The 102,780-nt window shown below is 41.3% G+C and overlaps 4 protein-coding genes across 12 annotated transcripts; 2 read left to right on the top strand and 2 right to left on the bottom strand.

The window, feature by feature from the left end:
- Nucleotides 1-5,593: 5,593 nt before the first annotated feature.
- Nucleotides 5,594-58,065, top strand: mcf2la (mcf.2 cell line derived transforming sequence-like a). Of its 6 annotated transcripts, none has more exons than XM_085447547.1 (33): nucleotides 5,594-5,657; nucleotides 5,776-5,901; nucleotides 33,442-33,525; nucleotides 35,997-36,111; nucleotides 38,321-38,411; nucleotides 45,338-45,451; nucleotides 45,643-45,759; nucleotides 45,879-46,028; nucleotides 46,117-46,241; nucleotides 46,357-46,471; nucleotides 46,549-46,668; nucleotides 46,894-47,085; nucleotides 47,175-47,366; nucleotides 47,458-47,611; nucleotides 47,769-47,821; nucleotides 47,928-48,007; nucleotides 48,128-48,194; nucleotides 48,283-48,398; nucleotides 48,490-48,559; nucleotides 48,677-48,769; nucleotides 48,860-48,952; nucleotides 49,034-49,159; nucleotides 49,858-50,079; nucleotides 50,170-50,262; nucleotides 50,344-50,422; nucleotides 50,535-50,610; nucleotides 50,714-50,820; nucleotides 51,031-51,123; nucleotides 52,041-52,115; nucleotides 53,475-53,584; nucleotides 53,700-53,812; nucleotides 55,232-55,335; nucleotides 55,495-58,065. In XM_085447547.1, the coding sequence occupies exons 2-33, from the start codon at nucleotides 5,835-5,837 to the stop codon at nucleotides 55,572-55,574; spliced, it is 3,486 nt and encodes a 1,161-aa protein (XP_085303673.1). In that variant the 5' UTR covers nucleotides 5,594-5,657; nucleotides 5,776-5,834; the 3' UTR covers nucleotides 55,575-58,065. The 6 variants fall into 6 exon arrangements, with proteins under 6 accessions (XP_085303673.1, XP_085303676.1, XP_085303671.1 ...); XM_085447550.1 differs by lacking the exons at nucleotides 5,594-5,657; nucleotides 5,776-5,901 and adding exons at nucleotides 19,229-19,458; nucleotides 52,654-52,728; XM_085447545.1 differs by lacking the exons at nucleotides 5,594-5,657; nucleotides 5,776-5,901 and adding an exon at nucleotides 19,229-19,458.
- A 321-nt stretch (nucleotides 58,066-58,386) lies between these two features.
- cab39l (calcium binding protein 39-like) lies at nucleotides 58,387-78,172 on the top strand. Of its 3 annotated transcripts, none has more exons than XM_085447620.1 (10): nucleotides 58,387-58,999; nucleotides 62,026-62,077; nucleotides 68,729-68,860; nucleotides 69,156-69,320; nucleotides 69,707-69,825; nucleotides 69,947-70,115; nucleotides 70,615-70,674; nucleotides 74,942-75,007; nucleotides 75,138-75,281; nucleotides 76,094-78,172. In XM_085447620.1, exons 3-10 carry the CDS (start codon nucleotides 68,759-68,761, stop codon nucleotides 76,271-76,273), a joined length of 1,005 nt encoding a protein of 334 aa, XP_085303746.1. In that variant the 5' UTR covers nucleotides 58,387-58,999; nucleotides 62,026-62,077; nucleotides 68,729-68,758; the 3' UTR covers nucleotides 76,274-78,172. The 3 variants fall into 3 exon arrangements, with proteins under 3 accessions (XP_085303746.1, XP_085303745.1, XP_085303748.1); XM_085447622.1 differs by lacking the exon at nucleotides 58,387-58,999 and adding an exon at nucleotides 61,922-61,939; XM_085447619.1 differs by lacking the exon at nucleotides 62,026-62,077 and having other exon boundaries at nucleotides 58,388-58,999.
- Nucleotides 78,173-78,196: 24 nt separating this feature from the next.
- On the bottom strand, nucleotides 78,197-85,269 carry cdadc1 (cytidine and dCMP deaminase domain containing 1). Its single transcript, XM_085447618.1, has 12 exons — nucleotides 84,819-85,269; nucleotides 84,494-84,690; nucleotides 83,947-84,047; nucleotides 83,640-83,817; nucleotides 82,815-83,112; nucleotides 81,705-81,911; nucleotides 81,510-81,610; nucleotides 81,257-81,306; nucleotides 80,476-80,645; nucleotides 80,195-80,384; nucleotides 79,828-79,876; nucleotides 78,197-79,702 (listed from the first exon to the last, which is right to left on the bottom strand). The coding sequence occupies exons 2-12, from the start codon at nucleotides 84,591-84,593 to the stop codon at nucleotides 79,596-79,598; spliced, it is 1,551 nt and encodes a 516-aa protein (XP_085303744.1). The 5' UTR covers nucleotides 84,594-84,690; nucleotides 84,819-85,269; the 3' UTR covers nucleotides 78,197-79,595.
- A 434-nt stretch (nucleotides 85,270-85,703) lies between these two features.
- Nucleotides 85,704-94,549, bottom strand: rcbtb1 (regulator of chromosome condensation (RCC1) and BTB (POZ) domain containing protein 1). 2 transcript variants are annotated; one of them, XM_085448692.1, is made up of 13 exons: nucleotides 94,461-94,548; nucleotides 93,602-93,890; nucleotides 92,979-93,129; nucleotides 91,555-91,721; nucleotides 90,591-90,749; nucleotides 90,400-90,507; nucleotides 90,122-90,264; nucleotides 89,806-89,869; nucleotides 89,559-89,685; nucleotides 89,325-89,451; nucleotides 88,994-89,145; nucleotides 88,769-88,899; nucleotides 85,704-88,002 (listed from the first exon to the last, which is right to left on the bottom strand). In XM_085448692.1, exons 1-13 carry the CDS (start codon nucleotides 94,475-94,477, stop codon nucleotides 87,862-87,864), a joined length of 1,776 nt encoding a protein of 591 aa, XP_085304818.1. In that variant the 5' UTR covers nucleotides 94,478-94,548; the 3' UTR covers nucleotides 85,704-87,861. The 2 variants fall into 2 exon arrangements, with proteins under 2 accessions (XP_085304818.1, XP_085304819.1); XM_085448693.1 differs by having other exon boundaries at nucleotides 87,944-88,002; nucleotides 88,753-88,899; nucleotides 94,461-94,549.
- Nucleotides 94,550-102,780: the final 8,231 nt, after the last annotated feature.

Genomic DNA, 102,780 nt, shown 5'->3' on the forward strand with positions numbered 1-102,780 from the left:
CCAGTCTGCAGTCACTGTCTGAGCTGTTCGCAGAACTGACTCAAACATCAAGGACGTGTCCTTTTTATCTTGACTAAAACAGCTATGAACTGATTTTTAGTCCATACAAGTGGATATGGACGGATATCTAAGACTTCCAAACAATTGTGATGTCAAGCCCAGCTGATAACCTTTATCACTTAAAACTGTTTCCATCTATCTGTCCTGACACCTATCTTTGTAAAAAGATGACCAAAAAAGTATAAAATGCATCTTGATGATTAATTATCACTGAAAAGTTTGGGCTCCGAATTGTTCTTATGTTGCGTAGGAAAATGAAGTTTTTGATTTTAAACAATCACACATTGACGACAAATGCTGTAAGTCACAGCTAAACTGGGATCAATAACCAAATATAATTAATAATTTTTAATAGAATAGCTGCTAAGTAGCTACATAGTAGTGCTACTGCAAATTATGTTAACAATCTGATACCAAGTAAATAGAGGGCCAGTATTGCCGAAACCATTAGTTTTTAATTATAAAGACAGTTTTTATAGAGAGCAATGTGTCCAGGTTTATGAGATGAATCACCATCAATTTGCAAATTCTGAACACATTTTAATGACCACTAAATCATTGTGATTTTTACTTTCCACAATCCACCAACTTATATCTAGTCTTCCACATCCTGATCAGTCCCAGTGGAAATCTTAACTTCAGCTCAGCCTTCCGTCTTTCTGTCAGTCTCACTGCTTCCAAACCACACAGCATACATCATAGCAGGTCTCACCATCTTCTAAAACCTTCCCTTTCACTCTTGCTGCTATCCTTCTGTCACAAATCAACCCTGACACTCATCTCCACCCATTGCTTCCACTCTCTTCTTTACCTCTCTTGTGCAGTGTCTGTTGCTTTGGACAATACAATATTCAATGTAGACATTATAATCTATGGAATGAACAGTATGTTAAAAATTGTGTATAATTATTTTGTATTTTTTGAGTAGTGAGAAGTTTTAGGCACATGTGTTTTAATTTTTATCCCGATCTTTCATATTTTCTCCACAGAACAGAAAAAATACAGTGTGTCAAAAATATACAACATTTGTAGTGTTCTTTGTATTTTTGTATATTCTGAACACTTATTTAAAATATAATTTTTTTTAATGTGACGTGGGTCTTCTGCACTGAATTATTCCGCCACTAGATGCCATTGTGTCCCTGTTGTTGGTGATATACGGGGTAGGACACTTGAGCAAATCCTGCAAAATCAGCTGGTAGAGTAAATGAATGGAAATATTTCATATGCATGTAGTCCCACACCAGGAGGTGCATCCTTCGAGGCCGACTCACAAAGACTAAAAAATAGACACATCTGCTAAAAGTGAGTAATACTTTGGACAACACAATAAAAATCTCAGTTCGCGCAGTCACCTTGGAATTTATTACTGGAATAATGTCAACAAACATAGTCCAGGGGACAGGGGTGTGTAGAGTTTAATCTGCTGCAAGATGAAGAAGGAAAAATGAGAGGAAGAGGAGGTAGCACTGAGACTTGGCTGGGTCCTGTTAATTGGCTTGGAGTGGGCGGAGCTGCTGGTTTGCAAACTTGCAGGTAGGACGTAACTTTCATCACAGGCATGGCCGATATCGTCAGCTTACAGCGTATTTTATTCTACAAGTGTCAGTATTGCTGTATATCGGCGAGTTTCCTTTCCGGACGCTCGGAGGCAGCTCATCTGTCGGTAGGACAAATTCAGTTATTCTGCGAAAGTTTGGCATCCCTTCTTCGAAAAAGTGCGCGGTCCTCAGATTTGATTTCTTGGATCCTCTTAGTCACCACCTTAGACTGACAATTCGGCTCACACTGAGTGACTCATTTATGCACTTGTGTGAGTAAAACATGAATAAAATGTAAGTAGGTAAAACGAAAAATATAAGTAATTGCAAAGTGCTGTGCAAAAGTCTTGAACCACTTCTCAATTGCTTCAGTTTTGTTTCCAATGAGCCAGAATTACTTTTTAAAAAGTGCTCTTGTTCAAGACTTTCTGATGGTCTTTCTAAGTTTTTCTTTGGACATTGGTTACTTTTTCACTCATTTTCAATCCAGTCCTTGTACCTGACCATTGTCAGAGGAATGTTTTTTTTTCTTGTAGTTTGTTTGTTAAGCCATGAATCATTCAAGCATAAAAAAACCCCCACCTAACTTAAGGCGTGGACCAGTGTTTTGAGGAAACGGGAGAAGTGGAACACAAAAGAAGCAGAAAGGTATCTGAAAGGCATGTCCTTCAGAAATAGGAAGATATACAGCAAAGAACTGACACAGGACCTAACAGATGCATATGGTCCTTCAACACATCCATCTACTGTTCCCTGAAGCCAAATGTTGTCAGTGGAAGAATGGCTGTCAAAAAAAGGCTACGGTATGATAAATTACAAAAGAAGTGTCATGCATGCATGGGGGCCCAGCCCTGGAGCAGGGTGCCGCCGGTGCGTCGAGCCACCTGGGGGGCTCTTCAACTGGTGGGGGAGATTGTCACATCTTGCAGGAGCTTTCCTCTCCTCAGGAGCTCCCTCTGCAGGAGGGGGAGATACAGGAGAGGTGGAGGAAGATCTCAGCCTGGGTGTTTATTGTCTTATGTAGTCTGGAAGATGAGTGGATGGTGGGGTGGGTGCAGTTTTCTCTGTGGTGGGGTTGGGTGGACTGTCCCGGGCTCTGTGGGGCCGGGCGGCGCTGCTGCACTGGGCCCGGTCTGGATGGGCCTGGGCCCCCTTTCCCTGGCGGGTCGCGGAGTATGGGGGTGCCTACTGGGGTCAGCGGGGGAGCTGGCCCCAGGGAGGGGTCACTTGCCCCTCCCTTCCTTCCCTCCCCATCTCCAGCTGCCTCCCTCTTCCCGCTCCACCACAACCACCCACACATGCAGGGCCTTGGAGTAGGGGTATGTCACCAGGGTGCAGAGGAGGCTACCCCCCCCCCCCCCCCCTGTCCCCTTCTGGCTGCCTCTGCCTCAATTTTATCCCACAACTTAGACATTCACATTACTCACACTCTCATTACACATACATATAGGATCTTGGGGGTGGGCACGATACACGGAGTCCAAAGTACCATCAGGGTGTACACCTCACCCCTGGCATCGTTGCCCACCTCTCAATTTTAAATACACGTAGACATTGAGGGCTAGCAGGAGGGACCATGCGCTTACCTGCTGCTCTCTGGCAGGTAGCTCCATGCCCTCCTGGGTTTTAAATGCACCTTAGAACACACATGCATCAACATTACAATGAGCGGGTGGAGGGAGGTTTGGAGTCTTCTCTCACCCCCGTTCTCTGCGACCTGCTGGAGCAGGGGGGCTAGGACTAGGAGGAGGAGTTGGCCGTCCGACTGCGGTCTGGAGTGTGGAGCCTTCCTGCTGCTGCGGAGTCGGGGCGGTCTGCCTCCCCCCACCGCAGGGAAAAGGGAAACACCACCTGGGTCTGGGTGCAGTTCCCCCCTCCAGGGGCGGGGGCACCTAGACCCGGTTTGTAGAGTACGCTTGGGGAGTGTGATCGTGTGTACAACGTCTCTTTATGTCTGTCTCCACGTTGGTTGAGTGTGGAGTAAGTGCATATGAGAGCATGAGGGTGGGAATGGATGTTTGTATCTGTGTGTGCCTGTATGTCTGTGTCTATATGTCAGGTTGGGTGTCAGGCGCCACCTCTCTGGGGACATCTCAGGCCCTCCAAGGTTTGGAGGCCTATCTCCCCCTACCACCACTTCCCCTGCCAGTGGCGGACCCCCTCAGACATCGGTGCGTTGGTGGTTCTTTGTGTCCGGGGATGGGCGTCCAGGTACACACCGGCTCACTCCTTGGCGGCCGCTTATCGGGGCCTGGAGCCTGGGGCTCGCTCGGGCCACTTCGGAGGTGGGGTGCCCCCGGCCTCTCGGCCTGGGGCTCGGTCACTCAGGCACAGCTGGCTGCCGGCGGAGCTCACGGGCGCGTCACTGCAACTCCCCCTGGCTTCTGCTCCGCGGCTGCTGAGTGAGCCCTCATCTGGGACTCTCCTCAGCTCTTTCCGGGACAGTGGCGCAGCTGCCCCTCTGTTGGTCTTCCTTGGTCTCTTGTGTTCTGGGGGCCTCTGGATGTCTGGAGTTTTGATCTCCTCCACACCTGCTTCATGCCCTGGAGGACGGGGCTGTGGCCCCCCCACACCCTCTAGCAGATTATTACACGAAGGAACCTTTTAAAAAAACAAAAAACAAGCGCGTTCATGCTCACAGGTGTACACACGGGTGATCACACCCACAAACTACACCCTTTTTGGCTCCTACCTCAAAGCACACTGTGTTCTGTTGATCTTATGTGCTGCACAATAATGTTTAACATTTAGTATTTACTGTCATATTCCCATATATCATTGTGATGTTGTTTATTCTATTACTCTTGTTCTCTTCTGCTTGCTTTCTTTTTTCTTTCTCAGCAGGTGATCCAGGTGATTGATATATGCATTTTTTTTTCTCTGCCCGTTCTGTTGGTTTTTGTCTTTTGCCCTTCTCCCCCGTCCCTCTTCTCAGCTGTTTCTCTTTCCCTCTTTCTTTCTCCCCTTCTTTCCCCCAGTCAAGTCTGTCCCGTATTCAGTAAGTGAAAATAAAATAAACAATAAAAAAAAAAAAAAAGTCTGAAGACCAATATTAACCATGGCGGGAAAGTGAAATTGAAAGTGTGTTTTCTTGGCAAAACACATGAGCTTAAAACTGCCGATGCCTTTATTTCCACAAGCTCTGGACATCCCCACCCCTCACACCCCACCCCAGGTCATGTCTGTGAACCTGGTTGTTAAAAGTGTCACATTGTATTGCATGTGGAACTCGCCTTGTCTTTATTTAGCTTGGCTTATTACCACGTCACAAGATCTCAGTCCATATGACTAAGAGCATGCTGTTCTATTGTCAAAGCAATGAAAGGAGCCTCTGTCAGGGGGGACTGGTAATTGGAGAGGGAATTTACCAAATTTGCTTTGATTGTTCTACTAGAAGTCATCAGAGCTGTGCGTGTGTGTGGTGAAGAGAGGAGAGGAGTCTGTGTTGCTGTAATATAGATCTCACCTGCCAGAAAACAGCCTGAAATTCTGACATTGACACTGTTTGATCTCACTTGATATCATAACTGAAACTAACCACTTCAGCTGAAGCAATATTTGCTTATAAAGTGCTGACTTGTGCTTTTAGCTTGAATCGGTCAGCAGATCCTGACATGGATCACTGGATGTGTTGGTTTAAGGAAGACAGTTGTTAGGCTGGGCTTCCCACACAATCATGTGATCAGTTTTAGACAATAACAACAGCATGCCGTGCCGAAAAGCCCCCGAAATCGAGTCTGTCATAAATAAACCGGGCGACCTAAGTTGAACACAAAATGCAAAAATAAACTGCTCACTGTACAGCACAGCTTAATGACAAGATAAAATTAGCAGTGGTAATGTCATTAACACCACTGAAGGCAGAAGTGTGTGTTTGCTACACAGAGGGATGGATGGTTTAAAATTGTGTTACGCAATTTCAAAACTGCCTTGTGGCCTGGGTGTCTCTTCCTTCCTCCCCCTCCCTCTCTGCTGACCAAATTAAATGGATAGTGCATCAGCCGGTTTCTGTTCTCACCATTTCTCCTTCGTTGTTTCACTTAAACTGCTGCCGAAGTATGCTCACGGTTTATTATTGTTGCTGTTTTCCTTTTTAAAAATAATTTTTATTCAAGCTGCAGATCTACTTGTTCTTTTCTTTTTGGTAACATTCAGCATCTGTGCCCTTTTTTAGGAGCAGTCACGTACATGTGAGGAGGACAGTCTGCTGAGGTTTGGGTGTCCAGGATAAGGATGGGGCAGGGGACGTCTGTTCCAGAAGACGTAGAGCAAGCCGTGGAGGTGCTGTCGACGATCAGCGGTAAGGAGAGCCTTGCGTTATTGGACGCTCCATCGCACCACATTACTGCTTATCACATCTCACGTCATCTCATCTGTGGTTCTGTTGAAAGCAAAACGTACATTAACACATCTTTATAGTCTTCTCCAGGTATCCAAGTTAGCTTTTTCAGTCCTTTACATATGATATTTTGTACAGAAGTCAATCTGTGCTTATTTATATTGTTCACAAATATGCACGTAGTGCTTGAAGCCAGTTGCTTGAGAGGTTAGTCGCAGCATTTATGAATTCTAAACAGCAGGTGTTGGAGTTAGTCAGCTGGGGCCAGTTTCACAAAAGCAATTTGCCAGCATCTGCAATTGATGCCAGTGTCCTGTCTCACAAATCATTGTCATTCGCAAATTACAGATACCGAGTTCACATGTTCACACAGTTGAGCATTTCACTGGAGCAGTCAAATTGCTAATTATTTATTAATACAAATCGCAGCTTATGTGTGAAGCAAATCTCGTGGTTTATTAAAAAAACAAATGATTTATGAGCTTCTAGAAAAAGTAGGAGAACTGCAATTCTGCCCAGATATACTATATTTAATGAGTTTACACCCAATCACAGAGCAGACAGTTTGGCAGGATTTGCAGCAGATGAGCAGAAATACTAGAATCTATTGACATAATTTGCTCATATGATATTTTAAGACAAGATAACTGCGAAGAAGACTTTATTTAGTATGCCTAATGCAAGATTTTGTTTTGGTGAAAGGAGCTCTGTTTTTGAATACTTGTGCTCACGATTCACAGTGCAAAGTGATATTCATTTATCACGTACACTGGGTGTTGGTGCAGTGCCTCAGTTCATCTATAGACAAATGAGGTGTGAATGACAAAAACAAAGCAAAAAGAACAACAAAAAATACTATACTAGGAGACATCAGTTTCCGTGCCACCATAGTGTAGTTAATGGTCTCAGCATTGCTCCTCTTATAAAGATCGTCTAGCTTTGCTACTGGTTATTAACCCTGTAATGCCAAATGTATCATCTTTGATACATAGTTTGTTTAGACCTCTACATCAGCAGTGTGATGAGATTTATTCATCGCTTTTTTTAGTCCTAACTGACCTACATGTTTATGTTATGTTTTAATTTATTAAGATCAACTGTGAGCACAAATTGCACAGAAATGCTGGATGTAGCACAAATGATACAAATTCAAACTCATATATGTAGTTAGATTTTATTTGTGATCAGACTATTCAATAAACACTCTGGTTTCACAAGAAAAATAAATAAATCATATATTTTTGGCAAATATTTCACAGTTCAGGCTTTACAGGGTTACGTCCTCTGAGTTTACCCAGTTGGACTAAACTACCTGAGCTAGATACACCAATTTATTTTAGTTTACACAATTGTAATATGAGTTGAATATGCAAATTTAAAATAATTACTTCACTAGCTTTTTAAATTTTATATTTATTTTAATTTCAATTTTTCTTTTACATTTATTTAAATAATTTTTTTCAATTTAAATTGTCATCTTCAAATGACTTCAGCTATCGACTTGGTAATGGTCTTTAATACAAGCCCTGTACCTCGTGCTGGACATAATGTTGTCTAATGTGTTGAGCCTGCAGCCTTTCTTTGCGCATTTAACTCTGCTTTTGCTTTAGCTTAAATGGTGCGCTCCTCTTATTTGGAAACGTAACAGTTACACAATAAGGACATGAAAGATTGTAACATTGCTAAATATTACACCAAGTAATTGTCCCAAAGTTTCCAGGAGCACTTAAGTCGGACAATGGGCTTTACCAGGAATAAGGCGGGATAATTCAGTTTGTTGTCAGTGTGATTACATCTGCAGACGGTTTCAGTTGGAGGGAATAGGTTTTTGATCTTTTGAATTGCTACTTGATTCATTAATAAATCTAATTGTGCAGAATGCCACATAATGAAAAGTGCATGACCACCTTTTGCTTGCGTGCTTTGTACTTTTTAAATTGGGAAATGCTTGTGCGATTGTGTGATGATGATTTAAGTGAAATAAAGGTAATGCGATACTCTAAAGGTGGTGGAGATCTTTGCAGATGGCACCAGTGTAATTTTAGTTTCCTTCCCTATCACCGGTACCACAGTGCCACAGTCAGAAGCTCCCATTGTCTGAGCTGCATGCTTATTAGAGCTTTTTGACTCCTCATGATCTATAAATGAATAATAACTTTTAAAAAAGCAGTTGAGGAATTTGGTTAAGAAAATGAAACTATGTGAGAGTTAAGTCCTTGTGTTGGATAGAAGTGTTGAAAAACACTGTGGTATGCTCATAAACCACTTGCTGCTACTTGCACGTAAATGTGCAGTAAATAAATAGTTTGAGTTTACTTTTATCTCCAAACGGCCAACCCAGAGTCAGTCTCAGCCTGTGATATATGACACCCGTGCACGTATTGCCGAGCCAGTTGCAATTAGCTGGAGAGGGATTTATGTCTTAGCTCACCCTCCACCCCTCTTTTCCTGCGATAAACGCAGCCCAGACATGGAGTGAGATAAATAATCACACACTCTGCAGTCTAATCGAGGAGAGGAAGAGGAAGGCAGCTTAAAAGACGCCTCACGAACTGCTCTCTGAAGGAAAGATGTCTCTATTTGAGATGGTTCAGGAGAGCCAAGAGGTGTTCAATAAACTGCTCCACAGTCTGTCTGTATCCATCAGCGTGTTGACCCGACAAACACACCACAGTCTGAGCCATCAGCCGACCTGGAGGAGAGGTTAGTGTTAGAGTGTGTGTGCTGATTTAAAGTGTGTATTTGATTCTCCTTTTATTAATTGGAGTTTTCTCACTCTCACGCTAACTGGACGTGCTGTGTATGTATGATGTTCAGTGGTTCAGTCTCTGCTACTTAAATCAGTGCGACAGGATGATAGGACAGGATTTCCTACCGCTAACGGGGAGATTCCCTCTTCTGTTTTTCCCTCCTTATTCAAGCATAATAAAAGAACCTGCCTGTTTAGTTTCCTGCTGAGGTTACAGTAAGTCCACAGTTGTCTGAGGGACTCGAAATTTGACCAAATGAGCTACAAAGGGAAACAAACATGACACGCTTTACAAATGATGCATGGTGTAGCTCGGTCCATAACTTTTTCTGTGCTGTTTACAATAAGTCATGGTTATTGGGAACCTGGTTTAATTTAAATATCAATTTATCCCAGAAAAATTTTTTTTGGTTTTGCTGTAGTTAGAGGCTAAAAGTTAAATGACTTGACACCAGGTTTCTTCTTGTTAAAAGGGAGTTTTTCCTTTCTACTTGCTTACAAGGGATCGACTGATTGTTGGGGTTTCTTTCTATTTTTGTAGGGTCTTTATAGTCTAAAGCTTATTGAGGTAACTGTAGCTATGATTTGGTGCTGTTTAAGTAAAATGTAATCAATGCTACAGAAAATATATGAATATCTGACTGGAAAGTCCTCATTTAACATATGTAGTTGAAATTGTAAATTTGTTCTGCAGATATAATTCTTGATAAATTGCTAAAATCTCCTCTTTTTTTCTTGTGACCATGACACTGTGACTTTATCTCTGCTGGGTTTGCATTCAGCATTTGTTGTATATTTTCTCAATGCATTATACCAAAAAACTTTTCTTTTTTTTTTAAAAAAAAAACAACCCCATCACTATCTCAGTCAGATACACCCTCATCTGTCTGTCAGTAAAACAGTAAACCAAAGCGCTAGTCACTTAGTTTTCTTTTAACCCTGGCAGACCAGCTGCCACTTTAATGTGTGCTCTTGAACTCAACGCTCTTTGGTGTTTTGACCTTGGTAACTGATTAGCTGATAAGGCTGTGAGTCGCTAATCGACCTTAGGTCGTAACACACCGACGGTAGAAATGTGTGTAGTTTAAAAGGAGAAGCCAAAGTCAAGGGAACAGAGTAGAGCTGCTACATTCATCATGGCTACTAGTCTTTGCTGTGGCCGCCAAACAGTGGAAAGAAAAAGGAATCATAAGTCCACACAGACAGGTGAGTGCTGCCTGAGTGGGAAAAATTAGCTTCTTTAAAGTTTGGAACATTTTCTTGGGTCACAACTTGGTTAAGAGGTCATTTCAGGGTCACAGTTAAGGAAAAACCAGACTAGAAACAGTAATGTTTCTCAGAGAATTAGTTTTGTTGTCATGCAGATTAATTTAGAGGTTTATCTTTTAACCCCTTCACTCTTCATGTGTTATGAAGATGTGCGACTTGGAAATGCTGTGGATCCATTTCTGCTGTAGGGATACTGGGAGTTAGTCTCTGCCTCAGAGTTTATAGTGCAGGCCAAAGTAGCATATTCTTTGATAATAATCCATGTGGTAAAATCCAAGCTGAACAATGCTGACGACATGAAAATGAGTGTTTGTGAAGTTGTGATAATGCAGTTTTTAACACACATGATGCACTCGAGTGAATCAAGTCGCTTCTGTGCTGAAGGAACCAGGCTGACCAATCAAGCTCTGGCTGGACTGTGACGGTGACTTCTATTTAAATTTTGTTTAGCATTCATGAGGTTGTGTTTTTTCTCTTAATTTTTTGTCTCAGTTTTATCCCAAAGAGTGTGAATCTGTAGATTTGTCATGTTGACTTTTTCTAACACTGAACGGTGAGAGCAAATTGTCAGAATAGTTTTTTATTCTCTGTACTCAGATATTCAATCATGAATGTTTCAACCTTGATTCTTTTGTTTTTCAGCCGTCCTGTTGTAAATTTGTTCGGGATCACTGTCCTGTTGCATCATCCAGTTAGAGCCAAACTTTAGGTGTTGGATAGATGGCCCCTAAAATATTTTGGTATGTAGAGGAGTGCTTCTCGACTCAGTGACTGCAAAACAAGCCCATATCATAACCCACCACCGTGCTCGACAGCCGGTATGATGTCTTTGAGCTAAAATGTCATTTGGTTTTCACCAACATGACGCTGTGCATTACGGTGAAACATTTCTACTTTCATCTCATCAGTCCAAAGGACATTGTTCCAGAAATCTTGTGGTTTGTTCAGATGTAACTTTGCAAACCTAAAACGTGCTGCCACGTTTTAGAAAGAAGAGATTTTCTCCTGGAAATTCTTCCAAACAAGCCATACTTCAGTCTTATATTTTGATTTTTACCGCCACGACCTTTAACATTTAAGATATTGACTGAGGCCTGTGAAGTCTGTAGCTCTTGGGTTTGTTTGTTTTTTTGCAGTTTTTCTGAGCATTGCACGGTCTGGCCTTTGGGGTGAATTTGCCAGGACATCCACTCCTGGGAAGACTCACCCACTTTTTTCCAATTGTGATTAATCTTTCTAACTGCAGACTTCACATTGTTTGGAAATGGCGTTTTAACTCTATCCAGACTGATGGGCAGCAACAGTTGCTTCTTTAAGATTATTGCTGATGTCTTTCCTCCTTAGTGTTGTGTTAACAAACACCTGAAAGCTTCAGACCAGCAGAAGTCCAAAGCTTGCTTTTAATCAGTGAATCAAGTGTATTTGTCTAGCAGCACTTGGCTAATACTTGCCCTCTATTCCTATGAAAGCAGTAAATGTGTATTTAAGTTTCACACAGTGAAATGGCCTGTATTTATATAGCGCTTTACTAGTCCCTAAGGACCCCAAAGCGCTTTACATATCCAGTCATCCACCCATTCACACACACATTCTCACACTGGTGATGGCAAGCTACATTGTAGCCACAGCCACCCTGGGGCGCACTGACCGAGGCGAGGCTGCCGGACACTGGCGCCACCGGGCCCTCTGACCAGTGCTTCTGCATTTCAACACAGTGCAATATGTCATGCTGTTTTTCATCTGAGGTTGTATTTACCTAATTTTAAGCCCTTTTATGGATCTGATTATATTCATTATTTCCACATAATTAAACCATAGAAATTAAAGAGGGTGCGCTTTCTTTTTACCACGACTGTTTGTACAGAGACTTTCTCAGTAGAAGGGAGAGGCCGAGGAAACAAGACCAGTGTAATCACTCAAGAAATGTTGACCGGTGTGCATATGAAAGAAATAGGGAGGGTCTAGAAATACAGCAGAGGATTAGGGAAGTGATATTCTGCTCCGTACCTGTGGAGATGAAGACGTTAAGCGAGGAAGAGGAGAATGGACAGAGAGTCAGGATGAAAGAATGCGCAGGCGAGAGGTTTGTCTGTATTTCGCTGGAGGAGATGGAGAGCTACTACAGATACAGCCGCTGCTGTCAACGGCTGCACAGTGAGTTTCGCAGAGGTGTTTCTGTAAGATTTAAGGTGTTCTGCTTCATGTCACTGAGCTCATCTAAGACAGGAACCTGGAGTTGTAATGTCACAGATGACAACTTTGAGCTACAGTTGGATTTTGAAGTCTATTTTGGACATCAGAAATTCACTTACTGCAGCACACAGGTATAGGCCATTGCTTTTGCAGTGCAGGTAAATTGCAAGAAATGTAAAATAAGAAGCAACAGAAATGTGCCCCCTTTTTTTTTTTGCAAATGATGCATTTTCTCTTAAATGCTAAATCGTCTCTTATGGAACAAGTTCCTGCCATTTTTAATGCCTTACGTTAGCATTAAATAGCCTAACCAGCCATCAGGGTTTAGAATGGCTTTTGTAAAGGTTTCAAGGATTTCTTAAAATATTCACAAGAGCACGATGTTTAGTTTCTGCAGTGCTCTCAGGCTGCTCTGGAGAAAATCGGAACACATGACAAAATGAAACTAACCTTGCGCTCACAAAGTTAGTGGGTTCATTATAGGTTGACTTGGCTAAATCTTGGCTTCCCCCTCTTCACAATTTATTTTATAATAATAATAATGATAGAATATTTTCTCTGCAGTCTTGATGGTCAAGCTTATAATTCACCCATAGCTGACCAGTTCATCTTTAGTCATTCGTCATACTTATAATCTGAAGATTGTTTTTATGGAAACTGTGTGAAGAAGGGGAATGAAGATGCACAAGAAAACATGGCAACACTGTCAAATGGCTCTTGAGACTCCTTGTTAGAGGAAGTACATGTGGCAGAAAGCATTACGGTATCTGCTAGATCCTTATTTACACAAGGTGGTTCAGTAAGTTGGCATCAGTACTCGAAAGTCTACGAGGTTGACAGAGAAAGGAGAGGTGTGTCTGTGTGTGTGTCTCCATCCAGCATGTATGCATGTGGGAAGCGTGCAGCTTTTGATATTTTTTTGTGTGTGTCTGTGTGTGTTTTAGATCTTTGCCTTTCAGTGATATTTCAAGTCTATTTTGGGCCATTTTGATATGTATATTTTTAGTACAAGCTATTCTCGAAATACTTTATCACAAAGCTAGTGCTGTGTTTTGTTTTTTTCCTTCTTGATCCTGTTCTCCACCTTATTGTAGCTTTATCAAGTCATATTTCTATCCCCTGTCAAGATGGAGTCTTGTGGCCATTCGTCCAATGTCAGGATTGCTAAAGTTCTCTAAGATACAAAATCACAGCAGATATTCAAAGGTAGTAAGTGCTTGAAACGCATTTGCCACAATTGATAATCAGCTGTTTTCTTTATTACTTTATGTGGAAATTTCTTGAATCATTTCTTGTAATTTCTTGAATCCTCATGACAGAGATCAGTCTTCCCCTTAAGTACCAAGCCTTCCTCTTTCATGGGTAGTCTCATGATTGTGCAGCCCATTTCCCATTCCCCCCCCCAATAACTGATAAACAACTGAGATCATCTGTCATCATCGGGTGCTGTTTTTGTTTCGATTCATACTCCTTCAAGTTCTCATTTGTAATAACATTTCTTACATTTTTCCTAAGTTTTTAAAGAGACTCCAGGTGGCATATTTCTGGACTACAAATAATCCAAACTTAAAAAAATTACAGTCTTTAAATATGATTGGCCAGAAGCTGATTTTGTAGTTTGAAAAACCACAAATAAAATCTCATTTAACCATTCAGTTCAGTTTAATCCAGTTTAATTTATATAGTATTAAATCACAGCATTAGTCACTTCACTTTATATTGTAACATAAAGAACCCATAATAATAGAGACAGACCTCAACAATCAGACGACCTCTTATGAGCAAGCACTTGGCGACAGTGGGAAGGAAAAACTCCCTTTTAACAGGAAGAAACTTCCAGCAGAAGAGGGGAGGCCGTGTGCTGCGACCAGTTGGGGGCAAGGGGAGAGAGACAGGACAAAAGACACTGTAAAAGTGAGCCAGAGATTGATAATGAAAAGAAGTGAGTAAAGAAGAAACACTCTGTGCATCATGGGAATCCCCTAACAGCCGAGGCCTATTGCAGAGTAACTAAGGGAGGGTTCAGGTTCACCTGACCAGCCCTAACCATAAGCTTTGTCAAGTTTTAAGCCTAATCTTAAAAGTAGAGAGGGTGTCTGTCTCTTGAAAGTGGGAGCTGGTTCCACAGAAGAGGGGCCTGAAAGCTGAAGGCTTTGCCTCCCATTTTACTTTTAAATACTCTGGGAACAACAGGTAAACCAGCAGTGCGAGAGCGAAGAGCACTAATGGGGTGATGTGGTACTATGAGCTCTTCAAGATAAGATGGAGCCTGACAATTCAAGACCATGTATGTAAGGAGAAGGATTTTTAATTAGATTCTTCATTTAACAGGAAGCCATATGAAAATAATTTAATATGAGAGAAATGTAGCCCCTGTCAGTGCATTGAACCAAACAGTCCAGTTGGAAAAGGTAAAAACTTCCTGTTATGCGGCAATACTGAGGTATAATGGGAACGATGTGAGTCTTCAGTTATTGAAGTCTTCAAAGCAATAAAAGATAGCAGCAGTTTAAATGCGGTCTGTTTGATCAGCTGTAATGTTTTATTGATGTCTGAGTAAAATATTTTAAACTTGTTACGTAGAGAACGTAGTTGGCTTGCTTCACTCAATCACTGGTTGTAATGCTGATCTGCAGACATCTCAGAGATGATGATAAACAATGCATCTGGAGCTCTAAAACAGTGGGATGATACCATGTTTATGTCCTCTGTGATAGGCTGACTGATATATCAGTTGGATGCCATAAAATACAGTCATATGAACAGTTAATTGATTTAATGAACCTGGCAGCAATACGGCATAAACGATCTAATATATATAAACAGTGTAATGAGATAAGATGAGCCCCTCTTGATCGAAAGAGTGGAAATCCAGGTGTTGCAGTGACTGGCCCACGTAGGCGGTTATGCTACACTTAACGGAAAAAAGTAGCTTTAGCTTGCTGATGTTATTACTTTGTTCATAAACAAAAAAAAATGTTGTGATGACTTTTAGGGGAATTTTAAATCTGCGTAACGTTTTCTGTGGAGCTAGTTTCACATTGCTTTATCTAGAACTGCTCGAGTGATATTGAAATTTGCTTGAAAACGTGATGGTATGGCCTGCACTGCCATTGAAAGGCCTTAGAAAGAATACCTTCAGAGATAGGGGCTGAACTGTAACACAGATTCCCAATTATGGGGTGTACTCAGGGCCAGGTAACTACATAAATTAGATGAATGGCTTTGAAAATATTAGAGCTTGAAAATGGAGGGAAAAGTGTATTTTCATTGTGATATTCAAAAAAATGGCATCCTCTAACAACTTCAGTTTGACTTTTCTAGAAAGATTTAGTGTCTGATACAGCCTAAATGAGGCTGTAATGAATTAGTTTTGCCTTAAATATTTAGATCACGTCAGCCTTTATCAGTGATATGCGCAGCTGTTTTTAACAAAGTTCCTTAAATCTTTTGATTCTCGCTGATGAATACTGATCATCACAGAACTCACAGGTCAAACTAAGGGCTTGATATGCGTGCATTTGTTTCCTGTAGAGAAATGCACTCGTAGCATGGTGATAAATTTTGCTTTGTGCAGGGATAAGTGCGACATCTATCACCATCTACAGATAAAATTGATCCTTTTGGCCTTCAGCCTTTAACCGAGCCACACGGCCTGCTTTCTGTCAAGTTTCGGTTGATGTTGAGTAAATACTGTCCACCATATGGAGAAGAGGTGACAGAAAACAGCAATGTGGAAAGTGAAGGAAGGGAGAGGAGTCCAGTGGACATGTGAATGTCTTTGTTTTTCAAACTGAATTTGTTAGTTTTGTTTTCTGTGCTTTTACACTGCGGACGTTTATAATTCGGAGATCGCTTCTTAAATAAACAGCCCAGTGTTTATCAAACTATAGAGATGTTCGCACCTTTTTATTTCCTTACTCTGCCTCCGCTGCTTTTTTGGGCCTATGAGTCATTTCACAATTGCCGTCTTCCTGTTTATGCTGTAGCCGGCCTATAGTGTTTGATCTCGAAGCGGAAGGATTCAATACTGTTCTCTTTGTAGGCACGGATGCTGGGGAGGAAAGTCTCAACAAAATAATCAAGCTGTAAGTTATTCTAGCTGTAGTCTGCACTGCTTCCCTAATGCACACACATACAGGTACAACTAGTCTTCCTCTGCAATGGTATGCACACACCGATGTCTGCTCTGCATCCCATGTGCACAGATGCACATTTCCACAATTCACATTCGACCCATTTTCTGCTTTATGGCCGCCATATTTTGCAGGCTGCTTTTCTTTCTAAGCCGTAATTTCAAAGAGGAAGTCCTGGAAATAACCTGATTTAAATTTGATTTGGCTGCTGCTTCTTTTTGATGATATGACATTTTCAAAAAGAGAAGCATGTGATGAAGTTCATCATGTGCTGATTTCAGAAGTTGGGAGTGTTTAGTCGATTGAGGTTATCAGCGGTTTTGGCAAGTTAATAAATTACATTACCAGGATCAAATACACAAAGACCAGCATTTTAAATAAAATGACCTGATTAGACGTCTAATATAATAATATTTTATTTATATCGATATTGATTAATAGATTGATAGAGCTGTGCATAGAAACACACCTTCCATAACAGAACAGATGTGATACATATGTGCAGTACTCACAGCTTTCCTGTAATTTCTTTAAGTAGTCTTAAGAAATAGTTCTGCAGGCTTCTTGAAGGACATTCAAAGCTCTTCTGTGGATGTTCCTGCCTTTTGTTCTGTTCTGTGTCAATATGATCTCACACGGCTTCAATAATGTTGAGGTCTGGACTCTGGGGAGGCCAATCCATGACTGATAGTGTTTCACTGTGTGTTTTTCTATCCAAGTTTGCTTTTACTGCATTGGCACTGAGTTTATGATCACTGTCGTGCTGGAAGATGTATTCCCACAGTAACAGCTGTTACAGGAGCCACCATTCACATATCAGTGAAAAAAACTGAAATGAAAAGTAATCAATATACATTTAGGAAATCTGAAGGCAGCTCACAATGATGGTGATAACTTTGCTGCGGACTTCGTGTAAATTGTAAATGTTAAGGGGTGGAGGTGTAAACTGATGACGAGTGGGTGAAACTGCATGCATGATAAAGTGGTAGAGACAGGAAGTGAGCTATTAAAAATCCTCTGCCTTTTCCTGTGCAACAGCCAACGTGCTCTATCTTCTAAATCTGACATGATGTAAATGTACACGTACGCCCACAGGGCTCCATCCTGACACAGCTTCCTTCATGTATGCCAGCTCTTGAAGGACCTTCGGCCATTATTACACGAACATGTTTTAAAAAAGGCTCCAGCCTTTCATTTATTGATAATCTCATCTCAGACGAGACTGAGATTCATGTTTAATTTAATATTATTGTCAACCTTACAACAACCATCATTTATGTCTATTTTGTGGAACTTTCACCACTCTCTCTATGATTTCTACCTGCTAAAATATTTTAATATTCGGCCTAAAAAACTTGTATAATTATACGTCTGGCCTGGTGTAGTGGTTGCGTGCGCTAGGAAAGTGAACACATGGCGTCCCCATTCCATTCATATGACATTATGACACTTTTTATGTAACATGAAAATTTTTTACTGGTATTATCACCAACAATCAGATGTGGCACAGCCCTAGTCTGGACTTTAGCCTTTGTAACTTTGCCACCTTTTACATGCACAGAAGACTTTATAATAGTCTAAAGCAGGAATGTTGAACTCATTCAGAAGGTTAACTACATATTTAAAATACCTGACATACCCTAATGTGAGAAATATAATTACAGTTTCAGCAGAAGGTCTCAGTCTTTCTATGTGATGGCAACAGCATGAACACACAAGTTAGTAAAATGAAAGAAAACTTTCTCCTGTCATTAGAAAACAGTACTCTTAATTCACAAAAGTTGTCCTTCTGTATATTTTAATTTCAGGCCAATTACAAAAAGAACAACTTTTCTGCCATTTAATCTATTACTTAATTACTTTAGTGTGGTATGAACGACTATTGTGGAGGTCTTTACCAGTAGGAAAAGCTCTAAAAAATGCAAAATCTATGCCCTCCTTCACATTTTCCAAAGCTAACCAGGGTCAGACTGGAGTCTTTGTCGGGCCGATTTTGGACCTCGAGCCTTATGTTTGACAGCCTTGCTCTAAAGGAAATTAGATAAATGTACAGTCACTTTCTGGCAGAGCAGCACATATTTCACTTTGAAAGAAGATACTGTTTTAAGGCGACTTAGGAGCATGTGTGTGTTCAGTTAATGAGTGTTTTTATCACAAATTTGAATTGATTAAATTTTTTTCTCAGATTTTTTTGTATATAGAAATGAAGAGTAACGTAGCAGTAGTAGTAAAATAAAGCATGTTGAAACCCACTAAATCTGAGACTGTTCAGCGGCAGCAAGGCTGCCTTTACGTGAATTAAACTCCCCAGAGTCAAAATTTTCAGTTTGTGTGTGAGAGTGAAGCAGGGGGTCCCCCTGCTGACCCCAGTGGCATTATGTGTGTCTTTTGTGCCTGTACGATGGTGCGAGAGAAGTGGAAGAAAACGGAGGCTTCCATTTCAAAGCGTGTTTGTTTTATTTGCTTACATTTGTGTACATACTCTGCTCTTGTTTTAAAGGAACCGGGTGCCAAAATCTCAAATTACATTTAAGCTAATTTATGTCTGTTTGGTTACACGAAGAGGCTGAATCAGGAAGACAGACAGACTCCTAAAAGCTGATTAGCATTGGCCAAGAGATCCTTTTTTTACAGTGAATTTAGATCATATTACATACTGCCTGATATTCAAGACAAATATTACTGAAGCTAAATTGTACATTTAGTACAATTAAAAAGTTATAGTATAGTAATTTGATAATGATAATAATAATAATAATAATAATAATAATAATAATAATAATAATAATAATAATAATAATAGACTTCCATGTTCTCTTCCATGTTCTCAGCCAGGGGGCGGGCTGGATGCTCCAGAAGCTCCGCCTCCTGGCTGGCACAGACAGAGAGGGTGTGTGTGAGTGTGTGTGTGTGGGGGCTGTGCTGAGCAGTGACAGCTCAGTCAGCGGCTGGAGCAGAATGGACTCCCGTAACTTCCACCGAGATGTTCTCTGACAGAATATGCGGCCGTGCGTGAGCGTGTTTTAACTCTGTGTGTGTGTGTGTGTGTGTTAGAGGCGGGGAGGTGGACACACACACATGCACTCCCTAAACAAACAATGGCATTGAACAGAGTGTCTCAACTCTGCCACGAAATCACCAGGCTATGGCTGCAGCTGAAGATGATGACAGGTAGAGTGTGTGTGTGTGTATAAATGTGTGTGATTGTCTGGTTTTGGGCAAAGTTAAGATTGTGGGAATTCTGCAGGTGTGTTTCTCTTTGTATGCATTTAGTTCTTGCTCTGTTGACTCAGTGCAGTTGTTACCTGTGCACTCTGGTATCAGAGGTAAACCTGGTGAGAAAGGAGAGTCCACTGTCCACTTAAGATCTTAGACAACAAAAAACAGACTAATGAGGGTAATAACTGACTGAGTTAGCCAATCAGACTTGATCATCATCTAGTGAAGACTGTAGCAGCACTGAAACTGAGCCAAAGCACGTGCAAGATTGCTGAAAATATGTCTAGAGTAACCTGGTGTAGACCTAAAGTGTAGTAGATCCTATCCTCTGCACACAGAGGATTTCAACATGGTGCTGCTATGGTAAATGGCAACACATTGTCTTAAAAAATGTTGCTGTTTTTCCTGAAAAGGTCATATTGATAAAACTAATGCAGAGATCAGCAGGGAAGTGAACTTTCAGAAAACAAAGAATATTGTACTAAAGGCTGTTGTTGTGGTAGAATAGAAACCTTTTTGACACATAAACCCATCAAAGTTAAGGCTGTGTGAGAGATCACTCATGTCATGAGGAGCTCGGCTGGTGAGGGTAACCCAATTTATGAATGAAGGAGATGAGTGAGCATGGTCTGACATTGATTTTTGTCTCACTGCACAAAGATGCTCTTCCTGCTAAAGGCACTATGGTCCATCAGACGGTTACATAATCAAATCTGAAGTGGACAGTGCATTTTGTCCCGAGGTCCTGTTTGTGCGTTGAAGTGAGGTGTGTGTGTGTGTTTATACAAGGTCTGTTTACCCACAGTTACAGTACTCAGTGGGGCACGCTGACAGCATGTTAATCACTTTCGTCCCATTAACTAACACAGTGCGTTTCCTCTTGTCAGTTGGAAGCAGCGTTGGGACAAAACGCTTTTGAGACTTTGAATGTCAACATCTCCTCCCCCTTATTTCCACCCTCTGTGCGTGTTTGCGCGCACGTCATTTGACTCCATCTCATCTATTTGGCCTTTTTTTTTTTTTTTGTTTGCTCTGTTGTGGAAAAATGGAAAACTAAAAAAAAGCCGCAGAGTTTATATGAATCCATAGAGATTTTTGGTCGAGCCTTTCATGGCCCCTCAGGTGTGTGTGCAAAGTAGTGTTTGTTTTGTGAGCCTGTTTCGTGTTGCTGTGCAGAGAGTGAGCGTGTTTGATCTGCTAGCAGATGGGCTGAAGTTATCTCACGAGCTTAGCCCGTTCATGCACGGGCAAACACACCACAGAGGTATCAACCTTTCCTTTCTTACTTTTGCCAAGTCGAGATTAGAAATCGGCAAGTCGTGACTGTGTCCCCACAAGGCCACTGATATACGTGTGTATGTCAGTGCCTTATGATCTGAGAAACAGGAAGCATTAACATCGAGTTAAAATCCAGTGTTTGCGCTGGATTTAGCAGCCGTAGCTGCTTTTTTATAAAGTTGATTTGTTTGATCCTAGAGTGGCACACACACACGCACAGCTAAATTAATCTTTCATGATCTCAGTGAGCAGGAGTTTGGGTTAATAATAAAATGCAACATATTAAGTGTATTGAATACAAGTGTCACATTTGTCAGGCTAAAACAGTTTCAGTCAGCCTTAGGGACCTCTTGCTGTTTAATATTGCTTAGAAGATGCACCCCGAAATCCCAAAAAGTGTGTGTGTGTGCGTGCGCGCGTGTGTGGTCTCATTTTAATGTGACTTTTTGGTGAATTGACAGGCTTCTGTGTGTCTTTGAATGCAACTTTCTATCTAAGCTTGCAAGCATTAGCTCATAACTTAGCACTCATTTCCATATCATTCAAATATGATCGCTTCTGACTCCAATAAAACGCCACGGTGACGGCCCGAATGCCAGACTTCAGCCTTCAACCGTAAAATGGAAGTCCATTAACAAACTGTTGATGTTCTTGTGGCTGTGACCATCTGTTTTATACTAGAGATGGCACGATACCACTTTTTTATGTCCGATACCGATACCGATATCATAAATTTGGATATCTGCCGATACCGATATGAATCCGATATAATGTTTTTTAATCAACAAAACTGTTTTTTAAATATCTTGCTGCATTTTGTATAAGTTCATACTCAAGTTTAAAACAACAACTACACTAAAGCTATTCTGTTATACCTGTATGCAAAAAAAAAATATTTCATAGTTCAGCAATACTGATCAATCTAATAAACTTAAACCTACACCATCCTCCCTATTCTGGTATTTTAAAGAGTACTTAGCATAAATATTAAGCAATCTAACTAATAGGGTTCCAACTCCCAGCAACAACAAAAATAAATAAATAAAAAATAGGGAACCACCCCTCACGCTCTACCTCATGATGCTTAATCGACGTAATCAACCTTAATTTGATGCAGTGTGAAAAAAAAAATGCACAGAAATCAATTATTTTTCAAGAAATATTAAATAGATTCAACATCTTTCTTCAACAAAATTGCAGACTGCACAGATGGTACCTTCCCAAAGTAAAAAGTACTATAGCTTACTAGGGTATATATATTAGACTTAATAGTTACTATATACAGTAATTGACTTCTATTCATTTTACATCAAATTAAAACTTTGGGTGTCAGATAATTATTTATTAAAAGCTCGACATTTTAAATGAGAATAAGAAAGAAAAGTATGTCTTTGTGCCCCCTTTTCCCTGTTAATGCCCTATCGGCCCCCCTGGCTAAACTTTGCTAGATCCGCCCCTGCACAGTTACCAGCGTCAGCTACGTAGAAAAAGATCCTGGTGTAGAAAGTAATATTAAATAAATTCTAACAACAGCTGATCAAGCTTAAACGTGCTGCTGTTGTTCAGCCGCTGGTTTCCTCTTTCTGGTGCAAAGTGGGCCAAAAGCAAACTAGAGACACGGACTCAGACAGAAAAGCCGATCAGCTGATCGTTAAGCAGTTTCATGATTGAAGTAGCAGCAAGAAGACGCAGTCGCTTGTTAAGCTTAAGGCAGGAATGCTTTACAAACATTCAGAGATGGACTTACACACTTGCTTTACTTCTCTCGGGATAACTTTGTCGGAGATGAAATGCTGGGTTGCTAGCGAAGCTCCACATGCTATCCAGACCACCGACGGGTCCGCATGCCACAGCCGCTCTATCACGTGATGCATACTGCTCCGACGTGCTAACGTCTGAGGTGAGTTACGGCGTGTTGCAAGTTTTGTGAGGTGCTTTCGTGATATTTAATGGATCGGATTACATTTTTTATTTTTCTCCGATATCCGATCCAGTAATTTAGGTCAGTATCGGACCGATACCGATACGTAATATCGGATCGGTCCATCTCTATTTTATACAGTCTCTGACTTTTTGGTAAACATTTCCCAGTCATGTAAAAAAAACCCCTGCAACTTTGCATTTGTTATAGTTATGTTACAAGTGCTAGAAGGTACAGGTAGATAATGCATTTTAATGCGATAACAAAAAAAAAACTGACACAAAGGCTCAGTCTGGATCCTGGACTTCCCTGCTGTTTTAGTAGAGCCATTACTGCCTGGCAAATGGCCATCTCTTTTACATACTACACTGCAGAGCTTGTAGCCTCTTCTGACACTGCTGAAAAATACATTCTGTCATACATGTAGCGCAAACTCAAACTGTCCTGGGTCAGGAAGAAGCAGAACTAAATTTCTGCCTCTTCAGCAGGCTCTACTAAGCTTTAAAAAGCATTCTAACTTCCTCTGAAGTATCGCTGACCTTTTAATCGTGACCCACTCGGCTTCAGATCAGATTTCTTTGCTAGCCAATATCACGGCACTGGATTACTCTTCAAAGTTGACTTTCCTCTGCGAATATCAGAGTTGAAGGGCTTTCGTCAAAAGTGGAGCATTAGACACCTATAATGACATGTAAATTATACTAAAGCATTCTGCAGAGTCATACAACCTTGACTACATGGAGAAACTACACCAGAGAGGGAAAAATATCTGGAATCTGTGATGACTTAATGATGCTAAATCCATCTTGAAGTGAATCTGGCCCAGTGTTAGTGACTTTTAAGACTATTCTAAGAAATAAGGCTTACTTCCAGGGCATGATGTCAATATATTTAAAAAAAAAAAAAAAAAGTGGTGGTGTTAGCTTTTCTCTGCAACTGGAGGGTCCTTTTCAGGCAAGTAAAAACACAGGGCTATTGGATTCCTTCCTTACTGGCTGCCTCCTTCTTTTTCTCTCCTAGTATGTAATTTCCCCCCCTTTCTTTCTTCCTCCCCACTGTCTTTCACTTCTCATGTTCTTTGTTCTGTGTAGTGTAATGACTGGTAGCTATAGCCAGAGGCAACTAAAAAAGGGCTGCTGTTATATCTGCTGGTTTTGCACTCAGCTTGTGCTATTACTGTATGTTTTCTTTTTTCCTCTCTAGTGGTGGGGAGAGGGGGAGAGGAAGGGAGGAGGACCTGGATTTTAAACCCACAAAATTGCGAGTACATGCTTTGTAGTTTAGTGAGGTGCACCACAGATTTACCGACGGCTCCCAGCCCGTTTGGGAGTTTCTAGATTCTGAAATTCCCACGACGGAGCTCAAGTCTGTAGCCAAGATCAGGTAATGTTTGTCACCTGGTGGGGTTCAGGAGGGTCACATCAATTACTGAGCCACCTAGATGGCTCAATTATTCACAAATTACCTTATGGAATGGCGGGTCTGGTTCATGCTGACGCACTCAGACATTCGAGTCATTTCACACTGTTGCACTTGCTGCAAAAACAAAGGAAAGACATGGTCTGGTTGTTTTAACAGCGTGTGAGCGTAAATAGACTAAAATTACCTTTAACTAATAGGTGAATTCCTTTTCTTGTACTTGAAGGTGGTGCATGAACCCATTTGAAGCCTCAGCATTTTTTTATTTTGTATTTTTTGGAGCCAGACGTGACCATATGTGGATGAGAAGGTGGTGTGCTAATGTTAGCAGCTGGAACTAGAATACTTCCATGCTTGATTGGAAAGGAGCATCAGTGGGCCACATGGGTGCAGTTCAGTCACACACATGCTAATTAGTGCTAAGTTAACAGACTGATAAAAATAAGTTTCACTTGTCAAAGCTGATGTACATGTCCTTGATGCACCGTGCAAAAGTTGACGCTTTGCACGGTGCTTGGAGCTTCCTATTTTGGGCGCTTGCACTGGGGCAGAACAGCAGAAGCACATTTGCTGAATAAAGAACGATTCTGCACAAACTTGTCTTGACGTCAGCAGGCAATAAAGGGCTGCATTCACTTGTGTAACACAAATCAATATTATTATTGTTTCATTAAAACGCTTAATGCTGCCTGAAAGGGTACGTGTGTGTATTCATTTGCAGATTTTTGCGCACTTTGCTTCCGCGCAGAGTGGGAACCATGCCTGAGAGGGATTGTGTGTCCGTGTGTGTGTTGTGATGGCAGCGCAGACTGTAGACAGAGGGACAGTAGTGTGTTGTTTTGCTGAGATGATGATGCCACCATCTATTCAGTAGATTGGGGCTCGCTGCCAGTGACCGAGTAAAGCCTAAAGCTATTGTTCTGGATTTCTAACGCAGTGGACTGGACTCAGAGGACATAGCTTTCGTCTTCTTGGCCTTTTTAAGTTGAAGATTTAATCTTAATCTTTCGCCAAGAAAAAGCTTGTAAAATGTACATTTGGTGATTTAAGGTGGTTTCAAGCGATTGGTTTGGAGAGTAGGTAAAAAATAAATCCAGAAATTGATATATTATGTTTTCACCACCAGTGAAACTATTTTTTCTTTACACTTCTAAATATAAATAACTTGTACATAGAGCTGGGCGATAGAACGATAACGATATCTATCGCGATATAACTTTTACTCGATAGAGAAATTAAGCTATCGCGATAGACCTCGCCGCTCTTGTCCTCTTAAAAAAAAAAAAAAAAAAAAAAAAAAAAAAAAGGTCGGCCGATCCAAATTAAGTAGCTCAGAGCCGAACCAATCACAGCCGCAGCTTCACGTCGCCTGACTTGTTACGTACAGCACAAGTGCCAAGCCGCACGTGTGTTTGTTTGGGAAGCAGCCAGCGGGTAATGGAGGAAATGAGTGTGCCGACTAGAAAAATCAACCGAGCGTGACCGAAGAGAAAACAGATGATGGTTCCAATGCCGGAGAGATTGTCGAACGGAAGAGCCAAAGAAGTTCCGTAGTTTGAAGGTATTTCGGCTATTTCAAGTCTGACAAAAAACAGAGTAGCGTGCACTGTAAATTGTGCCGAAAGCAGGTCTGGAAATACAATAAACTGGTGCATGCGTCACACTGTGCGCCACGTTATTGTTTCGGTGAAATGAATTTCTACAATACTGTTACTGTTAATTCTACTCTCTGCAGTGTTTAAATGCTTACATATACACACACAGTTACTGTCCGTCCACACATACGACTCGGTTCTGCTTCTATGCCCCAGCTTTGTTTACTTTTTCCCACCGAGGCTTCTAGACGTCTGATTGGCCAATATTTCTGCACGGTTAGGAATCTAGCGCCACCTGCTGCTTTGGCATGTTCATAGCAGCGTTTTCCTTCATTTCTGCCTTTACGTGTGAACGGGATTATTTTTTAAAACGAAAACGGAAAATCTCCGTTTTCAAAAATACCCGTGTACGTGTGGACGTAGCCTCAGTCTCTGACTGGAAGCGCTAATTCGTCATTCGGCTTTTGTCAGACTAAAGTAACTGTTAAAACTGTTTGAAAAGCTCAGCTATACAACAAGGAGAGATTGAGAATTTCCTTTTAGTTCTCAGTTTATTTGATATTGACAAAAGTTAGTCAGTTTTGTCTGTTCTTCTGTAAAACAAACTAAGAATTATTTTTAGAATTAATACTTTGTTTCTAAGTGGAATTGACAATTTAGTCTGTTTCGTTTGTTCTATTTTGAAACTTAAACGCTTTAGCGGCTGCCTTTCTTTTGTAGTTTGCAATATTTGCCTTTATTTATCTGAAAAAGTCTCATTTTCCTTAAGTACATCTACCCTGTTGAACTTATTATGGGAAATAAATATTTAAATAAAAACAAGCTGCTGATTATTTCACATTTTACTTGTGAGCAACGGCACATTTAAATCTTACAAATATAGTTATTTGGCTTATATCGTGATAGATATCGTTATCGCCTGAAATGAAAAAAACATATCGTGATATGAAAAAATCTCATATCGCCCAGCTCTACTTGTACACAAATCCAGTCGTAATAACCTTTTACAGCCAAATGAAACAGTTGCAAACCTGAAACATGATATATCGGACCACCTGTGTCTGTAGGGTCTCCTTGGCAGGGCGTGGAGGTCCTGGAAAACACACTTGGATAGGCATGTTGTTCAGCATTGGTAAATGTAAATAATAAGTAATAATTCACCTGGACTCTATTCAGTGAAACCTAGGTGCTCCAGCTGACTGAACACTTACAGCTGTAGCTTCAGACATCAAATAAGAACATGTTTTTCGACCTGCTAATCTTTCTTGAGCCCCTGTAGTTGAAGCTGTGGGTGTGGGGATGGGCACCAAATTCACATGCATTCCAGATCACTGTTGGCCCTGTGACCCAGTTGTTTGGCACGGTGTGTGCATGCCAGCCCTTATCGTGTGTGTGTGTGTGTGTGTGTGTGTGTGTGTGTGTGGTAGAAGCACCACAGCAGTGACAGATGGAGCGTTGGTAAACCCGGACTATAATGCCAGATAATAAAGCTTGGATTCCCTCACATGCACACACACACATACACAGCTGCAGAATGGTTGTGTTGCTTCTCAGCATGTAACTCACACAAATGTGCACACAACTGGCCATCTCTCTGAGCTGGTATTTAACACCAATGCAACAACTTTTAGCCCTGCATGCCACGCCCTCACCGGATTCCCCTACCTAGTGCCTTCGAGTCTACATTCCAAGTCGGTCCTTTTCCATTTGGTGCATACCATAGCAGCAGATGCAGAGCTTAAGGTCTCAGTGACGCGCCTGAGTGCTGGTGGACATGTGTCTCAGTGAAATTCATCCTGTCTGCTTCAGGTTTTCCATCAGTTTGATCCTTTTACAATCTAAATGATTAATTTTGTGTTAAGAATCTAAATCAAGTATCACTGGTCCATGGTTGAGTTCTTTCTCTTGTTGCGACCATAAACACGTAATCTAAAATGTACTAAAAGTTATAAACTGCATACTAGAAGAAGGTTAAAATGGGGTTAACAACATCTATAGATTGCAGCATCAACAACCAATCATTTACCAGTTTATCTGTAATGATGAGGGCAGCACAGAATTGGCGCAGGCTGAGATTTGAGCCCTAACAAAACACAGGCACAACATTAGGGGGAACAAAAGGTTTAAATGTTGCATTTTAAGCGGGACTTATAGCCATCAGTGGACCGTAATAATACTTCTCCATTTGCTTATGTCTTGTTGTGTCTATCTAAGGTTCTCTCTGTGTGTGTTGTGCACCTCTGTGTCCAACCACATCCTGGCTGTTTTTGTTTGCACGGTCCTCAGCGAGGGTCATGTCTATGCACTTGTGTGTATAGTCACGTGTGTTTGACTGCACTCCAGTCAGCTATCTGGCTTCCTGCGGCTTTGAGCTTTGACCAGCCATCGATGCTGGCAGCCGTCAACAAGCAGAGAACAGCTGGCTGCCGTCTTTGAACCGACAATGTGTGTTTAGTGATGAAAACCTGTAGGAGCATGACTGCAGAACAAAGGAACAGGATGTGTGTGTCCATCTGGGTGATGGTAATACAATGTATTGGCGACAACAGTCTGGCTTTTATAGGACTTAATTGGGCTGCTGCCTTTCATTCTCCTCAGAGTTGGGGTGACATGTTAATCCTGAGAATCATTTCTCATATGACAGACAAATAAACGTTTATCTTAATATGACATTGCGAACTTCCCCACACAGTAAATACAGTAAGCATAAAAGGAAGCTAAAGTTCAAACTCATGTGACAGTCTTCTTACTCGCATGTACTCTCTTCCTTTTTTAAAATATACTCCAATATATTTAGACTTTGCTGCCAACTGTGTCTGCTTTTTTTGCTTTTGATTTGCACATCTGCAATAACCGCAATAACTCTGTAGCAACAGCAACATTAATTCTTATAACAACAACAGTTTTACGGTTTTCATTGTGAGGTAAATGCTCTACAATAATACAGAGAACTCCAACAATCATCACCTACGGGCATGCATGTAGTGACTGGGCGAAGAAACCAAAACCCCTTTTGGTTGGGGCTCAATAACCTCAGTTTTATCTGAATTTAGGAGCAGGAGTTCAGGGGTCATGTAGGTCTTTGTCTTTAAGGCAGTCCTGCAGTTTAATTAATCGTTGCGTGTCATCTGGCTTCGTTGAAAGATAAAATTGGGTGTCATCTGCATAGCACTGAAAATGCATGATGCCTTGTAATAATATTGCCTAAGCGAAGCATGTATAATGCAGATAGAACTGGTCCCAGGACAGAAACCTGTGGAACTGACAGAGCTGCCATCAAGGAGAACAAAACTATATGAACAAATGTAAAAGAAAGTTAATAGCTGTGATTTGAAAACATAAGCTGCGGCATGTGCAGCAGGTCAGTGCTGAAGCCGCAACTTTGCAGAATGTTTGACGTTTGAATAATATTCACGTCAGTGTTCTCCTCCCAACACTGGGCTGTTTACAACCTTTCAGATCACGAGACTCCACATCATCTGTAGTGTGATGGTGATGAGAACATGCTCAACATCGCATAATGTTGGATGCTGTGTGTTTTATGGTTTTAAACTGTAGCGCTCCTCCTGACCCTCTGCCACAGAGAGATCACATCCACGGTATCGGCTAGCACCAGGCCAACACATTAAATATGTAGGCATGTGTAAAGAAACCCTGTCCTCCATATCATCTTATTGAGACGAGAGCACCTCTACAGTTTTTGTTTTTTCCCCCAACTGCTTCCTTTTCCCTCTTTTCACCCCTTTAAATCCAGGTCTTTTCCTCCCTCATATATACAACCAAGAATACAGCTGGAGACATTTAGGAGTGTGAAATGATCCGATTTAGTAGACCGCAGCTGCAGCTGCATATTAATCCTGAAATGATGCGTTCATGCAGCACATATGTCTTCATCCGAGTTGTACTTAACATTAACTTAAAAGTTATTTTAACTGCTGAATAGAGCCCTTTAGAAATACAATACACTTGATAAAAGTTAATAATGGTGTAATATTTTCCTAATGCATAAGATTGCTGGGATACATATTATTTGTCCTTCAGATAAGCCCCTGAGAAAAGGATGAATGAATTTGGGAAGGGGTGTCAGGGGCCTGGGGGGAAGGGTATAAGGAGGGGGTGGGGCATTCTTTCGAGGCCCCCCATAATCACTATTTGTGTTTGGCTGCCTTGTCCCACTTCCAGTGTGTGTGTGTTGTTTGGTGGGTAAAAGGGTTTCGCTCGCAGCCTCGCCACTATAGTTTGATTTCATTCATTCCACTGAGGACAAAGCGAGCCGTTTGAGAGTTTCAGCAGCAGTGAAAAGCTGCCCGACGCCTGAATGTCTGATATATCTGCACCATTCACCCATATAGTTCACAAACCATGAGCACTGTGCAGGTTATTTCAGCTAAATGAAATTGTTCTCTACAAATGTTCTTACATTTTCATAAAAATATGATGTTCAATTGGGGGAGGAAAGAAATGTCTTACAAAGTAGATTTTTGCATGCAGCAGGAAACTATTTCAAGCATTTAAAAATGCATCTTCTTAGTTGGACGATCACTTACTGATGCTTTCACAGCTACTTTACTGACTTGTATTTAACACTAACAGCTGCAAGTACTCATCCTAAGGCATGGCTAATGTAGGAAATGACCGACTAAAGGAGCTTTAACTCCATCTGGTTGAAATGGCAAATCCATCCATGAACTGGACACACTGTGACATGAAGTATTGCAAATCGCATGATCGCATCGCTTGAGATTTAGTCTGAGAGTTGGTTTTATTTTGAAATAAAACCAACTCTCTTGCTGTAAGGTCAAAGATGCGGACACTTGCACGCTTAAAGTATATTCAGAGTCAGAGAGCGCTGCACATGTCTTGCTGTTAGTCAGAGCTTGGGCCTTAGCCAGAGCTTACTGCCTGACACATTGAACTGACAGCTGGCCCAGTGATCCCACAACACTCAAACACACACTCTGACATATGACAACACACTTGCTCACACACAGTCTGCCTCCTATACTGTATATCATATACAAATAAAACATTTCCTTCATTATATCCTTTGTCCTTCCAGAAAACAAATTGTTCTTCATTCAGCACTCATTGCTTTGCTCAAAGGCACCATGAACTCAGATTTTAAAGCACGCCCCCTTCCTCTTTGTCTCTGCTGTAGTAGAAGCTAATTACATACAGTTTCTGGGGTTTTTTTGTGTTAAATTACAGAGTGGTTGATTTTTGCTGGAAGCTCTGTGGTCGGTTTGAGTCTAATAAGTGGACCTGGATTAGTGCCAAGTCAACCATCTCTCTTTTTCCACTCTTAGACCGTTTACTTTTATCTTCCTCTGTCCTTTTTTTAAGCCATTTCTTCTTCTGTCTTGACCCAGTCACTGCTCCGATTCTCCTCTTGTTTGGTTGTTTTTTCTGCAATAATCACTGCTTTTTTTTTTTGGATAATCTCCTAAAATCTGTAAAGCTTTACCTCTGACTTTACCAAAGTGTGAGTGAGTTATTGCTGTACACCCCCAGGACACCATGTTCCTTCCTGACCAGATCTACTTACAGTATACTTTGTTTTACTTCTTTAATAATTTTTAAAGCAAGTTCCAAGAGCATCTCAAACATCCTGTGAACAGCTGCTCATACTGTAACATATGTTGACTTCACAAAAAACATGAGACGTACAATCTGTAGTATGAGTCACTGTCTAGCCAATCGTACGCTGACACAATGTATGTAGCATTACTGAAGCTTTAAGCTCTTAATCCCAGGGGGTTGCTGCATCATATGGAGCTGCTGCATAGACCGACGGTGCCACAGATTAAAGAAGGAAATGACCAACAAACATCAGCATGCGCACAGTTTTTACAGGTAGTCTGAGGATATTTGTGACGAAGAATGCCAATTATGTGATCACCTGCAGTGCTTTAGTCTGGTATGAGTGGATTGCTTTGTTCTCCAGTGTGGTCATTCTGTCTTATTTTCCCACAGACTAAAGGTTTCATGCTGTTACAGACTGTTTTTAGTTGTTTGGCTCAAGTGACTCACAAGTCCTGGTTTATGACCGCCTGATAACATCGCCGATGGCCTCAGCTGCACTTTGTGTTTACCGTAAAATGACGCATTCACACTTTGGTAATTAACAATAGACTCGCTGAACATATCGTTGTGCGTTAACATCTTTAATAACTACAGGATTAGATTTAGAGATTTAAAGAGGGAGCAAGTAAGGCACATCTCAGAGAAATAAAGTCTAAGAAGAGAGAGTGTTAGTTTGTATAACTCTGCGTCCAGTTCACATGTCTGACACATGTCTGATTGGCTGACAGTGTTACAGTTAGATTAGCTAGCCCTTAATAGCTTTTTGGACTGTCTATTGACAGTTCTAATGTGATATCAGATGCACATTGCTTAAGAGTTGTGTGCCATATTGGATGTGATAGAACCACTGGTTGCCTTGGGAGGCTGGCGAGTGGTTCCTGCAGTTTGCCGGCTCTTGCTGGGTGAAATCAGTTGCAGAGAAGGTGCTTAACCAAAAACCTTCTAGTAATTGCTTTGATAGCTAGCACATTGTTGTGGCTAGCTATCAAACTACGGTGGCCCGTAGTTTGTCAGTTTTTTTGTTTTTCATGTTTCATGCTGCAAACAACTTGCTAACTACTAGATAAGTAGTAGTAAAAGTTGAAGTTGTGCTTCCAGTGTTTCGAAAGGGCAGCTTTTACCATCAGGGAGGGCAGCAGGCCAGTGTTTGTAGACAAGTCTGTCACTTCCATTTACACTATGACCACAGCAGAAAATAAAAAGAGAGTGTGTTGTTGTCTATGGTTAGCTTGTGATTGTGAATTGGAGACATCCACACTGTTAACCTCACGGTGGCCTATTTCCATCTTTTATATGCAGTTTGTTATCAGAGAGAAAAGTGGAGCTTTTAAACCTCATCCATCAGGACACTTTCACCACAAAGCTTATCCTAGATGAGATTAAAACAGTGACTCTTCTAAAGATCCTATAATCAGTCTGGTGTTGCAATTTTTGGGTCGATGGTCCCTTTATAAAAATGTGAACAGTTTGTTTGGGTTGCACTTGGATGGTAATTAATGCATCTCACTGCCAGTCCACACCATACTGCTAGTAAACCTTGCCACACTTTGCTCACACCAGCCGCGGTGCCAGCATTTGTCTGCACACACTCAGAGACACACACACACACGTAGCGATGCTCCATCATACACACTTAGATGACATTATAAATTCTCAGTTTTCATTCACAGATGCACACATGATCGGACACAGTTAACAATCCAATCCCTGTTTTTGGCATACATGGCTCACACATGGCAGCCAAATCAGAGGGGGGAGAGTGCTTTTTCTCTATCTCTCTGTCTCTACATGTCTCAAAGGGCTAAATGAGATTACTGTAATCCAGCCTGACCACAGGACAGAGGAAATCCAAATGGTGTTTACTTCATCTCCAGTCTACATTACTTTTACCCTTTTTTACTCTTTCTCCTTTTTGGATTTTCTCATTTTACTCCCTCCTTTTTTCATGTGCCCTGCCCTCTTTATTTCGCCCTACTTCCCATGCTCCTCCCCTTTTACACCTTCCACATATTTATATATAAACACACTTAAAAAAAAAAAAAAAGTTCAGCTGTTGGTTATATTGGCAAAAGAGTTGACAGTGGATTTTGGTTTGGAGACTTTGTTTTCTAACATACTGTTTTCTGTTTCTTTGTTTAGATGACATCGTGCAAAAGGATGATACTCCTATGTATGCAGCACAAATCGGCTCTGAACTCCAGAAACAGTTTGCCATCCTGCCAGGTTGGTTTGATATTATACACATGCACAAAGTGGCAGTTAATTATTTCAAGACATACATAACTTTCTCCTCCTTTTGATATGTAAAGAACATGCGAGTAAACCCGGCTCTTTGAATCAGCTTATCCATGTCAGTGACTTAGTGGTGAAACTCATGATGAACGAGTGACCCCAGAGAGATCTCGGTGTCTTTCCAAATGTGCAGCATGGATTAGATTAAACTGGACAATTGAGTTGCTAACAAACACATTCATGTGTGTGAACAGGGGAATTTATGTCGGGGCAGAGCTAATGGGGGTTATAAACATAGCGCAATTGGCCTAACTCTTTAGCATCTAATTATATCTTTGTGTCTGTGTAGCTCAGTGAAACGCAGTCCTCTCTCTACTTGCGCTCTTCTATGTAACAAAACTGTTGGTGCAATTAAAAAAATATATAAATGTCTCTGGCAGCAAAAACACTTCCAGGACGTGAAGGCGGATATGTCCAGCAGAGTCCAAAAATAGTTCCGCTCATACTTACATGACAGCCAAAGCGACACTTTGTGAAAGGCTTTTAACCTTTTGATAATTTATTTGCTTCTGTTTGTGTAGTTACCAATATTTTAACTCATAAAATAAAAAAAATAAAAGTTTAAATAATTTTGATTTCATTGAAGCGTAATACCTTAAGGGTTTTGCTTTGCGCTGCAGATATATTTGGACCTTTCTGTGTCTGCAAAGCTATAAACTATATGTGGGACTAATTTACTATCCTTCACACTCTGGGAAAATGTTGATGCAGCACTAACAAAATTATTGTGACCGTGTGCAATGAACTATATTATTGTCTTTGAAATTGGGACAACAATTGGGCTTCGAAGATGGGAACAAGGTCTGTGTCTACTTGCAGTCAGTTTCCATGTTGAAAGGAACTTTGTTCCATCAAGACGATGCTATCTGATGGAGTCAGGTAGAATGGGGTCTGTGACAATATGGCATTAACTATGATTGATTTGCAGAAATTGCAAGTCTGTGGCTACAGAAATTCGGAAATTCTTCCACAAATAGTGACATAGTTCCTGCAAAATAGTTGTTTAACTATAAAATGACTCAGGCGCTCTGCAACCTTGCTCTTATACCAGAATACAAATAAATTAGATGACAGTTATGTGCAAACCTTGATCTGTCTGTCTGAGAGTGATTGCAGTGTTTCTAAATCAGACTGCAATTGCTTGGCGACAAGTTGCCTTGTGTAATCAAGCTCAACTTTGTAAACAGTTGTGTGCAACTCAAAGTAAAGAAATTCAATGCAATTTTGTCTTGTTATTTTTTTTCCCTGATTGCAAAAAGGTTGTCGTCATATTTTTACTCTAGTATGGAGGTGGTTTTCAGGTGTTTACTTAAAAAAAACAAAAACAAAAACAAACAAAGCAGGCATGGCAGGAAAGAACTGCTAAGAGAAGGAAAAAAAAAGGGGGGGGGGGGTGAACAAAAATATTCTCATTCATTACAAATCAGACTCATGAAAAACACAAAAATAACCAGGAGCTGGGAGAGAGAGAGAGAGAGAGAGAGAGCAACGGCCCACAAAAACGTATGCATCACATGGTACCTGCCCCAAACAAAGGAAAAACAAAAAATCCCAACATGACCAAAAAAACTCATTTGAGACAACATGATGGAGTAGTGTACAAATCCACATGAAAATGCAGTGAAACTCTACGGGCAGATTCAACCAGAATAAAGAAAAAGAGTTCTGATCCCAGCTGGTCCTGGACCCCTCTGTGGGACCCCAATGTGGGAAAAACTTGTCAGTTACTGATGATAGGTTGGCCCAGATAGAAGCCATGCAGGCAATCATAACCAACCACTCACACAAAATGCACACAAAGCAACATGAAACAAACATGTCAGCACAGAAACCTACTCTTAGAGCTCTGTATTGGGTTACCATGACGATACTGCCTGACCAGTGACGGCATGTGAATAATTCATCGCCCCAATGTTCTGCTTTGAAACTTGACCTGCCAACCAAAGAGAAGTGTGTGTGTGTGTGTGTGTGTGTGTGTGTGTGTGTGTGTGTGTGTGTGTGTGTGTGTGTGTGTGTGTGTGAGGTCCTGCTTATTTTTATAAATGTGATTTTTGCTCTGTCTCTCCTCAGCCAGAGGCGTGGTAAACAATCACATTAAGGCTCCTCTTAATGCCTTTCTTTCATTCTGAATTAGATCCAAAATGAATTTGCATGACTTTCCAATTATGGAAACAGGACTGTATGTAATTTATGATTTTTACCCTGCTGCACTTTATCAAGCAAGAAGTGGGTTTATTTGTGTCTGAGTGTATTTATATAAAGGAGGAAAAGTAGGGCACAAATGAACCGCTACAACATAACTTTCAAGTTTTCAATCCAGCTGTCATCAAATCAATTAAAAGCATTGACAACACCAGGTGGACACCGTGCCTGACATTTCTGTGATTCCTGTCTGTCTCCAGGGGGGCGAGGGATGAATGGAAGCCCCGTCATCGTCTTCCCAGAATTCCCAACTTTCAGCGAGCTAGAAGAGGAGGAGCTCCAAAATGTCCTCAGCTACCTCACGAGTGTCCCCAGGTGAGTGTCTCTCACCCCTCCTCTCACACATGTGCTGTGCTAACAGAGCTTGAGGTGTAATACCAGGCGGAGCCAACAGATGCCAGCACAACACCAAAGGCCTGACTCGAGGAGAAGTGACACAAAAGACACAAAGGTTTAGAGAAGAATGGAAGACTAAAGAATAAGTCACTGATAACTGGCAAATCAAAAATTGAAACTGTACTCTTTGATGTGCATATACAAACAGAATTTTTGTTACAATGTTAAAACATTGCTCATATGAACTCATATAGTAGAACTTAGGCCTGATGAAAGGTTTTGTATTTATAGTTTTTGTATATTTCTGCAGTGGAGGTTTGTTTTCCTAACTAGAATATTTTTTTTTATTTATCTGTTCTCATTACTCCTCTGTTCTCCTTCTTTATGCTCCCTCTGCCCCTCCATCCTCTCACCTCCCCTCCCTTCCTTTCACCTTTCCTTTAGTGCTGAGCGCAGCACTCTCATCAAGCACAGACATGCTCTCACACACATAATTAAAGGAGAAAGGAAGATGCAGCTGTATATCTATCTGTGTGTGTGTGTGTGTGTGTGTGTGTGTGTGTGTGTGTGTGTGTGCGCATATGTTTGTGTGTGTGTCATGGCGGCCATTCAGTGGATCATCACCTTTCATATAACAGACACACACTCATACCCCTCCCTCTCTGCCCACCAGCTATTTTGCACCCTGCTGCCAATCGGCTGAGCTCCCGGGTATCCGATTGGCTCTGAGCGGCAGAGCTCGGCTTTAATTGGCTGAGGGTGGGACGCGGGTGGTGGAGGAGCAGAGAGAGAGGCAAAAGGAGGAGGGAGATGCTCTGTGAGGATGTGAACGGTCACCTCGCTCCATCCGCGAGCTGCAAGAAGATGATTGTGGATGCACCGACTGGACATTGACATCAGCCGAATAGGAGAGAACTGAGGAAGACTGGACTATATTTGGATGATGACATTGGATTATTGAGGATTTTTGTTAGATTTCTTTTTCTTTGGGCTCTGGAATATCAAAGATTTTCTTCGCCCGGCTTTTTCATTTATGTGGATTGAATCTATTTAGCAGTAGCGATGGACTGAGGATTTGCCGCTTGCGGCGTCCACCGGGTAGTGTAACGCATTGCTTTTCTTAACATCTCTGTGTGTGATAATGAAAATTGGCTAATAATGACATCCAGATGGACCGACTCAGCAGTATTTGTATGGTTGGCCTCACAGTCGGGGTGTGTGTGTGTGTGTGTGTGTGTATGTGTGTGTCAGGCTTAAATATTCATCCTTCCTGCTTGTGTGTTTAGGTGTCAGGATACACGTCAGCTTATCCAGCGGGGGACCTTTGCAGGAAAAAGCCATGTACACACACAAACTAGCTTAATGAGGCTGCTACATATGGCACTGCCTGTGGAATGAATGGCAAGATTTTTCACATGCACACATGCTAATGCAGAGCCAAGGTTGCCATGGTAATCACAAGGGTCGCTCTCTAATCGCCACTGAAGGCAAATGATGAAGAGGCAGTAGGTAGCAAGGTTTGAACAAGGGATACTTGACTTCCTTTGACCAGGGGCCACTTGTGGAAAATGACCTGAGGCTAGTGGGGAGTAAAAATAAATAAAAATTTATACCCTTTTTTTTCCAACTAAGTGAAGGACTGACAAAAGGCCCATTCAGCAGCTGCAACTGCATCTTAACTGTAAATTTGACATTTTAAAAAGGTTATATAGCACTAAACAAAGAAACTGCAACCTCTTCAGTTTTTTTTCCTTAGGATAATACAAAAGCTTTGATTAGCTATGTCTACAGTGACCTACAGTGGGCCTGATTTGTCTGCAAGTTTCCTAAACCTCCTAGATAATAGACATAACCTATGCCATAATCTGTCAGCCAACAGTGAAACTGCCTAACGTATTCTTAATGCAAGCTGATTTGGAATTATTTTTTATAAAATAACTCAATTATTGCTTTAGCTGGAGCTCAAGGGCCCTCTCAATAATGTACAAGCCACCGCTGTGGAGGGCAAATTCTAGTTAAGGCCCCTTTTTGGGGATATTCTGGTACCAAATTCAGTAGTTTGCCTTGTTATCGAGGCCTTGACTTAAACATACACACCCTCTTTTTCTTTCCTGCACACACAGGAAAAGCAAAGGTGTTTTTCTGTGGGGATTAACAGTGTGTGTATGTGTGTGTTTCTCTCCTGTAGTGTGGAAGCATCAGGAGTGGGTTTCATCCTGGTCATCGACAGACGGCTGGACCGATGGGCTGCTGTCAGGGCCACCCTGCTCCGCATCGCAGTAAGAACCTACTTGTTTGGTTATTTATTTCATTTTTGTGTGTGTGTTTCTATGTGTGTGCGTGTCGGAGGAAGATGGGAGAAACTGTCCTAGGACTTTACCGAACCAATTTGTCTGCGTGCATCATTTGCTGACAAAATCCCTCTGATGACTCCAAATAGCTGTTTTGGAGTGTGTGCATTACTCTGCATGTGCTAATGCTTGTTTTAGTCCAGATCTGTGGGTGTAGTTGCTGGTGTCAGCTGTCCGTGTGTATAATTTTCAGCTTAGCAGCATTTAGAATAATAGATGTTTTGGAGTTTTTAGTATTTGTGAAATTGCGCATGCAGTAAGTGGTTGTTTTACCTCATTAACTTCATATGCACTGGGAGCTTGGACATTTTCCTTTTTCTGCATGTTGAAATGTGGCAGGATGAGGTTAAAAATAGCTTATTATGTTAGAGTGGGTGGTGGAATCTCTGAAAGTGCACTCATAGCCTTTGTGTACGCTGAGACTTACTCAAAAAGCAGAAATAGAAGGTCCACGCAGTGCTGGCCATGAGTCTCATTCTGTAATTGTTTTTTAACCATCAGTGTATGCTCCATTAGCCTACTAGCCTACTTACTTCTTGGTAACTTTCACAACTCTATAAGATGATAAACTGAAGAGAGAGTGTGACATTAAAGAGGAAGGCAAGAGAGGGGGGACTAGTAGTATAAGAGAGGGGTTATATATCTTATTATTATTATAATAATACTTAATATGCATGTAAATTAGGCAGACTTGGTAATAATAATCAATAGTCATGAAACTGAAGTGTCCATACTTATTGTCATTTCTGACAATTAAAATTAAATGCCATTTATACCATTATATTATAAACTATTTGTATTAAATTCAAATGAAACTCAATTCAATTCAATTTTATTTTTTCAGCATCAAATTATAACAAGTCACCTCAAGGCGCTTTAAATAGTAAGGAAAAGGCCCTACAATAATACAGAGAAAAGCCCAACAATCAGAGGATCCACTTTGAGCAAGCGAGTGGCGACAGTGGGAAGGAAAAACTCCCTTTTAACGGGAAGGAATCTCCAGCAGAGCCAGGGAGCAGGGAGGGAGGCCGGCCAAAATAAGTAAATAAATCGCTCCTCGGTAAAATCTAGCATGTTGTGCCTGATTTTATCCTCCAATCTTTTTGTCCTATCTACTGAGCTGAGGTCTGTGAGGTGACACGCCACAGCACTAAAAATCTTAGATTTTAAGACATTTGAAGATGCCAAGGTGGGAATTTAAGTATGTGTCTTTTTGCAGATCGACTGGTAGCAGTCAGCAAGATGTTGGCCAATAGCGGTGTTCTCTATTTGGCTTTTCTTTGAGAGAGAGCTATTGCTTGGGCACTGACTTTAATTTTTCGTACTATACCGTGTTTCACTTTGGTTTTCCCTTACTTAAATTTTTTTGTAAGCTGTCATCTGTAATCAGTACTCTATCTGTGAATCGTAATAACGTCGGCCAAAACAAGGATAAAGCTTCGCCAACCCCTTCACATCTGTTGTCAGGATGCTCTTCCTGTATTGTACCTTTTACCATGTCCAATGTATGCAAATTTATGCTAATGTATGCTAATTGGGCACTGGTTATCATTAACGGTTTTTCCATGGTATCTCTTGAAAACTATCCCCACTGTGGAAATAAGTCATTATGAGGCTGCTGGCTTTGGTAACTGAACGCAAAGTCAAGTTAACCTACACACAGAAAATATCCAGTGCTAATAATGGTAATAATGAACCATTATTCCAGTCCATTGGCTCGTTCAGTGTCCTGAAACAGGATGTTGATGAGCTGTAGAATTCCATGAACCAACAATCAATCTGCTTTATCAGGTGTAAAGCTACTTCAAGGTGCAAGCAAAACCACAGAGATGTTTTTTGAAGGAAAAGTGTGAATGTAATCATTGAGTATGGACTAAGCGCTGAAATCATATTATCTAAAAATAATAGTTTAATGTTTTTATCAGTAACGTCTTACTGGCAAGATATTAACATTTTAAAAATATCCAGAAGACTGGCACCTGCTCTAGGAGAGCTGGGCAGAGCCGTTGAAGGCCTTAACCCATCAGCAGGACTGATATCTGCTCTTTTATGTGAGGAGGAACAGAATGAGCGCTGCCAGAGCTATAAAATTATCTCCAGCAGGACTCTGACCAAACAGTTAGAAACAGAATTCATGAGGGCGGCCTGAGGACCTGAGATCCTTTAGTGGGCCCTGTGCTCAGTGCCCAGCACCACATAGTGCCGTAGAATACCACAACTGACAGGTCCACACTGGCACCCTGTGCTTTTCATAGGTGAGAGCAGGTCCACCCTGTCCACTTGTGACAGACATGAAAGGGTCTGGAGAAGCCATGGAGAAAACCTGTAACATCGTTCATTATGTCTTTGAATTCAGCTCTTCTAACACATTAAACAGTCCATGCGGGTGTAGATATTCAGCATGTGTTTTTTCCCATTGAGATCTGATGTATTTTCAAACTGTTCCTTAAATTTTTTGTGCAGTGTGTAATTCTTTTGCCATTTTAGTCTTTATTTTAGGCCCATAAATAATTTTTGGCAAATGATACTCAGGTCTTAGTAAATTGTACATGTATCCTTTATGTATGCACATATAGGTATTCTGGAAGTGACAGTCATTTAACCTAACACCACCATCTGCTTAGCTTCACTTCATGTATGAGCTGCAAACAGTGGTTCAGTGTATCGTAAACTGTGAAGCCAAAACCACCTTACTGACTAAATAATGTTATAAAACCACTTCTAAATTACCTAATGCATGTATTTCTGTATAGTGTTCTATATTCAGTTTTCATATCAGACAACATATGTGCTCAGACTGATATATTTGTGGCCAACCTTTATCAGTTAATCATATCAGCTCAGTGAGACATAGCTTTATGTGTGCAGTCCTTCCTGGAGCCTTGAGATGACCTCCTGTAAAATTCCATTTTATTTATAACAAAACATTTTCAGTACCACCACCACACTTCCAAAGCTACACAGTGTATAATCTTTATATATTTCCATTTTGGGTCTTTTTGTTCCCAGTCTTCTCTGTCTTTAAATTAAACAAAAGATTAAAAAAAAAGAAGAGAAATCAAGCCAAGATGACAAAGTGGCCTCCTATAATTTAGAGTGGTGGTAGAGTTTATCAGCGTGGTAGCAGAAGCTTCTCTGCTGGATATCCCTTCCTTCCTTTACCTCTCCCTCTCATTACCCCGTCTCTCTCCCCTTTGAATCATCCATCACTCCATTCTTCTGTTTAGTTCTCACCCCCCTCGGAGTTGCCTTCCTCACTTTAAAAAGGATTTTTTTTAACTCAGAAAGCTGAAATGTGTATTTTTATTTTCAGTGCAGTGAAATGCTTTTTTAAAAAATATATATTCATGGCCTGCTCCCAAAAAGAATGATGTAATGGTTTGATGTAGTGGATATTTTGTGTGAATAAGATTCCAACTGGCAGTTTCAGCTGTTATGTGAATGCCTTTTCATGTTTCATGTAGGGAGGGAGGTAAAATATAAAAGGGTATGTCAAGTCCACACTGGAAACAGGCAGCATTATAACCTAACCTGAAGGCATGAAGGCCAGGTGGTGAGACCAACTGTCTGACATGATCTCCTCCTCACTCGCCTGTGGTTGGATGTCCTTGCTGGACACGCCTGTTTTGTCCACTAGCCAGTGGCAGTCGGCCTCATTGGAGAATGAAAGTTGTTCATCGTCCCGTGAGATGCTCTATTCGTGAAGGCTGCTCAAGGTCACGTGCTGCCATTTGCTGGTTTGCCAGGGGGAACGAGGGACGGAAAAAAATAAAGGAGTGGGCAAGTGTTAGTAGTATTACTGCAAAGCAAAGGCACAGATGCTCTCAGGCTGCTTTGTTGGTGCTTTCACCATCTAGACACAGTGCTGGGTTGTAAAATTAAGGTAGTGAGCTCATTGGATAGTTTGATTTTGATATTTATCAGTGCGGAAATAATTGGTTACTGTGAAGAGACACTCAGGTGTTGGGTTTAAAGATTTAAAGAAACACTCCACTGCCCTAGAGAGAATATTATTGCTCGTGTCTGAAGTGTTAGTTTCCTTTCCCCCCCACTTTGTGTAGTGAACATGGAGGACCCTCTTACCATATATGCAAATGCCAGAATTTATCTAGTATTCTGGTTAAATTATGGGACACCTTCATGTCTGCTGCAGCTCGTCTTTGTGATTAGGGGTAATAAATACACAGGCATCCATGCATACGGAAACATTGCTGCAGGCGGAGGATGCAGATGGCTCAGTCAGCCGGTGCCAGTGAGAGGCTCGGGTTTGTTGCAACAGATCGTTTTTAACATCAGCTAAAAAGGCGTTCCACTAAATATTAGCACTCTCCCTGTCAAGATCTCAGCTGAGCGTCTTTGTCGCAACTGGGACATTGTTCACGTCTAAAAGTGAGAGCAGTAATGCAGGCGGAGGAGGGGGGGTTTGAGCACGTGGTGGATGGAGGTGGTTTAATATGGTGGCGGGCCAACTCCCGGGAGAGCAGTGTGGATGTGATTAGAGGACATGACTGAAGTGGTTTTTCCCGTTCCACCCATCCTTCTTCCCTTCCATCATCCCGCTCAAAAGAAAATTATATTCTAATTCTTATCATTTATTAATGCGCGCGGAAAATGTCTGTGCGTGCGCGTGCATGCATCGCTTTAATGTTTATGCGGGGTATCGGTGTTCATCTGTCACGGGGAGTGCACCGAGCAGCACGTGTATTGTCATGTTAATGCAGAGCTACAAATTAAAACAGGACCTCTCAGGGTTTATTGAATTTAATGACCTCCAATTACACATGCGCTGCTCACTGATGTCTGGATGGTGTGTTATTGATGAGGGAAAAAACAGGAAAAACTAAAAAAATACACAATGCATCATTTTTTTCTGTAGTTAACATGCACTGTCATCTGTCATTAATCCCAATAGGAAGCACTGTATGTAAAAGATATGCAGGCAGTATGGGTGGAAAGATGTTGTGTAGAGTGAGTGAATTTTCCAACCTGGCTGTCTCTCATCAACATCACAGCAAGCTCTGTGTGTGTGTGTGTGTGTGTGTGTGTGTGTGTGTGTGTGTGTGTGTGTGTGTGTGTGTGTGTAAAAGCCAAAAATAAATGACGGGACGAGTAGAATGAGGCTGCGGCACCGGGAACACTCTTAGACGACTCCTCGTCTACTCTCTGTCTTTCCCGCTAAGGCTCTCCACGCGTTTCCATGACAACCCAATGCAGGCATTTCATGACAATGATGTATGCACGCTGGATGTGTGTGAGCGCCTCTGTACCAGTGCAGTCCTTTTCCTTGTAGACTAAATTGAAGCCATGCTTTACGGATGACTTATTTATCATAGGGCTCGTACTCTTTGCTGCGTGTTACCAGTGATTCCAATGAATAAGGCAGCCGTGGCGCTATTTTGTACAGACTGTCGTCACACACTCACTTTTGTCAGTGAATAAATCAACTAAAAATATTCCCAAATAACACAGGGCGCTGTATTTAGATATTATATGTGCATGGCTCAGTGGGTTAAACCTCAGCTGAAGTTTGATCAGCAGAAAAGACATGAATTTACCAAGAAAAGCAGTGTCAATTAAACCAGCTCTAAACCAAAAAACAACAGGAAAAAAGCTTTAATCTTTAAGCATCATCATCTTTCAGATTTTCTTTTGTCAGCAGACACAATTTATGGTTATGCTAAAAATGTCATGAGCTTGTCACAGAGCTCTAAGCTTGCCTCTGGTGCTGTGTGTGTGTGTGTGTGTGTGTGTGTGTGTGTGTGTGTGTGTGTGTGTGTGTGTGTGCACATGTCATCCTGCATTGATTTACGATGTCTAACAGGGCGGAGCAATTCACTCGGGGATTTACAGGAAGCCACAACCGATATAGCCTTTCAGCTGAGTGGCCTCCAGAGCTGCTGCCTGTCTGAAGGCAGTTCTGTGTTTTTAACTTGCTAGTGTGGAGGTGGACAGACCAAATGCTACAGCTACTCCCCAAAGTCACAGGACTAATAACATTACACTGCAATCACAGCTTTCTAGGTGAGAGCTGCTGCAGGGGAACTGCAGTGAAGAAACGCAGCAGATTTATTAGATGTTAAACGCTCTTAAATCTCTTTACTGCTGGTTTGGGATTGCAGCAGTGGGACAGTGGGCACAGATGTGAGGTTTGTTTAATGCCTCACTCAGGAGCTGCACCGTTAAACCAGGGCTCTGCCTTTAGTACTGTCAGGATCGAGAGACTATACAGTTGGACTGGCACAACTGTGAACCTTATATCTCACAAATTTACAGTGTGTTAAAGTCAACTTTGCTTTAGGCTATGAGCACAGCATTGCTTCTGAGGTAGTTATATAGGGAGGGCTGTTACAGGGACTTCAGTTTAACCGAGAGCTTTTTTCTGTTCTGTTCGGTCAAAGCCTCTGTGCCAAAATGTGCAGCACTTCATCTAGCAGGCACTCATCAGATGCATTTTATCTTGTGCACCTTGCTCTTCTTCATGGCTTCATGTCACAGATTCGATTTTAACGCTGTTGACACCAGCTTGAACCGCTGATACAAAGCAGGATGGATCCATGCTTTCATGTCATTTATGCCAAATTCTGACCCTACAGCAGATATGGTCATCAGACCAGGCAACGTTTTTTCAGTCTTCTATTATAAAATTTTGTTAAGCTTGTGAATTGAAACCTCAATTTCAAGTTTTCATTGTGGTCTTCTGCTGTTGTAGCCCATATCTTTCAAGCTTTGGCATTCAGAGATGCTCTTCTGCACACCTCAGTTATTGAAATTTCTTGGGATAATTTGTGGGTGGAAGTAAGCGTAAGGTATTGATCACTGTCTAATCCGACTCCCTGTCCTCCTTTCTCTGTAAGGGTTCATTTCCCGGGAACTTACACTTGGTTCTGGTGTTGCGTCCCACTACTTTGTTCCAGCGGACTCTGTCGGACTTCCTGTTCAAGTTCAACAGGGATGAGTTCAAAATGAAGGTATGACTAATACACCGCAGCACTTTGTCTTTACGTAATGGCTCCCTTGTGAGTCACTGAGAGCACAATTATTATTTTAGCTAGTGTAGAGCTGTCGTCACTGTTGTAACTTATGTTTATGTTTGTATTCATCTCAAAATAAATGTGTGATAGTATTTCATTTAATCAGTTTGGGTGTATGTGTGTGTCAGGTGGTGATGCTGAGTTCTGTGACTGAGCTCCATGCGTATATCGATCCAGGACAACTAACCAAAGAGTTGGGAGGCACACAGGAATACCACCATGACAGCTGGATCTCACACCGCACTGTATGTACACACACATGACTATTTTGTCCCCAATTTCTTTAAATATATATATATTTATGTATGTTCTGACTTATTTTTTCTCTGCCACATACATATGCATACGTGTATGCCCTCCACAGGCCATTGAGGCCTTCGCCCTCATGGTGAAGACCACGGCTCAGACCTTGCAAGCGTTTGGCACTGAGCTTGCAGAGACCGAGTTACCCAACGATGCTGAGGCCACCACCATCCTGCTGCAGACGCACACACTGAAAAAGGATACGATGAAGGTTGGAGATGCTTTTCTGTTTTTGTGGCAAACTTCTTTTTCTCTTTTTGTTGCTTTTAGAAAGTTTTTAAAATGGTTCGAATTTCCAGGAGGACCTGAGGGTGGCGCAGTCACAAGGAGGACGGCTGCTGGATTGCATCAACGAGCCTCTCAAGGCAGACCCCGAATACAACATGACGCATGATGAACAGGAAAACTTGGCCACTGTGCAGAGGTGGATGACTAAACTGAAGGATGCATAAATAAAAAATGAAGTTGCCCCTGCATGCATGAATAAATGTCTTCTTTTGTCTCCCATCGCTTCTCATTTGCCTCCTTTCCCCTTTCAGACTCCTAGGTCAGCTGGATGAGACGGAGATGGCATTTGACGACTTCTGGGAGCGCCACCGTACCAAGCTGGAGCAGTGTTTGCACCTCCGCCATTTTGAGCAGCACTTCCGTGAAGTGAGTCAAGAGTCATCCTCTCATTTCCAATCCAAATCTCGGAAAATGACGTGCTTATCAATCCCTGTGCTCCTCAGGTGCGCGCCCAACTCGATGTGACGTCCGAGCGATTGTCGGGCTTCTCCGAGGTCAGCGTAAGCCCCGCCCATGCAGAGCACGTCCTCAGAGAGCTCAGCGGCCACGAGGATAAAGCCCGAGTAAGTACACACAATTGCACACGCAGTCTTGCTCATGTGGTTCAAAAAGACATGCTCAGCATTTTCTGTCCTCTGTTCGTGCAGAATTTCTATAGATCTTCAAAATGCTGAATACCAGTATATACTATTGTGTCCCGCTCTGCTGCTGAGGCAGAATTCTGTATATTCTGACTTATAATAAAGATATATTCCAATAATTGCAATTGTTTTGGTGTGTTTTGAAAGGACATCTTAGACCTCGCCTTGTCCTTGGTCAGCGAAGGTGACAGGCTGATAGAAAACTCCCACTACGCCGAGGACTCCATCAGGCCAAAGTGCACCGAACTGAGAGGAGTGTGTGAGGAGATCAGCTCCACTCTGAGGAGCAAAAAGAGCCTCCTGCTAAGAGCCATGGAGCTCCACCACGCTCTGGAGGAGGTAAGAGTGTGAGGAAGGCTTCATTAATCGTCCACAACAAATGCGCTGTATCCTTAGAAGCACTCATTGGTATTTCCCCCCCCTCAAAGGCGTCGCACTGGTGTGAGGAAGGCATCTTCCTGTTGGCTAACCAGCCAGTGGACCGCTGTCAGTCTCAGGACGGGGCAGAAGCAGCTCTACAAGAACTGGAGCGATACTTGGATACAGCATCCCTGCACACCCTCACTGACCGCAGCGCCATCTGCTGCCAGTACGAGGCGGTGCTCAACTCTCAGCTCAGGGTCCGTGAGAAGATTTTCAGTTTAAATTTTTAATGTGTGATACCTTTATCATATTTCACATTGAGCTGCAATATTTTCCATCCTCCTTTAGGACCAGATAGAGAGAGTTTTCCAGAAGCAAAGCTCCGTCCAGGAGATGTTCGAGAAGAGACGCGTCAGCCTGAAGAAACTCGCCGCTAAACAGACGAGACCAGTCCAGCCAGTAGCTCCAAGGCCTGAAGTCAAGTCACCGCATTCTTCTCCCCGTAAGTAGCCATCTGTAATTGGTTTAAAGAAGAACAAGTGCCAGGAACTGATGTCAAACGAGGTATCTTTTACTCGTTTAGTGGTGGTTTGATTAGGATGAGAAGGACGAATCTAAACTTGGATGAAAAAAACATAATGATGTTTTTTTCTAATCAGATCTAGAGAGAAAAGACAGGAGATACTCTGCTGATAATGCCCTCTCCAAAAAGGTAAATTCTTATCATTTCTACGAATGTTGTGTGATACAATAAAGGTTTTAAGTGGGTGATAAATACTAAACATGCATGACTGTGTGTGATTTATTTATTTTTTAAGGTGGAGTCTCCTGTACACAACGGTGGCACAAGACATGCTTCTCTTTCAGAAGAAGAAGAAAACTTGGCAGTGCTTCGCCGGTAAGGGGTCAAAGTTCTTTCCCCAGAGCCCTAGATAGGAAAGCAATTATTTGGCAATCATGCTGCTTGTTCTTTGTAGTCCGCATTGTATTTTGTGTTGTGTGTGTGTGTACATTTCAGTCACGTGATGAACGAGCTGCTGGAGACGGAGAGAGCTTATGTCGAGGAGCTGCTGTGTGTGCTGGAGGTGAGCGGTGTCGGTAATGATACCGTGACCTGACATTAATTGGTGAAAAGGCTGAAGCTCTTACTAAATGTGTGATGTTAAAATTCAGGGCTATGCGGCAGAGATGGACAACCCTGCCATGGCTCACCTCATCCCCAGCAACCTGCACAGCAAGAAGGACATCCTGTTTGGGAACATGCCAGAAATCTACCAGTTTCACAAGAGGTACGCTTTTAAGCTAATTGATTATATATGTGGGTGCTTTACAAATGTTGTTCATAGTTTGAGTATTTATACCTCTCTTTCCTGTCTCAAGGACATTCCTGAAGGAACTGGAAGCATACACTGACTGCCCAGAGCTGGTGGGCCGCTGCTTTTTAGAACGGGTGAGCACTTTTATTTTCTTATACATCGTCGTTTTGACAGGAATCCCATCAACAGCAATGTTTCCGTCAACAGCGGTTGAGCTCGTACTGACTTGCTAATGATTGTTTTCGCTGCAGATGAAGGACCTGCAGATCTACGAGGCTTACTGCCAAAATAAACCTCGCTCCGAGAGCTTGTGGAGACAGTGCTCCGACTGTGCCTTCTTCCAGGTCAGCCCTCACAGCTGTAGCACCGCCTTCCTTTTCACTTTTAAGCAATATAAAACTTAAATCTTAACCGGCTCATGTTTTATACACCAGGAGTGCCAGAGGAAGCTGGAACATAAACTTGGATTGGACTCCTACCTCCTTAAACCCGTCCAGAGAATCACCAAGTACCAGCTACTGCTTAAGGTCAGCTCTGTTCATGTATTATGTACACCTGTTATGTAAGAGGGGGAATGACTCACTGTTTTGTTTTTTCAATGTTTGCAGGAGATGTTGAAGTACAGCAAGGGCTGTGATGGTTGTGACGACCTACAGGAAGCACTGTCCTCCATTCTTGGGATTCTCAAAGCCGTTAATGACTCCATGCATCTCATTGCCATCACAGGATATGAGGTTAGAAGAAGTACACTGCGTTTGCAAACTTTGCTGGAGGTGGTCAAATCATTTCAAACTGCCTTGAATGGGATATCTAGCGTGCGTTCTTTTAAAATACAGAGCAGGTTAATTATTCTTTAACAAGAGCTGCTGGGGTTTACAGGGCCTGGGCATGAGTACACCCCAGACTCTCCCCTAAGTGCTCTCTGCCAACTCTCTTCCCACTTTTCTTATCTGCTTTTTCCATTTTCCCCTCCAGGCTAAAACCTTTCTTTGTTTTTTAAGTACATATAATCAAATATCTAAAAACATTAAAGGCTACAGAGCTGAAACACAGCTACCTGTGCAAAGGTGCAAAGCCAGAGTCAAAAACAGTTGCAATAGCTCCATCATGTGGCCAGTTTCAAAACTGCAATGCTGCAAAACTTTAACCAGGGGTGTGAAACATAAGGTCCAGGAGCCAGAATTTGCCCAATAAAGGTTTTAGAAAATGTGAAGGAAGGTGTAAATGTTTTAATTGATTTAACTGTATGTATACTGTACTTGTCCCACTGACGAGTAATAGGTATTAAATGACAAAAAAGTAAATGAACAAAAATGTTCTGCTTTATAATTACAGGACAGTTTTGGCAATAAGCTACCAGAATTTTTTATTTATCGGCTTTCAGAGAGGTCGTGCAATGCAAAAACACGCATCTGTCTTTTCACCCTGTTAGGGTAACCTGTCAGAGCTGGGTCGTCTGCTGATGCAGGGCTCCTTCAGCGTGTGGACCGAGCATAAGAAAGGTCATGCCAAAGTGAAGGACCTGGCCAGGTTTAAGCCCATGCAGAGGCACCTGTTCCTGCACCAGAAGGCTCTGCTCTTCTGCAAGAGGAGAGAGGAGAACGGGGAGGGCTACGAGAAAGCTCCGTCTTACAGCTTCAAACACTCCCTCAGTGTGAGCCTGCTTGCTCCATTTTTAAAAGGAAGGTCGATGCCGTGCCGTAGCAGTAAAGATTTAGTGTTTAAGTTTTCTATATTCTTTCAGATGAGTGCGGTGGGCATCACAGAGAATGCCAAGGGAGACAACAAGAAGTTTGAGATCTGGTGCAACTCGAGAGAAGAAGTTTTTATAGTGCAGGTAAGGGCGTTCGACCTGATTGCTTTTATTAATCATACCTTTAGAGATGAGGAATGATTGTCCACGCTTGTTCTAATCTAGGCCCCGACGCCGGAGATTAAAACGGCATGGGTGAACGAGATCCGCAAAGTTTTGACTCAGCAGCTCAAAGCCTGCAGAGGTATTGTGAAAACTTCTTTCTTAACTTTTCCAGAAGTTCTTATTTTTTAAACCTATTTTATTCCTTTTTAATACTTTTTTGTTGTTGTTGTTGTTGTTGTTGTATGTTTTAGATGCCAGCCAGCAGAAGAGCTCAGACTCTATGTCCCCAAGTCCCACCAGCAACAACTCTACTTCCATCTCTCTCAGGTTGGTGGCTTATATGTAACGTAAGGACTCATTAGACAGATTAGAGATAATAAGGAAAAAAATCAAACATACGTCTATTTTTCAAACTTTTTTCTTTTTGCAGCCCTTTCCGTAGCAGCGGTCAGAAGAACCAGAAGAAGCAAGAGGAGAAGAAGACTGAGCCAGCCCCAACCTCTGACAGCAACTCGTCATCCTCGCCGAAACACAAAGGTAGATGTTTGAGTTAAACAGCATCTTCGAAGACAATAACACTTTTATCTAAGTCTCTACTCTAAGCTGTGCTCTAAACTCCCACTAAACCAGGTTCTTTTTGTCTTCATCTATCATCTTTCTCTCTCCTCTCCACTCCCCTGTTTGGGGCTTCTTCTCTCTTTTCATGGCTTTCCTTGTCCTGCACTCATTTCAAATCATTGCTTCCAGAAGAGCCGGTGACCAGTCCGACCACTGACAGGTCCTCAGTGGCCAAAAAGCGTTTTACTTTGCAGGGCTTCAGCAATCTCAAGAGTCCCAAAGGTAACATTAGCGAATGCAAACATTTTTTTAAAGGAAGGATAATGCTAAGAACAGCTCAGCGTGGCCCGTCACAGTATGTCGTTTGTCAGTGATGAAAAGTTCAATTGATTATCAGCAAGAAACACCCTTCGCTATATAAACTAAGAATACTAATATCCAGAATCCAGTTCTGAATGTGAGCCTCTGTCTGAGCTTTTACCCGGTGCCCAATAATTAATTGGCCTCCTCCAGTCTAACCTGCTTCACGGCCTAATGGAGCACACATGATCCCAGATGGTTATGTTGGAGACAGTCTGCCTCCTGGTGGTGAAAGTTTAACACTGCCATTGTGGCTGAATCAAAATGAATATTAAGGTTTTTAAATTATATTGGAAAAAATACAACTAGTCACTGGAGTAGAGATGAAAGTGAAGTAGAAGCTCCTCTTCGTGAAAGCAGTATTAGTCAAAACTTTAAAGGTGACTTGTAAAGGTGACATCTTCATTTTTTTTTTTTTAATTCTTGGGCTCTCAGTTCAGTTATTTAGCCTATAGCGGGCCTTTTTGCACATGCTCACTTTGGCCTATCTGCTACAAGACTTTTTGTTTTTTTTGTTTTTTTTAAATAGCTCTACTGATTTTAAGACGACCTCCTTCTGATTGGCTGCTCTTCTAAAGCAGGAGTTTGGACAGCAGCTGAGTTGTGCTTGTGTGCTCACAGGGTTTAGCTTCATGCTTATCTTTACCTTTGACCAAATTTGAGTATCCACCACTGTAATGGTGTGTGTGTGTGTGTTTGGCTATTGATTAGCTAAGACTGTTCACATCATGTACAAACTTCTAACGTTAGTGTTAATTTCTTGCTTCCTTTTCGCTTCTGTCCTCCCTCACTTTTCTTCTCTTCTTCCTCCTTCACATCTTTCCTTCCTGTGTGGCCAGGCTCGACTCTGAGCCCTGAGCACAGCTCCAAACGCCACCTGGTAAAGAGCGATCCCACACCGTTTGGGTTCAAAGGTATATTTCCGCCCCATTATGAGGGAGCATTTCATTTTTAGAGGCCATCTCACTTGACCACGATGTACTCCTGCTTCGATTGTCTCCATAATGTAGATTTGACACGTTTCGTTACAAACGGGGTGTAACGTTGTAGCAACCCATCGGTCCATCAATATAGAGGCTGTTCTTCATCCTCTTGCTGATCATAGCGACTATCTGCGTGTCTTCAAATGAGTAATAGAAGCAGCTAAAATGGCAGTAATATATTTGTATTGTGTTGCTTTGTTCGCTAAAACTGCCCAATTGGAATCTGGTGCATTTACGATTTAGACCAATGAAATGTTTCCAAAGGCTGGTTTGAGTTTCACCCATGCAGATAGTCGCACAGCATAGACCAACTTTGTAACCTTCATCCACAGGTCATCATCATCATCATCATCATCACTGTTACATGTCTGGTATCTTGTGCATTTCAGTGATGCTTGATCAGCTGAGCCGTTGTCACTGATTTTTTTTTTTTTTTTTATCATTTTGCTGGCCGTTTCTTCCCCTTCAGAGCCGGCTCCCCACATCACTCTGAGCAGAGTCAGATGGATGAGCACCTCTAGTCTGTTACAGAGCAAGCGGCGAGGTACAGAGCTGCTCTGAGCATCAGCAGCCACAGTGGGGTGTTTGCTGTTGTTTGTGGGTGCTCGTGATTGATTTGAACTGAGGTAAAGTGTCGCAGCGTGTATCTGCCGTGGGAGTCCTTTAGCCTTTTACCGAGTCTTACTGTCTTTTTGCACATTGGAGCGAGATCTAAAGATTCAACCTGACTAAATCTGAAGTCTCAGTTCTAGGCTAAATCTTTTTGCACGGTGCCTACTCGACCTCAAATCAATCATTGCCTCTTCTTCTACTGTCGGGTGTTTTTTGCTTGTTTGGGGTTGTTGTGGTGCTGTACACAGTACGCCGCTTCAGCAACTATTTTTTGGCACTGGGAGTCAGAGCAGCCTTGTAACAAATGCAGGTGACTGAAATCTGTTTTCTGATCACAGGTCCTCCTTTTCTTTCTGTCTGATGATCTTCTCTGTGACTTTTGGAGGAGCGTGTGTGGTTTTTGTATCTAAACAGATAAATTTTTCATAATCTGATCGATCACATTTTTTGGGGGGGAGGGGGTTACCCTCCACACAGGAGATTTGTGTGGCTTTCGCAAATATTTGATCCATTCATGTCATTTTTCTGTACTTCACTATTGAGCTCAAACATCGAATCTCACTTGATTTAACATGGAGCTTTGTGATAAAGATCGACCTCACTTCTCTCCTTTTGTCCCTTTTTTTGTCTGTGTGTTGAACTTTTCTCTCTCTGATTTTCCCATCATCCAACCTACAGGCTGGAACAAGGCGTCTCTCTCAGCGGACGCCTCAGAAGAGAACGATGGGTACTCCAGCGGCGAGGACCCCATGAACTCTGACCCCGAGGATGAAGTAGGAAAGAAGCTGGTGAGCCTGAGAATGAAGAATTATTATAGATCTGTATTTTTATTTCTTTTTTAGCTTAAAATGTTAAAGTGTGGTTCTAAAAGTTGGTAAAGTTGTTAACATTTGATCCTTTTAGGCTCCAGGAAAGTATACTGTGGTAGCAGACTGCGAGAAAGCAGGACCTCAGGAGCTGTCTGTTAAGAGTGGAGACATGGTCCAGCTGATCAGAGAAGGAGAGGAGGGACAGTGGTAAAAAAAAAACAAAAGCAAACAACACTTAATTTAAATGGATTTTAATAGGACCCAGATGCATTTGAGCTGATAGGGAGGAAAGAGTAACTCAAATAACCACTTGTTACCAGCAAGGTGTGCAGAAGAGCATCTCTGAATGCACATGTCACACCTTGAAGCAGAGGTCCACAGTGGGTGTCTTCTGGAGCAAATGTGTGACACTATAGACCCAAGATTGAGGAATGTTTCCAGGACTGTGTCGAATCTGTGCCACAAAGAAAGGGTAAAAGTTGGTCATTTGTGACTGCACACACTTCTCAGTATAGCCGCCAAATTTAAGGGCTCCAAATGCGAACACTGCTTTTAAGCAGACTACAAATGGACTAGCACAGCGGTCTCCAACCTTTTTATGCCCGACAATATTTTCACGGACCGGCCTTTAAGGTGTCGCGGATAAATACAACAAAATAAAACTAGTACCAGTACCGAAAAAAAGAAGATTTATTCATAACACACGTGAAAAGACCCAGGAAAACAGAGTAAACGATAAAAACGATAACAAAATAACACTGAAAACCGATAAAAACCCTGAAAACTATACATTTCATACCTGAGCCTCAATTCTCGCGGCCCGGTACCAAACGACTCACGGACCGGTACCGGTCCAAAGCCCGGGGGTTGGGGACCGCTGGACTAGAATAAAGAAAAGCTGACGGTATACACATCTAATTCTGCGAGGGAATATAATCTGAACTTTCATTCTTAAAGGAACAAGTTCACTCTGCTTTCATGATGTGACACATAACATAAATATGACAGTGAGTGGTACTTTAATCAGGCTTTTCTTCTGTGACTGAGCACTCAAAATGCTTTTTACTACAAACCTCGTTCTCCCAGTCTCTCTCTCACGCACACACACACACACACACACACACACACACTAAGAACGTTGTGTAACATTCACACAAACACTCGCACTCGGGAGAATTTAGTGCTCATACATGTAAATGGAGAGTAACTGTCATAGGTCTTCTATTTCGACCTTTGTTTATTAGCCGCAATGTTAAAACTTCTCACCAAAACTAGCTGTAAGCAATCAGGATACTGGGTCAAATTGTGGAAATGTCCTGTGCTGTATGGTACCAGGATCCTTTGGGTCCTGTTCAGGGTGAGGTGCAGTCAGTGCATTCCAGAATTGCTCCCCCTGGGCGTGGGGATTGGAGGGGTTTGGTTGGTCGGTAGCAATGCTTACATATATGTGTCATCAGCAACCATATAAATACCAGGATCCAAGATTTTCTAACTAACCATTGCTTTATAACAAGATCATCAGTGCTGTATATTACACTTACAGTGGTTTTAATGTTGTGGCTTATTAATGTAAAATGTCCTGTAATTTTATCTCAAAATATATATATTTATTTAACTCCTTCACAGGTTTGTAAAGAACCTTCGCACCAGTAAGGAGGGCTGGGTGGCAGCAGCAAACCTCCTCAGCCTCATCTCAGAGTCCAAGTCATCTCAATCACTCAGCAGCTCAGGTCGGTTACAACGAACAGGAAGTACACACATTCATATCTTTCCCTTAACGCTGCAGTATGGGTACCTGTTGCCTAGCAATGCGGCACAATGACGCTATTACTCTCCCCTGCAATGTCTGGCTCTAACAGAGCATTGCTGTTTGTGTGTTTGTCCTGCAGATGGCAGCGTCTCTGGGAACCTCAGCACTTCTTCCAGCTGTAGTGAGACCTACACCAGCTTCTCCGACATCAAACCCTGACCTGAGTCAGGTCTTCCCAGCTTTTTTTTTTTTTTTGTTAAATCACTGCACCTAAAATCATTTTGTACAGGTGGAAAATGCTTAAAAAACAAAGAAGAAAAAAAGCTGGAGTTTGGTCTGACAGGAGGACAGTCACCCACGTCACAGTTTCTAAATCCATCTGAAAACCAAAACTTTCTCTGCAGATCAGCCAGCGCTGGCTAAGTGCTAACTGCCCCCCTTTTTCCAGAGTATTTAGAAAAACTGCACTGTCATTTAAAATTGTTTTTATATTCAAAGGTGTCAGCATGTTGGTAGAATTTAAGTATAGATTTTTTTTTTTTGCCGTTCCTTCGAGCGAGAGGGAAATATCAGGGATATCTGTCATTCCTCGGCACACAAGTCATGTGATGTATCACCTCCTGCGAGGCCTTCTTTAAAGCTAAATGTCCGCAGTCTAATAACTGACTGAACAGGCAGTCCAGGCCTAGTGATTATGTAGCATTAATGTGGAGAGGTTAGAAAGGACATCTGCACTAAACACGCGCCGTCTGCAGAGGGGACAGAACTGCTGGTTAGTCGAACCCCTTCAAGTCGATGACGACATCGCAGCACGGCGACAGATTCTTGTGCAGGAGGATGTTATGTAGACAAACACCATCAGACCCCCGATAACGCTGGCTTTGGTGTCAGTCGCTGATCACACACTGTGAAAAGTAGCAGGCGGCCGCAAGAGGAAAAATGCTTTCAGTACATCTGGGAGGAAAAGTGAGCAGGTTGATTGCGTGCAGGCGTTTTGTGTTGTTGAAGCTACTAAAGAACGTTGTATTCCTCACACATGGATAATGAGCTTCCCTTAAAAGCTGTTTTTATGATATTAAGAACCGCACGCAGTCACTAGGTGAATGTCAACAACAGTACAACCTGGTGGTCAGGTGTCTTGCACTTCATTCTAAATGAATCTTTTTCCTCCTATGAGGGATTGAGCAACCCGCCAGTGCACTGCTCTGGATTTTTACCTCTCAGGAAGACGTTTCTGTAGGCAGACAGGTGTGACTGCATACCTGCCTTTGTGTCTGTGTGGGTGCGCGCGCACACTCACCTGATTGTTTGTGTTGACAACAGACAGCAGTTCGATCAGAGTTTTTCAGACACATGTGCAGCCTCTGCTCAAACAGCTGTCGCGGCCCAAATCTCAGTGTTCTGAATGTGTGTCTGTTTTTTGTGTCACCGTGCTCACCTATCTTTGGTCTGCACCGCAGCAACAAAAGCAGGCTTTGTCCCCCTCCTCCTCCCCCCCTCCTCTCTGTGCAACCAGCCCCATTCAAGCATGTGACAGTAGCTGCTTCTCCGCAAGCTGGGTTAATAATACCACGGCCCGGACCTGCTCGACATGTTTGCACCTCCGGCCTGAGAGCAATACTTTGTGTACTTGACACCAAAATGTAGCTGAGTAAACGTCACAGTTAAGTAACTAGTTTAGAAAATGTGATACGTCCACTGTTCTGATGTAGATTGATGCCAACCGCCTTTGACGACCAGCTGTTCTGCACGCAACTTCTGAAACCTGTGCTATTCTGAACACTGAATGACACCTTGCTTTTTAAATGTTTTTTAAATATATATCCCAGGATTTTTACTGTATCCACGAGGTACACTGTAAAACAATCGCTCCTTTTTCCACCTGCGTTGTTGAATGTGTGACACTGTTTCAAACAGGAAACCAGCTTGTCCACCTGCTCGACAAAGCCATGATTAACAGTTTTTTTTCTTAGATTTTTTTTCTTAATTGGACTAAAATCAGTGCTTGTGATTGGCTTCTCAAGAACTTGCTGAGAAGCACTTTTTTTCTTTTAAGATCCTCCCACTGAACGTAAAGGAAGAGGAAACAAACCAGTTTACAGGCCTTTCGATGTCAAACTGTGAGCTAAACTGTGGCTTGCATAGCTGTGCGTCCACGTGCTGAGAAATAAATGTTACACTTGTACAGATGTGTCCTCTTATACCTCACACTGTTCCCCCTAAAGAGCATGTATATTGTTAAGAGGAGTCTCTCTATCTCTCTGTATATCATCACTCTGTGTGGCATGTACTTCATAAGCCCCATGCTGTAAACCTCCTGGAGAACTATTTTTTACCTGTTGTACATTGTGAGAGTTTATATTCTGCCCTCTTGAGAAAGCTGACATGGGCACTAAAGTCGTCAGTTTTTTGGTTTTTTTGGTCACCCAAATAAAATCTTACCGTGTAATTTGTACTTTTTCGACTCAGAGGCTGGAGACATGAGAAAGGATTCTATTTTTTAAGTTTGTTTTTATGCAGCACATTGCAGCACCCACTGTCTTTATTTTCCTATTGCACATCTACTGAATATGCTGTTGATATAACAGCATATTACGATTTAAAACTTGTTACAAGACATATCCATGTACATTTGTAAATATGTAATTCTGACTTGTATGTAAATTGAAAAGCAGCTTTAATAAAGTCTGAAATGGTTTCCTCTATTGAATTTAGCCTTTTTCTCTATTATTATGAATTTTAAAAATATCTTTAATGGTTAGCTGTTTATTTTTGAAGTCAGCTAAAAACAAAAAAAGGAAGAGAGAGAATTTGACAGTGGAATTAATTATTAATTGTGATCCGGAAGTGTAATTTCAACCACATGGTTCCTTTCCTCCAATGGGCTTTTATTCCAGTTTAGACTATCATGATTCAGTCTAGGGTTCGTTCCAATAAGTACTGCTGCCGACCTTGAGGTCTATTTTCCGCTTAATTTCCGTCTTGCACGTAAACCCTACGTCACCAAAGTAGTTTTCAGATGTATTTCCTGGTAACCGTATTAAATATGTGCTTTTGTGAATATACACGATGCAGTAATACTTCAGTCAAGGCCGTAAGTAGCGCTTGAAGTCGGAGGATGTGAACGAGAATCAGCCGCGGCTGGAAAGATACAGATTTGTCAAGCTAGCAAGCGTGAGGCACACAGGAAGTGACGCGAGTTGCACTACAAATTACAAGTTTTTATGAAGCCCCGATGCAATAGAGGACTTCTTGGTTGAATTCATAAATACAGCCTTATTTAAATTACTCCATCGATGGCGTCCACTTTACTTTACAGCACAATCGTGCTTCTCCTCCACCCTCCAAAGAAACAAGGGGCCGCCGATTATTTTACTATGACAGCGCAATCGGGAAGTCCTTAATCTCTCCGTTCTTGCTAACTTGGCAGCACACTGGAACGCGACCAGATGGAATTCAGCACTGCCTTCTTAACAGATTCCACACATTTTAAATTGTTTCGTACACATTTTTAGCCGACTTTTGTGTCGACAAACAGCCCTGGCGTGAGCACAGGCGTCTATCTGGGAGCTTCGGCTGCGCTGTGAACCGGGACAGAAGCGGTCAAGACATTTACAGATCCCCCCACCAAACATCTTCCCACTGTAAGTATTATTTCTAGGCTCTACTGTCGAAGAGCAATAGCTTTCAGATAACCTAATATGACTGCCCTTTGTAACTTAAGTCGGTGTTGAAACGTCGGTTATGTTGATGCATGAGAGCGCCCCAACGTCCTTTTCTGCAGTTGTTCATGAGATGATGCAGACAACTGTGGGTAGCTTTGGAAATCTGTCAAACAAAAAAGAGGGGAGTTTGGCCGGAGGCGAGAGGGGTGTAGCCTTGTTAAATCACATTGTCTGGGACTGTTAATGCGGCCTTATGTGCTGTTTACTGCTGTCAGCGTTATAAGCTCTTATTCCTCTAAAGAGGGTAATTAGCGAGGTTTTTCAATTCCTCGGGAGTTCATTTACAGTGTGTGTATTTTGTTTTTATTCCCCCCCCTCCTCCCTCCTTTATTACTTTAAACGACTAGGACCAGGTCAACCCGAATGATCACAATCCAACTTCCGGGTTTGGATTTCAAAGTAAAATGCTAGTCATAAAGTCTCCATTGAGTCACTGCTTTATGCAGCTATAAACCTTATCAAGATCACAGTTTTGGCAAATTTTATTTTATTTTTTTCATTTTATCATATGGCTTTTAAACAAAGACACTTAAATAGTGCCAATAGTTCCAATTCACAACAACAACAACAACAACCATAAGGTGCTTTATATTCTAGGGAAAAGATCCTACAAATGGGAAAGATCAGACAACCCCTTGATGGACAAACACTTGGTGACAGTGGGAAGAAAAAACTCCTGTTTAACAGGACGAAACCTTTGGCAGAACCCGGGTCAGGGAGGGGGCTGTGATCAGCTGGGAGTGATAGGAAAGAGAAGAGAGCAGGACAAAAGGCTAACTATAGGGAAAGAGAGCCTGAATTTCATAATTATTCATGTTTAAAAGGTAGTTATTTTGCAAAGTGAATAAATGATTGACAAGTTAAATGTCTGTTGAAATAATAGTTGCACTGATACTATCGCATGGACATTAGTAACCTACGAGCAATTAAATGACGTTCCCCAGTGGCATTGGCCAATGTTTATGTGCTGTATCAGATCAGGTCTGTGCCAGATAAATGTTCAAAGACGGTGTGATAAGGAGCTCAGAAACTTTAAATCTAGTAAGATAATCTGGAACAGAGATTATTTTGTTTTCCTGACACTGAATGAAGAATAAATAACAACAAAAAATGAAACAAAACAATATTAGCGAAATTTATACATTATTTTTAAAATATTGCATTCTCCTAATAATTTGGTTCATCCTTAATTGCTAGTTCCAGCCCTACATTTATCTTTGATGCTATACAACACTTTTTGACGTAGATTCTTTCACAAAGGTGTCTGTCTTCCATACAGTCTCGTTTCATGACTCACTCTTGTGCTTTTAATTTGAAAGCGGACTACAATATATGCTTTACATTATGAGTAAATCCACTGGCCTTGATATCTCAAGGTAAAAGCTTCTCATATAAGCTATTTCACACTTGATTGCAGTATTAACCTGTAATGACTCTGCATTTAAGTACAGCAATCTTCATATTGTCCTGAATAAAAAACTTGCACATTATAGTTGTGATTTCTCAGACTGTTACCTTTGACTACCAGCAGTCCATGTGAGTCATAAAGACTCCATCTAGCCTGGCTGTCATGTCCTCTGTGTCTTGCTTCTCAGTAGATCCACCAATCAAATGCTCAGGCTTGTTTTTAGGTTAGTGTCTGCCACCCGTAAGGAAGTAAATGTGATTGAAAAGGAAAGTTTGCCTTGCTGACAAAAAAGTCCCCACTTTAAGTATTGCAGTAGCTTTTCACAGCCATTCTTGATAACGCCGGCTTCCTCCAGCTGGACACGCAGAAAGTGCTAACCACTGAGAGCACAAAGACCTAAGTCAGTCTTAAATATTACAGATGTGCCCTGTATGCTTCACTGAAGTGCATCAAGTGCAGTTGGGGATCAGAGTTTAAACTAATATCAGGTTGGTCCTACCTAACAATCTCTTTGTAAGTGAGATTTTGCTTGATGATGTCTGGTCTTTCATGTCGCCTTTCCTTGTGAATATAATTGAAGCAAACAACTCTTTGTAGTCGGAGGTGGGCATAGATTAGATCGTGGCTCAAACAGTTGGCAGTTCGTCTTGTAACCGGAAGGTTGCCGGTTCGAGCCCTGGCTTGGACAGTCTCGGTCAGGATGCTGACTGAGAAATTTGACCATCTTTGTCAAATTAACTTAAAAAGGCCTGAAACTGTGCTGCTATAAACTACAACCTGTGTGTCTTCACTCTGATCTTACGACTGATAGACGTGTTCCAGCTTCGTCAGACGTGAACCTTCCAGTCAATGCTTTGTCAGATTTATTGCAGTTGATGTTAATCACTTAGCTAATGCCAGCAGCAATAATTCATGCTGAACGAGCGGGTTATTGTCCTTGCTGCTCCTCCTTCAGCGTTTGCATTCCTGTTGCATGTGTTAGTAGTACACCATGAATGACTCACATTCCAGGCAAAAATAATAGGATGTCACCTTTCTCCTTCATTGAAAGGCTGTGGTAGATTCTTCGCATTGTTAGAAAACTTCTAGGCTTAATTAAATGAATTTGCCAAGAATTCCTGAGCACAAAGTTAATTTATTTGAACAAATTATCAAGTGTGCGACGAGCTGCCCCACTGCTTCCCCCTGGTCTTACCACAAGCCACGAAATGTCCAGCTTGTATTCCCTCTTCTGCCGCCTGAGTGGCCTGTAGGTGTGACAGATCGCTACGTCACCGTCTCTCCAGCTCCTGTCGTGGATCACTATCTTGCTGCGCTGGAATGTCACCGATTAGTCATCAGAGCCGCCCACTGCCATGCAGTTTGTTACAGTGAATGTTACTATAATCCAGCGCTGCAAAAGGCAGCTGTTTGATGAGGGCAGTGCCAAGAGAGTTATGACTAATATGACTGTTAGTCTTTTTTTTTAATGTATTGCCATATGACACAAATTATTTAAAAGTGATTACTAATAGTTTCTCTGTTCGGTCTTGTTTAGTGTTTAAAAGAGAGCAAGTTCCTGCCTGGGGATCTGCCTGAAGCACTGATTCGTAAGTGGGCAGCAGTTCTGATATATTTTCTGGGGTTAGCCCATTAAAGGCTTGACAATTAAGAGTAACTCTACTAATTAATTTGAAACAAATCAGCTAGAGTCATTAAAAATCTGATCAATATTTTTGCTTTTCTGTCTTTTGCTGTTTTATGTAAACTAGAGTTTATTATTTATTTCTGATATATACCTTATTAAAGGACCTTTGCAGTACTCTAACCGAGAGGAAATAACAGCGTTAATGGTAGTTTGTGTATCAGTGATATTAACAATTCACAACAACAGTTGCCTCATAGTGTTTAAAATTTCAAGGTAAAGGTCTAACAATTAAAGGATGTGGTTAAAACGCCAAAATGACCAAATAATGATATCTGTAGTGGTCTTAAAGATCCAATATCAGTCAGGCTCTACTTTTATATCAGTTAGACAATTTGTAAGTGGTAGCATTATAGTGAAAATACAGTTCACCCTAGTATTGAACCTTGAGGGAATCCATACTTTGATAGTGAGGAGAGACATTTTTCATAAGAGCTGCAGTTCAATGATCAAACATTCAGTGGTCTACAAACGGATTGCATAGTTCAGGAAAACTGCAACTACACAACAAATAAATCTTTGATCAGTCAGATATGCATGTAGTGCATTAGGAAGCGAGTTGAATCAAATGTACTGAGTGACTCCTCAGCACAGCGGTGTTAGGATGACAGTAAAGGCCCATATGTCTGCAGCAAAGGTCATCCTTTCAGATAACCCAAGACAAATCTGCTTATGGCGAGAATGTGCCGTCGCTCAGTGCTGTGTCTACACTCGGCTGAATATCGTGTCAGTGAGGCAGCACGAGAAGGCAATCGGCCTTCTTTTGTCAGGTCCTAACATAATTAGATTATCAGTATACTTTGATACTGTATGTCACAAGACGAGCCATACCCCTGATGACAATCTTTATTGTATTATACCGATTTGATTTGGTTTGTACCTTAGGAACATAACGCAGGGATCTGATCAGTTTTAGAGCATGTGATATAATTTTGGACTGAAGCTGAACAAATAGTTTTCATGTAGCAAACGGACAGGCAAATATATCAAAGACTACAGACTGAACTCCTAAAGATTATGTTTTTCTTAAAGTGAACTGACTATTCAGCCAAAGAATCTACACAATGAACAGCCAATTGGATTTGTATTTTTCATTCATTGGTTTACTAAAATAAGAGCCTTCCAGTAAATTATAGATTTAATATAAAATGTATATAATATAAAAAAATAACTGTTTAGTTAAGCGATTTATCCTTGCAGTTACAAGACTATATAAAAGAATTGCTAAAGAGAAATTAAAGGATACATTGTTTTCACGGAGTAGCAGTAGAAACATTAAAATATCGCCTTATTTACTTCCTAAAATATTGATGATTCTGATGCTGTTTTATGCAGGATTTATGGTCCTCCGTTGGTGTCCTAATGCGATGAAGAGAGATGAATTGTGGGAGTCTGTGCAAATTATTTACATTTATATAAAACCTCTAATACTTTTAAAGGAATTCACTCGCTGTTTGAACCACACTGCTTACATAGGCAAGTTTAAATGGGGGTGCCAGTCCTTTAGAACAAGAATGCAAGCATGTCTGTGTAGGTTCTCAGCCAATCAGGTCGTGGCACTCTTAAGCGCTACTAATGAAGGCAGCTGAATGTCTTTTTGGTTTATGGAGACGTTTGACCTCTCATCCAAGAAGCTTCTTCAGCTCTAAAACCGATGGGGAGTCCCAGATGTTTAATACCTAGTGGCATTGGGGAGGTGGTCCTCAGAGTCATTGACCCATCCTGTAAAGTTATTAAGAGTCACATGAGACAAGATGTGAGTCAAGGCATGGCTCATTTACCATCAGATCAAAAAGAAGTCCAGTTTCCTTAACTCCTTAAGACTGTTTTAAGGGGACATACTGCTGTGCTGCAACGACAGATGCAAGCATTATTAACCCTGTTGCACATGTTTGTACCTGACTGTTGAAATAATGCCTCATAATCTTTTTGAAATTATACTCCCTGTTCTGGGTAACCTTTACTTATATTCTGTACATCTGTATTTGGATTAAAGCTCATTTAGATTGCTTGCGATTAGTTGAAAAATTCATATTTGGGGCAACAAGGAACATCTCAGGTAAGCTTATACCTAAGCTGAGCAGCTCGCAGTGTGCGCTCGAGCCCAGCAGGCACAAGATTAATTCCATTACATAACATTTAGTCAGTCTTAAGAAGGGTGCAAGTGAAAATGAAGACTTCAGAGTAATCAGCTGCTTAAGCTTTCCAGGACTCAAAAGACATGTTATTAAATGATTAAAAGGGGCCCTTTAAGTATTCTTTAATAATCAGAAACACTTAGTTAGAGCTGCAGGAACAAGGCCGGACTGGGAGCACTGCTCGACTGGTTATTACCTGACGCACTCGCCTACAGTGTGATTAGATTAGAAAAGCAGGAAGGCGTTGTTTGCAAGCATGGCTCCCCTCTTTTCATGAGCAATTCCTCATTGCCAGTTTATCCTTCGACAAATATTGACCTGACTAAAGTTTTGCCGTCATGATGTCATCGAAAGATAAAGCGAAACTCAAGTAGCCTTGTTATGTTTGTCACCTGTTCCTGGATGGACTTTAAAACAGCTCCCTTTTCACCCACTGCACACCTTGGTATTCAAATGACATAAGCTAGCAGAAGAACATTTTTCACGGAGGGGTTGGTATTATTTTCCATGTCACTGCGGTGTCCCCTCTCTGTGATTCAACTGCTTCCGAATAAAGAATCAAAATCAGTCACACAGAACATTTTGAAGAACTGATTATGAAGAACACAAACATAGCTGAGCGGGGCTGTGTCAGCTGAGATTTCCTTTTGTAAGGTGAAAACCTTGTGATTCCAATTCAGGCTGTTTTCTTGTTTTGTTTGTTTGTTTGTTTGTTTGTTTGTTTGTTTGTTTGTTTGTTTGTTTTTGCAGGCGTCCAATCCCCCGTGCAATTTCCCCTTTCCTGAATAATGTGAAAGATGACATTTTACCTTCAATGTTTCTTTCAACTCCTACCTTTTATCAGTCTGAGGAAAGCACTCACTGTTCTGCTCAAATACCTCTGGAATGCATCAGCTTACTTTTCTTATTGCGACAACGCACCAGGATCTGCAGCAGCTGTAAACAGTCGGCACCTTTTATGACAACTCTGTGAAATGTAAGTTGGCCGTAAGTGGCCAGCATGGTGGATGCATTGTCATGTAATTAGACGTGTTTTTATAGGGGAAGGATTGAAGTAATAACTCTGTCAGCACACCTACACGGATTTGTTTTACGATCATCAGGGGAAATCAGCCTTTACTGTCACAGCTCTTTATTCTCCTGGTCTTGTGATTTGAAGTGGCCCACACATCTGCCAGGCTAAGTGGCGTTTGAAGAAACTGATACTGTGTGTGTGTGTGTGTGTGTGTGTGTGTGTGTGTGTGTGTGTGTGAACTTGGTTAAGGGAACTTCCTGTTGTATTTGATAATGAACAAGTCAAAGAGGTTTTTGTAGCTCTGTGGAGAGGTTTGTTTTTTCCCTTGGAGGGTAGAAAACAGATGACCTAAGTCAGAAACTTTTTTAATAAACAGTCTCAACAAGTCAAATAAATATCCATAGCTGTATGTCTCACATAAGGCTCTTTCATATCAGGCATCAATGCTTTAAAGTTTTAGGCTCCTTTAAGCTTCCAGTATGTGACACTCGACAGTCTCCAGAGATGAGTTACTGTTCTAATGTGCTTTAGACGGGCTCATTTGAACTTATACTCATCTCAAGCTTCATACTTTTATTCCAACTTATTATAAAGGAGTATATTCACTTACACTCAGTTCTAAATAAGCTTTATTTTGCATTGTCGAAGCCTTGATGTAGCCTCTCAGTTCATTCCAAAAGATGTTGTCTGCCTTTAAGACAACTTTCTTCTGATTGGTTATCCCTATCAAACAGGAGGTTTGATCAATAGGTAGGCGTGGCTTCTGTGCTCACAGAAGCATCATATGGATTTATGAAAACGGCCTTGAATGCAGTGCTCAGAGCTGTCTGAAACCTGAGCTTTTGGCTCAGGGGGATTACTTGTGCACAGACTGACCTCATTACTTTAAACTTTGTTCATGTTTAAAAAAGACATTCATCATTATAACTGTAGAGATACAAGATAGGATAAAAAAGGACAAATTAAAATAAAAGCTCAGTAGGTCCAGCTGAAGCAATATTCTCCTCCAGAAAACACTGTGCAGGTGTTTTTCCAAGGACTTCCATGGACACGGTCACTTTACCTGTTCACTGTGAATGCTTTACAATGTATAGTGTAGAAGGAGGCTTTAACATTCAGACAATTTGGCTGCTAGCATCAGTTCTAGATGAATGTCTTGTGAGCCAGTGGCCGAGGAGACGGGGAAGGGAGGAGCAGAAGTGTTTTGTGAAGAGGAGAAGAAAGAGAGGATGAAATGAGTGAAGGATGGAGCAGATGGAGGGAGGAATGACGGTGGGAGTTAGGGTTAATGCCCTTTTACATTCCCAGATGAGGATTAGCAGTCACAAGTTCTGTGGCTGTTCCTGACCTGGCCTGGATTTTGAAGGCCACTGCTGCCTCCTGGATCCCTTAATATGCTCACAGAGCATTGTGGACAACCTCTCTAACTTACCCGATATACTCAGCAACAAGTATATTTATGTGTTGTTTTCCTGGTATTTTAGCTTAAAAACCATCAGTTGACAGCTATATTTGTAAACCTGTGACTGAAGGAGCAAATGCTGAAAGTCCTTTTAAGGTGCTTGGCATTATGTACAATGTCAGCTTGGTGCGCAGTGTGGCTGCAACAGATTGCTAGTAGCATTGTTGGTAGCATGATTGACATTCTGGCAGTAATAGGGCAAAACACAGCTTGCTACTTTGATGCACATAAACTAGAATTGTCGGTTTCATACAGGCTTGAGCTGTCAAGATGAGAGTAACTAATGTAACTCAAGGGACGTGAACGAACTACTATGCTCCATACCAGCTCCATACTGTATTTTGTTGGTGTTTACTAGGGAAGCCTCGCATGATTCACCTTGTCCTGCATCATAGCTCATCCTCTGACCAAAAGGAGCAGATTTAGCTCCCTTCCGCCTTCATTTGAATGAACTTTTTCCTCTTCCTCATAGACTGAATGTTTGAACAGCAGGTTGCTCACATTGCCCTGTTTTTAGTGGTTAAAAAACATAAAAGGTTTGATTCTAAAGCTTAATCCTGAATGCTCAGGTATTTATTTGATTTATTTTCTTTCAAGACAGGATAGCAGTTCATGTCAACAAATAGCTGATCCGAGGCACGTTGTATTTTTAGCTAAAGACACTATAATATAAGAATGAGGACCGCAACAATCAGAAGATCTGAGTGAGAAGCACTAGGTGATGGTGGGGAGGACGAGACCTCTGGCAGAAGCAAGCTGAGGGAGGGGCTGGTATCTGCCACAGTCAGTTGATTGGACAAAACAGTGCAACAGTAGCATGTAAATGCAACAGCAGTGAAAAGTTTTGAATGGGGAACGACTGCAGAATGGGTTGAGTTCATGTGGTCCAGCTCCAACTATAAGATCAGTCAAAAAGGAACTGGCTGTGTCATAATATGACGGAGATGTTATGTTACGGTGCAGTTTGGACTCCCCTACTTTTGAATCTTAAGATTATTTAAACTGTTATTAAATTACAGAAACTACTGACTTGACTATATATACCTACCTCGATAGTTTTTGCAACTGCACTTTGGGACACATTCAAAGTTTTAGCAGTTTTCCGGATTTACTGATCAAGTATTGATGGACTCTTGTTTCTCTTTATTCAGCTGATTGGTTCTTGCCATAATATGATTTCTAACAGGCTGTCAGATGTGTAGCAACCTGACTTCTAGACATGTATATGGTGTTGGAATGTTTTTCAACGGTAGAAGAAGACTACTCAGATTGTTACTTCCCTATCAGCAGCATTTTTGTTATCTTTTCATATCAAACAGATGGAGCAAGAACAATGTTACACCGTGAGTCAACACAGTGTCATCAGCCCATCTAAAGATCTGTATGCGACTTGTAGGTGCAGTACAGGGTGATGACGGTTTCCACAGACACACGGCTGCAGTTCGCAGGAATACATTTATTCGTGACGTTTCAGTGCCCTTCATGTGGCAAATTATTTGCGTTGTACCTCTCCTACGCACCTGCCTTGAAAAATGTTTTTGCTTGTTTGGGATGCACAACTTGGAGCTGGAATCACAATCGGTGCAGCTTCTGAATGCTTCTTGGAATATTTATATTGGAAAAATGATTGAAAATAGTGGTTTATTCATATTTAATCAAATAGAAATATTTAATAAAAGTGAGCACAGTATATTGTTTGCCCACAAGAGGGCACTTACAACTTTATAGTCATCTCTGTAATGCACTACATTAAAAGTGGCATTTTTGTCAGTAAGCAGCACTGTAAACTGACGTTTGTGGGAAGCACTGAAACGTTGGCAGTTTTACAAGTCTGGTAAAAATAGATCGTAGCTTTTATAATTACAGGCTATTCTATTGTAGCTTGAATTGATTCATCAGTCAATAAACAATACATTTAACACTGATTGCTGTGTTTCACAGGTCCCAAAGGCGTGTGCACACGTGTCCATCATGCCGCTGTTTGGTAAATCACACAAGAGTCCCGCCGACATTGTCAAGACGTTGAAGGAAAACCTGGCCATCCTGGTCAAACAGGACAAGAAGACAGACAAGGTAGAGGAATCTATTTGATTGTGTCTGTGTGCGTCTGTGTGTGTGTGTGTGTGTGTGTGAATGGGTGTCAAGAGGCCCCAAGGGTGGGAGCGCGAAACAGCCTGCGCCTGTCATCTTCTGACGCTTCACTGTCAAGACTCTCTCACACATGCACACAGGGGATCAAAGAATCAGAGTTACAAGCCAAATTCAAGCTCACGCTCTCTTTTACTAATGATAGTTTCTACATGTTATTCCTCTAAATGATGCCTTCTTTGCCTCCATCCTTCCTCACCTGTAGTTTTCTGTTCTACAGGCCTCTGAGGAGGTGTCTAAGTGTTTGGTGTCCATGAAAGAGATCCTGTATGGAAGCAATGACAAGGAGCCCCACACCGAGACTGTGGCCCAGTTGGCCCAGGAGCTGTACAACAGCGGCCTGCTGATCGCGCTGGTAGAAAACCTGCAGGTCATAGACTTTGAGGTAAGCAGAAGAAAGTATCACAGATGTGCTGCAGAAGCACACTTGTGATAAAGCTGACACAGAAACGTGATAGAAAATAAACATCCATGAGCAGAGGAAACTTAACAGCTCTTCTAGACTTTTTAAGAAATGCTGCATATTGTTGCTGTAGTTTTGCAAGATGTAGTGAAAATAATGAAATTTGATGGTGTATTTAAAAACCTTGTACAGTTTTCTTACCATTACAGGCCTCCTCTGACTCCAACTCATAAATTTAAGTTACTTTAGGTTGTAGCACTGCTTTTAAAACAACTTTTTTTCCTACTGTACACAATTAATTAATTTTTAACGTGCTAAATGTTACAGATGCTGTTATGTGGTTAGTTCAGTTTTACGTGTGTTTCCAGGGGAAGAAGGACGTGTGTCAGATCTTCAACAACATCCTCAGGAGGCAGATTGGGACGAGGAGCCCCACTGTTGAATATTTCTGCTCCCACCAGGAGGTCCTCTTCATACTGCTGAAAGGGTGAGATAAACACACAGTGCACGTGCTGTCCTCAACCTAATGGCGTCTTAACACAATAAATATGGCTTCTATGACGAGGAGGGGGTGATGCGTTACTCTCTCTCTCTTGCTGTGTTTGAAGATACGAGATGCCCCAGGTGGCGCTAAATTGTGGGATCATGCTGAGGGAGTGCATCCGCCACGAGCCGCTCGCCAAGATAGTTCTCCATTCGGAGCATTTCCACAATTTTTTCAACTACGTGGAGATGTCCACCTTCGACATTGCTTCTGACGCATTCGCCACCTTTAAGGTAACTCTCTTTCTTCTTCTTTTGGCTGTCAGGTCAGGTGCTAGACTAGAGCCAGACTGGACTTTGACAACAGTGTTTGGATTTGGATTTAGTAAACCAACATCCCACACAAGTGTCATTTGAATTTGATATTTTTGTTCCCCACATAGGCCTAGAAAAGGCAAATTTGTTTTCATGTTTTGTTGAGGAAAAGTCTTAACTTATGCTGATTTTTGCAGACATGTGACCGTTGACCATGTGACGCTAACTTGTCAGCTATTTTGAAGTGTGATGATTGTAATTAAAACTGGAAAGTAAACACCTCCAGGAACCTCTGGCAACATTTGGGGAATACATTTTTTTTTTCCGAGCAACTGATGGTTGTATTGGATCCAATACGGGAGACAAATTTTGGGCAGCGTGCGATTGTACAGTGTATACATACATGTGTGTATGTAAAAAGTGTTCGGTAACATTTGAATCCGTCAGCTAAGATGCATTTTTCTGTCTTTGTCCACAGGACCTCTTGACGAGACACAAAGTGCTTGTGGCCGAATTCCTCGAGCAGAACTACGAAGCTGTGAGTGCTTCGACTTACAAACACATTTGCACATCTGCAGCTCCCGAGAAGAGATTAGTCTGGGATGGTTGTTAGCCACCACACATATTAATGCACATTAGCCTTGCTATTTTGAATTTTAGCAATCGTTAACCTAAACCACACACGGAGGTCAGTCACTGAGCTCTGTTTGCAAACACTGTCCACTGCTCTGAATGACTCTGCATGAGGAAACCTTGCACGGATGCACAGCGAGATCAGGTATCAGTCACCGCAGTGCTCACTGGCCCAGTCACACACAGGCATTCACGAAGCCTTGTGATAGAGTATTGAATGAGCTGGCAGTGAAGGCAGATTAAAAAACAAAAAACGTAAATTTATAGGAAAACTGCACAGCCTCTCTAAATGTCATAACGTCTTTCGATACAAAGCTCTGCTCTGTGTCCTCAACATTTCTAGGCAGAGGAGCCCCTCTCACGAGCAGGATCCCCCCAGGGCTCTCAGCCTGTAGAAACCCACACAAAACCACCTTTTCACCCAGCATGTGTGCCGACGGCCTGTCAGGAGATGTCACTGCCGGCTCAGTAGAGTCAGTGATCAGGCTAAGCCACAAAAAACCCAGAATTTGTCATACTCATTAGATTTTAGGGCGACCATAGCTCAGGGGGTTGGGAAGCGCATCTGTAACCGGAAGGTCGCCGGTTCGATCCCCGGGCTCTCTGTCCTGATCGTTGTGTCCTTGGGCACCGCCTACTGGTTTTGGCCAGAGGGGCCGATGGCGCGATATGGCAGCCTCGCTTCTGTCAGTCTGCCCCAGGGCAACTGTGGCTACAACTGTAGCTTGCCTCCACCAGTGTATGAATGCGAGAGTGAATGAATAGTGGCATTGTAAAGTGCTTTGGGTGCCTTGAAAAGCGCTATATAAATCCAATCTGTTGTTGTTGTTATTATTTTAGTGGTAAACCTATGACTGCACAAATAACACACTGTAATAACAATGTGTTGATCTACTCAAGTCAAGTGTCTAGGGTTTGGGGTTTCTTCTAATTCATCCACTTCCTCTTAGTTACATATGTTACATTTTTGCAGGTCCAGGCAGTTCTTGTCCTTTTGGATGCAGTGCAGTATTTTCATTTGCTTTAATCGATCTCATTAGATGCCTTCTGGGCTAAAAGAAAATATACTAACAAGCCAAATTACCCATGTGCAAACACAGAGTTAAACAACTTCTCCATCATATATGCATTTGTCTCAACCTAAAACACACAGGCAGATATTTCTGTCTTTAAAATAACTACATTCAGATAAGCGTTGATACTTGTCTCCAAGTTTTCCCAAGCTACAGAGTGTGCATAAACATATTCATCTAAACTACACAAGTCCTTTTCCTGTTGGAACTCTTACTTAAATATTCTGTAACTTATACAGACGCTATTGTTACATTTCAGATTTCCTTTTTTCCTACCTCACGATATCAGATATGTCCCCATAAATGATAAAGTCCTGTATAATCTAATATTTGATTCAAAAGCACCTTCATCATATTGATTGCTGATTACTTAAACATCACCCGGACAGTACGTGTTTGACCCTATGCAGCCATACATTCAAAAGCCAAGCGATAGCACTGTCTTCATCTAGGTTCAGATGTTTTAACAGCCATCTGGTGCTAATTTATGCAAACAACCAGGTTTCTTTTTAAATTTTAGAGGTCAAACAACCATACAGACAGCAGGAAGGAAAGAGCAATTGTAAGTCTAGAATATTTATTGAGACTAGTTGTGCCATGCTCCCAGAATACATTCGGAACATTGTGTGCAAAAGATAACTCGTCCATCAACTTGTGGTATATCGGAAAGATTACGCATAGGAAGAGAATGTGGAGCTTTTCATTTAGTAAGGTCAGCTTGACACAGAAGTAGCAGAATGTAAAAAATCAAAAATCCAACATCTATTGATATTATTATTATTATTATTATTAAGTCCACAAAGAGCACAACAACCATTTTCCATCACACCAGCAGCTCCTTTAGGATCTCCAGCTAACCCAACAAGTGTGTCTTTGGACAGGTTCAGACCTACAACCTTCTTGATTCACTGTGCTGCCAAACTGTTTTGGCAATTTTGAATAATTGTTGCAACAAAATAATTGCACTGCGTGGCTTTTCAGGTTGGTAAGCACTCTCTCTAGTTTATCGCCTAAGCACTTTGCAACTTTTAAAACTAGAAGCTGCATCCACAGACACTTTTTCATTAATGGTCACACACACAGGCAATCCTACATGGATATCAGGGTTCACTTGGGTTCAGTGTCTCGCTAAAGGAAACTTAGAAGTGGAAGAGCTGGGGATCAACGAACGGCCTTTGGAAGAGTAGCCACTATAAACAAGGTCAGATTTGAACCCAGGTCTTTGCATTAGCCTTATGACATATGGGTTGCCTGCTAAACCCAGTTAGCTAAACCAGCACTCTGCACTAGAGATGGACCGATCCGATATTACGTATCGGTATCGGTCCGATACTGACCTAAATTACTGGATCGGATATCGGAGAAAAATAAAAAATGTAATCCGATCCATTAAATATCACGAAAGCACCTCACAAAACTTGCAACACGCCGTAACTCACCTCAGAACGTATGCATCACGTGATAGAGCAGCTGTGGCATGCAGGACCTGTCGGTGGTCTGGATAGCATGTGGAGCTTCGCTAGCAACCTGGCATTTCATCTCCGACAAAGTTATCCCCGAGAGAAGTAAAGCAAGTGTGTAAGTCCATCTCTGAATGTTTGTAAAGCATTTCCACGTTAAGCTTAACAAGCGACTGCCTCTCGCTCTCCGGCTGCTACTTCAATCGTGAAACTGCTTAATGATCAGCTGATCGGCTTTTCTGTCGCGAGTCCGTCTTTGTTTTTGGTCCACTTTGCGCCAGAAAGAGGAAACCAGCGGCTGAACAACAGCAGCACGTTTAAGCTTGATAAGCTGTTGTTAGAATTTATTTAATATTAATTTCTACACCAGGATCTTTTTCTACGTAGCTGACGGCTGGTAACTGTGCACGGGCGGATCTAGCAAAGTTTAGCCAGGGGGGCCGATAGGGCATTAACTGGGAAAAGGGGGCACAAAGACATACTTTTCTTTCTTATTCTCATTTAAAATGTCTAGCTTTTAATAAATAATTATCTGACACCCAAAGTTTTAATTTGATGTAAAATGAATAGAAGTCAATTACTGTACATAGTGACTATTAAGTCTAATATATATACCCTAGTAAGCTATAGTACTTTTTACTTTGGGAAGGTACCATCTGTGCAGTCTGCAATTTTGTTGAAGAAAGATGTTGAATCTATTTAATATTTCTTGAAAAATAATTGATTTCTGTGCATTTTTTTTCACACTGCATCAAATTAAGGTTGATTACGTCGATTAAGCATCATGAGGTGGCGCGTGAGGGGTGGTTCCCTATTTTTTATTTATTTATTTTTGTTGTTGCTGGGAGTTGGAACCCTATTAGTTAGGTTGCTTAATATTTACGCTAAGTACTCTTTAAAATACCAGAATAGGGAGGATGGTGTAGGTCTAAGTTTATTAGATTGATCAGTATTGCTGAACTATGAAATATTTTTTTTGTATACAGGTATAACAGAATAGCTTTAGTGTAGTTGTTGTTTTAAACTTGAGTATGAACTTATACAAAATGCAGCAAGATATTTAAAAAACAGTTTTGTTGATTAAAAAACACTATATCGGATTCATATCGGTATCGGCAGATATCCAAATTTATGATATCGGTATCGGTATCGGACATAAAAAAGTGGTATCGTGCCATCTCTACTCTGCACTAATGTTTTCAAAGGAAATGAGCCAGGTTAAACTTAGGAAGCAAATGGAAAGGTGTCCTAAACACAGGAGAGTGGGCATGTTAAACCAGTGATCATCCCCAGCCGGTCATGGCAGATGGCCGCCCCTCCCCGAGCCTGGTTCTGTTGGAGGTTTCTTCCTGTTTAAATGATTTTTTTTTTCTTCCCACTGTTGCCAAGTGCTTGCTCATGTGTAGTCTCTCTCGATTATTGTAGCGTCTTTACCTTACATTATAAAGTGCCTTGAGGCGACTGCTGTTGTAATTTGGCGCTGTATAAACTTTGCGTTCATATTTCCATTTGGTGGAAAAGCCCTCTATTTACAACATTTATCAGATATTGTTTGGAAAAAGTATTGTCCATATAGATATTTCCCAAAAGCTTAAAATTTGATCTCAGATTGTTGCTGCGTTTTGTTTTTTCACTGTAGGTGTTTGCAGACTATGAGAAGCTGCTGCACTCTGAGAACTACGTCACCAAGCGACAGTCTCTAAAGGTTTGTCTCCGACCTGTATTGATTTAAATTCCTACTTAGACTTCATGGGATTTTTGGGGGTTTTTTGGGGGGCGGGGTCTGCACAGCTGGCCTCTCTAATAATAATTTGTCACTTTGATCCCCCCTCCAGCTTCTGGGAGAGCTGTTATTGGACAGACATAACTTCACGGTCATGACGCGGTACATCAGCAGGACAGAGAACCTGAAGCTGATGATGAATCTGCTCCGAGACAAGAGTGCCAACATCCAGTTTGAGGCCTTCCACGTCTTCAAGGTAAACAAACAAACAAACAAAAAAACCAGCAGATGCATTTAATGAGAAATTTGGAAAGAGAGAAGATATTTCTCCCATATTGGCTCCTCTTCGTTGGCTTCCTGTTAAATTCAGAATTGGATTTAAAATCTTTCTCACATAAAATCTTGAATAATAGGGCTCATATTATCTTAAAGACCTCATAGTACCATATTAGCCTAATGGAAAACTTTGCTTTCATGTCGATGTTTTACTTGTGATTGCTACGATGTTTAAAAGCAGAGCCTTCAGCTTTTAGGGTCCTTTTCTGTAGAGCTAGCTCCCAGTTTGTTTTCGGGAGACCTCCCTCTACTTTTTAGATTAGGCTTAAAACTTTCTTTTTTGACAAATCTTGTTAGAGCTGGATCAGTTGACCCTGAATCCTCCCTTTGCTATGCTACAATAGGCCTAGACTGCTGGGAGCTTCCCATGATCCACTGAGCATTTCTTATTCACTCACCTTGTTTTACTTTCTTTATACACCACTAATATATTTAGTCTTTAGTAATTAAACTCTCTGTTCTCACCGGACATGGCAGATGACCACGCCTCCCTGAGCCTGGTTCTGCTGAAGGTTTCTTCCTTTTAGAAAGGAGTTCTTCCTTCCCACTGTCGCCAAGTGCTTGCTCATAGGGGGTCGTCGGATTGTTGGAGTTTCTTTCTAATATTGTAGGGTATTTACCTTACAATAAAAAGCACATTGAGGTGACTGGTGTTGTCAATCTGCGCTGTATAAATAAAACAAAACTGAATTGAATTTTCCTCCCGTTTTGTCCTTTTTTTGTTTCCCCAAGGTGTTTGTAGCAAACCCCAACAAGACTCAGCCCATCATCGACATCCTGCTCAAGAACCAGACCAAACTCATCGACTTCTTGAGCAACTTCCAGAAGGACCGCACGGACGACGAGCAGTTCAACGACGAGAAGACCTACCTAATCAAACAGATCAGGGATCTGAAGAAACCGGCTTCCTAGAGAAGCATTGCTGCCTGCCCTCTACTTCAACTTTTTATTAATAGGAAGACATAGAAAAAAAACACATTAACAATAATGGTTACTCTATTTGAAAAAAAAAAAATCTTTGAGACGTCATTTGTTTTTGTTTTTTTCCCTCTTTGTCAGTTCATTAAAAACTTGTGCAAGAGTAGTTCTTAATCACTGATCTTTTTTTGTATTTTTTTTTTATCTCATCTGTAGCATGTAGTGCCACAACTCATGGTGTTGGAGGCAGCTGATTTGCCTTGTTGGGGGAGAACCAGGGGTTTAAAAAAAAGCTTCAGCCAAAATCCTCCGGGTGGATGAGCATTTTCTTTAATCTTATTAGTCTCTGCTTGCAAATGAATTTTGTAAATTTTTAAAAGCAGTGGCTGCAAACCAGAAAAATGAACAACTTTTTGTTTTCTTGGTCGATGTGTGGTGAGGATGTTGGTGTGTCTGGTTAGGACCAGGTGAAGTATATTTACAGCGTGAATATCTTAATGCATTCTTGGTCATCGGTAAAAGCAATTTTTTTTAGCCAAATGACAATGGTAAAGCTCAGTAGGCCACAACAGTGTATTGGGGTATTCTAGCTTAAAAAATTATAGATAATAGTTAAGGGAGGAGGCGGTAAGAGCGAAAAAAAACAACAACTTTGTATTTCAAAAATTATAGTAGCAGACTGGGTAGGAAAAACTCATGAAGTTACTAATTTACAAGTAATTCTGAAATTTAAGGGGAAAAACTAAAGTAATCTGATATAATTAAGAACATTAAACGTGATTTTATTGAGACGTGAATTTACGAGGAAAAATGTGTCATATTAGGTCACATTTGAGATTAGTGGATTCTAAATTTCTATGATCTTTATTTTTCTCCCCTATGTTTACATCTATTATGGCCCTGATCAGATTTTCATTTGTGCGAGCTAAAAGTCACTGATTGTTTCTTCACTTTAAAGCTGAGGGGATTGGATTGCATACAGTCCAAAAGGCCAACGTCGCTTCAGTGTGTCACACCAACATGGAACAAGTCTCGTTGCCGGTCTAAAGGCCGAGCCCATCCGTGCTGTTCTAAATTACTCGCAGGTCTCGAAAACAAACTGATTTCAGTCACTGTTGACTAAAAACAAAAATCTTAAAAACAAGAAAAAAGAAAATGACAATTTTGATCACTGGTTCTCTTTGCTGGTGGCTAATAGCACTTTGTATGATTTTAAATAATAATAATGGTGATTCAATTTGTTTGAAGCTGATCGCTGTTTTCACACTGCTTGATGTTGTTTTTTTAATATATAGTGTCATTTCTCATGTACAGTTTCTGGTTTGAGTGCCATTGTGAGGGAGAACATGAGGAGGAGGCACTTTGCTGTGTGGATGCTGTAGAGCTGTAAAGATAGCTGTTTTTTTGGTTTCACTCCCTTTTCTGTCTGTACTGTAACGGATGTTTGACTCTGGTTTGGATCTGACGTTGTTATCAGAGGACGAGAAGATTCAGAGGTGCCTTTTTTTTTGTTTGTTTTGGTGTGTTTTCCTTTCTCTGTACTCGTTTTCTTTCCTGTATTTGCAGTATCTTTTTAGGGTGAGCTTAATTATTATGTTGATGAAAATATGCTCTGATAGAACATATTTGTTGTGATTAAGCAGTGAACCTCTTAACTCACTATATCAGAGTTCCTTTTGCCGTTTGACACCTTTTAAACTTTTTTTTTTTTTTGCTCATCACTTGCCATTGCCATAGTAAACTCGCCGGCAAACAGAACGAGGCCAAAGCCGACCAACGGCAGGATTCAGCGGTGAAACATAACTGTGAAATCAAATAAATGAATAAAAATCCACTTTTAGTTTAAAGCAGCTTCGATTTCTTTCTGTAACTTTAAATCAACTATGAACTTGGGGAAAAAAAATGCAGAGACTAAACTTGAGAACAATGTGATTTTATTTCCCAGTAGATATCTGACAAGCATTCACAGAAATTTTAAAAACAAAGTGAAATGGAGTCATGATAAGTCTCCTAATTAGAGCCCAGACTTTCCTTAAAGGAAGAAGTAAACACGTTAAAAGCTGTTTTGCTTTTTTTTTTCTCCTTAAAGAAAAAGGAAAACAGTTTTTTTGGGATGACAAAAACCAATACCAGCTATGTTCACATGCCATAGGTTGTGATGGTATATTGCAATATCACACGAGATGCAAATGTAAGCCAACCAGCTTAACATCAGACTTGAACCAGTTGTTTTACAACTATGAGCAGATTTAACCATTCTTCACGATGTCCTCTAAAAGCAGCCACCTTGTTTTTTTCTGCACTTTGATGCTGTTGTACAACATTCACAACAAATTAAAACAAAAAAAAAAAAGAATAGATGAGAATGCATGCTTTGCGTGTGTGTGTTTAAGAAAGTGTGTGTTATTTTCCAGGTATTTTTCAGATTATGCAGTAATCACAGTTACTGCCTTTTCTGTGATTCGGACTCAAGTTACAAAAACACTTAAACCTGTGTTTACTATACCTGAACGAAAAAAAAGAAGAAGAAGAAAAGAATACAAACAAGTGTGTTCATGTAGAAAATTAAAGTTGGTAAAGTCGAGTAAATTCCTTCACGCTCCAAAACCAAACCTTTGACCGTCCTCTCTGCTCTGCAGGAACACTTTTTAAACTTTCATTCAAGCATTATCCATATCCTCAACACGCTTCACTTCAGTGCATTTGGCTTGCGTTTAAAAACAATAACATCCTTACAGTGTGAAACACATCTTTCAAACACTCTCACAGCAGCTGCCTTCAAAATAAAAGCAGTAATTTATTTCAAACCGTTCTGTACCGCGAGGACAATCCTGGACAACCAGGAGCTGCATGTGTTGTTAATCTCACACTTTTTCATTATTTAGATTTTTATAATTAGCTTTCCCCCCCTCCATTTGTTTCAAAAACAAACAGATCTGCATATCACAGTTTAAATAACTATTTTAAATAAATTATTTCTTTGTGGTATCTTATAAACGCTTAAAAAAAAAAAAAAAAATTGTCCATAGTTTCTGTACCTATTTTTTTTAATCTTCGATGGATCTATTAATCCGCTTTTAGTGGTGTCCCTTTGAGGTCATTGCATTGCATTGATTTCAGTTTGTTTCCAACTCTCCACTCATGTAATGACCGGACTTGGAAAAGATACATATGTGTAAAATCATATGTGCCACAGATTTGATGCTCATGAAGGAAACAACATTTAGCTCTATTTATTACAGCTGTGAACGATCAAATCTGTGGCACGCAAGTTTAAAACCTGCCTCTGTGGGGGGTGTTTTTTAGGTACGTGGATTTATCGACGGCTCACAGCAGGTGATTCGCAGGACATGCTGGTGCACAGCTTCTTGTTGCTGGGGCTCTCACTCTCAGTCTGTCTGCTGTGCTTTCCGACACAACCGTCTGCAATAAATGGCACTGTGGTTAAAACTCGAATCAGCAAAGGAAAATTGGCTGATTCATAACTCCTTTCTGTAATGTATCTGTGAAGATGGTTAAAATAAAAAAAGGCATAGGGTGCCACTTACTGGCAAGATGAAAAGCTGGCGCTGAGGACACTGAAGGGCTTCTTTGCCACTGTGAGGACAGATAAATGTCAGATTCTTTAAGGACATGTTAGCCTTATCTTCAAAAAGCAAGACATCCAGAAGCTGCTGAATCAGAGATCCCCTTATGCACCAGAATAAATTAACATACATCTCCCTTTTCAACATATTTTCCGAGTCTACGTTTGCTATGTTTGCTGAAGTAATGACCCGTTTCTGCACCCTGGACTTTACTGTAGCTGCAGAAATGTCTACATTGATGGAGGTTTGATATACTCCAAACATCAAACATAAACAGTATGAAATAAAAGGGAACAAAAACAAAACAAGAAAAACATTGTGGACTCACTATGAACTTGCTGATGTTCTTTAGGGTGCCAAATCGCAGGTAGGAAATATCTCCCTTATCTTTGTCCCGGTCCTGGTCAGAGGTGTATATGTGTGTGATACCGGCTCCTCTGATCAGAGGGACACACTCATCACATGGACACTTGGTTACAAAAAGCATGGTTGGCTCATCCGGTTTGATGTCTCGTGTCCTGAAAGGAGGAGGAACACCTATCAAGCGATGATGAACACTGATTTTCTGCATTCATGTTTCCCCTCCCGCCATTTCTGACAAGTTCTGACCTGAAGGTGAGGGCGTTCTGCTCTGCGTGGATAATGTATCTGTATTTACGTCTCTGGCGATCCTCCTGTTTGGCGTCCATCTGAGGGTACTCGGCGTACTGCGAACCTGCGGGGTAAGCGTTGTACCCACAGCCCACCAGGTAGAGACACCCTGTTCCGTTACAGCCAGCCTGAGATGAGGGGACAGATCAAAATACTACATTAACAACATCAGTGTGGGTGTTAAATCTATCGGTAGCTCTGCTTTAAATGATGAAATAAAATGTTCTTAATTCCATCTGCATTATACCACGGGCTGAAAAGCAGCCCCAAATCACAACACGGCCTCGACTGTGTTTTACAGATGAGTGTGGACACTCACTGTTGTACCCGTCTCCTGACCTCTTCCACACTGAGCTCTCTCTCTCTTTGTCAAAAAACACTCACCATCTCAAACTGTCCAGAGAGAGCAGCCGCTACTGAGGAACGCGTTAGGATTTATTTGAACATTTTGGGCTCATCATCATGACATTTGTCACAACTGCATCCACCCACACTGAAAACCTCAATGCATTAATACAATCATCCATAAATGGATTTATATAATCCAATTTTGTGCAGACAAAAAAAAAGAAAAAAAAACTCCTTCTGTACGAGCCTGATGTTATTAGGTTTTGTCAGTTTGTCACCTTGTAATCTGGTGTCAAATCCTACCCGAACTGGCACACAGAATTGCCAACAGTCTACTCTTGTGATGAATTAACGAGTTAAATCAAATCAAAAGGAGAATAGTTGAGCTCACCGACTGTCCTTTGGCCCAGATCACAGTGCCCACACCCACTTTAGGATCCTCTGAAATGACAGTTATGCATGTATAAGAAGCTGGAAACAAATAGCAAACTATTGACAGGGTCATTGTTAGAAATGATCATAACCTTTACGACATCACTCAGGAAAAAGTCCTGCAGCCAAACAGCAGTTGTTATGATGCTTGTCAGGCAATATGCAATAGAATGTAGAAGAATGTAGTGTGTGTTATGAATAACCAAACACACCTGTCCTGTAGGCCAGTAGCCTGGCCTGGATCATGCAGTGACGAGCCACTTCTTGGGGCACATCTTCATGACAAGGGGGCAGTGGCACTGACGACTCTTCCCTGGTTCACAGAAGGGACACGATCAAATGAGCGTCAAGTACAAGCGCGTGGCGATGTCTGTGCTGACAAACAGATAAATTTGAGAGTTTCTAACCTGTAGAAGCCGTAGTGTTGCTGTGGCACCCCGGCAGCCACTGCAGCTAAAACTTCCACAAGCTCCCTCATGTTGTTTCTCAGGCTGGAGAAGTAAGGCTCCACGCAAAAATTCTCCAGGCCCATGTGCTTCAAAATCTCCTGATGCAGCTGGGACTTACGAACCAGGAACTGTCTGGAGAAATCCTTCAGGCATCTCATTCGTTCTCTGGAACGACACAGAATATTTCTTATAAACGGGCTGAAAATCCAGCTGTGGTCATCCAGCAGTTTCGCGACTTGAGTTTGATTCACTCAATAAATATTTCTCCTTCTCATTCTGGTTAACTTAAAGATGAAAGATGTTCTCTAATTATTTCTGCAGAATAATCTTTGCTTTGTGCCTCATCTACAGGTTTTCTTGCCCTTTGATGGCTGAAGTCTGACCAGAGGTTAAACTAGGATGCAACGGAGTTCCAGCACCTTTAAATATTAAGTAAAAAATAAAAATATATAGTGGGCGGTTTTATACATAATAACATCAAGCGAGTTTATTCTTAATATCTACCTGCCAAACCCCACACTCTAATTCTGACCAAACCTACGTCAGGAATTTAAGTGTTAGGAAAGCAATAACCGTCCTACGACTGTTCATAACCACACAGCTGAAATAATTTGGTTCTATACATTTACTCTGCTCTCATGAATCAGATACAGATTTCAGGTTTCTCTCTGCCACGTCATTCTCATATTTAAGTTAATTCTGCAGTCACTACAGTTACAAAGCAAACAATTATTTTGACTTCATTTGTTTTGATGCACTTTAGCACACTACACTGTAATATAAATAATGATGTGCACATTTATTTTATATTGTTTGACACTGATTTATGAAAACTGGACTTTTTTTCCCCTCCGTTTTCTTGAGTTAACCATCTGGTGTTCTCATCAGCTGAGATTTCTGCTTCAGGTTCAGTTTGTTTGGGGTTTTTTTGGTGCGTGTCGAGAACCTCCTTGGGTTTCCCTCTAAAATATACCAGGCAACTGAGTATAACTTATTAGAAAGAGAATTCAGCACATAGCTCAAAAGTGCTGCTGTGCAGAAGCAGATACAGTAAGTATAGTAAGGTACCTGTTGAAAAGCTCCTCTGTGTTCTGCTTTGGGTCGTCATCAGTGATCCTCTCTGTGAAGTCACAATTTCTGGACGTCTCGGTGACAAACTGCGCTAGGCCGGGTGCCAGCGGCTGCAGCAGCATGCAGATGTGAGGACGGCTGTTGGACTTGAGCTTCTCTACTGCTACAGCGTCTAGTAAAGCTTCCTCTGAGATGAAGTGAGCTGGACCGCAGTAGCTGGGATTGTTCATAGAGGTGGACTTCAGAATGCTGATCTCAGGGTCCCCGGGCCAGAAAGAGATCTGACTGACTCCAGCTGGAGGAGGAGAGCAAACAGCATTTATCCATCTTAGTTAACTTTGCCCGGGAATGAGAGAACAGAGCTCCAAAGTTCAGCAAACTGCTGATGTAGTTTAATGCCGATAATGCAGTTTACAACAGTACGGCAACACCTGTGGGACATATTCAGTCATACGCTCACAGTAAATAAATATATCATTATGGTGTCAAAGTCTGTCCTGAGTTTCTAAGTGTGTTCACTTCTCAATGTGTCATTCCTCCAATCTGATCATAAAGAGGCTGCTCGCCAAGTCTTATAAAACAGGTCCACTTCAAAGTAAATGAAAGTAAATGAAAGGAGGTGCAGTACCAGAAAGGCTGCAGTTATTCTGACTACAGTTAGGGTGGTGCCTCAAAGTGACAGCAAGATATGTAGTTCTGCCTGATCAAGAACATCTCGTTATTTGAGAGTGTGACACAGAAACACATTCACGCTGCGTGTTGTTTTTAGGCTCCCTTAATGCCGTCTACTCATTCCTGCATCATGCCTCCTTCTCCACTCACCGTTAATGATCATCTTCAGGCAAGTAGCGCAGGGTCTCCTCGAGAAGTACAGTTGACAGTCAGCCAGGCGAGCACCATGTTGGATGATGGCTGCCTGTCCAGCGTGGAGCTCAGCTCCTGAACAATGAAGTCCCACCACTTTGCTTTCCCGCACCACCACCAGACCCATCCCATGGAGCTGAAGCACAGTACAGCTACAGTTATTAATTTTACACACAAGTGCTAGTAAAGATGAATCGCTCCACAGAACTTGATGATTTTTTCCCTAGATTGCATACATCACTGTGTTTTTTATATTCAAACTAACCTGATTACCACCATCCTCCTCTGTTTGCTCCTGAGGGAATAACTCCATCCATAAACTCAGCAAGGTGAAGAGGTTTACCTTTGACAACCTGGGGCCATGACCTGAAGCAGAGACAAAGCTGAATTAAGCCATCTTGTGCACAATGCTTTCCTGAAAAGCTGCAGTAACACATGCTTGGATGAGAATATATACCATGAAGATTACTAATGTTTGCATGGTTTAAAGGCCCCACCGAAGCTAACTTGGCCTGTTGACTGAGACTTAGAAAAATATAACATTTATTTCAGATACACGCAGGTGAAGACCTATGTGTATTGATCTGAGGATGGGGATTTTGCCATATAATGTGAATAGGATAAGATGATCGGCCAAGTCTAAGATAAATATATGCAGCATTGTGTAATGTGTAAATAAAGGCTGTCAGCCGTGGCCATTTAAAGTGCCTCTCTGGTAAACTGTATCTCATGAAGCTGCGGTTTTGTGGCATGACAGAAGGGAAAAATATGAAGCTAAACTACTGGAAGAACTCTTCCTCCAGTTGGCTCACCTTGTATTTTGCTGTCAGTCTGGGTGCTGCTGTCTCTTGTTTCTCGACACGGTGTGGACCGGCCCGGATCGGCTCGGTTCCATATTTGGCTTTCTTCCATTCAATCAATCTGTCAGCTACAGAAAACGATATAATACGTCGACCCGACGTTCAGCAAGAGAAGAGCCGGATGAAGCTTTCTTTTGGTATCCTTTTTACTGTTAAGTTGGATAGTCACATGAATACTATTTTCAACCGACGCTTTCAAAATAAAAGCATAAAAAGACACCGATTTGGTAAATAAAGTTGCACCAATAAAGAAATTCACGTACAAATATGAACTTACACTTCAGAATATTTTTTTTATAACGACTAGTTAAAGTCACGTTGAAATCCGATGAGTAACGGTAACTCTCAGCAACCGGTGACTTTTTAAGTTACAGTGTTACAGTGCTAACATTACTAGCACTAACTCGCGTATTACAGTACAATGATTCTTAATAAAACACTGTACAGCCGATAAATACTTGGACGAACGTAACTTCATGTCTTTCTACCGCAAGCAGAAACTGCCTCCCTCTTATTTAAAGGGGAAGGAGCCGTTCTTCTGTGACTTCGCTAGTGGACGGTATCTTAACAGTTCCGGATTTCTTCCGGAAATATTTTCTGACGCTGTCACATGGGCGGGGCCAATTGGTTGGCTGTCAGCACGCAACAAAGTACTAATCATTTCAACTGCTAAACATAAGCAGTTAAGCCCATACACTTTTCCGAGCCCATACACTCTCTCATTCTCCACAGAGAGCAGTGGCGCATACCTGTGACATCACTAACCCTTACCTTACGTTGTCTTAAAGACACACCACACAATTGTGACTGTTACAAAGCGTTTTTGAACTAAAAATCAAGAATGTGGGATACTGTTTGTCATTTTATTGATAAATACATTTCATTTTTATACATTTTATTAATGAAAAATCTACTAAAATTTCACCAAAATGTACCACTTTTTATAAAAAATTTCCTTAAGTGATATATTCTTTTTAAAATCTCACATTCCCATCTATAATTTTGATTTATAGATGTTATATCATTCTATTTGCATGTATATTTTTCACGTTATCATTTTGCCATAAAACATAATTGTTTGCATCAAAGAGCCAATAAAGAGCTAGACAATAAAAAAAATACAAAAAAAAAAGAACAAAAATTGTTATGACAAGTGAACAAATCAGATTTAAGAAATATTTATTTCATCACAGAAATATAATCCCCATAGCTAAATTAAAAAAGTAAAATAATACAGTATGTCTCAAGTATGTAACAGCAACAGAATAATAATGCATACCCCAAACACTGCAATGCTGTAAGCTGAATATAAGCATGGACCTAATGGTTTTATAAACTTCTCCTAAACGATGAAAGTATAACAAAGAGAGAGAGAGTGTGTGTGTGTGTGTGTGTGTGTGTGTGTGTGTGTGTGTGTGTGTGTGTGTGTGTGTGTGTGTGTGAGTGAGAGAGAGAGAGAGAGTGAATACAATATGCAAATCAGTTTTACTCTTCCAGTTTAAATTACTTCATAAAAAAAAAGAAGGAACAGCTCATAAAAAACAAAACAAGCAGAAACTGTAAACCTAGACCTCATTTCCCGAAAACAATGATTTCCACAGAAGCTCTCAAAGCATCCTAAATTACTTTCCAGCCTGAACTGAAGCTGTGCTTAATAATAAATAGCAGTTCTGCTTTAGTTGGAGCGAACAGAAACTCCTCCTCAAGCATCTGAGTACATCAAGAAATAGAAACCTATCAAGGAAATAGAAACTGATCTCACATTGGCTTTACTGGGAGACGGCATGGTTGACATGTTGTCCTAAAGGCTAGGACGCACAGGGAGTTTTTGGTCATCAGACGACAAAGTGAAAGAATGAAAAAAAGTGCTTCAAAGCATTCCTCTTTCTTTAATATGCAATGTATCCTGTAGCTTTGTTTAGTGCAATTTCTGCTCCATATATAGAAAAACCTACAGAAACTAAGATGAATTCCTCTTAAGTACTTTTGTAGATTTATTTTTAATTTGCCCGAACACAGAAACCAACCTGTAATGATGAAAATGCTAATAATGCGGAAACCTGAGCAAGTTTCCACAGTACAACATTCCTTAGATACAACACATTTTACTTGCAATGGAAGAAAAAAAGGAGCTAATGTCGTAATTTTACCAAAGACGGTTATTTTTCTTAACTGAAAAGCGCAACTTTCTCAGTCTATATATTCCATAGATTTTTGAATAAGCTTAAAAAATCAACCTCTTAGTATTACGGAATATAAAGAGATGACTGTAGTGCTGCAGAGGAAATGTGAGGCAGAATGAACACACCTAGTAAAACAGGTTTTAACTTCCCAAAATGTACAAAGGACATTTACCAAGCAAGCAACTCATAACAAACCACAGAAGGCTCTGCATCAGCTGTGTATGTCATGTATATGTATGAGTTTGTCTTTATCAATCAGTTGCTTTGAGTTAAATACAAAGAGCTGCTGAATACCAAATTAGAGCCTGACTTATATAAGATATCTAAGGCCGATACAGATATTTGGTGATTCAAAAATCTTACAGTCTGATATATTGGTCAATATTTTTTTTTTCATTTCAGAGAAACTCAACAAATCAATTTCCCTAAATTGCTACGTTATTTACTCTGCTCAGATCAGCTATAGGTGCTCCAACAGGTAATGCCAAACTTACCCTGTGTCAGCTGGTGGACAAACTATGCAATGTCAGCAATCATAACATGGTAGAAGGGTCTTTCTCCCATCTCCTCGTTACTTTCTTAAGTTTTCCTGTATGAACGCAAACACTAACAGACTGGCAATTAACCAATGCAATCAATTCACCAATAAATTGGGCTCTACTGCTAAGTGTGTGAAACATGTTTACATTACAGTGTTCATCTCTTTAGATTAGGTCAGTAGTTTATTCCTTCCAGATCTTTGGTCCCTCACATGAACTTTTCCAGAAAGTAAATGAACAAAGCAAACGCTGCTGAGAAAAAATAAAAAAAATTCAAGTATACGTAACATATGTAAAGAACTTCCACAGAAAAGGCGCCATGGGTTTGGCCAAAGTGCTCATTTTAGATCCACAGATAACGCAGCTTAAAATCCAGTTTAAGCATCTTGTGAATAATGTTGTTTAAGTGCTTCTTTAAAGTATATATAAATAAGTATTTCAAGAAAGGGCCTCCTCTTTTGTCGTGGATGGGATCAACAGGAATGTGAAAACTGTGGTGTTGCATTCTGCTGCTGCACACGCAGCGTGATCAAATCCACTCGGTCATTAGTTGGTTTTTTTCTTTCTTTTTTAGGTCGCAGGAGCCTAAAAGCACCACTCAGTTCTTGAAGGCTCCACAGCGGCTCGCTTTGCTGATAAACTCCTTCAGCATTGCTCCGTCTACCTGCCAGAAGGCTTCGGTCTGAGTTACCCGAGTCAGGTGGTTTATGCAAAACCTGAAACAAAACTCTTCCAGGTCCTGGAAAATCAAACAATAGAAAAAATAATAAGGAGATTAGATTGCAAAAGAAAGAACAAACATTCCGATGCTTATTTTACAGGGTGTTAAACCTTGTAATCCCTGACAGTTTTCCTTTGCTGCTATACCATAGTGCAGACTCGGGCAGACTGCCATCACTCTCAGACAGACTGGTGAAGGTTTGCAAATAACAGCTGTCTAATATTTAAACACAGACTGATTGTCAACATGTTGCAATCACCGTGTGAGTGCGCTGATCAGTATAATAGAGGACCCGACTCGACTGCTTGCATTCTTCTACACAGCAAGGTTGCTGAGCGGCTGCTGTGAAATTGCTGCCCTGCAGCAACAACGTCACGAATTCTGGAGGAATTTCTGTTCAGGTGTCTGAGGTTCTGACTCTGAATGTGTGCAGTTAATATAAATTTCTGTTTATATATGTGTGTACATCCTTCATTTTGGCCAGTTTATTACAGTTAATCACTACATTATCACAAACAGATTGCATGTAATTGCAGCCTTGACCCAAGCTCAAACTGATAGCAGACTAACTGTCGTATTGCAGTTTTATTGCACCCAAGTCATTTTTGAAGATTGACACTGACTGTGAGTCGTCGCAGACCTGATCCACGTCTTTAAAGCAATTATTTTAAAGGCAACAAGATCACAAGCTCATGGCACACAAACATTTTGGTCGTCTGGTCCAAAATGTGAATTTATCTACCACCTCAGCTTATCCACCTGACAAACCTGTTTATAACTGTACCTCTGCGTCGTATCGTATGGCAGCAGACAGCAGGGTGAAGGCGTTTTCCACAGTGATTCCTCTCTTGATGATCTGCTGACATAGGCGTTTCAGGCGGTTTTCACAATAAGAGGTGGCCAGGTCCAACAGGCCTGCAGCACAACACACAAACACACACAGTGTCAAAAAAAACCCCATCCTTCTACACACTCTAAGAACATATTTAACAGTTGCATTCATACTAACCAATGGCATCCTCAGGCGAAAGGTCAACAGTGTCTGTGTAAAGAAACTGCAGGAAGGACCTGTAGACGGGATACGAGAACTGGCCAATCTCTATCACTTCCTGCTGATCCTCCGTCCACTGGGAGCGAAACATTGAACGGAAATGCTCGCACCTAGCCGCGATAAAAATACTTTATTTACAATGTATACAAATGGTCAAATAGTCAAAACCTGACATGTTAAGGGCTGCCAACAAAAATCACAGGCTGCCTTAACTGCCCTGAAACAAAGCACAGCTACCAAATGCATCAAGGCTATCTTTCACTTATAGCTATGTGGATAATAAACACACCTGATCTTCAGCACAGCTTTGTGAACGTGGATGTATTTGCCATCAACACTGAACTTGAGGTCAGCCGTTTCTGGACTGTCGAACTCTTTCCTCAGAGCCTCTGCAACCGTCAGGAAGTCATCTTGCTCTAGAAGAAAACCCCCCCGCAGTAGAAACAGTTCTAGTACTTAGACAGCTTTCATTTTTGTTTGTTTTTTACACAAATAATCCACAATTTGTTGTCTCTTCTCTCACCCATAGACATGAGGCGCCACATAACGGATGGCGTAGCGAAGCAGGCAAAGACGTCGTCTGTGTTGGTGAGGTGCGTGAGGTGTGGCAGGACAATGGATTGGCCCCGGCACTGACCCCACATAAAAACCTGGAGGAGGAGTGAAATGATAATGCTCCTGGATTTTTTTGGTCTTTTTTTTAGAATAAAGAATTCCAGAAACCAAAGAAATACAAGACTGTGCATCACTTTGAAAGATGAATGCTATACCTGCCCACTTTGGGTCTTGGCTGCCGACGTGTGTGTCGAATGGCATGCTGCCACCTCGACGACCCTGCCAAATTAGAGACACAGGGAAGCTTTTCCTTCTTAATTATTGTACTGAAACATGTCAAAAGTCTGAAAGCTGTTTTGCTGTGGCATGATTTGCCCCAAAATATCTACAATTAGGGAAAGAGCATTGTTTTGTTTACTGCAGACGACCACTTAAGACCAGGAGCGGAGGCAGAGGTACAGAGGGAGGAAATGAGGACAGGAAACTAAATATTAACAGGAAACGTCCGACACCCTTCCCTCTCCTTCCTACCTCTCTTTGTCAGCCATGATGTGCACAGGGCTGAGGTGGTTGCTCTTGGTGCCAGTTCCCAGTTGACCATAGGTATTTGCTCCCCAGGCATATAGCAGCCCTTTATCGGTTAGGGCCAGGCAGTGTCCATAGCCCGATACAATCTGGAAGGTAGGGATGGATTTAAATGCGGCTGATAAAAAAAAATTACCCAATCAGATGTCAGCACAAATCATGAGTCATCCTCAAGGCAATTATTGATATTAAAAACTCATTCATGTGGTTGTTGGATGTCTCACCTGTTGAATGCACATCCCTTGGAGTGCAGCGACACGGCAAGGTGTCAGCTGATTTCCATTGTTGCCAATTCCCAACTGCCCATTTCCATTGTAGCCCCAGCCGTAAACCTAAAGAGAAATAAAAGCCACCCTGTTTACCACATCAAGTTCAGATTTCTCAATGAGATCACTAAGAATTTATTTAACATCACCTCTCCATTGTCGACAAGAGCCATAGAGGAGGTTTGCCCACACGTGATGCCCGATGCATTCTTGCCCTGCAGGCATCCGGTGACCTTCCTGGGGTAGGGTTGGTTGGCTGTGGAGCCTGAACCAATCTGGCCACAGTTATTATATCCCCATGCAAAGACCTAGAGAGGATTGACAATGTTGTAGTGTGAGAAAAAACACCTTTCTCAGAATGATGTTATTGATGCTGTACTCTGAGTTGTTCTGTTTGAGTAACATCTCAAACAGAAAAACTTGAATGTACATGAACAAACTGGGAAAAGGATGCAATACTTAACGTACACTTAGTAATATTTTAAATGGCAACAGCCTTTCCAGCTTACCACACAAACAACCCCATTAGCTTTAATGCCGCTGGGTTAAAGACAGGCTTCTTAGTGTGACACCTAAAGGCCTCAAGGTGGCAGGTCAAGGTATATAAGGGTGACCCCCTTAGGGCTAAACTTTTTATTTAGAGTGGTACATAAAAATAAGAATATTCTAATTTCAGTCATATTTGATGATATTTTATTAATTAAATTAAATTATGTGTGCCACATATTTCTTTTCATTACCTACTATTGCCATCCCTGCTCTTTTCTTTTGTTGTTTAAGAGTGAATGGAAACTGTTTACCATCCAGCACCATAGCACCAAATCCCAACAGCAGTCACCTCAATATGCTTTATATTGTAAGGTTACGACTGTACAATAATAGAGAGAAAACCTAATCACTCAGCTGATCCCCACTAGTAAGCACTTGGTGACAGTGGGAAGGAAAAACTTCCTTTTAACAGGAAGAAACCTCCAGAAGAACCAGGTTCAGGGAGAAGCATCTGCCAGGACCAGCTGGGGGTGAGGGGAAAAGAAGAGAACAGAGCGAGACAGGAAAAGACACGCTAAACACATTTAACGGTAATTTAAAAAATATATATAAAAAAGGACTTGCCTCTCCATCCAGAGTGAGAGCCATAGAGTGATGTGAGCCACACGACACCTCTTTCACTTTTTTGTTCTGCAGGTTAGCGGTGATCAACACGGGGGAGAGTCCCGGGTTGGTCGACCCATTCCCCAGCTGACTGTAACCATTGTGACCCCATGCAAACAGATGTCCATCTGCAACACATAAAAACAAATTTAAGCTGTCAATGTTATACAGGTTTTGGTTATACAGTGTCTGAGTTTCTATTTATGTTATTAGCACATTTTTTAGTTCAGGTAAACCCTTTCATGCATGAATTATGACAACCTGAATCAGGATTTTTATTCATCTTTAGGTATGAAAAAAAGATTTTTGAACTTATTTTTTTTTAAACATTTACTTATTTATTTATTTACATGTACAGGACCTGGAAAAACTAGTCCATTCATCATTCAGCATTCATCTTTAGTAGGCTTGATTACCGTAACAGCATCTTTACAGGTCTACCTAAAAAAATCAGTCAGACAACTACAGCTCATTCAGAACTCTGCTGCTCGAGTCCTCACTAAGACCAAAAAAGTGGACCACATCAGTCCAGCTCTGAGGTCTTTACACTGGCTGCCTGTCCATCAGAGGATAGACTTTAAAGTTCTGATGCTGGTCTATAAAGCTCTGAATGGTTTAGGACCAAAATACATCAGTGACCTGCTGACCCAGTATGAACCTTCCAGATCCCTCAGGTCATCTGGATCCGGTCTTTTATCAGTTCCTAGAGTCAGAACCAGACACGGAGAAGCTGCATTCAGCTTATATGCTCCATATATCTGGAACAAACTCCCAGAAAGCCTCAGATCAGCTGAAACACTCAGTTTATTTAAATCCAGGTTGAAGACTCACCTGTTCTCAGCTGCATTTGAATAAAGCACCAAATCCACACTTTTAAGCTTAAATTTCAAAACTTACATTTTAACTACCGGTACTGATTTTATCTACTGTTCCTTTTTTCCCCATTGTAAATCATGCTTTTTATTTGTTTTTGTTTTTTAATGTCTCTGTTAAGCACTTTGAATCAACTTGCCGTTGAATTGTGCTGTATAAATAAACTTGCTTTGCCTTTTCAAAGGGTTGATGTGTATACATTGTATGTCCATCAGTTGATGTGCATACAACTGATGTGTATGGACTGACACATCAGTGTCCAATGTAGTGGTTTATGTGCAAGTACACCATCAACACTGACACAAATACAAGAAAACAGCCTTTGAATAGCTGTCCACTGTAGTGACCACTATGCATGAAAGGGTTAAGCTCATATTAGTGACATTTCCACTGTTCAATAGAAAAAAGTCAACCTTTCTGTAGAAATTGACCAATATTGAGCACATGACTATACAGTGAAATGCTTATGCAGCAGGATGAAAACATTGTATAAATATAAAAAAACAGCCTACCGTCAGTAGCCAATAGGACATGAGGTCCGCTGCCATAGCTCACACTGGCTACCTTCTTCCCTCGTAGGAAGTCCAGTTTCTTCGGCATAACAGTGCTCAGACTGTCTCCTGTACCAAGGCAGCTACTGCAGTTTAACCCCAACACAAACACCTGGAAACAGTAACACACGTTTCAAAATACAGAGACACAGTGCAGATACACATTTAAAGTGCTGTGTTGTAGGTTATCAACAAACACAAAGCAAATAGATGCTCATTGTGTGACTTATGCGTTTTGATTGAGATCAGCTGTGCTCTGGTATGGTGGCATTCAAACAGGAAAGTGAAAACAATGCAGGATCTCCTGCGGCATATTTTTTCTTTCCCCACAAAACACACGCTTATGAAATAAACCTTCACATAAAAAGCGCACTGGAGGCATTTCACACAGCAAACCCCATCGGCTTCATACGTTTTCCTGTTGTTTAAACTGTCACGTAACTACAGAGCAAACGACACACTTCATGTAAAGTCAGAATTAGATTCAGGCACAAATATAAGGAAGACAAAACAAGTACAATCATTCGAGTGCTATTTAAAGAGCTCATATCATAAACAGAAACTATCAAATGTGCACTCCTCACCTCATTTCCATGGGTGATATAGATTGCTTCATTGGCAGTGGTGCCAAAGACACAGGCCTGTCGCACTGTAGCTAGTTCCTGAGCACTCAGCAGGTAGAACAGGGGCCATTTACTGACATCCATCACCGCTCCTGCAAAATTCAGTCTTCCTAGCTGGGAAGTAGGAGGAGTCAGGGATGATCGGGGAGAGGAGGAGGGCACAGGAGGGGGATGACGAGGGGAAGGGAGGACCCGAGGAGGAGGCGATGGTGGTGGTGGTGCGGAGCCAGAAGAACCATCCCTGCTGTCGCTTTAGACAAGACAAGAAATATATTAAAGATAAATAGACAAAGTTTGTTTTTTAAACAGTTACATTACTATAAAGAGGGGTAACATTTATTCTTCTTCTCTTGAAATGACAGGCAAGTATTTGGCAAGTTCAGAACTACATCAAATAATACCTGTATGTCTTGGGAAATGCATCTCAATCTCATGTAAATGAGGCATAGCATGAGGCCAAAGCAATAACACATAATGTTACTGTTAAGCTCTCAACTCCTGAGAAAAGCCAGCGAGCTGATATTGGATATAGCTGATAAGCAGGGACGTTTTAAATTGCTACATTTTTTTCCACCTTAGCCAGCATGATGATAACAATAATAATAATATTAGCAATAATCGTAATAATAACAATAATTTAAAAAAGAAACAAAACAAGCATACTCTAATTTACTGCTCCCCTTTTTTTCAACCCTACGTAGAAAAACTTTTAATTTCACCCCTTAAAGGCACCACAGCAGCAAAGCTAACTGCGATTAAAAGCTTGTGATGAACGGAGAAGCTAGTAGCTTAGTTAAGCGCTTTCTTGTGCTCTTCCTACCTAAAGCATCGCTCCATAACAACGAGTCGACTGAGAAAAGACAGACAGCGACAGCGTTACGGCAACAACTTTGAGAATAAAAACGACTACTTCTACAGCGTGTAAACTCGTGTTAATAAATACATTTACCTGAAAAAAAATCGCTCGTCCGGTGTTTACAGTAGCACAACCGCCGAGCCGCGTCGAGAGTGGTCAGTTGTTCTTCTTTGCGCATGATACGCGCGGTTGATTAAGCGGGCGCGTAGGAGCACCACTGCCCCATCCGGCCCTCAGTTAAATAACACCTAGATGTAGACGTGCACTTACCAGCCACAGATGGGGATAACGCTCACGGCCCGAACCAAAGCCGCAATTCTCCTGTAATAAAATCGATCTTCAACGAATTTATTTTTTTTTTCAGTGTTATTATATTTATCTACAAATACTTAAAGGTAGGTATACTGGAACAAGTCAAGTTTTTGCAGGTGACAAAGAAATAATTATAACTAAAGCAGTAATGTTAGGTTGTGTATGAGTAGTTTTAAGCATCACTCAACTTACAGGAAAGACGAAATAATTATATTCTAAGTATATTTAACTAGTGCCTAAATTCTGGGTATTTTGCAGGAAAGGAGACATAAATTATACTGTAAGTAATTTTAAGTATGGTGTAATTTGTGGGAAAACAAACAATATAAGTGCACTGGACTTCTTGGGGGGCAGGCTGTATTATGGAGTGGCTTTACTTGGTCTAACTTCCAGGTACTTCCAACTTCTGTACCCTCCTTTAAAAGTTATGTTTGAGCTGTGATTGTGCAAGAAAAAAGTTAGACTAGGCTCCATCACTGTGAGGTCACATAGTCCTACACATTTTGATAGTACTTATTTTTTCTTGTTACTTGGCAAGGGAGAACTGTCCTTATCACATTTATATTGTTTAAAACAGGACAGTTGAATAAACAGCATTACTTAGCACTTAGTTCCTCCTACGCCGAGCGGCGCATCAGCATAACTCAAATTAAATAAAGTTTTCAAAAAAAATAATGCTGTGAAAAGGCAAGATTAATCCATTCCAAAATATGGCTCACACTCAAGTATTTTAAATTTTGTTTTTCTACAAAATTACTATGAAAAGTGGAACTACTTAAAATTATCTAACTACTTAAATATACTTACAATATAATTATTTCTTTGCTTCCTGGGTCATGACACGTGACCCTTTTATTCTAGTATACTTACCATGAAGTCTTTGTCGACAAATATAATTACTTTGTAACTTCAAATAAAATAACTGAAATTCCTTTAAATTACTGAGGAATTATGCAATAGTTGTGGGCCGTATTATTACGTTACCCAGATGGGCAACAGCTCTCGTGGTTCTGTAATGGTCTGAGGTCCGAAACATACCTTTTACAGTCCACACTGTGTGATACTCCTGTCAGCTATTCACACAGGCTCACCAAAACTGGACAAGTGGAAAAATGTTGCCTCGTCTGATGAGTCTTGATCTCTTGACAATAAAGCTGACTTTGACTGATACTCACAAGTTAAAATTCCTTATTTAAATCCCCATATGTGGGGAAAAAAGCTGCATATAAATAAAACATTATTATTAAATTTCTCTGACCCCCCCCCCCCCCCTCCAAAAACAACCAGAAAATGTGTCCTGTCTCAACCACCTTGTAGTTCCTGTTTATGAACAGTAGGTGGAGTACTGGCACACACTGTAGCATTGGGCTCTTAAGGTTTAATGCGCTGCAACAAGCGGGGTGCTTTCCAAGTGAACAGCAGAACATCAAGGCTTTAATACGGGGTCAGTTCAGTCTGATTGAGTATAAAAACGCATTTGTGGTTTGAAAACAACAGACTAAACTAAAATAATATTCACTGAATGATTTTGAAATTTAGATTTTCAGTGCAATAATAATGCCTCCAGTGGACCACCAACAGGTAGTTGGCCAGAAGGAATATAATTTATTTTTCTTTTTTCAAATACTACAAAAAAAAAAAAAAAAGGGGGGGGGGGAGTTTTATATCAAAAGGGAATGTGAAGCCTTACAGATGATATTGTCCAATTAGGGTTCCCCTTTTCATGCAGTTGTGGTCTATTCTGTTACTTAGTGGTTGGTTATATGATATTCCCTGGATGGATGCAGGCCATGTTGTGTTTTTCTCTCTGAGCTAACAGATCAATACATCAGCAGGCTCAATGCTAACCCAATTCTCAATAGCATGGTGCCCATGACACGCTCCAGGGGCAGTCTAAAAATCCACTATTCAAAGGAAGTGTCACTTTTTATACAGTAATAGGTCTTTGCTTTAGCCAACACATGATGTATTTCGCTACTTGTGTACTTCCGTCGCTCTTATCTGCCACCTACAGCTGTAGAAAGCTTCTTTCATAAATATACCCAAACATTGTCTGTGTTGATTGTCAGACATCCAGGTCATGGAAAGTCCATTTGGGCTTTCATCAAATAGGCAAAGATACACAATAAAGAAGGGAGAAACAGAAGGACAAGTGGAACAACATTGTTATCCCAGCAGGTTTATCATAGAAAGTCAGGTGAATCTTCTCCAAGCATGACTTCCCAGTGCACTTCAGACCCAGCCAGCCACTTAGACAAAAACTGGTTCATCCCAAAGACAAAGCAAACAATGTTGTGTACCTTTACAGTGCAGCAACGACTGCTCAGAACTCTGCACTGGAAAAACCAAACAGCCATACATATGCTCGACCTCATAAACACATGGCACAACATAGAACAGCCACTTCGACAGGACGAGCTGTACGTCTGCATCTGAAGGCCAAAGGCCACTCTTTCGAGGATGCCAGAGGAGTTGAAGTAGCCACGTATGTCCACTGTGAACAACCATTTTTGAACAGAGGGGGTGGATTACAACACCAACTGTCTGCCACCTACAATTTAGTTTTGAGATCCCTTCACAGGTGCCTTAACGCCCACTCATATCTTGCGTCAGGTGATCTCATCAGGTCACATGATAGGTTGAGGCAAGGTCTCACATGGTTTCATCCAAACCCACACCCTTTTTCACACCTTGGTTCATGTAATGAGGCACATGATCAATAGTGGGTCAACAACCCTCTTAAAATACAGCTCCCACTAGGGCCTAAATACCTGGGACTCTCCACCATTAGGTCTTAGAACTGAAGAAGCTTCTCAGATGAGAGGTTGAAATGTCTTCAAGAAACTTAAAGTCCAGTCGCTTAGAATACCCCAACATTATTAATGTTTCCCCAATTAAGCATAGTGATATACCTGATACATACAGCATAAAAAACCTATACATTTCAATCAAATATAAAAGGAAAAAAGTCTTTTCAGAGGCATTACTGCAGTGTCATTGCTGTCAGATTCAAGTGAGTAAAGATCTACAGCAAAGGCGGAATCTTAAGTGTCAGCTTTTTTCTGATTTAAACGATCTCTTTCACTGTTGTAATTAAGTCACCTGTCTCCTGGTTCCTTTTCTTATTGTGAATCCTCACCGGCTGTGCGCGTGCCACTCTCTACATGTCTGTCTTTTGCTTTCATACTTCCTCTTTTTGTCCCTTTACTCCTCCTAACTCTACTCTCTTTCTCTTCTTCCTTCCCCACTCCTTTTACTTTCCCTTCTCCATTGTTCTTGGTGTTCTGCATTCATTGCATCCTGTGCACAGATTTCTTAAATCCAAACACACACACACACACACACACACACACACACACACACACGCATGCTCTGTAGCTGTTGTCACTTTCAGCTGAAGCAGCTCTCTGTGCGCAGGGATGATATTTTGCCCTTTGATGACAGCAATCCCATGCTACAGCACTGAAGCCTTCAAAATAAAACATAGTGGGAACAGAGAGTGAAAATAACATTTGCCAGACCTCACCCATGCTTCAGTAATAAGTATGTATGTGTATCTTAAATAGGTGCAGCCATATAGCTACAAGTCTAGGGACAAACAAGCAGGAGACAGGGCTGTTTGTGGGGACCATTATACTGGACTCATTTGCCAATACTGCATTGCAGCAGAGAATGAGATTTGTTCCAGAAACTTCAGTGTTTGGGTGTAATTGCTTATCTGTGCCAGCACAGAATTTCTCTCTTCTCAGCATGTGCCTGACAATTAAAATAAAAATGCAGATGTCTTCTTGCTCAAATGTACACCAAGCTGCTTGACTGTTATAGTGCAGTGAAAGGACTAACTCCCATGTGTAGTGTTACGTAAAGCAGTTTCACCCCGGTTCTATTTTATTCCTCGGGCATCCAGAGACGGCACCGGACTCAGTAGTCATTTCACAAAACCTTTCTTTATCTTCAGTTACGCATGCACCTTCTAGAAGGGGAGATGTGCAAGGCCGGTGTCCCTCTGCAGATCTTCACTTCTTTGTTTGTTACAACCAGTTTTATAGAAGCGACCCCATCGTAAAACCCACATGGTGTGTTGTAAACCCTGTGTTTGTGTATGTATGTGCGAGCACGTGAGTACCTGTGTGTGCGCGTACCTGTGTGTATGTGTGTGCACGTGAGTGAGTGTGTGTCTCTGTATATGTGACTTCCTGCCGGTCATAAAAGTCCATCTCCCCTCACCCAAGCTACACCAAATTCCTCTACAAAACATACAAAACATATTACAAGCACTGAGACCCCCACTCTGCATCCACTGGGCCATTGACCTCTTGTTGTCTTACTTTTACAGCTAAGCATGTGGAGAGTCTCCTGCAAACCTACTTCTAAGTTATGACAAGTTCAGGCCTATAGCTAAACCAAACTAAAACACACAGACATTCACCAATCTACAGCTGGACCCCCTCCTCTAAGCAAATTTAAGCACACTATATTCTAATTATGTTTTCTTTTACTCACAGTAGTAATAGCTTAAATCCAGCATAGCATTAATTCAAGCAAGGACCAAAGTCAAGCCTGGGCAGCCCCAACAGATCGGGTGATCTCAGTGCCAGCCAACATCAGTTGATGGTGCAACTGCACAATGTCGCGGTCCTGGATTTTTCTGAGTATTGTTTGGGATTCTTATTTCATATTTTCTCTTTTGTTTTCGATTGGTTCCTTGGTTCTTGTATTTTTATTTTTAGTTCTGGTTAGTTCCCTTATTGGTTCCCTTTACCTTCCTCCCACTGTCTCATGCATCTGTTAGTATGGAGTCTTGTCTCCGTCATGTTTCTTGTTTTACTTTGAGAGTTGTTCTAGTTTTGCTTCCCCCCTTCCTTTGTAACTGTAATTGCCCCCCATTCTGTCTCCACCAGTGATTGTTTTTATCTGTGCTCCACTCCCAGTTGTTTCTTGTTGCCTTCATTTTCTCGACTTGTCCATTGTTGCTGCCCTGATCTAGTTAACTTTTTCACAGTGAGTGCAATATTCTGCCTCCAGTCTCCAATCATGACACACATTCAGTGTGAAAATCTCATACAGGGCATGGTGTTCAAACTGTTTTATACTACCCAGAGTTCTTGGGCATCTGCAAGCTGCTTTGCAACCCACCTTCCATCAACCAAGCTTCTCCTGTTCTGCTTGGGGAACTGTGTGAAGAAAGAAGAGGAGGAGAAGTGGCTGGAGTTTGGAGGCACTGAGTTGAAGCCAGGCAGGAGGAGCAGATGATTCATGAATGTAGTGAAGGAGGACATGCAGAGGACTGGTGGGACAGAGGAAAATGGGGTTAAGGCGGTTAGGTGGAGGAAGATGATCCATTGTGGTGACTCCAGTGAGCCTTCTTCTGGTAAAATATCTAAAAACAACAACCAGGATTTTTTTGGGCTCCACAGAAAACTACCAAAATGCTGAAACCCAGGACTGAACCAGCGACCTTCAGATCTTCAGTCAGACGCGCTCCCAGCTGAGTTATTTCAGTGTGTTTAGCACCAATATGTCAAATAGCCAAACTGCAAAATATAAATGACTGCAGATGGCATTCTTCTTTTCACGCTAAATATTAAATTATTTATATTTGATACACTCATTGTGGGAAAATGACCGGTAGTATTTTTCTGATGATATGTAGATGTGAAAGGTAGATAATGATCATGTGCAGCTGGGGCAACATGTCCCACTGCAGTACTTTCAATGAAGTCTACATTTGCAAACTTTCAATATAAAATAGAAAGAGCAAACGTATAGTTATTATATTCTTTTGATTATATGTTATGATGAAGCAGGTTCTTGTTAACAACAGTTGTAAAACAATTCACAGAAAAATGAGAAAAATCCAAAATCAGAACACAAAATACTTATTCTTATAATACATAATGTGGTTTTTTATTAATAATGGGCATTTTAATGTATATTAAGTTGGAGAAAATTGTCATTCATCCAACCTTTGATCAAGTATAAACACCTCTGTAAGATCTGTAACTGAGAAACATCTTGGGGCTTAAAAAACATAACCAATAATAAATATCCTTAAAAGTGCTTAAAATTCAAAATGCGCTGGAGAAAGAGTAAAAGCCCAAAAACAGAACCTTGCAGAGCACCCATACTCAGAAGCAGCCACAGAAAACAATGGAGAAATATTTATTCTCAATTTGCTGAGGATTTTTGCTTTGTTTTTGTTTTTTTTCTACAAAGAAAGCAAAAAAAGTTTTCAGTCATTTGAAAAAAAAAAAGCTGGGACAGTAGCTGGAGCAGGAGTAGTATTGATGAATAGTGTTAGATAATACTTGTATGCTGTAATAATAATACTGTAATAACCAATCTGGACAGCTTAATGGTGTAGGATTAAAAAGTCAGTGAACTCCTTTAAGAACAAGCTATTGGTCCAAATGGACGATATCTATTATTAATAGAAACAGCCCAAGTTGAGTTGGGGATGTAAAAAAATCAGGGTTTGATCCATGAGGCTCACAGATTCAACTCATTGAGGGGAAAGAAGGTAAAACAAGCAGAGAGTCTGGATGAACTTTCTTGGGGTAGCATAGCCTCGTAAATCCAAGCTCTGCGTGTCCAGGCAGGGATATTGAAGAAAAAAATCCATTCCAGGGAAATCAACTGAGCATTGCTAATCATAAACACGCTTCCATGCTTCCAGAACAGTCTGAGCTTCATCTGGATGTCCGCTCTCTTTTCCCTCACCTCCTGTGCAGTCTGTCTGAAGCCAGGTGGGGTCAGCTGAGGCCACCACCCAGCAGCAGAAAATGTGAACGACTGACCTATGGGGATAGGGTATCTCCATTCATCATACAGAATCCAATAGATAAAACCTTTCCAATGAGAATGTTTTAAAGAGATTTAAAGGACACTGATGTGGACTGATCTCAGACTATCTCCAGTGATCAATTGTGGATGTCCCAAAACAAATCTGGATAGTATCGGTTACCAAAACAACGGACCACAATCTATAGTAAGGTTTTAAAGGGCAAAGACTGCAATATTTGAGAACTTTAGACTGTTCAGTACGTTTGAAGCAGTGGTGCAGACGGGTCAGCAATGGAGGATTTATTTTACTCATGACTTCATACATATGCTAGACTTCATATCTTCACCTACAATGCTTCTATTTCTTTTCTAAAGTATGACTTCTTCTTAAGTTACCAATCTAACACCTTCTTTCCTGTCAGCTCCAAAAGGCGGATTTAATTGCATCGCAAACATCAAAAGCATTGCATAAAAGTCCCCCACCCCTCAGTAAAAGTGCTGTTTAAGGCTTTTAAATTGACCCATTCGAAGGCAAATGAGCCACAAAGCTATCCAGAGAATGGATAGTGTGTTTTAAAAGCCTCCCAAGAAAACTCTAAACACTAATGTGTGCACTGACTCTTATAGTTTTTTTTTTCATTTTAAATGATTTCTCTCAGCAAAATGTAGACAAAGTCAGTGTTTTATGAACTACATGGACATTTTAGTCACTGACACAGCAGGATAACAAAGAGTTATAACGATCAGTTTCCCTGGCCTGTGTGAGTTTGACAGGCGAATGCGGATTCAGCACTCTGGACAGCGCCAGCTCTCTCTGAATACAAAATCACTGCACCATTTTTAGCCGGTATTCTACAGGTCCACATATCTGGAGGTTCTGGAGAACTGAACGAGCGAACCACACAAGAGCAATCGTAGTCTACCTTTCCTATAGACAGCAGGTTATATATGAGCTAAACGCCGGCCCACTGGTTTTAAACGACTCAATCAACAGGTGTGTGCATCTGGCAGCAGTGAAGGCGAAATTAAACAGTCGGATATGCGAGTTTAGAGCAGCCATTACTGGGTACAAATAAACAGCAGACAGACAAAGGCAGGCGGTGGTTTCCACCAATCAGTGACCTCGTGTCACCCCTGCCTCCAAAATGTTGCTGATTGCGGTTCTGTGTTTGAGGCAATCGGAGACTGA

This window comes from Copadichromis virginalis, linkage group LG23 (genome assembly GCF_057382275.1).
Source record: "Copadichromis virginalis isolate Kocher_CV1m ecotype Utaka linkage group LG23, C_Virginalis_male_GT1.1, whole genome shotgun sequence".
Taxonomy (NCBI): Eukaryota; Metazoa; Chordata; class Actinopteri; order Cichliformes; family Cichlidae; genus Copadichromis; species Copadichromis virginalis.

Excerpts from the sequence above, each read along its gene's own strand:
- rcbtb1 (XM_085448692.1), bottom strand. Across the intron at positions 89,452-89,558 it reads GTGGCGCCTCATGTCTATGG|AGCAAGATGACTTCCTGACG; the intron begins GTGAGAGAAGAG and ends GTTTTCTTCTAG. Across the intron at positions 88,003-88,768 it reads CCATACGATACGACGCAGAG|GACCTGGAAGAGTTTTGTTT; the intron begins GTACAGTTATAA and ends TTGATTTTCCAG.
- cab39l (XM_085447620.1), top strand. The coding sequence starts at position 68,759 with ATGCCGCTGTTTGGTAAATCACACAAGAGTCCCGCCGACATTGTCAAG. Across the intron at positions 69,321-69,706 it reads TGCAGGTCATAGACTTTGAG|GGGAAGAAGGACGTGTGTCA; the intron begins GTAAGCAGAAGA and ends GTGTGTTTCCAG. Across the intron at positions 75,282-76,093 it reads AGGCCTTCCACGTCTTCAAG|GTGTTTGTAGCAAACCCCAA; the intron begins GTAAACAAACAA and ends TGTTTCCCCAAG.
- mcf2la (XM_085447550.1), top strand. The coding sequence starts at position 19,386 with ATGGCATTGAACAGAGTGTCTCAACTCTGCCACGAAATCACCAGGCTA. Across the intron at positions 19,459-33,441 it reads GCAGCTGAAGATGATGACAG|ATGACATCGTGCAAAAGGAT; the intron begins GTAGAGTGTGTG and ends TTCTTTGTTTAG. Across the intron at positions 38,412-45,337 it reads CCACCCTGCTCCGCATCGCA|GGTTCATTTCCCGGGAACTT; the intron begins GTAAGAACCTAC and ends TTTCTCTGTAAG.
- cdadc1 (XM_085447618.1), bottom strand. The coding sequence starts at position 84,593 with ATGGAAGAAAGCCAAATATGGAACCGAGCCGATCCGGGCCGGTCCACA. Across the intron at positions 83,113-83,639 it reads CCTGAAGATGATCATTAACG|CTGGAGTCAGTCAGATCTCT; the intron begins GTGAGTGGAGAA and ends CTCCTCCTCCAG. Across the intron at positions 81,307-81,509 it reads GCTACTGGCCTACAGGACAG|AGGATCCTAAAGTGGGTGTG; the intron begins GTGTGTTTGGTT and ends CTGTCATTTCAG.